Below are 143440 nucleotides of genomic sequence, written 5' to 3'. Positions count from 1 at the left end.
AGATAAAATAGACTTTAAGATAAAGACTGGGGCTTCCCTGGTGGCGCAGTGGTTGAGAGTCCGCCTGCCGATGCAGAGGACACGGGTTCGTGCCCCGGTCTGGGAGGATCCCACATGCCGCGGAGCGGCTGGGCCCGTGAGCCATGGCCGCTGAGCCTGCGCGTCCGGAGCCTGTCCTCCGCAAGGGGAGAGGCCACAACAGTGAGAGGCCCGCGTAACGCATAAAAAAAAAAAAAAAAAAAAAAAAGATAAAGACTGTTACAAGCAATAAGGAAGGACACTAAATAATGATCAAGGGATCAATCCAAGAAGAAGATATAACAATTTTAAACAGTTACGCACCCAACACAGGAGCATCTCAATACATAAGGGAAATCAATGGTAACAATAATAGTGGGGGACTTTAACGCCCCACTTACACCAATGGACAGATCATCCATACAGAATAAGGAAACACAGCTTTAAATGATACAATAGACCAGATAGACTTAATTGATATTTACAGGACATTCCACCCGAAAGCAGCAGAATACACTTTCGTCTCAAGTGCACATGGAACATTTTCCAGGAAAGATCACATCTTGGGTCACAAATCAAGCCTCAGAAAATTTAAGAAAATTGATCATATCAAGCATCTTTTGTGACCACAACACTATGAGATTGGAAATCAATTACAGGAAAAGAACTGTAAAAAACACAAACAGGGGCTTCCCTGGTGGCGCAGTGCTTGAGAGTCCGCCTGCCAATGCAGGGGACGAGGGTTCGTGCCCCGGTCTGGGAGGATCCCACATACCGCAGAGCAGCTGGGCCCGTGAGCCATGGCTGCTGAGCCTGCGTGTCCGGAACCTGTGCTCCGCAATGGGAGAGGCCACAACAGTGAGAGGCCCGCATAACACAAGAAAAAAAAAAAAAACACAAACGCATGGAGGCTAAGCAGTGTGCTGCTAAATAACCAAGAGATCACTGAAGAAATCAAAGAGGAAATCAAAAAATACAAAGAAAGAAATGACAATGAAAACATGATGACCCAAAACCTATGGGATGCAGCAAAAGCAGTTCTAAGAGGGAAGTTTATAGCAATTCAATCCTACCTCAAGAAACAAGAAAAATCTCAAATAAACAATCTAACCTTACACCTAAAGGAACTAGAGAAAGAAAAACAAACAAAACCCAAAGATAGCAGAAGGAAAGAAACCATAAATATCCGAGCAGAAATAAATGGAACAGAAACAAAGAAAACAATAGCAAAGATCAGTAAAACTAAAAGTTGATTCTTTGAGAAGATGAACGAAATTGATAAAACTTTAGCTGGACTCATCAAGAAAAAAAAGGGAGAGGATGCAAATCCACAAAATTAGAAATGAAACAGGAGAAATTACCACTAACACCACAGAAATACAAAGGAACACAGGAGAATACTACAAGCAACTATATGCCAATAAACTGGACAACCTGGAAGAAGTGGACAAATTCTTGGAAAGGTACAATTTTCCAAGACTTAACCAGGAAGAATTAGAAAATATAAACAGACCAATCACAAGTAATGAAATTGAAACTGTAATGTAAAATCTTCCAACAAACAGAAGTCCAGGACCAGATGGCTTCACAGGCAAATTCTATCAAACATTTAGAGAAGAGCTAACACCTATCCTTCCCAAACTCTTCCCAAAAACTGCAGAGGGAGGAACCCTCCCAAATTCATTCTACAAGGCCACCATCACCCTGATACCAAAAACCAGACAAAAATACTACAAAAAAAGTAAATTACAGACCAATATCACTGATGAACATAGATGCAAAAATCCTCAACAAAATACTAGCAAATAGAATCAACAACACACTAAAAGGATCATACGCCCTGATCAAGTGGGATTTACCCCAGGAATGCAAGGATTCTTCAATATATGCAAATCAATGTGATACACGATTTTACCAAATTAAAGAATAAAAACCATATGTTCATCTCAATAGGTGCAGAAAAAGCTTTTGACAAAATTCAACACCTATTTATGATAAAAACTCTCCAGAAAATGGGCATAGAGGGAACCTACCTCAACATAATAGAGGCCATAGATGACAAGCCTACAGCAAAAATCATTCTCAATGGTGAAAAACTAAAAGCATTTCCACAAAGACCAGGAACAAAACAAGGATGTCCACTCTCGCCTCAATTATTCAACACAGTTTTGGAAGTCCTAGCCACAGCAATCAGAGAAGAAAAAGGAATCCAAATTGGAAAAGAAGTAAAACTGTCACTGTCTGCAGACGACATGATGCTATACACAGAAAATCCTAAAAATGCCACCAGAAAACTACTAGATCTAATCAATGAATTTGGTAAAGTTTCAGATACAAAATTAATGCACAGAAATCTCTTGCATTCCTATAACAATGAAAGATCAGAAAGGGAAATTAAGGAAAAAGTCTCATTTACTATTGCAACAAAAAGAATAAAATACATAGGAATAAACCTACCTAAGGAGGCAAAGGACCTGTACTCAGAAAACTATAAAACACTAATGAAAGAAATCAAAGATGACATAAACAGATGGAGAAATAGACCATATTCTTGGATTGGAAGAATTGACATTGTGAAAATGACTAAACTACCCAAAGCAATCTACAGATTCAATGCAATCCCTATCAAATTACCACTGACATTCTTCACAGAATCAGAAGAAAAAATTTTACAATTTGTATGGAAACACAAAAGACCCCGAATAGCCAAAGCAATCTTGAGAAAGAAAAATGAAGCTGGAGGAATGAGGCTCCACAACTTCAAACTATACTACAAAGCTACAGTAATCAAGACAATATGGTACTGGCACAAAAACAGAAATATAGATCAATGGTACAGGATAGAAAGCCCTGAGATAAACCCACACACCTATGGTCACCTAATCTATGACAAAGGAGGCAAGAATATACAATGGAGAAAGGACAGCCTCTTCAATATATGGTGCTGGGAAAACTGGACGGCTACATGTAAAAGAATTAAATTAGAACACTCCCTAACACCATACACAAAAATAAACTCAAAATATATTAAAGAACTAAATGTAAGACCAGACAGTATAAAACTCTTAGATGAAAACATAGGAAAAACACGCTGTGACATAAACCACAGCAAGATCTTTTCTGACCCATCTCCTAGAGTAATGAAAATAAAAACAAAAATAAACAAATGGGACCTAATTAAACTTAAGCTTTTGCACAGCAAAGGAAACTATAAACAAGACAAAAAGACAACTCTCAGAATGGGAGAAAATATTTGCAAACAAATCAATGGACAAAGGATTAATCTCCAAAATATACAAGCAGCTCAATATCAAAAAAACAAACAACCCAATCAAAAAATGGATGGAAGACCTAAATAGACATCTCTCCAAAGAAAACAGACAGGTGGCCAAGAGGCACATGTAAAGATGCTCAACGTCACTAATTATTAGAGAGATGCAAAACAAAACTACAGTGAGGTAATACCTCACACCAATCAGAATGGCCGTAATCAATCTACAAACAATAAATGCTGGAGAGGGCGTGGAAAAAAAGGGAACCCTCTTGCACTGTTGGTGGGAATGTAAATTGATAAAGCCACTATGGAGAACAGTATGGAGGTTCCTCAAAATACTAAAATAGAACTACCATATGACCCAGCAAGCCCACTACTGGGCATATACCCTGAGAAAACCATAATTCAAAAGGACACATGTACCCCAATGTTCATTGCAGCTCTATTTACAATAGCCAGCACATGGAAACAACCTAAGTGTCCATCAACAGATGAATGGATAAAGAAGCTGTGGTATATATATACAATGGAATATTACTCAGCCATAAAAAGGAACAAAATTGGGTCATTTGTAGAGATGTGGATGGACCCAGAGACTGTCATACAGAGTGAAGTAAGTCAGAAAGAGAAAAACAAATATCGTATACTAACGCATATGTGTGGAATCTAGAAAAATGGTACAGATGAACCTATTTCCAGGGCAGGAATAGAGACACAGACGTAGAGAACAGACATGTGGATACAGTGGGGGAAGGGGAGGGTGGGACGAACTGGGAGATTAAGATTGATACATATACACTACCATGTGTAAAATAGATAGCTAGTGGGAACCTGCTATAGAGTACAGGAAGCTCAGCTCGGTGCTCTGTGATGACCTAGATGGGTGGGAGGGAGGTCCAAGAAGGAAGGGGACATATGTATACATATAGCTGATTCACTTCATTGTACAGCAGAAACCAACACAACATTGTAAAGTAATTATACTCCAATAAAAAATAAAGTTGGAAAGAGGAAACATTAGAAAGCATACGGAGTGGCTAAATACATACCAGACAAAATAGACTTCAGGACAAAAATAAACACTAAAAACAAAGAAGGACACTTCATAATGATGAAAAGGAAACATATCAGGCAGCTACAACTATTATAAATGTATTTGTGCCTAATAATGGAGTCTCAAAATACATGAAGCAAAAACTGAAATAACTAAAGGGAAAAACAAATTCACAATCATAATTGTAGATGTAAGACATCTCTCACTATAATTGACAGAGCAACTAAATAATAAGAATACAGAAGATCTGAATGACACTTTCAGCTACCTTAACTTAATTGACATTTATAGAACATTACACCTGACAACTTCAGAATACACATTCTTTTCAATGAACAGGGACCATTTTCTGAGAAAAAATATATTCTCGGCCATAAAACAAATTTAAATAGACTTCAAAAGATTGAAGCCCACATAGTATGTTCTGTGACAATAAAATTAAATTAGAAATCAATATACGTAGATACCTATGAAAGTCCCAAATATTTAAACAACTTCTAAATAATCCATGGGGTCAAAGAAAAAAATCACAAGGAAAATTAGAAAACATTTTAAATTGAATGAAAATGAAAACACAGTACATCAGACTTTGTGTATCCACCTAAAACAGTGCTATAAGAAAAACTTATAGCTTCAAATACTTACATTAGAAGAGGCAAGGGGGCTTATATCAATTATTAAGGCTTTCAACTTCAGAAGTGAAAGATGATCAAATTAAATTCAATGTAAGTAGAAAAAAACATAATAAAGTCCAGAAATAATGAAATAGAAAACAAACACTAGAGAAAAATTAACAAAACTTAAAAGCTAGTTTTATGAAAAGATCAATACAAGTGAAAAACCTCTAGATAAACTGACTAAAAAAAGGACACAAACTGGACTTCCCTGGCTGTCCAGTGGTTAAGACTCCCTGCTTCCACTGCGGGGGGCAGGGGGTGGGGGTGGCCAAGTTCGATCCCTGGTGGGGGAACTATTATCCTGCATGCCCCGGGGTGTGGTCAAAAAAAAAAGGACACAAAGTATATTGGAGGAGGTCATCAAGAGGACGTGATCAGTGATTGACTGATGGGCTGGACTCAGGTAATCAGAGGTTCCTCATTCCCTCAACTGCCCTTGAAATGTCCATTCTTACCACTGTTCCCACAATGGGAGCTGTTCCAAGGATACAGCTTTGAGAGAGTAAGGTGTTGAGACCATTGGACTGAGGAGGTGACAGATCCCAGTTAAGGCCTCTATCTAAACTTTTATGATTCTGGTGGTGGGCGTGGAGATCTACTTATCTCGTGGCCATCTAAGGCAAGCCTCATAAGTAAGCCCCCTTCTTATTAAACCTGCCAGCTACCAATCTGGAGTTGTCTGCTTCTTTCTTCAGTCTCTCCTTGCTCTCCTGGCTCAGCAGCCAGGTTGTGAACTAACAACTGATAAGGTAGCCAGGAGACTGAAGAAACAAGCCCCGGGCAAGAGGCATTTGAGGATAATATCCTGAGTTAGACATCAACCTCTATGTCAGGAGGGGTGGCCTGTATGTTAGATGCTTGTGGACCAATGTGTGAGTACAGGGGCACCCTGAAAAAGCCGGGTGTGTTGATGCATTTGTTTGAGGAACTGAGCAGAGCACTGTGGCAAAGAAGGAAAACAAATGGCTGCTGCGGTGGGCTGTCCTCTACTGTGGGCAGTTCTGTGGCCACTGATGCCCAAATAGAGGCTGAAGCTTGAGTTAGACAGTTGGAAGAAGAGCTGAAGTTAGAGAAGAACATGCAGTTGTCCACTACTCTGCTAGCTCCGGGGCTGGCAGACAAGGTACAAGAGCAGAATAATAAGTTGGAGACCTTCATGTGCCATCTTGCAAAGCTAGGAGGGCACAAGCTACTGCAGATTAAGGTCCAAGTACTTGTGAGAAAGCCTGACTAGGATGCTAAGAGGGAGAATCCCTGGGAAAGTGAGGAAAGCAAAGGGGAGGATGTTGTGGTGATTGAAACAGAGTGCCTCATGTTGCCCAACCCCTAATACAAAGAAAAAATTTAAATAGTAGTCACCCTAGACTTCTGATAATAGAGAAATACACCCCAAAACTCCTAGGAGAAAAACTTCATTCTTTCTCTGTTCCTGAAGTTGTGAATGCCTTTGAAATGTAAACACCCCAGGAGAAAACGAAAATACTGTCTACAGAGACTGAAGAAAAAAAGGGGGTGAGGGAAATGCTTTTCAAAATATAGGCTGCTATAACAACTACTGAGCCCGTGTGCCACAACTGCTGAAGCCCACGCGCCTAGAGCCTGTGCCCTGCAACAAGAGAAGCCACTGGAATGAGAAACCCACATGCAGCAACAAAGACCCAATGCAGCCGAAAAAAAAAAAAAAAAAAAAAAAAGGCATCCACAAGAGACAAAAAATAAATAAAATCTTCAGAAAAAAAAATTTGTTTAAAAAAACATGAGGGCGGAATGGAAGGGAAGTAGGAGGGGTCACGTAATAAAGGGCTTTGGCAGTGGCTTTCTGGTGTGGTTTAACCAGGCTCCACCCACGGATTCTGTTTTCTTAGCAGAGGTCACTGGAGAACCAGACAGGCTGTAAGTATGCTGTGCGTTTAAAACTTCAGCAGGAAACATGCAGTAGTCTCCAAGCAGGAATAGATTTGTAATAATGGGTTGTAATCAGCCTTCCTTCTAAGGAAAAGCTGAGAACCTTCTCATTTTACTTCATGAAAAGTAAGCTATGAGACAACTTTTGGCAAACATCTATTAACTGGGTGAAATGGGCCTCTTGCCCGAGATTTTACTTCAGCTGCGTCTTTCCAGCACAACAAGCTCTTTCCTCTGCAGCTGATTGGCTCTGGAATGTGGCCAGAAACCTACTTCCTGCAACTAAAGGAGTCAGGCCTCTAACTGCTGATCTGTTTTCTTCTCTTCTGAGTGATGGCGCTGACCATTTTTATCCTCCGGCTGGCCGTCTGCATCCTGGCATTTCCCATGTACCTGCTGGACTTCCTGGGCCTGTGGAACTGGATATGCAAAAAATCGCTCCCCTACTTCTTGGCAAGGTTTACTGTGACGTACAACAAACAGATGGCAAGCAAGAAGCAGGAGCTCTTCAGCAATCTACAGGAGTTCGCAGGCCCCTCCGGGAAGCTCTCCCTGCTGGAGCTGGGCTGTGGCACAGGGCCCAACTTCAAGTTCTACCCGCCTGGATGCCGGGTGACCTGTATTGATCCCAACCCCAACTTTGAGAAGTTCTTGATCAAGAGCATTGCTGAGAACCGACACCTGCAGTTTGAGCACTTCCTGGTGGCTGCCGGGGAGGACCTGCACCAGGTGGCCGACGACTCCATGGATGTGGTGGTCTGCACACTGGTCCTGTGCTCCGTGAAGAACCAGGAGCGGATCCTCCAGGAAGTGTGCAGAGTGCTGAGGCCGGTGAGTACAGGGTGTGAGGGCTGGTTAGTAGTAACCACTATCACCAAGGGCAGCCCTATCAATTTCAGGTAGACCAAACACCCTAACATAAAAAGTACAACTACTAGAGAAGACACTGCTGAATTTTTAAAAAAATCTTAGAGTGGAAAAGAAGCTATATAGGAAAAGATTGATCATACATGAATATGTAAAATTTTAGAACTCCTGCAGAGAAAAAAAAGGAGTATAAAAAAACTTAAAGTACAAAAAAGTTTGTAAAAAATATTTGCCAAGGATGATAGATAATGCGTTAACTTCATATTAAAAGACGTTACAGGACTTCCCTGGTGGTCCAGTGGTTAAGAATCTGCCTGCCAAAGCAGGACACGGGTTCGATCCCTGGTCCAGGAAGATCCCACATGCCACGGAGCAACTAAGCCCGTGTGCCACAACTACTGAGCCTGCGCTCTAGAGCCCGCAAGCTGCAACTATTGAGCTCACATGCCACAACTACGGAAGCCCGTGTGCCTAGAGCCCATGCTCTGCAACAAGAGAAGCCACTGCAATGAGAATCCCTTGCACTGCAACGAAGCGTAGCCCCCACTCGCAGCAACTAGAGAAAGCCTGCGTGCAGCTACAAAGACCCAGGGCAGCCAAAACTGAATAAATAAATTAATTTAAAAAAATTTTTTAATAAAAAAAATAAAAGACATTACATATCAAGATCAATAGAATTCTTAAATCAGTTTTTTAAAAAAGAGAAAAGTAAGCAAAGCACAGGAACAGAAATATAAATAAAAATAGCCAATATATGATATAAATGTCTTGCAATAAAAGAACAAATTAAAGCAAGATATCACTTATACGTGGAATCTTAAAAATATAACAAACGAATGTATATAACAAACAGAAATAGACTCACAGATATAGAGAACTAGTGGTTACCAGAGGGGAGAGGGAAGTGGGGAGGGGCAAGGTAGTGGTATGGGATTAAGAGATACAAACTACTATGTATAAAATAAATAAGCAACAAGGATATATTCTACAGCACAGGGAAATATAGCCATTATTTTGTAATAACTTTAAATGAAGTATAATCTATAAAAATTCTGAATCACTGTTATACACCTGAAACTAATATAATATTATAAATCAACTATACTTCAATTAAGAAGAAATTAAAGCAAGATACTATTTTCACCTACTACACTGTCAGAGATTTTTAAGTTCAATATGGTGTTGGGGTGAGTTTGGGGGACTGGATTACCCCAATTGGAGGAAGTGCCCTCTTTGGAGGGCAATTTGATAATATCAAATTTTCAAGGACACTTCCTCCTTCATCCAACAGGAATTTATCCTATAGCTACACTGCACAAATGTGCAAAAACTCATTCATATGCAAAAATATTCATTACAGTATTTGTAATACCACAAATTGGAAATAACCTAAACATCCAGCAATAGGAGGTAGGAGGCTGTTAAGTAAATTGTCGCATCGTATAAAGGATTTCTGTGCAGCTGTTAAAAGAACAAGGAAGAGTTACCTATGTTGATATGAAAAAACTATCTCCTCAAGAGACAGTGTTAAATTAAAAAGCAATGAAAGCATAGAATATTATATACAGTATAAGTCCATTTGTGTGTGGGGGGGAGAATATACCTATATAAGTATTTATGTTAATGGGAATGATACACAAGAAACTATTAACAGCGGTTACCTCTTGGGAAGGGAATTGGATGAGGGGAAGGAATTACTTTTCATATTATACCTCTCTGTATAGTTTGAAATTCTTTATACCTATATGTAATTTTCACATATTACCTTTATTGTTTGTTTAAAAACTAGCTTAAAATAGTTTTATTCTAAACATAGGTGAACATAAAGTATGGATATCTTTTTTAATTTATTTATTTATTATTAATTTTTGGCTGCGTTGGGTCTTTGTTGCTGTGCACGGGCTTTCTCTAGTTGCAGCGTGAAGGCTTCTCATTGGGGTGGCTCCTCTTGTTGCGGAGCACAGACTCTAGGCGCGTGGGCTTTGGTAGTTGTGGCATGCGGGCTCAGCAGTTGTGGCTCACAGGCTCTAGAGCACAGGCTCAGTAGTTGTGGCACTCGGGCTTAGTTGCTCCGCGGCATGTGGGATCTTCCCAGACCAGAACTCGAACCCATGTCCCCTGCATTGTCAGGCGGATTCTTAACCTCTGTGCCACCAGGGGAGTCTCAAGTATGGGTATCTTAACATTTGAATTTACTATACTAGAGGAAATGGATGTTCTGTAATCCCCAGTTTTATTTTCTAACAGAGGAAGTTCCTCAGGAAGAAAAGGACTTGAAGATAGTGTTTAGAGGCAATTAACCTACAGTCGTCCCTCAATTTCCTCAGGGTCCCTCCCTGTCCCCTCCACAGATACCAAAATCTACAGAAGCTTAAGTCCCTTATATAAAATGGTGCAGTATCTGCATATAACTTATGCACATCCTCCCGTATACCTTAAATCATCTCTAGATTACTTATAATACCTAATACAATGTAAATGCTATGTAAACAGGTGCCAGCATGTGGCAAATTCAAGTTTTGCTTTTTTGGAACTTTCTGGATTTTTTCCAAACATTTTTGATCCGCATTTGGTTGAATCCAAGGATGCAGAACTTGTGGATACTGAGGGCCAACTGTAATTCTGTCTTTGGCTCAAGGATAGGCCAACGTCAAAGTAGTAACTGAAAAAAGTCTGATTCTGATACTCAAATCCTGGGTTCTTGTGTCCTAAGACTGGGCACAGTTAGAGGTTTTGCTTACAGTGTTGCTAATCTCACAACACCTCTGCAAAGCAAATAATGGTCATCTCTGGTTTAAGCCCTGAGAGTGCCCTTAGGGGATCATATTCTTGGTAGTCTTCCTTAGCTCCTCCGAAGCACCCATTCTCTGCTGAACAGAACCAGGAGCTTTCCTACATTCTCATGTAGGAAACAGTCCTTTAAAGTAGGTATTGCCTTCATGTTGGATTGGGGAAACAGACCCAGAGGAGTTAAGAAACTTGCCTCAAGTTACACAGCCACTATGTCTGACTTTAATGCAAATATTCTTATCACTGTACCACAGTGCTTGTCACTGCGGCTTTTTATCTGACTTCAACATTTCTACCACTTTTGCTGGCTTTTCTTCCTCTGCCCATCCCCTAAACGCTGGAGTTTCTTTTTTAGCTCTCATTTCACTTATATACACCCCCTGTGCAATCTCATGTACCCCCAATGTTTTCAATTACCGTGCATACACAAATGGCTTCCAAATCTAAGTATCAAGCTCAGATCTCTCTTCTAACCCCAGATCTTCATACCCAGCTGTCTACTCGACAGTCACCTGAATGGGTAACAGGCGTCTCTAGCTTAACCTGTGTAACCCAGAGGGCATCAGCAACCTCCCCAGGCCTGGATCACCTCTCCTCTCCTGTCCTCTTCTATGGAAAAAAAATATTTCAATCAGGAAATTTCAAGTTTTCCATTCCTGAACACAGGTCTTACACTTACCCGTAGATTTGGAGGAACTCCATCTCTAAACTCTGCCTGGGATAGCCAACACTAGGGAGGCTAGAAGAGGCTAAGGAGTGGGACAGTCACCCTGGGTCTGGGAGGTAATCATTGGTCCGTTTCCCCCTTCACCCCAGAGGTAGATAAGTAGAAAACTTCTGAAGACTCCTTAATAATGTGTAGCCTCTACTGTGTCCAGACTTGACCTATATGTATAGGACCGTCCTAGATGAAAGCAGCAGTTACTAACTCCTATATGACAGTAATTTACACACAGCATCCACTGACCAAATAAAATACCTAATGACAAAATATAACCATGAATTTAGTAACACTTTTAGATGATTCAGTATTTTAATAAAATAAATCCTATTGTTTACATCCTGTGACAATGGTACAAAAGTATAAGACATAGGCTTTTTGGATCCACCATCTGTGGTGGTGCCGCCACCAGGATGCAGATTTTTGTGAAGATCCAGACAGGGAAGACCATCACACTCGAGGTCGAACCCTCGGATACAATAGAAAATGTAAAGGCCAAGATCCAAGATAAGGAAGTAATTCCTTCTGACCAGCGAAGACTGACCTTTGCTGGCAAGCAACTGGAAGATGGACGTACTTTGTCTGACTACAACATTCAAAAGGAGTCTACTCTTCATCTTCTGTTGAGACTTCGTGCTGGTACTAAGAAAAGGAAGAAGTCTTACACCACTCCCAAGAAGAACAAGCATAAGAGAAAGAGGGTTGGGAATTCCCTGGCGGTCCAGTGGTTAGGACTCTGCACTCTCGCTGCGGAGGGCCCAGGTTCGATCCCTGGCTGGGAAACTAAGATCCCACAAGCCACACGGCCAAAAGAAAAAAAAGAGAGAGAGAGAGAGAGGGAAAGGTTAAGCTGGCTGTCCTGAAATACTGTTAGGTGGATCAGAATGGCAAAAGCAGTCACCTTCATCGGGAGTGCCCTTCAGATAAATGTGGTGTGGAGTTTTTATGGCCAGCCACTTGGACAAACACTATTGTGACAAATGTTGTCTGACCTATTGTTTCAACAAACCAGAAGACAGGTTATTGTATACTGGTTAATAAAAGACATGAACTAATGAACTAAAAAAAAAAAAAAGTATAAGACATGGTTATTTAGTCCCAGGCAGTACTAGGTATGGATTCAGACACCCACAGGTTTGCAAAGCAGAGCCTAAGAACAATACTCAGATGAATTTAAAGATTTTTTTTTTAAATAAAAGAAGGGGAAATTTTAAAAACTGTAATTAAAAGGCAAACAACAAACAAGGGAAAACATCTGTAGTATATGTAGTCTAATTATACTAAAAGCCCTTACTAATCAGTAAGAAAAAAACCAATGGCCTATTAGAAAACCGATAGTGGAGACTTGCCCTGTGGCACAGTGGTTAAGACTCGCAACGCAGGGGGCACAGGTTCGATCCCTGGTCAGGGAACTAGATCCCACATGCATGCCGCAACTAAGAGTGAGCATGTCACAGTTAAGGAGCCAGCGAGCCACAACTAAGGAGCCCACCTGCCACAACTAAGACCCAGCACAACCAAATAAATAAATAAAAGAAAAAAGAAGAAAACTGATAATGGATATTAATGGACAAATCAGAAAACAAGAAATCCAAATAATCAATAAGGTTTAGTAAAAGATGTTACGATTACGAATATTAAAGCTATGCATGTTATCAAAACTACCATATTACACATCAAATTGACAAAGATATAGGAGAAAAAAGTACTGATGAGAGTTTATTGGAAATGGGCATTCACATCTATTGCTAGTATGAATGCAAACTGCTACAACTTTTCCAAAGGGCAATTTGACAACCTGTACCAAAAGCTTTAAAAAGGCACAGATTTTTGATTCAGCAATTCCACTTTTTAGCAAGTTATTTATTTGGAAATAATTATAGATGGTCACAAAGATTTATGGATAAGGATGTTCACTGTAACAGTATTTATAGCAATGTAAAATTGGAAATAGCCTAAATGAGAATGATTAAATAAGAGATGGTAACTTCAGTGGTGTGAAATATTGCATAAAGGTTTTTTTAAACCATCTTTTAGAATAATACTCAAATACATAAATAAAATAAAACAGATTATAAAATAGAATGTATATTCCAATCCTAGTTTTAGAAAAAAATATTCATATAAACGTATACACAAAATTTTGTTTTTTTGATTTTTTTTTTTACACAGCAGGTTCTTATTAGTTATCTATTGTATACATACTAGTGTATATATGTCAATCCCAATCTCCCAGTTCATCCTACCACCCCCGCTCCCACTTTCCCCCCTTGATGTCCATATGTTTGTTCTCTACATCTGTGTCTCTATTTCTGCCTTGCAAACCGATTCATCTGTATCACTTTTCTAGATTCCACATATATGCGTTAATATACAATATTTGTTTTTCTCTTTCTGACTTACTTCACTCTGTATGACAGTCTCTAGCTCCATCCACGTCTCCACAAATGACCCAATTTCATTCCTTTCTATGGCTGGGTAATATTCCATTGTATATATGAACCACATCTTCTTTATCCATTCGTCTGTCGATGAGCATTTAGGTTGCTTCCATGACCTGGCTATTGTAAACAGTACTGCAATGAACATTGGGGTGCATGTGTCTTTTTGAATTATGGTTTTCTCTGGGTATATGCCCAGTAGTGGAACTGCTGGGTCATATGGTAATTCTATTTTTAGCTTTTTAAGGACCCTCCATACTGTTCTCCATAGTGGCTGTATCAATTTACATTCCCGCCAACAGTGCAAGAGGGTTCCCTTTTCTCCACACCCTCTCCAGCATTTTTTGTTTGTAGATTTTCTGATGATGCCCATTCTAACCAGCGTGAGATGATACCTCATTGTAGTTTTGATTTGCATTTCTCTAATAATTAGTGATGTTGAGCAGCTTTTCATGTGCTTCTTGCCCATCTGTATGTCATCTTTGGAGAAATGTCTATTTAGGTCTTCTGCCCATTTTTGGATTGGGTTATTTGTTTTTTTAATATTGAGCTGCATGTGCTGTTTATATATTTTGGAGATTAATCCTTTGTCTGTTGATTCATTTGCAAATATTTTCTCCCATTCTGAGGGTTGTCTTTTTGTCTTGTTTATAGTTTCCTTTGCTGTGCAAAAGCTTTTAAGTTTCATTAGGTCCCATTTGTTTATTTTTGTTTTTATTTCCATTACTCTAGGAGGTGGGTCAAAAAAGATCTTGCTGTGATTTATGTCAAAGAGTGTTCTTCCTACGTTTTCCTCTAAGAGTTTTATAGTGTCCGGTCTTACATTTAGGGCTTTAATCCATTTTGAGTTTATTTTTGTGTATGGTGTTAGGGAGTGTTCTAATTTAATTATTTTACATGTGGCTGCCCAGTCTTCCAAGCACCACTTACTGAAGAGACTGTTTTTTCTCCATTGTATATTCTTGCCTCCTTTGTCATAGATTAGTTGACCATAGGTGCATGGGTTTCTCTCTGAGCTTTCTATCCTGTCCATTGATCTATGTTTCTGTTTTTGTGCCAGTACCATATTGTCTCGATTACTGCAGCTTTGTAGTATAGTCTGAAGTCAGGGAGTCTGATTCCTCCAGCTCCGTTTTTTTCCCTCAAGATTGCTTTGGCTATTCAAGGTCTTTTGTGTCTCCATACAAATTTTAAGATTTTTTGTTCTAGCTCTGTAAAGTGCCATTGGTAATTTGATAGGCATTGCATTGAATCTGTATATTGCTTTGGGTAGTATAGTCATTTTCAAAATATTGATTCTTCCAAGCCAAGAACATGGTATATCTCTCCATCTGTTTGTGTCATCTTTCATTTCTTTCATCAGTGTCTTACAGTCTTCTGAGTGCAGGTTTTTTACCTCCTTAGGTAGGTTTATTCCTATGTATTTTATTCTTTTTGTTGCAATGGTAAATGGGATTGTTTCCTTAATCTGTCTTTCTGATTTTTTTGTTGTTAGTGTATAGGAATTCAAGAGATTTCTGTGCATTAATTTTGTATCCTGCAACATTTCCAAATGCATTGATTAGCTCTAGTAGTTTTCTGGTGGCATCTTTAGGATTCTCTATGTATAGCATCATGTCATCTGCAAACAGTGACAGTTTTACTTCTTTTCAAATTTGTATTTTTTTCTTCTCTGATTGCCATGGCTAGGAGTTCCTTGCCACTATGTTGAATAACAGTGGCAAGAGTGGACACGCTTGTCTTGTTCCTGATCTTAGAGGAAATGCTTGCAGTTTTTCACCATTGAGAATGATGTTTGCTGTGGGTATATGACCTCTATTATGTTGAGGTAGGTTCCCTCTATGCCCACTTTCTGGAGAGTTTCTATCATAAATCGGTGTTGAATTTTGTCAAAAGCTTCTTCTGCATCTATTTACATGATCATATGGTTTTTATTCTTCAATTTGTTAATGTGGTGTGTCACATTTATTGATTTGCATATATTGAAGAATCCTTGCATCCCTGGGATAAATCCCACTTGATCATGGTGTATGATCCTTTTAATGTGTTGTTGGATTCTCTTTGCTAGTATTTTGTTGAGGATTTTTGCATCTATATTCATCAGTGATATTGGTCTGTAATTTTCTCTTTTTGTAGTATCTTTGTCTGGTTTTGGTATCAGGGTGATGGTGGGCTCGTAGAATGAGTCTGGGAGTGTTCCTCTACAACTTTTTGGAAGAGTTTGAGAAGGATGGGTGTTAGCTCTTCTCTAAATATTTGATAGAATTCACCTGTGAAGCCATCTAGTCCTGGACTTTTGTTTGCTGGAAGATTTTTAATCACAGTTTCAATTTCATTACTTGTGATTGGTCTGTTCGTACGTTCTATTTCTTCCTGGTTCAGTCTTGGAGGGTTATACCTTTGTAAGAATTTGTCCATTTCTTCCAGGTTGTCCATTTTATTGGCATAGAGTTGCTTGTAGTATTCTCTTAGGATGCTTTGTATTTCTGCAGTGTCCATTGTAACTTCTCCTTTTTCATTTCTAATTTTATTGATTTGAGTCCTCTCCCTCTTTTTCTTGATGAGTCTGGCTAAAGGTTTATCAATTTTGTTTATCTTCTCAAAGAACAAGCTTTTAGTTGTATTGGTCTTTGCTATTGTTTTCTTTGTTTCTATTTCCTTTATTTCTTCTCTGATCTTTATGATTTGTTTCCTTCTACTAACTTTGGGTTTTGTTTGTTCTTCTTTCTCTAGTTCCTTTAGGTGTAAAGTTAGACTATTTGAGATTTTTCTTGTTTCTTGAGGTAGGATTGTATTGCTATAAACTTCCCTCTTAGAACTGCTTTTGCTGCATCCCATAGGTTTGGGATCATTGTGTTTTCGTTGTCATTTTTCTCTAGGTATTTTTTGGTTTCCTCTTTGATTTCTGCAGTGATCTCTTGGTTATTTAGTAATGTACTGTTTAGTCTCCATGTGTTTGTGTTTTTTACGTTTTTTCCCTGTAATTTATTTCTAATCTCATAGTGTTGTGGTTGGAAAAGACGCTTGATATGATTTCAGTTTTCTTAAATTTACCAAGGCTTGATTTGTGACCCAAGATGTGATCTATCCTGGAGAATGTTCCGTGTGCACTTGAGAAGAAAGTGTAATCTGCTGTTTTTGGATGGAATGTCCTATAAATATCAATTAGATCTATCTGGCCTATTGTCAATTAAAGCTTGTGCTTCCTTGCTAATTTTCTGTCTGGATGATCTGTCCATTGGTGTAAATGAGGTGTTAAAGGCCCCCACTATTATTGTGTTTCCCTGTTGATTTCTTCTTTTATAGCTGTTAGCATTTGCCTTATGTATTGAGGTGCTCTTATGTTGGGTGCATATATATTTATAATTGTTGTATCTTCTTCTTGGATTGATCCCTTGATCATTATGTAGTGTCCTTCCTTATCTCTTGTAACAGTCTTTATCTTAAAGTCTATTTTATCTGATACGAGTATTGCTACTCCAGCTTTCTTTTGATTTCCTTTTACATGGAATATATTTTTCCATCCCCTCACTTTCAGTCTGTATGTGTCCTGAAGTGGGTCTCTTGTAGACAGCATATATATGGGTCTTGTTTTTGTATCCATTCAGCAAGCCTGTGTCTTTTGGTTGGAGCATTTAATCCATTCACATTTAAGGTAATTATTGATATGTATGTTCCTATTACGATTTTCTTAATTATTTTGGGTTTGTTTTTGCAGGTCCTTTTCTTCTCTTGTGTTTCCCATGTAGAAAAGTTCCTCTAGCATTTGTTGTAGAGCTGGTTTGGTGGTGCTGAACTCTCTTAGCTTTTGCTTGTCTGTAAAGCTTTTGATTTCTCCGTTGAATCTGAATGAGATCCTTGCTGGGTGGAGTAATCTTGGTTGTAGGTTCTTCCCTTTCTTCACTTTAAGTATATCACGCCACTCCCTTCTGGCTTGTAGAGTTTTTGAGAAATCAGCCATTAACCTTACGGCAGTTCCCTTGTATGTTATTCGTTGTTTTTCCCTTGTTGCTTTTAATAATTTTTCTTTGTCCTTAATTCTTGTCAATTTGATTACTATGTGTCTTGGCGTGTTTCCCTTGGGTTTATCCTGCCTGGGACTCTCTGCACTTCCTGGACTTGGGTTGCTATTTCTTTTCCCATGTTAGGGAAGTTTTCGACTATAATCTCTTCAAATATTTTCTTGGGTCCTTTCTCTCTCTCTTCTCCTTCTGGGACCCCTGTAATGCGAATATTGGTGCATTTAATACTGTCCCAGAGGTCTCTTAGGCTGTCTTCATTTCTTTGCATTCTTTTTTCTTTAATCTGTTCTGTGGCAGTGAATTCCACCATTCTGTCTTCCATGTCACTTATCCGTTCTTCTCCCTCAGTTATTCTGCTATTGATTCCTCTGGGGTATTTTTCATTCCAGTTATTGTATTGTTCATCTCTGTTTGTTTGTTCTTTAATTCTTCTAGGTGTTTGTTCTTTAATTCTTCTAGGTCTTTGTTAAAAATTTCTTGCATCTTCTCCATCTTTGCCTCCATTCTTTTTCCAAGGTCCTGGATCATCTTCACTATCATTATTCTGAATTCTTTTTCTGGAAGGATGCCTATCTCCACTTCACTTAGTTGTTGTTCTGGGGTTTTATCTTGTTCCTTCATCTGGGACATAGCTCTCTGCCTTTTCATCTTGTCTATCTTTCTTTGAATGTGGTTTCTGTTCTACAGGCTGCAGGACTGTAGTTCTTCTTGCTTCTGCTGTCTGCCCTCTGGATAAGGCTATCTCAGAGGCTTGTGCAAGGTTCCTGATGGGAGGGACTGGTGGTGGGTAGAGCTGGGTGTTGCTCTGGTTGGCAGAGCTCAGTAAAACTTTAATCCACTTGTCTGCTGATGGGTGGGGCTGAGTTCCCTCCCTGTTGGTTGTTTGGCCCGAGGCAACCCAGCACTGGAGGCTACAGGCTCTTTGCTGGGGCTAATGGCAGACTGCGGGAGTGGGGGGGGGGGCACATGCCAAGTAAGTACTTCCCAGAATTTCTGCTGTCAGTGTCCTTGTCCCAGTGGTGAGCCACAGCCACCATCCACCTCTGCAGGAGACCCTCCAACACTAGCAGGTAGGTCTGGTTCAGTCTCCTATGGGGTCACTGCTCCTTCCCCCTGGGTCCTGATGTGCATACTACTTTGTGTGTGCCCTCCAAGAGTGGAATCTGTTTCCCCCAGTCCTGTCGAAGTTCTGCAATCAAATCCCACTAGCCTTCAAAGTCTGATTCTCTGGAAATTCCTCCTCCCATTGCCAGACACCCCAGGCTGGGAAGCCTGACGTGGGGCTCAGAACCTTCACTCCAGTGGGTGGACTTCTGTGGTATAAGTGTTCTCCAGTTTGTGAGTCACCCACCCAGCAGTTATGGGATTTGATTTTATTCTGATTGCGCCCCTCCTACCATCTCACTGCAGCTTCTCCATTGTCTTTGGATGTGGGGTATCTTTTTTGGTGCGTTCCAGTGTCTTCCTGTCGATGACTGTTAGTTGGGATTCCAGTGCTCTCACGAGAACGAATGAGTGCATGTCCTTCTACTCCACCATCTTCCACAAAATCTTAACAGGAGTTGTCTCGAGGTGATGAAAGATGATTGACTGTTTTTCTTTTTAAACATTTCTGTATTTTCTGAATTTTCTAAAATAATATTGGTGAGACAGTATTGCCAGCCTCTGGAGCCCAAGGTAAAAACCTGATTCTGACATTTGTAAGCTGTATGACCTTGGGCAAGTTGTTTATTTTCTATGTGACTCTGTTTCCTCATCTGTAGAACACAGGAATAATAATACTTACCAAATAGTGTATTGTGAGGATTGAGTTAACATGTGATAGGCCTTACAGGCAGGATCTTGCATGCAGTAACTGCTTTAAATTCTAACTATTATTATGTATTACCTTTATGAACAGAAAGTATAGATAGGCAACTCTGTATAAAATCTGACAGAAGACGACACTATTTACCAGAATAGTATCGTAGTAAGTTTGAATTTCTCCATGTCTTCTCATGAAGTTGGCCTTTGGGGCCACTGAAATCTGACGTTTAATCATCTTATAGGACTTCCCTGGTGGTCCAGTGGTTAAGAATCCACCAGCCAATGCAGGGGACACGGGTTTGAGCCCTATTCCGGGAAGATCCCACATGCCGCGGAGCAAGTAAGCCCATGCGCCACCATTACTGAGCCTGTGCTCTAAAGCCCGTAAGCCACAACTATTGACGCCCATGCGCCTAGAGCCCATGCTCCACAACAAGGGAAGCCACCGCAATGAGAAGCCTGTGCACCGCAATGAAGAGTAGCCCCCGCTCACTGCAACTAGAGGAAGCCCGCGCACAGCAACGAAGACCCAGTGCAGCCATAAATAAATTAATTTTTTAAAATCATCTTATAATTTTTTCCCCCCAAACTAAAATCCTTGATGTGTTTTTTTTTTTTTTTTTCTTTTCTTTCTCAGGGAGGAGCTTTTTATTTCATGGAGCATGTAGCAGCTAAGCCTTCAACCTGGAATTACTTCTGGCAACAGGTCCTGAATCCTGTCTGGTACCTTCTGTTTGATGGATGCAACCTGACCAGAGAGAGCTGGAAGGTCCTGGAGTGGGCCCGCTTCTCCAAGGTGAAGCTGCAGCACTTACAGGCCCCCCTGTCCTGCAAGCTCCTGCGCCCTCACATCTATGGATATGCTGTGAAATAGGAGTTGAGACCTGAAGGGCTCGAATAATTTAAGGTTTGGGTTTTACACTTAAAATACTAATTGGGGGACTTCCCTCATGGTGCAGTGGTTGAGAGTCTGCCTGCCAATGTGCAGAACACAGGTTAGATCCCTGGTCCAGAGGATCCCGCATGCCATGGGGCAACGAAGCTGGTGTGCCACGGCTGTTGAGCCTGTGCTCTGGAGCCCACGAGCCACAACTACTGAGGCCACGAGATACAACTGCTGAGGCCCGTGTACCTAGAGCCCATGCTCCACAGCAAAGAAGTAGCCCCTGCTCACCACAGCTAGAGAGGTCCTGCACACAGCAATGAAGACGCAACACAGCCACACACACACACACACACACACACAAAACTAATTGAGAGAAGGGAACCCCCTTTTTTAGGTAAATTTGAATTTCATCACTAAAAGTTTATGTTATAACCTATTTAGCTATTTTCTATTGTCTCCCAAAGAATCAAAAACAAAACAAAACAGCTTTGAACTCTCCCTTAAAGGAAACAATGGGCTTTCATAATTGAAGTCCACCATTATCCTCAAACCTTACTTTATTCAGTAACTTCAGATTTTTTCTTATTTAAATTATTACCCAACAGATTTTAATTTTACCTTCTCTTTGAGAGATTGATGCTAATTAGCAGTTAAATCACTCAAAAGAAGACTTTGAAGAGGGAGATGTGAAAAGATCTCTTTTTTTAAATTAATTCATTTATTTATTTATCTTTGGCTGTGTTGGGTCTTCGTTGCTGTGCGTGGGTTTTCTCTAGTTGCGGCACACGGGCTTCTCATTGTGGTGCCTTCTCTTGTTGCAGAGCACAAGCTCTAGGTGCACAGGCTTCAGTAGTTGTGGCTCACAGGCTCTAGAGCACAGGCTCAGTAGTTGTGGCGCACAGGCTTAGTTGCTCCGCAGCATATGGGATCTTCCTGGACCAGGGCTCGAATCCGCATCGTCAGGCGGATTCTTAACCACTGCACCAGCACGGAAGTTCCAAAAAAATCTTAATAATTCACAAACTAAATAAAGAAATACTAACTAGTTGAAAACTCCAAACCTAAACAGCACAGATTTTTTTTTTTAAAGAAATCTGAATCGGGGCCTCCCTGGTGGCGCAGTGGTTGAGAGTCCGCCTGTTGATGCAGGGGACGTGGGTTCGTGCCCCGGTCCGGGAAGATCCCACATGCCGCGGAGCGGCTGAGCCCGTGAGCCGTGGCCACTGAGTCTGCGCGTCCAGAGCCTGTGCTCCGCAACGGGAGAGGCCGCAACAGTGAGAGGCCTGCGTACCGCAAAAAAAGAAATCTGAATCTATTTGTTTTCCTTAGTATCACTGGGCTGGCTTTGGCTTTCAAAATTAATGTACCAGGATGCCACCCCTAGTTCTGCCCAGCTTTGTTATGTTTTTTATTCTGGTATTCCACCAGAGTTTGTTTCCCTGCATTCCAGTCTTCAATTCTTAAGATGAAGTTTGCACTTGACACTTCAGTATATCCATAAAACTATATGAAGCAGTTAGAGTTCTTGGGTTCATTTTCCTTATTATCTAACGTATACTTTGCTGAATGTAGTAAATTGCAGGCAAAGAAAAGGCCCACTGTAATTAGAGAAACCTTGAATAATTAGATATGCTTTGTAAGAGCCGCCTCAAAATAGGCAAGCTGTGAGTCTGTAAAGAGGTAGATGAATACTGTTCGGATTATTCTGATCAAATTTCCACTCTGGTCTCAAGATGCTTTCTTTGTTCCCTGTAACCATGGAAACCTTGGAAAATCATCACAAGTGCTTTGAAAACAAGTTGGTCAATAAGAGAACTTAGAATTTTCAGCAATAGTTTGCATGCATTTTAATAAATTTAGAATATTTTCTGAGATGATTTTGCAAAGAGACTACTTTAACTATCAAATCAATAAATTCACATACATTTTAGGAATGGAAATAAAATTAATGGTTTATATCTTTGCTGGCTTGGTTTCATTTTTCTTAGTGTCTCTGGGAGGGCTTTCCTTCACTGTGGAAAATTAAGCTATTTGAACATACAGATTTTTCCTTCTACAGCCAGGTAACTCTAAATACAGCTAGCAAATTTTATTTATTTATTTATTTATTATTTGGCTGCGTTGGGTCTTCGTTGCTGCGTGTGGGCTTTGCGGCGAGCGGGGGCTACTCTTCATTGCACAGGCTTCTCATTGTGGTGGCTTCTCTTATTGTGGAGCATAGGCTCTAGGTGCGTGGACGTCAGTAGTTGCCACGCGAGGGCTCAGTAGTTGTGGCGCATGGGCTTAGCTGCTCCGCAGCATTTGTGAAATCCATAGAGCAGAAAGAAAGCTTACTATTCTCTCTTGAGCGTGAAAACAGTTAATGTTTCGGTGAGGTTAGGACATGCATCTATGGCCTCCTGAGCTATGGAACATGAATATCCTCCCTCTATGGTCTTCCAAAAGTAGGAGCCTCCTTATTTACCCACCTCACTACTGGTTAGGTCAGTCTAGGCACTGAGGAATAGGAAAAGCCACAGGTTGACATGGTGAAGTGTTACTGCCACATTGGAAGGTGAGTCATACCAAAGTACAAAGTACCAGGCACATTCTTATCGACTCCCTCTTGTTTGAACAGGGTAGCAAAATTTTTTTTTTAATATTTATTTATTTGGCTGCGCCAGGTCTTAGTTCTGGCACGTGGGATCTTAGTTGCGGCATGCAGGATCTAGTTCCCTGACCAGGGATCGAGCCTGGGCCCCCTGCATTGGGAGCGTGGAGTCTTAGCCACTGGACCACCAGGGAAGCCCCAGTGTAGCAAATATTATCCTCACTCTTTATAGGTGCAGAAAAATAAATAAGTGAAATTTCTTACATTCCACAAGTTACTGAGCAGGCCCTAGGGCCACGATTCCTAAAGCCACAACACCTGTTTTGACAAGCATCGCTGCCGTACTACCTTATCACTGCTTTCTTCCCCAGGCCCAGAAAACCCACATTTATGATCATTCAAAGAGCCTAAGGAAGTGACCTAAGCCTGTGCAAAATGGAAACAGAAAAGAGTCAAAACACGTCCAGTGTCTTTTAGGCCCTGTGTTCGTTAGATTCCCTTGACTGCAGGTGACAGAACTTCCAATCCAAAAAGGCTTATGCAGGAAAAGGACTCCACTGACTCAAATCAGTGAAAAGTAGTCGGGCAGAAAACCTCAGGCACAGCTTGAGCAAGGCTCAGATAATGTTATCAGGAGCCAGACAGTGTCTAGGGTCACATCTGCCCTCCTCTCTGTTTCAGGTGGTGAGTCTCTGAAGTAATGCCAGTCTTCATGCTTCCAGGGCCCATGGCCAGTTGGAAAGATCAAGTCCACTTTTGCAAAGACTCCAACCAAAGTTCTAGATTGAGTCTCGATTGGCTCTTATTGACAATATTAGGTCACAAGCCCACCCCTGAATCAGTCATCATATTTCAATGGGATGGGTCATGCTGATGGCACAGTGCTTCTACCCTAGGGCTGAGCTCACCCAGACCATGTGGACTGAGACGTGGAGAGTTGTGTATCCTCCAAATGAAAGCAGAGCCTGTGACTGGGGAAAGCACGCAGGCACACTACGAATGTGCACTGTAAGTACAAAGCTACATTCTGATCAGGCCCTCTGCCGGCTTTTCTGTGGTACATCAAGTAGTGCCACGCTTAGAACACTGGATTTTCAGTGGGATAACAGCACGCAATGAGAGAAGTAAAAGAAAAAAGGACACTGGCTTTGGCGTCAAAGTGACGTGGGTCAAGTTCTGGCTGCGCCATTCGTTGACTATGTGACCTGGGGCATGTTACTTTTCTAGTGTCACTTTCCTCATCTGTTAATGGGGATAAGAATACCTAAAAGGTTTACTGTGAGGAGTTAACGAAGTGAGGTACTTGGTGCTTCATAAATGCTGAACTTCATTTGACAAATATTTACTGAGTGCCTATTGTGTACTCTGCTCTTAGTGACTGGCTTAGAGCCCTGAATAAGCTAGACTTGTTCCCTGCCCTGGTGGAGCATACAGTCATGGTCAGTGCTCTCTAAGAGGGAGAAGTGCAGGGTACAGGAGAATGGAATCTGACCCTCCTGGGGTGAGGGTCAGAGGCTTCCCTGAGGAAGTGACATGTGAACTGAATTCCAGAGGATGAATAGAGAGTATTTCAGCCTAATGGAATGGCTTGTGCCACAGACAAATAAAAAGAAGAAACACAGTATGTTCAAGGAAGTGAAAGGAAGTAGGCAGGGCTGGGCACCAGAGCCTGAAGGGCAGATTTGGGGATGGCTACTATTCCATCAGCTTGTTCCTAATTTTGTTAAGGCCCTGGGTCCATGAGCTCAACACTTATTTTAATGGCTAACAACGACCTAACAATGACAACAACAAAAACAGTTAAATTTTATTATATTTATATAATATATACTTATTATATTCTGTTCCTAACTGTTCTGATATTCCAATTGCTTCTCCTGAATTCCTACCTATTTCACACTTGAATAGAAAGTGAGGCAAACATTACATAAGAGTTCCTTTCGTACTCCTGACCCTAACGGAAGCCTTTCTCTTTGGTATTGCTTTAGAAAACACAGAGCTTAACATAACTGAAATTCAATTCTTATTTATCTGTTGAGGCAACTGAGGGTGTAATGAATCATAGCAGACTAATGTCAACAAAAGCAAAAAATAAAACTATTCAATAAGCTTCACTTTAAATACCTCAAAATTTAAAACCAAAAGCATTCAGGCTATATTAAAGAAAAACCAGAATTCCCTGAACCATGGAATCACCAGAGAATTGGGGGCAGAAGTTATGTTAACTAAGGACACAGGAAATGAACATAGAGTGGCCAATGTTCCCAATTTCTAGTTCAGTTAAGAGAAAATAGTAATATGCAGTCAAGTAAGGCATTATTTGTTTCTAAAGGAAACTATTTGGAAACCTGCAGAGAATTACATGGGAACAAGGAAAATCACCATTCAGAATTCACCATTCTTAAAGGTGAAAATCTCTCACATCCCATAGTGCAACCCAGGCTGCATCCTTCTCAATCTTTAAAATGTATCTGACCCTGATGTCAACTTTCTCCTTGGAATGATCCTTTTTTTCCATGAGTCTAACAGCTAATAATAAAAATTTCCATTTATTACATGCCATCTTTATACTAGGAAGTTTACACAGTTATTTTACATAGTACTCGTAACTTTACCAGGCAGGTATAATTATCTGCACCTGACAAAGGAGAAAGCCAACCAGACCAGTGGATGTTCTGTTACTTGCCCAAGGCCACATAGTGAGTGGCCACCCTGGTTTTCCCACGTAGCTCACCTGACTCCAAAGCCCAGAGCTCCTCACGGTGCTGCCCTGCTTCTCAAGGTCTTCTGAATCCTCGTCTCTGTAACTGTTTCCTTCTTCCTCCACCATTCCTCTTGAATGATCCCCTAAGACTCATTCAGTCTGTAAACAGTCCCTTAAGAGTTTCTTATACTCTTAGGCTGTGAACCACCACCTACATGAAGAAGATTTCTAAACCTCACACTTTCCATGCCTTTGATACTTCAGATTTAACCCATCAAAAAAGAATTTACTCTCTGCTTCCCTAAGTAAGCAACACTTTCCAACTTCCTCAATATCTATGATTATTTCCCAAGGACCAGGTAAAGTGATGCTTCTAGAAAGCATCCTCTGGCTGTTTCAAGAAGCTTCTTCTTTGAGAAATCACTTAGCACTCACTAATATCCACCAATCTCTTCTTCCTTCCTTCCACATGCCAAATATAGTGTGTACTACACAGCAGGTGCTCAGAAAGTATTTGCCAATGGATTCACTGTCAGGTCCTGCCTCTTCTACGTACCTCTCAACTGGTCCCTTCTACTGCACTTCCACAGCCACCATCTTAGCATGAGAACTAATGCCTGAATGACCGTATGTATAAATTGAGTGGGGATGGCTGAAGTGATAAACCATTTATGTCAGAACTTGCCAGGTGTCGCCTGATTCAAGGGTATGACAGGGAAGTAGCTCTAAGGTGAGGAGGAGATACTACATCTGGATACAGTAGCAGAAAAACACTCCTTTTATAACCGACTTAACCTTCTTTGCTCTCCTTCACCCAGTACACCCCATGGAAAAATAGGAGCTCAGCAAACAACTTTCCTGGGGTACAAAGAAGTGGCTTCCTAGGCACGCACCAATATCTCAGCCAAGTCATAATCTCTCATACCAGAAAATGCTTCAAACTGGTCTCCATGCCTCCATGCCTTCATCACCCCTTCCTGAGCATGAGCTCATAATTTCCACAATACTTTAATGTGACCATTCTCACTCAGCATAAGACTGAATTTAAACTGCTCAACTTTGAATTTAGGGCCATCTGTCAACTGACACCTCAACGCTTTCCCCAGCTTTGTGGTCCAGTGGAAAAAGCATGGGGTGTCAAGTCAGAATATGTGAAAATCCAAATCTCATCATTGCATCTTACTAATATTTTATTCACTTAATATAAGAGGACAACAGTACCCACATCTCCTAGGACTTTTGTGAGGATGAAATGAGATGTAACATGGTTAGTAAAAGCACTGAAACTGCTCCACAAGGCCCCTCACTCTGGTCAAGGCCCTGCCTCCTTAAGCATTTGCAAGAGGAATAAAGTATATTTTCCTATCAGAAAAGATATTTTACTTCTATAAATGTCATCCTGGAATTCCAATCGACCGGATTATTACACACTATAATGTTTTCTGAAGATTCAGCATTTTTAAAAAGAAAACTTCCATAAAAAAATAACTTGGCAAAGCTCTCATTTTTGTACCTGACAATAAAAAATTGGCACCTGCAATGAGATGAGATGCACTTGCTTCAGCTACTGCAAATAACTTCTACAGGGAATGTTACGGATACAGACGAGATTTTCTAAGTACCTGTAATCTTGGCTCCCATCTTACCTGTCAAGCTAAGCAGGTGGTATTAAGACTATAAAAGAAGTAGCACTCCGTTCAAATTCTATGTCACCTCTTAGGTTATAGGAACAGATTATTAACTCTGATCCCAGAGGAAGAGCTTTTTTTCCATTTTATTGTCCACCAAAGCTTAGGAACAAAGAAATCTAAAAACTTTTTTTTAAAAAAAATGAAAGGCTGGACTTCCCTGGCAGTCCAATGGTTAAGACTCCACGCTTCCACTACAGGGGGCATGGGTTTGATCCCTGGTCGGGGAACTAAGATTCCACCCACAGGCCATGCAGCACGGCCAAAAAAAAAAAAAAGCAAAGGCTGAAACAGTAAGATAAATACACATTTATTTATAAATATAAATGATGCCATATACCCAACTGCTTGCCAATGCATACAATCTCATCTGCCCAAATATTATTAATAAAAGTGGGAGGAAACACTGGAGAAAATGGACAATATTAATAAACTGTTAACCTGTCAGCCTACATTTTTCCACTGGGCTTTTATTTTCTTCCCTTCATGTTGTGTAGGGCCCTTCTGAGTAAAATTTTATAAAGAAATATTTGCCTCCCGCTCACACAGCACCTGCGTGACAGGTATGTCTGAAATGTGAGAATTAGCTTAAGATGGTGCTAACTAATCCCAATTCTTTTTTTTTTTTTTTTTTTTTTTGCGGTACGTGAGCCTCACCGCCATGGCCTCTCCCGCTGCGGAGCACAGGCTCCGGACGCACAGGCTCAGCGGCCACAGCTCACGGGCCCAGCCGCTCCGCGGCATGTGGGATCTTCCCGGACCGGGGCACGAACCCGCGTCCCCTGCATCGGCAGGCGGACTCTCAACCACTGTGCCACCAGGGAAGCCCCCCAATTCTTAATTTTTATGGGGTCCTAAGAGATTCCTTGAGAGTCTGATGAAAGATACAGATCCACTCCTGGGGAAAAAATGCTCCTACAAATAAACACACCATTTCTAGAGGGAAACAGACATGCCAAACACCTGTCTAAGCATATTGTCATCGCCTCCAAAGCACCACGCAGAAAATTTTAAACTCTTAAGTCTCTTTCTTGAAACGCAGCCTTCCAGCCTTTCACCTCTCCCACTACATCTGTTCTTCAACTTGGAGACCTCGAATGAGTCTCATCTATCTTGGGCTACCAACCAACACTGAGTCCCTTCTCTAACCAGGCTGGACTGCATTGTAAACCAATTCATCACCACTCTCCAATCATGCCTCCAGTTCCTACTGCCATAAAAATCTGCCAATATCTGACCATGGCTCTCCTTTACGCCAATCTGCTCCTTATTCTGTATTTTTTTTTTATCTCAGTGAATAGCAAAATCCCTTTTTGTCACTGTCACTCAAGCTGGGAACCAAGACATCATCCTAGCTTTCTCTCTCTCTTACCTATCACAACCAGTAAGACACCAACCCTTCCTTTCTCCCTCCATTGCTTCTGTACACATCACTCCTTACTTCAATGAAGTGACCTCAGCCCCACCCCCTTCAATCTGTCCTCCATGATGCCTCTAGAAGCTAAATAAAAAATCACTTCCTGCCTGAAATCCTTTGATGGCTTCTCATGGCTTTCAGGTTAAAGTTCAAAATCCTTCGCTTAAAATGCAAGGCTCTGTAGTGTAGTCTGAAGTCAGGGAGTCTGATTCCCCCAGCTCTGTTTTTCTTTCTCAAAATTGCTTTGGCTATTTGGGGTCTTTTGTGTTTCCATACAAATTTACAAATTTTTTGTTCTAGTTCTGTGAAAAACGCCATTGTTAATTTGATAGGGATTGCACTGAATCTATAGATTGCCTTGGGTAATATAGTCATTTTGACAATACTGATTCTTCCAATCTAAGAACGTGGTATATCTTTCCATCTGTTTGTGTCACCTTTGATTTCTTCCAACAGCATCTTATAGCTTTCTGAGTACAGGTACTGTACTGGCACAAAAACAGAAGTATAGATCAAAAGAGCAGGATAGAAAGTTCAGAGATAAACCCATGCACCTGTGGTCAACTAATCTATGACAAAGGAGGCAAAAAGATACAACGGAGAAAAGACAATCTCTTCAATAAGTGGTGCTGGGAAAACTGGACAGCTACATGTAAAAGAATGAAATTAGAACATTCTCTAACATCACACACAAAAATAAATTCAAAATGGGTTAAAGACCTATATGTAAGGCCGATACTATAACACTCTTAGAGGAAAACATAGACAGAACACTCTCTGACATAAATCGCAGCCAGATCTTTTTTGATCCACCTCCTAGAGTAATGAAAATAAAAACAAAAATAAACAGATGCTTTTACACAGCAAAGGAAACCATAAACAAAACGAAAATGAAAAGACCACCCACAGAATGGGAAAAAATATTTGCATACGAAGTGACTGACAAGAGATTAATCAACAAAATACAAAAACAGCTTATGCAGCTCAATATCAAAAAGACAAACAATCCAATCAAAAAATGGCAGAATATCTAAATAGACATTTCTCCAAAGAAGACAGACAAATGGCCGAAAAGCACATGAAAAGCTGCTCAACATCCCGAAACTAAGGAGTCCGCGAGCCACAACTAAGGAGCCCACCTGCCTCAACTAAGACCTGGTGCAACCTAATTAATTTTTTTAAAAAGCTGCTCAACATCACTAATTATTAGAGAAATGAAAATCAAAACTACAATGAGGTATCACCTCACACCGGTCAGAATGGCCATCATCAAAAAATCTACAAACAGTTAATGCAGAAGAGGGTTTGGAGAAAAGGGAACCCTCCTACACTGTTGGTGGGAATGTAAATTGGTACAACCATTATGGAGAACAGTATGGAGGTTCCTTAAAAAACTAAATATAGAGCTACCATATGATCCAGCAATCCCACTCCTGGGCATATATCCAGAGAAAACCATAATTCGAAAAGACACACACACCCCAATGCTCACTGCAGCACTATTTACAATAGCCAAGACATGGAAGCAACCTAAATGTCCATCGACAGATGAATGTATCAAGAAGATGTGGTACATATATACAATGGAATATTAGCCAGCCATGAAAAAGAATGAAATAATGCTATTTGCAGCAACATGGATGGACACAGAGATTATCATACTGAGTGAAGTAAGTCAGATACAGAAAGATAACATATGATACCACTTATATGTGGAATCTTAAGAAAATGATACAAATGAACTTATTTACAAAACAGAAACAGACTCACAGATCTCAAAATCAAACATATGGTTACCAAAGGGGAAATGTGGGAGGAAGTGATAAATTAGGAGAGTGGGATTAACATATACACACTACGATATATAAAATAGATAACTGGGACTTTCCTGGTGGTCCAGTGGGTAAGACTCTGGGCTCCCAATGCAGGGGGCCCAGGTTTGATCCCTGGTCAGGGAACTAGATCCCACATGCATGCTGCAACTAAGAGTTTGCATGCCACAACTATAAGGTCCCGCATGTTGCAACGAAGATCCCACGTGCCACAACTAAGACCCGGCACAGCCAAAATAAATAAATAAATTTTTTAAAATAAATCTTTAAAAAAAATAACTAACAAGGACCTACTGTATATCACAGGTAACTCTACTCAATATTCTGTAATAACCTATATGAGAAAAGAATCTGAAAAAGAATGGGTATATATATTATATATATGTATGTATGTATACCTGATTCACTTTGCTGTACACCTGAAACTAACACAACATTGTAAATCAACTATACTCCAATAAAAAAAATTTTTAATAAATAAATGAAAGTCAAGGCTCTCATGATCTGGCCCTACTAGCCCTATAGCTCCATCCTCTACAAGCCACTCCCACCCAATTCTACACATTGAGCCGCCTGGCTGTTTGCCTCTGTGCCTTTCTACAAGCTGTACCCTCTGCCCAGAACACCCCTACCTCATGAATTTAGATGAATTTTACCTTCATCTAAAATTTACCAGTTCTCTAAAACATCCCATAAGTCACTTTCTCCAAAAAGAACTTTCTTAACTCTCCAGTTTGATTTTGGGTCCCATGCCTTTTCCTCCCACCATCTCAATGTGTTCTCATGTGAGGCTGCTTTACTCATCCATCTCCCCAACTTGACTCTAAGCTTCTTGAGGACAGGGCACTTGTCTTAACTCATCTTTCTAGCTGCAGCACTCAATTAATCTTTGTTAAATGAACAATTGATCCCAGCCATTTGCTTCCTCTGTTGCTGCTCTCAGGAGAAACTACAAACTCTGAGTTAGACTTTCAGTGCTGCTCAGGAATGTTATAGTTTACCCTCAGCTGACACAAAGGACAAACCTTCACCACACTCATTTCCACACTGCTCCTCTCATCAGACAACTTCACAACTCATTTCACAAAAGGAAAAGAAAAAAAAGTCACTGAGTGGGATCAGAAATTTAAGAACCTCACAGATGCCCTCTACTGACCTGAGGATGAGGTCTCCTCCCAGGCTCTGCAAGGCCAGCCCTGGGCTCTTTTTTTTTCCCTTCCAGTTTTATTGAGATATAACTGACACACAGCAATGTATAAATTTAAGGGGTACAGCATAATAATTTGACTTATATATATCGTGAAATGACTACCACAATAAGTTTAGTGAACATCCAATATCTCATAGATGCAAAATTAAAGAAATAGAAAACATCTTTTTTCCTATGATGAGAACTCTCAGGATTTACTCTCTTTTTTTATACAATTTTTTAAATTTTTATTTTATTTTATTTTATTTATTTATTTATTTTGCGGTACGTGGGCCTCTCACTGCTGTGGCCTCTCCCGTTGCAGAGCACAGGCTCCGGATGCACAGGCTCAGCGGCCATGGCTCACGGGCCCAGCCGCTCCGCAGCATGTGGGATCTTCCCGGACCGGGGCACGAACCCGTGTTCCCTGTATTGCTAGGCAGACTCTCAACCACTGCGCCACCAGGGAAGCCCTATTTATTATTATTTATTTTGGGCTGTGTTGGGTCTTCATTGCTGTGTGCGGGCTTTCTCTAGTTGTGGCGAGCAGGGGCTACTCTTTGTTGTGGTGCATGGGCTTCTCATTGCGGTAGCTTCTCTTGTTACAGAGCATGGGCTCTAGGCGCGCGGTCTTCAGTAGTTGTTGTGTTCGGGCTTAGTAGTTGTGGCTCGCAGGCTCTAGAGTGCAGGCTCAGTAGTTGTGGCACATGGGCTTAGTTGTTCCGTGGCATGTGGGATCTTCCCAGATCAGGGCTCGAACCCGTGTCCCCTGCACTGGGAGGTGGATTCTTAACCACTGTGCCACCAGGGAAGCCCTAGGACTTGCTTCTCTTAAGAGCTTTCATGCATAATATAGGGCAGCATTATTTTAATCATGTTGTACATTACATCCCTGGCACTTGTTTATCATATAACTGGAAGTTTCTACCTTTTGACTGCCTTCATCCAATTCCCCCTCCTCCCAGCCCCTGCCTCTGGTAACCACAAATCTGATTTCTTTTTCTACGAGTCTGTTTTTGAAGTATAATTTATCTACAATACTATGTTAGTTCCTGGTGTACAACATAGTGATTTGATATTTCTATATATTATAAAATGATCATATGTTAAGTCCAGTTACCATCTGTCACCACACAAAGAAATTCTATTATTATTGACTATATTTCCCACACTATATATTTCATCCCTGTGACTCACTTATTTTGTAACTGGAAGTTTGTACCTCTTAATTTCCCTCACCTTTTTCACTCATCCCCCTGCCCCTCTCCCCTCTGGCCACCTGATTGGTCTCTGTATCTGTGACTCTGTTTCTGCTTTCTTATGTTTATTCATTTGTTTTGTTTTTTAGATTCCACATATATGTGAAATCATACAGTATTTGTCTTTTTCTGTCTAACTTATTTCACTTAGCAGAATACCCTCTAGGTCCATCCATGCTGTTGTAAATGGCAGAATTTTATTCTTTTTTATGGCTGAGTAATATTCCATCACATATATATACACTACATCTTCTTTATCCATTCATCTATTGATGGGCATTTAGGTTGCTTCTGTATCCTAGCTCTTGTAAATAATGCTGCAATGATTACAGGGTGCATGTATGTTTTCAAATTAGTGTTTTTGTTTTCTTAGGATAAAGACCCAGGAATGGAATTGCTGGATCACCATCCTTGTCTCTTGGTTCATCTCTTTCAGGTTTTTCTTCTGCCAAGTCACACCACTTCTGCATCTTCACTTCTCCCCTCTCCAGGAATTCTTTCCCCTGTCTTCAAATACCCTAAAATCCACTACACCTTCTTCCAGTAAAAACAAAACAAGATAACACAAAAAAAACTTAGCTTTGGGCTTCCCTGGTGGCGCAGTGGTTGAGAGTCCACCTGCCGATGCAGGGGACACGGGTTCATGCCCCGGTCTGGGAGAATCCCACATGCTGCAGAGCGGCTGGGCCCGTGAGCCATGGCCGCTGAGCCTGCGCGTCCAGAGCCTGTGCTCCGCAACGGGAGAGGCCACAACAGTGAGAGGCCCGCGTACCGCAAAAACAAAACAAAACAAAACAAAACAAACACTGTGAGATATCATTTCTCACATATCAGATCAGCAAAGACTTCAAAAGCCTGACAGCACATTCTTCTGGGCAGACTGTGGAGAAACAGACACTTCTGAATATTGCTGGTAGGAATTCAAACTCATACAGCTCTTGTGGAATTTGGCAATATCTAACAAAACTATACCTGCATTTACCATTTGACTCAGCAATTCCACTTCTAGGAATTTACCTTGAACATACACTTCCAACAGTATGGAAATACAGATGCACGAGGTCATTAATTGTACTGTTTTGTGTAATGTTTCCAAGCTGGGTGCCCATAACATATGAGTGCTTAAATAAGTACTATGGCATGTTTGCACAGTGGAGTACTATGCAGCTGTAGAGCCGACTGAAGAGGTGATACGAAGTGATAACGTGCGATTTCAGGGATATATGACTAAGTTAGCAACAGCTATATTAGGTACAACTACAGTATGGTGCCTTCTCTGTAAAAAAGAAGAGTATAGCAGAAAATACATATGTATCTGTTTATTTTTGCAAAAAGAGATTTATGAAAAATAAGCTAGAAACTAATGAAATTGGTTGTCTATAGTGGGTGGGTGGGAAGAGAGTACAAATAAAAGGGAGAGAGGAGTGACACAGTTTTTAATATACCCTTTGTATAGTTTTTTGTTTTTTGGTGTTTTTTTTTTTTGCGGTACCACGGGCCTCTCACTGTTGTGGCCTCTCCCGTTGCAGAGCACAGGCTCCAGACGCGCAGGCTTAGCGGCCATGGCTCACGGGCCCAGCCGCTCCGCGGCATGTGGGATCCTCCCGGACCGGGGCACGAACCCGTGTCCCCTGCATAGGCAGGCGGACTCTCAACCACTGCGCCACCAGAGAAGCCCACCCTTTGTATAGTTTCGATTTTTGGAATCATGTTTATGTTTTATATAAAATAGGTAAAAGAATGTCTTACATAAAATAAAATGAAAAATGGGGGGACCTCTAAAATGGAAAAATAAAAAAACGCCGAAATGTATTTCAAATGAATGTTAACCACATTGATGGAGGAGGAAAAAATTAATCCAAGTAGCTTTTCTTTCCAAGTGACTTATTTTTTTAACAACAGTTTTGAGATATAGTTCATATATCATAACGTTTACCTACAGTACACAATTCAGTGGTTTTCAGTATATTCAGAGTTGTGTGACCACCATCACAATCTATTTTTAAAGCACTTTTCATCACCCCCTAAAAAGACTTTGTACCCATTAATAGTCACTCCCTATTTCCCCGCCCCCACTGTCTCGCAGCCCTAGGCAACCACCTTCTGTCTCTAAAGATTTGCCTATTCTGGACATTTCACATAAATGGAATCACACAATATGTGGTCTTTTGTGACAGGCTTATTTCATTTAGCATGTTTTTGAGGTTTATCTATGATGTAGCATGTATCAGTTCTTCATTTCTTTTTATGGCCAAATAATATTCCATTGACTCATATATCACATTTTATTTCTCCATTCATCGAATGATGGATGTCTGGGTTGTTTCCACTTGTTGGCTATTGTGAATAAAGATGCTATGGGGCTTCCCTGGTGGCGCAGTGGTTAAGAGTCCGCCTGCCAATGCAGGGGACACGGGTTCGAGCCCTGGTCCGGGAAGATCCCACATGCCGCGGAGCAACCAAGCCTGTGCACCACAACTACTGAGCCTGTGAGCCACAACTACTGAAGCCCGCGCACCGAGAGCCCATGCTCTGCAACAAGAGAAGCCACTGCGATGAGAAGCCTGCGCACTGCAACGAAGAGTAGCCCCCGCTCGCCATAACTAGAGAAAGCCCGCTCACCATAACTAGAGAAAGCCTGCGCGCAGCAACAAAGACCCAACGAAGCCAAAAATAAAATTAAATTAAAAATAAATAAATTTATTTTTAAAAAAAAAAGATGCTATGAACATTTGTGAACAAGTTTTTGTGTAGACATATGCTTTCAATCCAAGTGATTTTTGAAGACAGTACTTTGACTGTATTCCCTTGACAAAAAGAACTATAAAAAATATTTCATAGGCTTGTTTTTCACAGAGGTATGGGTTAGAAATTCTGAAACTACTTTTTTTGTCTAGAATAAAGCAGATGAATATACTGAGGATAGTGGGAGTCAGGTCTCTCACAGTCAGAAAAAGAAATCACAAATATGAAAAGGGGAAGACTGGAATGAACACTGTGGAATTGGACTGAAACTGAAGATATTACTATGAATTCATGGTTTTGATAAAGCTTTATAGGAATAAAAACATAGAGAGATATAAATCCTAACTCTGTTAAGAGGACCTAAAAGTAATGACACTCCAGTAACAATGAGAAGCTCTAATTCCCAAAACTTGGTTTCTAAGTATCATTCTCCACTAAAATGAATCAGGACTCCTTGAAGAAATGGCTGATTTCAGGGCTAGGGGAGAAAAATTACACGTTCAGCCTGGAACAGCGTGCTACACCAGGATTTAAAGAAGTGTTTGAAGAATGATAGTGTCATGTCAATAGGACATAGGAGAGCCAGCTTGAAGGGGCTCCCACTAGCCAAATCTAGGACAATTTGGCCATCAAAATAAATTAATTATGGTATGAATTATAAGCTACTGAATAAAATGGAAATTCATGAGTCCAAACTGATATAAATAAATGAATAATTAAACAGGGAAGGAGGGAAAGCGATTTCTTATAGAATACCAATTGAAAAATATAAAAGGAATGATGGATTTTGGAAATTACCATTTGGCAAACATAATATTAATTGATCCAGGCAAGGATCATCACTGTGTGCTGAAATTAATGGGTAAAAATCTGATAAATAACAGCATATTTATATAATATTAAAGTATCTCGGGCTTCCCTGGTGGCGCAGTGGTTGGGAGTCTGCCTGCCGATGCAGGGGATGTGGGTTCGTGCCCCGGTCCGGGAGGATCCCACATGCCGCGGAGCGGCTGGGCCCGTGAGCCATGGCCGCTGGGCCTGTGCGTCCGGAGCCTGTGCTCCGCGGCGGGAGAGGCCACAGCAGTGAGAGGCCCGCGTATCACACAAAAAAAAAAAAAAAAAAAAGTATCTCCTCACAAAATACTTATTAATTATAAAGGTAAAAAATAGTAACGTTACAGTGGGGAAACAGGCAGACACCACCTTAAACCAAGTGATCAAAGCAGTGGTGTGCTAGAGCCAACTTCACACCAACTCAGAAGAGTCACATCTCTTCCCAATTTTGCGTGCAGTGACTATAGGACAGTAGCTTGAAATAGACCAGGGTGGGAGTGTTTATACCATGGAAATCGGCAAATATTACCAACAAGGGGTTTTTTCCCCTGCAGATCCAGTTGTTAGACATCTATCAGCAGAATATCGAATAAAAGTTACTAGCACCACACAAGCTGACTTTATGTGCCTCCTGATATTACAAGCCAAGAAGACACAACATCACTTCTGTGATATTCTGCCAAAAATGCATAGCCTCAATCTAATGATGAGAAAGCATCAGATAAAACTTAAAGTTAGAGACATCCTGCAAAATAACTGGCCTGCATTGGCAACGTATCAGGTCATGAAAGACAAAAGACAACTGTGATGGTTAATTTTGTGCGACAACTTAGCTGGGCTAAGGGATGCCGGAAAAGCTGGTAAAACATTTTTTCTGGATGGGTTTGTGAGGGTATTTTCAGATGATTAGCATTTGAATTGATAGGCTGAATAAAGATCACCCTCACTGATGCGGGTTAGCACCATCCAACCCATGGAGGGCCTGAGTAAAACAAAAAGGCAGAATAAGGGTGAATTTGCTCTCTGCCTGAGCTGCTGGGACATTTACCTTTTCCAGCCCTCAGACATCAGTGCTCCTACTTCTCGGGCCTTCGGACTTGGACAGGGACTTAGACCATTGCCAGCTTGCAGGTGGCAGATCCTGGGACTTCTCTGTCCCCATTACCACGTGAACCAATTCCTGCAATAAATCTCCTCATACATATGTATATAGGCATATCTTCGATCAGGTATACATATATACATATATGTATGTATATATATATATATATATATCCTATCAATTCTGTTTCTCTGGAGAACCTTGAGTAATACACCGACTAAGGAAACGTTCCAGATTAAAGGACACTAAAGAGACTTGACAACCAAATGCAATATGTAATCTTGATTGGATCCTAGACCAGAAAAAAAATTATTTTTTGCTATTAAGGATTATTGGGACCACTGGTGAACTGTGAATAAAATCTTTAGATTATAGTATTATAGCAATGTTAATCTCCTGATTTTGCTCATTGTACTATGGTTATGTAAGAGAATTCCCCAGATGCACACAACGTATATAGGGGTATAGGCCTATCGGTGCAGCCTTCTCTCAGGTGGTTCATATAAAGGAAGGAAGGAAGGAAGAAATCGTATCTAGAGAGAAATGATAAAGCAAATGTGGCGCAATGTTAACAAAGGGGTATCTAAGTGTCGGATACACATTTTTGGGGTACTATTCTGGGAACTTTTCTGTAAATCTAAAATTATTTAATAATTAAATGTTACAAGGAAAAAGCATGAACGCTACCTGGTCCTCTGCCGTCATCCTGAGGTCTCTGTGGCTGCAGTCAGACGGAGGCGGTGAGTCCGAACTTCTCCGAGGCCTCAAGGGGTTCAAGGGTGCACCTTCACAACAGCAGCGAAGGGGTCGTCCACCACCACCCGCCGGGAAAGCCAAATCAGCCTCAATCTCCGCGCGCAGGCGCAGGGCAGCAGCTCGCTCGGCGTCTTCCCGTGCCGGCCCGCCCTGCCCTCGGATTGGCCGGGGACGCAGTGACATCACGTCCTTCCCGGTAGGGCGCGCGTGCAGCTCTAGGCTCCCGTGGAGCCGCCAGGTGCGACGGTCTGGCGGTCAGGCGAGCTGGTGCAGGCTCGCGGCGTCTCAGTCCCGGATCCCGGCCACAGTGGGCGCCCCTCTGGCAAGCGCACTAAAACACCACAAGAATCTTGGCCTCATAAGGCTAACCCCCACTCCCACCTACAAACCCAGTGTTGTAACCCTGCACCAACTTTCCCTTCAGTTTCAGGCCCAGGAGTTGGGTAGCGGGATTCAAAGCCACAGGGGGAAGTTGGGAGCGTCCTTGTGAAGGGAGAAGGAAAGGCATCTTCTTCAAAAGCCTAACGTTTCCTTGAATATTATCTCGGAAAGCCTCTTGTTTGTGGTCCAGGTGCCGCTACCAGTGAGTTTCCAGCCTGGGCTATGGCCAATACCAGCCGGCCGCGCCCCCTTGGTGAGGGGAGGGTTCTGGGCTTTCCCATTATCAATTAGCTGGAAATTGCACGTAAACGTGTCCTGGCCTAACAAAGCCTGTTCTGATCTATGGCTTCCAGCTGAACGAACACCAGGAAACAGGCTGCAGGTGGTGGAGTACGCCAAAGGTATTGTGCTTCTTCCACTTACCGGCCTACATTTTCTGATGAAAGCTGATTTGTAGAATGAAGCCTCCATATTTGAATTTTGAGGGTTGAAAAGAGAGGGTTGCACGGATAACAAACTGAGGTACTGCCAGACCGTGTTGATTGTGATTATAGTTGCTCTTGCTAGTTTCCTCATTCATTCTGTGCAGACAAGGAAGACTATTTCCATTGTCTAACATAGCATCTGGTACGTGGTAGGTGCTTTATAATGCCCTACACATTCTGCAGAACTGGAGTGATCATTCTCCCATCACCTGTAAATCTGGAGGTATTTTTGCCTATGTTGGCACTGCCGTCATTCTTTAAAACTATATTTTATGAAAGAAACTCTGTGTTCTTACTGTTTGCGGAAGTTCTGAGGTTCCCAATGATTTCAAATGCCAAGCAGTGAAAGGGGACTGAATAACACACTTATGATCTGTGTTTTTACTCTGTATTCGTGGAATCTGATCATCATTTACCTCTCTTTGTATATTTTTCTTTCCTCCACCCCTAAACAAAATGAAAGGACTCCACAATGCAAAGGGTGAAGGAAAGATAACTGTTTATTTCAGTTGAGCAGACAAGCATGTCAAGCAAATGAAGACAGAAGAACACATAAGAGTATATTGGGAGACGGAAACAGATTCTTTTTGATTATCCCCTACTGTTACTAGAGAGAAAAAATGTGTTCAGATAACCACTGGTCAGCAGATGAGGACGAAGGCCTGTTATCCCGACTGATCAGGAAATCTAGAGATTCCCCCTTTGTCCCTGTAGGTAAGTACAAGCCTTGACTGGATACTGTGAAGCTGTTTCTAATAAAACAATAATGCCTTACCCAGTATCTTTGAGTATTGAAATCGTTTATATAATTAAATGTTTCCAGATAATTGGAGCTAACCCTTTCTATGCATGAATGAGTTACACTTTCAACACAGTTTCTAGTGTATGGCAAATCCTCAGTAAATATTAATTAACTCTTATTATTATGAAGCATCAATTTTTTATTCTGTTTAATCCATTTTCATTAGCAGTCTATCGAAAATTACTAGTTCCCAGCCAATCTAAATAGGATTGATTGAATGGACTGTAACTTTTCTGTAATGACTCAGAATCAGCAGGTGCAGTATCAGTTTATTATTATACAGAGCCTATTAGAGACTCTTGAGATGTATCTAGACGGTCCTCAACTTACGACTTTTTGACTTTAAGATGATGAGAAAGCAATTCGCATTCAACAGAAACCATACTTTGAACTTTGATCTTTTCCTGGCCTAGCAATATGTAGTATGATACTTACTCTCTTATGATGCTGGGCAGTGGCAGCTCCCAGTCAGCCTCGCCATCATGAAGGTAAACAACCACTCTGTACCCGACCATCCTGTTTTTCATTTTCAGTACAATATTCAATAAATTACATGAGATATTCAACACTGTATTATAAAATAGGCTTTGTGTTAGATGATTTTGCCTAACTACAGGCTAATGTAAGTATTCCAAGCACATTTAAAGTAGGCTAGGCTAAGCTATAATGTTCAATAGGTGAGGTGTATTAAATGAATTTTTGACTTACAGTATTTTCAACGTATGATGGGTTTTTCAAGGTGTAACCCTGTCATGAGTTGAGGAAGATTTACATGTCTCTTTGTTCTCTAATCAACTCCAAACTTTACTTTTTGTGTGTGTGTGTGTGTGGTATGCAGGCCTCTCACTGTTGTGGCCTCTCCCGTTGCGGAGCACAGGCTCCGGACGCGCAGGCTCAGCGGCCACAGCTCACGGGCTCAGCTGCTCCGCGGCATGTGGGATCTTCCCGGACCGGGGCACGAACCCGTGTCCCCTGCATCGGCAGGCGGACTCTCAACCACTGCGCCACCAGGGAAGCCCTCAACTCCAAACTTTAAGTTCTTGTGTCGATGCTTATAGACTTTTCTGTTTCTTCCATTACCGTTGGGTACCATCAGAAACTTCTGCTTCTAATGTTCTGTGGTGTCAGAAGCTAGATACCCACGCTTAAAAGAACCATGAGTCGGGCTTCCCTGGTGGCGCGGTGGTTGAGAGTCCGCCTGCCGATGCAGGGGACACGGGTTCGTGCCTCGGTCCAGGAAGATCCCACATGCCGCGGAGCGGCTGGGCCCGTGAGCCATGGCCGCTGAGCCTGCACGTCTGGAGCCTGTGCTCCGCAACGGGAGAGGCCACAACAGTGAGAGGCCTGCGTACAGAAAAAAAAAAAAAAAAAAAAAGAACCATGAGTCAATTCAGAGGAAAGAAGCTCTGAATCAAAGCCTGGGCCTACCTGTACACTTGACAGCATGAACTTTGTGGTGTTCATGCTCTGTAGCTTGTTGCTGGCTTCCTGATGTGTTCCAGATGCTGAGGTTGATGGTTAAGTAAACTCCAGGTTAAAGAAGTATTATTCTAATTATACCTGGAGTCTTAGCCTCTTTATCCTTTCCCAACACACATTTGATATGTTTACATTTTAAACAAATACTATATGTATGTGGACTTAAAAAAAAAAACCCACAAAATCTAAGCACCAATATTATGTTTTAAAATCTAAGCTTTCTCTTCTTTCTCTTTCGGATGCTTTAGCTGCCCTAGGCATTATTATTTAATACTTCAGCCATGCCTCTTTCCTTGTGCTTTCTTTGTCTGGAAACTATTAAAATAACTTATTTAAATCAGATGTACATACAGGGAACTATACTCAATATCCTGTTGTAAACCATAATGGAAAACAGTATGAAAAAGAATATACATATATTATAACTGAATCACTTTGCTGTACAGCAGAAATTAACACAACACTGTAAAACAAATATACTTCAATAAAAGTGTTTTAAAAATATATATACAAATCAGATGTACATAACTTTGTGATTAATTCCACAAAAGCCTCTAAAGAAGTATAAGTCATATGTTTCCATTAAATACCACTACAAATCTAGCAACTTTATGTGTCATTATTCACATATCAAAAAGAATCAAAATTTTATAGTAATATTCTGTGTTTGAAAGTTCCACTTAATTTGATTAAGGCTTGTAATGGCACAAGAAATGGAGGCAAATCATTTTGTAGTGATTTATTCCTCTTCTTTAGCATTTTTAACTAACAAAACAATTCAAGGACTCAGTGCCACTTGAGCAGATCACTGTAATGAACAGAGATTAATCACTGTGCCTGTTGGAAATTAAATTGTTTTTCCAGAGACATTTAGCGTGATTAAAGTAGAAAGATAAAAAAGTGTTTCCAGCTAAATTCAGTTATATTCAAACTACAGAGACATCGTATGGAAAACAGTAAAGGTGCTGACTTTAATCTCTAAAAGAAACAAAACAAATTTCAGTTAGAACAGAGTATTGATTTGATAAGGGAAGAGAGCCAAGTTTCTGCTAGAAAAATATCTGATCAAATTTGTATATATATTATTGAATAGTTTGTTAACTATTGTTTTATTAAGAATATCTCCTAAGTATTTTCTGCTGCAGGACAGAGTATCCTGTCAATAATTTACAGAACATTTTAATTTGTTGTCTTAACTTCTGTCATTATAATTTATTCATATTGTTTAAAATCTTATGAATACTGCTAAGGTCTGTGTGTACATTATATGTATTTAAACTCTGTGTTGATAGATTATTTGTTTTTGCTTCTTTCACGTAACATTTCATAGTACATTTCTGTATATTAGTACTTCCTATACTTGTAATTTTTTTATAGCTATGGTAGTTTTCCCTCTGTTTGGGCCATTTGGTTTTAGTTTTTCCTCATACATAACGTAGCCACAAACATCTCTGTGTCAACTTCTTGACTTTTCTTTTGCTTACTTCCTTGGAGTATGTCCCCAAAGTAGAATTTCCAGGGCAGGAAGCATGTTCAGTTTAATGTCACTTATGTCTCCAGAGTTCTTTCCAGAAAGATTTAGCTAAACTTACAGAGCTTTCAGCATTGTACCTGTTTCTCAATGTACCTGCCATTGTCGTTTTAACTGTTGTTTTTTGCTGTTTTTATGTTTGTCATATTTCAATTTCACTTATTACTAATCAGCCTACAAAATATACATATAAATGTGATTATTTACTCTGATTCTTATTTCCACTTATTAAGTATACTCTGAGAGAATAAATATATCCTCACCCACCCACAGAGTCAAACATGTGCCCATAGTTAATCAAAACTTGCTATCGTCCATAAACATCAATTGCATTTCTGTATACTAACAACAAACATATGGAAACTGAAATTAAAGACATAAGACCATTTACAGTCGCTCTGAAGAAATGAAATGATTAGGTATAAGCTTAACAAAACATGTACAGAATCTGTACGCTGAAAAAATACAAAATGCTAATGAAAGAAATCAAAGAAGAACTAAATAAATGTAGAGACTATTGTGTTCGTGGATTGTAAGACTCAATAAAGGTGTCAACTCTCCCCAGACTCATCTGTGGGTTTACTGTAATTCCTATCAAAATCCCGGCAATGTTTTTTTGTAGACAGAAACCAACTTATTCTAAAATTTATATAAAGGCAAAAGTTCTAGAATGGCTAAGACTACCTCTTTTAAGAAAAAGTATTAAGTAGGGCTTCCCTGGTGGTGCAGTGGTTAAGAATCCGCCTGCCAATGCAGGGGACACAGGTTCGAGCCCTGGTCCGGGAAGATCCCACATGCCGTGGAGCAACTAAGTTTGTGCACCACAACTACTGAGACTGCGTTCTGGAGCCTGCGAGCCACAGCTACTGAGATGGCGTGCTACGACTACTGAAGCCCAGGCGCCTAGAGCCCACGCTCCACAACAAGAGAAGCCACTGCAATGAGAAGCCTGCACACCACAACGAAGAGTAGCCCCCACTCACCACAACTAGAGAAAGTCCGCACACAGCAACGAAGACCCAATGCAGCCAAAAATAAATAAATTTAATAAATTTTTTTTAAAAAAGGCAGTTGATCTCAAGGATGGATACCTTTAATAATAATTTTTTAAAAAGTATTAAGTGGGGGGCTTCCCTGGTGGCGCAGTGGTTGAGAATCTGCCTGCTAATGCAGGGGACACGGGTTCGAGCCCTGGTCTGGGAAGATCCCACATGCCGCGGAGCAACTAGGCCCGTGAGCCACAACTACTGAGCCTGCGCGTCCGGAGCCTGTGCTCCACAACAAGAGAGGCTGCGATAGTGAGAGGCCCGCGCACCGCGATGAAGAGTGGCCCCCGCTTGCCACAACTAGAGAAAGCCCTCGCACAGAAATGAAGACCCAACACAGCAAAAATAAATTAATTAATTAATAAACTCCTACCCCCAACATCAAAAAAAAAAAAAAAAGAAAAAGTATTAAGTGGGGTCTTCCCTGGTGGCGCAGTGGTTGAGAGTCCGCCTGCCAATGCAGGGGACGCGGGTTTGTGCCCCTGTCCGGGAAGATCCCACATGCCGCGGAGCGGCTGGGCCCGTGGGCCATGGCCACTGAGCCTGCGCGTCCGGAGCCTGTGCTCCGCAAGGGGAGAGGCCACAACAGTGAGAGGCCCTCGTACCACAAAAAAAAAAAAAAGTATTAAGTGGAAGGAATCACTCCTACCAGATACTAAGACTTAATATATAGAGTAATCAACAGTGTGGTATTGATGAAGGGATAGATGCATAAATCAATAGGATAGAAGAGAGATCCCCCAAAATAGAGCCACACTTTTATTATGCAAAAGTTTCCTTTACTCTTATGTCAAAATATAGCATTTTTGTCCTTTTCACTTTTTTTTAAGTCTACCTTACCCCTTTTTAGATGTTATAAATATGCTGTTCTATTTTCTTCTAGATTTTGTTGATATTTTTATTTTCATATTTAATTCTAACCCATCCAGACTTTTTTTGTAGGGTCTGGTGTAAGATACAAATCCAAGTTAGTTCAAATAGTTTTTCCCTTATCTGTTACTTGGTTATCTTGATTTGTCATGGGTTAAGTTCTCACAGTATTTCAAATCGCTTTCTAGAATTTTCCCTATTCAGTTGATTCCTATTCAGTTTTCTGTTTTAGAGTGAATTACACAGAATCTTGGTTGTCCCAGCAGTATATTCACCCCTTGACATATGTAGTGAATACAGAAATATTTGTATGGGCTTCTGGAATTTTCTAGAATCACAGTTCTTCCCAGAGTCACATACTTCTCATGCAAATATTCAGACCTTTTACCTCTCATTAAAATTTAATATCTCATTTTCACAGAAGAGTAAAGTTTCTTTCACTTTACTAGATTTACTCCTTATTTAGTAACAGGTAGAGAGGAATAAAGCCAAACACCCAAAAGCTATGAATGCTGAGATTTTGGTTGGTTCACTCACTGGTTAAGTGACTTGCCCCAAATAAAAGGCTTGCAGCCTATAAATCTGAAGCCATGCCTCAGGAAAATTAGAAGTTACTAGACAAGTTACTATAGTATACAATTCAGGTTTTTCTGGGAAGAGTCAAAACTGCAAATATTGAATCCATGAGTGAAGTATCCTTTGGTATCTTGCCTGCTTAATCTTCCAGATACTGATCCCTTGCACAGTCTTTTATTCAATTCTCTAAGCTCTTGGGAATTTTAGCCTGCTATTTCTATAATCCCTACTTTTTTAATTCACAGGGATAGCAGGCTTTACGACTGTGGGGTCCTATGGTCTTTACAAGTTAAAATACAGAAGAGATCAGAGAATGTCCATTCATCTTATTCACATGAGAGTTGCTGCCCAAGGATTTGTTGTAAGAGCTGTGACTCTAGGTAACCTGCTTAATTTGTATCTTGTGTTCAGTTGTCTTTGAGAGTATTTTTATTTATTCATCCATTCATATTAGTATTTTTATATATTCATTCACGAATATTGGGTCAAGATGATGTAATGGAGGAGGAAGGATAAGAAAGACAGTGCTCTTCACTTGGTTGAGGTTGCTGCCCAGTTATAGGCTTAATCTCTTGGTATTTTAAGCACTGAAAAAAAAAAAACTCAGTAGGCAAAAGGTACAGACTTCTAGTTATAAAATACATGAGTCATGGGGATGTAATGTACAGCGTGGTGACTATAGTCAATAATACCGTATTGCATATTTGAAAGTTGCTACGAGGGTAGATCTTAAAAGTTCTTATCACAAGAAAAAAATCCTGTATATATGGTAATAGATGTTAACTAGGCTTATTGTGATCATTTCATAATACATACAAATATAGAATCATTATGTTGTACAACATAAATTCAAATTGTATGTGAATTATACTTCAATCTAAAAAAAGAAAAACCCAGTGGAGAACTAGGTTATAGTTTCTGTTATCCTCTACAGTGAAAGGAGCAGTGAATAGTTTATACCCTGTATAACTCAGCTATTCCAAGCCTGAGCAATAGGTAATTTTTTATTAGTCTATAAATTAAGCAATATTTACACAGTCAAATCCAAAGAGTGGGTGTCAAATTATCTGGTTGATTCAGGTTATATCAACAGCTAAATCATTTAGTTCTAACAAGGAGTCTACTTTGGGACCTAAATTACCTAAAATTTTTGTCTACATTAATGAGAACAAGTCACAATGTTCTTAGCTCCCCTTCATGCTGTGCAAAGTAGAATCAGCCTGAGTAGGTCTAGGATTATGGGATGATGGGTGTGGGGCTTGCCTATAGGGAGTTATATAGTAATTATCTTTTTACTATGAGCTGTGATATGTGAGTCGTGAACAAAATACAAGAAACTTTACTACGAAGTAACAGGCCTCATTTTCATCATTCGGAAAACACTTATGAGCATGAGCTATGTGCAAGGCACTGTGCTGGTCTAGAGATACAGCGGTGAAACTAACTCTCTACCCTCAACTAGTTTAATCTCCTTAGGGAGAGAGATCAAGAGCAGGAGAAGACAATATAAAGTCAGAGGTACTACAATAAGATTAACACAGGTTGCTATGGAAGCACAAGCACAAAGGAGAAGCATTTAACTAGGGCTGAGAGTCCAGGGAGGCTTCTCTAAGGATGCAAACCATGGGATGAGCCAAGAATGTAGAGGAATTAACTAAGCAGAGAAGGAGCTCAGGATTCTAGGCAGAGGGAAAAAAACAAAGGCACAGAAGCATGGCATGTTAGTGGAACTCGGCACAGTTTGGTATGGTAGGTGAATCAATCAGTGTTTGATGAGACTGCAGAACTAGGAGTAGTGACATATAGTAAGAGATTTATTTTAGGTATTTGGACTTATGTAATTGTGAGGCTCTTTCTTATGTATCAGGATCTGGGACCTGAAGTGGGCAGAGCAAGCAGTTAGAAAAGGTAGATGAAAAGTGAGAGAAGCAAGAAAAATCTGGAACCTGCAAGGTCTGGAATCCTTATGGATTTCTCACCATCTCTAAACCTCCAAATTTGATGATGGAGTGACATAGAAAAAGCCAATGCCCCTCATCCTGGAGCTAAACATGGACCTGGCCAAGGAGTCAGAGAAGGTGAAAGAGGAAATTCAGCAGGAGCCATGGTAGCTGCACTCCTGATTGCTGCCCCATGCCAACCAGGTGGGCCAGCAGATAAGCAAAACTATGCTGCAACAGTGCCTTCCCAGGTCAAAAGAATTTGGTTGCTGCTTTACTTCTACCTTCTAAGTCTCACGCAAAATGTCTCTTGTGCAATTTTTCAGAGAGTGAAAGGAAAGGAATTCTGGAAAATCTAGTTATAGTTTTGCTAAGTTGATACATTACAAATCCGTCACTGTCTATCCCTTGTCAACCTGGCATCCATATACACCTCTTTTAATACACTTACCTTCAAATAAAGACAATGGCAAAATCAACCATCCCTTGTATAACCAAAAACATGCTAACTCTCTCCCAAAAGAGGATACAAAATCCCTTTGTCCATCTTTGGGTGATGTTGATCCATCTTTGAGCTGAGTCATATTCCCTTTTGATATCCTGTGACTTAAATCCTGAGATATAAAGTTAACTACTATTAACACTTCCTATATTAGATGGTGGGTAAATGGAAATGGCAAATAGAAAAAAAAATGGTGACTGTATACACAAGTGTATTCATATCAAAATAAGGGGGCTTCCCTGGTGGCGCAGTGGTTGAGAGTCCGCCTGCCGATGCAGGGGACACGGGTTTGTGCCCCGGTCCGGGAAGATCCCACATGCCGCGGAGCGGCTGCGCCCGTGAGCCATGGCCGCTGAGCCTGCGCGTCCGGAGCCTGTGCTCCACAACGGGAGAGGCCACAACAGTGAGAGGCCCGTGTACCGCAAAAAAAAAAATAATAAAAAGGAAGAAATATTCATAACTATCACAGTCTTTGTTTCTGCAACTGGTCGGATGATCATGGCTCATATTATAACTATGTTTTTCCACGGGCCATTTCATCCACCCTTTGCCTTCCGAAAGCACCTTGGCTATTCATGGTTATTTGACTGGGGTGTTGACCCAAACATTCTTAAATGATCTGGGTCATTAATGATCCTTCCTGTACTGGGTATAATTTTCCACCTTCTTTAATCACATGACATGGGACTACTAAGAAAGGCCCCAGAAGGTATACATTCCAGACACACTCCTCCTTACCCTACCAGTATAGTAACAATTTACCCTTGATAGATCAAATCAATGTAATGGACTAATGTGATGTCTCGTGGAATAGAGAGATGATCCAGGTCCTGCAGACTAGATTGTGGCATAGGGCTGGAGAGTTCACACAGCCGTGAGACTGAACACTGAAAGTATACTGCTGGCCCTGCCAGATGAAAGCAATCTGCTTCTGGTGGTCTTTACTAAAACGTATATAGAAAAAAGCAATCAATCAGATTAATAGCTGCAAAACAAACAGCAAAAATTGTGTTGATTTGCTATAGCAATGAAACTACACCTGTACAGAAGCTGCAGTTAGACTGATCACCTAAGTTTATAGAAATCCATTATCATTCTCCAAGATCCATCTGTCTTCTGACCAAAGAGGCAAAATGAATGGAGATGTGGTAGGAATCACCACCCTGGCATCTTTAACGTCCTTGATGATGACACTAGTCTCTACAATCCCTCTGGGAATGCAGTATTGCTTTGGTAATAGAAGCATTTAGAATGGCTTACACTGCACTTTCCTGATGGCACAGTGTTAAGAATCGCCTGCCAATGCAGGGGACACGGGTTTGAGCCCTGGTCCGGGAAGATCTCACATGCTGCAGAGCAACTGAGCCCATGTGCCACAACTACTGAGGCCGTGTGCCGTACCTACTGAGCCCACATACCACAACTACTGAGCCCACGTGCCACAACTACTAAAGCCCACATGCCTAGAGCCTGTGCTCGGCAACAAGAGAAGCCACCACAATGAGAAGCCCACTCGCTGCAACAAGAGAAAAGCCCGCACACAGCAATGAAAACCCAACGCAGCCAAAAATAAGTTAATTAATTAATTTTTTAAAAACCAACAATGACTTACACTTGGCTTTCCCTACCATAATAGCCCTTACTCCCCAGGTCAGGGAACCAATGTGAGGATTCTGATAGTTGCTGAGTATGTCTATTCCAATTACACATTCCATAACTGGGGAAATAACATAAGGTAAGTTCAGGGACCCACCAGACCAACTGTAAAATAGACCCACAGCAAAACTCCACTGACCTGACCATAAACTCCTAGTTCGACTGGTAGAACACACTAATTCTCCAGGCATTAGTATCAATTCAAAATCAATATTTAACAATGTCCCACAAATGTGATTTATCTCCCCTTCCTCTTGCACAGGCACCCTGCTGAGTAGTCACAGGTGCCTTTGGGGAAGACTAGAAGGAGGATTTATAGTATTTGCATTTTTGGCTGTGAAACAGGGTCTTTCCTTAAGGAGATCTGACCTCTCGTTAATTCCAGGGACTTTGGGTCTATGAATTGACTCAAATTTGGGAACTGGTTGAGGGGCCATGGCTCTCTATTGTGATGATTCAAGTCAAACTTCCGTTCGCCAGACCTAGAGCTTTTCTGCTTACATGCTGCACACCGCTTTCAACTCTAGGTACAACATGATCAATTAGCCAAAATGCCAAAGATCTTTGTGGCTTAGACTATATTGATTACTGCTTAGGCTTTGCTGCCCCTTACAGTAATCATGCTTTCCTTGTCTTTGTCAATTAAAAGCTGCCGCTTGACCCCTGCCACCCCACAATCCCATCATCCCTACTGAACTCAGGGAGCCCAGAAATTCCTACTGTCATTTCTGGCTTACAGGAAATCATTACCATAGACCTCTTCAAGGAGGGCAGGGCTGCCTTCAAAAATGTACTTCTCACAGCTCTGCAGAAGGAAGGAGATATATTTAGGGGGTGAGTGAGCAGGATAAATCCAGTCTAACATTCCAATCTCCCTAAGCCTTTGGATACCTTCCTTTATGGCAAAGTTTCTCAATCTCCGCACTATTGACATTTTGGACTGGATTATTCTTTGCTGCGGAGGACTGTCCTGTGCATTACAGAATGTTCAGCAGCATCCCTGGCTTCCACCCACTAGAGGCCAATGGTACCCACCCGCGCTGTGAAAGCCAAACACGTCTCCAGTCATTGCCAGATTTCCCTGGGGAACAAAATTGCCCCAGTAAAGAAGAATCACTGCTGTACCATGGAAGTATACTAAGGAAGTTCTGGTATTTCAACTTCATTTAGTGGAGACTACTTTTTGGTCCAAGTTTCAGTCATTCTCAGACAGAGGGAAGGACTGTTTCTACTGGCAAAGGAGTCTCAGTAAGATATAGGGGCTCAAGGACCCAGTTTCACTGAAATCTGCTTATATGTCCCCATCCCAATTTTCAGAGTCCCACGCCTTCCAAAGCAGTGCTCTAAACTTTTTTTCTTTTTAAGTATTTATTTATTTGGCTGCGCCAGGTCTTAGTTGTAGCACGAGGGATCTTTGTTGCGACATGCAGGGTCTTTTTTAGTTGCGGCATGCAGGCTCTAGTTCCCTGACAAGGGATCGAACCCCTGCCCCCTGCTGTAGGAGTGTGGAGTCTTAACCACTGGACCACCAGGGAAGTCCCCAATGCCCTAAACTTTAACGTAAGAGGTGTTATGAGTTTGGGAATTTAATTTGTGTTGTGATTAGTCACTCACAGGATTAGCCCCTGTGTACATTTTTTGAAAATACCAGTCTCAAGGCTACAGGAGTTAAGAGTTTCTTTTTAGAAAGTCATAAAGCTTCCAGGTCCCTCACAAGACCTTGAGCTAGGAATTTAAAGCCATGAGCCCATCATATAGTTTTCCCAAGTTCTCCAGCACACTTAAAAGTTACTAACCTTATTATACTCCTTATTTCCACTAAATGTTCTATGACAATGAATACTTGATCACCCAAAGCCTTGCTTTCTATAGGCACCTGATTAAGGGTATCTGCAAGGTGATAATTTTTTTAATGTTTTGCTACCACATGCCATGGACTGCTAGCATACTCTCTGCCACTGGAGGGGAAAAAAAAAAAGCCCATTAATACCTTTAAATATAATCAGATCAGAGAACCAACTCCAGATAACCCAGAACCAATGCTCAGAGTATGTTCCTCTGGAAGCTTCCAATACCAAATTCTGGATCCGTCAGGTTCAATCAGAGAAGGAAAACTACTAGCAGTGATATATAAAAAGGGATTTATTATAGAGATATGACCTTAAGCAATTTGGGGAGCTGGCTAAACAGTTCATGTTAGGTTGTTGGTTATATTTCTAATGCTGGCACCTGAAGGTAACAAGGCAGCAATTGGGAAAGAAAACTAAACTAGAATCTGCAAGGGTGAGCTGGAACCCACAAAGACAAATGGAAACTTGAGTCCGAGTCTTGCTGACTCCAACCTTGATCGTGGCATGACCTTTAGGAAAAGCTGGCACCCTCTATCATGGAGCTAATCTACACCTGGCCCAGGAGCCAGAAAAGCTAATGGAGGAGATCCAGAAGGAGCTGAAGGATTTGTGGGCCTGACTGCTGCCCATCAACAGTGAGGTGAGCCAGCAGATAAACAACATACACACGCTGTAATAGCACCTGGTGCTCTGCACCAAGCCTTCCAAGTGCAAAAAGAATTTGGCAGCTCCTGCTTCAACTTTCACCTTCAAATCTCAAATAAAATGTCTCTCATGGCCAAGCTAACCTGGAACTATGCAGGGAAGGGAATTCTGGAAAACACAGTAACAGCTTAGTTAAACTGATATAAAACAAATCCCCCAATAGATTTATATGGTTGCTAGTTGAGGAGTAAAAAGATGAAGTGAGCCAGTGAAGGGTTTAAACAGGGGAGTAACAGTCAGAACAGCATCTAAAAGATGCCTGCTGGGAGACTTCCCTGGAGGTCCAGTGGTTAAGACTCCACGCCTCCAATCCAGGGGGTGTGGGTTCGATCCCTGGTTGTGGAACTAAGGTCCCACATGCCACTCGGCCAAAAAAAAAAGATGCCTGCTGTACAGAAAGATCAGAAACAGGCAATATGAAACTGTTTGTTTAGGGATACTAAACAGACTGTCACACTATAAAGGCAAGGAAAACTCTTATCATAAAATTCAGAACAGTGGTTACCTATGAAAAAGGGAGGGGAATATGATCAGAAAGGGAAACCTGGAGGCTTCCAGGATGCCTGTAATATTCTACTTCTTGACCCATAATTACAGGTGTTCATTCTACAACTATCTGTTAATCTGGTCATTTAAGCTTTATGAACTATTTTCCATGCATATTTATATCACCATGAAGAAAGTGTTAAAAGGAAAAGGAAAATGATTAGAGATGATTTGCAAAGGAAGGGAGAAAAAAGGCAGAAGCCAATTAGATGATGAATTGGATATGAATTAAGGCAGTGGCAATGGCAACAGAGAGGAGATGGATTCTAGAAATACTGAGGACTCAGCAACTAAGTGATTGGGAAAAGGAAGGAAGGAAGAATCAAGGATGACTCCTAGGATTCTGGTCTGGGCAACCAGATGAAAGGTTTGCCTTTCACACATAAAAAGAATGAAGAAGGGGCTTCCCTTGGTGGCGCAGTGGTTGAGAGTCCGCCTGCCAATGCAGGGGTGACAGGCTCGTGCCCCGGTCCGGGAGGATCTCACATGCCGCGGAGCAGCTGGGCTCATGAGCCGTGGCCGCTGAGCCTGCGCGTCCGGAGCCTGTGCTCCACAACGGGAGAGGCCGCAACAGTGAGAGGCCCGCGTACCACAAAAAAAAAAAAAAAAAAAAAAAGAATGAAGAAGAAAGAACAGGTTTGGTGAGAGGATGAGTACATATTGGATAAAACAATAATAACATACAATGAGTGCTTATGATGTATAAGTCACTCTGCTTTATATATCATTATCTCATTTAATCTTAATACCTACTTGGACACCACCTGGTGTATTGCAGGACAACTCAATACTGATGTCAACCACGTGGAGCTCACATCAGATGCCCCAGGTTTAAGGACATGGTTCTCGAAAACACCGCCCTTCTTTCAGACACTGCCATTGGGGTTTCCCAGACCACCTGCACTTCTGACCAACTGGCTACAAATTCAAGGCTTCCCAAGACTTCCTCAGGTTTGATATTTCACTAGAAGAACTTATAGTACTTAGGGAAGCACCATACTCACAATTACAGTTTATAAAGTATACAAATCAGGACCAAATAGACACATAGGGTAAGGTGTGGGAGGGTCCCAAACTCAAAATCTCGCCCTGTGGAAAAATATATATATATATCGCCCTGTGGAATTGGTGCATGTCACCCTCCCAGCACATCCGTGTGTTTACCAACCAAGAAACTCCACTGAGCTTCAGTGTCCAGAGTTTTCACTGGGGCTTCATTATGTAGGCATGATTGACTGAATCACTGGCCACATGACTGAACTCAATCTCCAGTCCTACTCCCCTCCCTGAAAGTCTAATCACATGGCTGGTCTTCTGGCATGACTAGCCACATCCTGAAGCTACCTAGGAGCCCACCATGAGTCACCTAATTAGCATAAATTCAGGTATGACTCAAGGGGCTCATGACCAGACAAAGTCTTTATTAAACGACAATACTCAATGAGGTAGGTACTGTTATTATCTGTTTTACAGATAAGGAAACTTAGGCTTAGAGAGGAAAGGTTACCTGTTCACAGTAACATGGGCAATCTATTCCAGAGCCTGAACTCTTAATTTTATATTATACTAAGATGCCTATGGAAGATGTCTCTAAATTACAGTATGCATACCCTAGTTGATGTATAAGGAGGTCCATGGGGACGTGGGAAGAAAATATTTTTATCTTAAAAACAGAAAAGCGGGACTTCCCTGGCAGTCCAGTGGTTAAGACTCCATACTCCCAATGCAGGGGGCATGGGTTCAATCCCTGGTCGAGGAACTAAGATCCCGCATGCATGCCGCACCGCATAGCCTAAAAAACCCAAAAACAAAAAGAGCTTTACCAGGATACAGACTGATCGTAGTACATTTACATGGTTTCTAAATAAATGTGCATTTTGAAGGGCATGCTCAACATATTCGCTTATATACAATTTTAAAGTTTTGGAGGCCATAACTATGGGATATGGAAATGTCACATATAATATAATCTATACGTGGGTCTCACATTCAGAAGAGAGATCTAACTTGCTTACCAGTGAAGCAACAGGTGTGAATGAGGTGAGAAAAGGGTTGGGATCAGAACTCCAGGGAACACCAACATTTAAGAGGTAGGCAAGAGGTTAATAATTATTTGTGCAGATATCTAATTTGCTATCTAACTGAGATGAGAACTAACTTACCCTTTAGGCTCTGTGCACTTTTTGTAGGTATTAACAGGAGGTGTCAGAAATAAAGCTGAAGGAAAATGAAGTAAAGGTTTAGTTCAGACAATCTACTAGATAGCTGATGCCTTGACAATTGATATGGATGGAGAGAGTGGTGACTTGTAGTTTAAATCTGTGACTCCCTAACTTGCTTTATTTGTTTGTTTGGTTTTTATAAATTTATTTATTTATTTTTGGCTGCCTTGGGTCTTTGTTGTTGCGTGCAGGCTTTCTCTAGTTGCGGCGAGTGGGGGCTGCTCTTTGTTGTGGCACATGGGCTTCTCATTGCAGTGGCTTCTCATTGCGAAGCACGGGATCTAGGTGCGCAGGCTTCAGTAGTTGTGGCACGTGGGTTTCAGTAGTTGTGTCGCGCAGGCTCTAGAGCGCAGGCTCAGTAGTTGTGGCACATGGGCTTAGGTTGCTCTGTGATGTGGGATCTTCCCAGACCAGGGCTCAAGCCCGTGTCCCCTGCATTGGCAGGTGGATTCTTGACCACTGTGCCACCAGGGAAGCCCCCTAACTTGCTTTGGATATGAACATTTGCTGACATCCCTGGAATCCACTGAAGCAGCTCCTCTCTTTCTCAGGATATTTTCCCTGGCCACCTCCCCCTTTCTGCATGGCCCTAGGACCTCATCCTTGGGGAAGATGTACATTTACCTCATTTGCCTAAACATAGCTAATTCATCCACTGGACTGTAAATCCCTAGAAGCAGGGATTAGATCCATTCACCTTGCTTTTCTTCAGAATACTGAGTACTAGTAGACACTGAATGGATGTTTTCTAAGTTGAAGTGCCTATTGTTTTTATCTCAAGATCTAGCCAAATCTTCCTACTTTCCTTTCTCACCAATATTTTAAAATTCAAACTTTAGGGTGTCATTGTAATGTCATAAATTCAGATTTATACTGATCCCAAAGGGCTCTTAGATTTGTTTTTTGTTTTTTTTTCCTGGAGTCACTCATATGATCCAAGCCAAAAATTAGCAAGATAGAGGGCGTTTGTTTGTTTTTTTGTTTTGTTTTGTTTTGTTTTTTAATTGTAGGTGGTTTTAGAAAAAATACAAGTGAAGAAATTCAGTGTTTGTTTCCCATGGATACTCTATTGATATACATCTTTTGGTTTCTAGGTGTTCTCTATTCTATGTATAAGGATTATATTAGACCTCGATCCTTCAATGTGTCCAAAAAATGAAGCTTCAGACAAGAAAAACAAGAAGCCTTCTGAAAACTATTTATTATGAAGAATTTTTAATATGTAGCAAATTATACTGCAGAAGTTTCAGCCGGAATTCTCATAGACTTCAGCTGTTTAAGAAGTTGATTTCCAAATCAACAATCAGAGTCAGCTCAAAAATATCCTTCTTGATGTCTTTCAAAGGCTAGGCCATGATTTTCTGACTTTTAAAATTTTTATTTTCTAGTTAGTGGCAGAAAATAATCTATATTACGCCAAATCAATCTGAAAATTAGGAGTTATATAGTGGCTACAGAAAAATTTTCTCTATCCATATTAAATGTGATGCTCTATTCACAGCTTAATTCTCCACAAACAGGGCAAGGTAATTAAGGCTTTCATAAACTCCTTTCTAGAATGGGCAAAAATTACATCAGAGGAGAATGGCCATGTTGTTATTTAAATCTGGTTCGCCACCATGCACCTCACTCTTACATAAAAACTTGACTATTTTACCACAAACGTAAAGGTCTTAACATTTAAATATTTGTGTATTCATTTTTATACTTGTTGAAAGTATTTCTAGGAGTACAAAGGTAAATTGCTAAAAAAATCCCTTTTCCCTCAGATGGCAGTATTGAGGGAAAAAAGGATTTAGTCCAGAAGTGCCACTGCTAATCTGGTATGACACTGTAGAAAACACAAGAAACAAAGAAGATATTAAATGTTAAGTATACCCGTGGCATCAAACTCCTCTGTAATTGCCCTAGGGTTCTAAAAACTCAGCTAGACCTTGTTGAAGTCATAATTGCCATGGCTCAGATTTATTCCCTGACTCCAGGCCTGGGAAAGAAAACAAAACAAAACAAAAAAATACCCACTGAGATAAAATCAAGAATACACTGTAATATGATCTGTGGTGCTGATTTCCCCTTCCTTGATGCCTGTAGTGGAGGAATACTCTGACAGGAAGGTGAAGTCTAGTGTTTGGCAAGGGAAAGACACAGGAAGATCTGAAAATATATCCGCATTCTAGACATTACCCACTGTTCTGTGTATTATACACACTTTTCTCTACTGGCACAGGGTAATTATTTTAAAAGTTGCCATCTGTACCTATCATGAGGCTCTTCTAGTGCCACCAACAAGTACACGTTTCAGTCAACACTGTCCTCCATGGAAAATAGGCAAGGAGGGACTTCCCTGGTGGCGCAGTGGTTAAGAATCCACCTGCCATTGCAGGGAACACGGGTTCGAGCCCTAGTCCGGGAAGATCCCACATGCTGTGGAGCAACTAAGCCCGTGTGCCACAACTACTGAACCTCTGCTCTAGAGCCTGGAAGCCACAACTACTGAGCCTGTGAGCCACAACTACTGAAGCCCACGCGCCTAGAGCCGGTGCTCTGCAACAAGAGAAAACACCGCAATGTGAAGCCTGCACACTGCAACGAAGAGTGGCCCCCACTCGCTGCAGCTAAGAAAGCCCGCGTGCAGCAACAAAGACCCAATGCAGCCAAAAATAAATTAATTAATTAAAAAAAAATAGGCAAGGAAAGAATCCAACTACTTTATTCTACTAGGGTAAATATTCCAGCAGTTGGCTCTAATATGTTCCATGAAAGTCAGAAAAATTTAAGATGTCTGGAATAGAAATGTCATCCTTCATGTTGATTACACAATGAAAAGATACTTCTAATCAGGCTACCAGAAAGATCCCACTCTCCCAATATATGCTCAGCGGTAAAAATAGATTAACTGAACTGTTTAATCAGAAATGGGCTTTTCTCACAAAACCCAAGAGATTCCAGAATTTTGTCATAATCTTACTCTGAAAGTACTAAAGTAATATATTTATTGCTTGAAAAAAGCGATGAAAAATATTTATTAAGAGTATTATGGGACTTCCCTGGTGGCGCAGTGGTTGAGAGTCCGCCTGCCGATGCAGGGGACACAGGTTCGTTACCGGTCCGGGAAGATCCCACATGCCGCGGAGCGGCTGGGCCCGTGAGCCATGGCCACTGAGCCTGCGCGTCCGGAGCCTGTGCTCCGCGACGGGAGAGGCCACAACAGTGAGAGGCCCGCGTACCACAAAAAAAAAACAAAAAAAAGAGTATTATGCATGAGAGCTCACAAATTATGTTTAAATTAAAATGTAAAATCTTGTATGGAGAAAAGTTAAGTATGCAGGATGCCCATTTACCCACATTAGCCTGGGTAAAGATGGGAGGCTGTTGCAGGAGGACCTTATAAATAGATAAAATACAGTACCTGAATTTGCGCAATACTTCTGGGGCAAAGGTTTGGTGGCTTAATATCATAATGTTTCAAACTGAGAAGGCTATTTTCATCGTCTGCTGTAACCTCTGCCTCACTGACTAAACTATTTCATGTGCCTGGATATGCTCTGACTGCCTTTTATATTAAGCCAACACCCAGGTAGGTAGCAGCAGCTGCTCAGTAACAATTATTAAATTGCATTTTTCTAACATTCTGGGTATACACTGTCAGAGCATCCTTTTAAAAAACTGACTCCACAGTGTTAAACCCCAGGAACTGAGTGAGTATATGCATCTAGGTTAATCTTAAGATTGAATATATTGGGATTTCCCTGGCGATCCAGAGGTTAAGACTCCACACTTAAAACTGCAGGGGGCGAGGGTTCAATCCCTGGTTGGGGAGCTAAGATCCCACATGCTGCACAGCACGGCCAAAAGAAAAAAGATTGAATATATTAATATCTATATAAGCACATAACATAGAAATCCAGATTTGTAAATCATAAATTAAAGAATAATTAAATATTCTTAACTTAGCATAAAACTTTACCCAAGACTCACTCTTTAGACATCAATCTTCTCTACTGGTTTTAGCATGATTCAGTTTGCTTTATTATCAAATTTTCTGATTACAGGAGCTATATGACCTGAGGGGTATACTTATAAATTTTTGTAAACTCTAGTCTGTTCCTAGTAACATACAGTTAAAGAATGGAGAAAAGCTACAGAAATTCCTCAAGTACTTAATCTCTGTTTAACCAACCACCTTATCTTTTTATGAGTTGCAAAACAGGATTTTTTTTTTTGCTTTTTTTTTTTCTTTCCCCAAATATTCTCTGGTAGTGAAACTACTGAGAAATGAAATTGCCCATGGAGGGAGGAAAATCCAACAAACTGATTCATCTAGATTGCTGTCTCTGTATAAAGAAACCAAAACGCTGAAACTCATTTTTTAAGTCGCTTTTTCAAGTAAAAGCTGATAAGTGGCGTTAACTCAGTTTCATTTTTGAGATCAGAAGGTCTCTAACCTAGGTTGCAAGGATGCCGCTCTTATCAGAAGTTTCAAGGGCCCTGAAGTAGAAATGAGGGAATTTGAAAGTATCATTTTGGACAAAATCCCTGCCACTTAGAGGATCAAATCATTATAAATGAACATAGGCAATGTCTGAATTTTTTTAAGTCTTATTGAAAGGTGCTAAGTTTTAAAATAAGGCAGAAAAAAATAAAATAAAATAAGGCAGAGAGGTTGGATATTCAATTTTTAAGCTGAAAGAGAAAAGTGATGCTCAAACACACAAAGCCTGCAGGGTTTGCAAACTCAATGCCTTTGGGGCTGGAAGGAAATGAAAAAAGGCATGGATGCCACCCTGGAGTATATTCCATTAAAAATGGATAGCTGGGCCTGAACTTATATATACTACCAAGTGTAAAATAGATAGCTAGTGTGAAGCAACTGCATAGCACAGGGAGATCAGCTCGGTGCTTTGTGACCACCTAGAGGGGTGGGATAGGGAGGGTGGGAGGGAGACGCAAGAGGGAGGCGATATGGGGATATATGTATATGTATAGCTGATTCACTTTGTTATACAGTAGAAACTAACACACCATTGTAAAGCAATTATACTCCAATAAATATGTAAAAAAAAAAAATAGATAGCTGCCACTCAGTTTAAGCCAACTGCACTTCCATGAAGGAACGTGGGCCCAATGTTGAAAATCTTCTGACTTTTCAATCAGATCGGTATGCAGAAACTTTCAAGTTTTAAATACTAAATGTTTTATTATAAAAATTTTATGGAAAAAAAAAATCCTGGTTAGGAACAGGGGGATCAAAAAATATATTTCTATAAGCCACAGGTAGGCAGGCAGCTTGTGACATGTGGACAAATCTTCCAAGTCCCAGTCTAGTTCTCATCTCATACTATTATACGTGGTATATATAACTTAAAACGCTTAGCATTCCCTAGGAGAGTCAGCGTTAGAAATATTAGCCACTCCGGGAAATAGACTTTGGACCTAGAAATGGTGTTTGGAGTATTAATGGGAAAAGTGGGAAGAAAAGACATGGTGGGACTATACACACATCAGAAAGAAAACTAATACCTCCATTATCTTCTGTTGGGACTTACAAAGTTAAATGTTAGAATTCTTTTTATACCTACAACTTAAATGCTAGAATGGGCTGAGTTAGAATGCAGCAGGGAAAACTGATCATTGGTTTCAGTGTGATTTCTGGATCCTGTTTGTAGGCATTAAGCTCTTTGGAAAATACCATCATATCTCTGAAAAAAACTCAAGAAAAGCAACAAAGAAAATAACAATCACAAAGCACACCGACAACCAGGATTAAACATGCCAAATAGAAGAAGTGTTTTCTTTGGAAATGATGTGCTAGAATCAGTAGTCACGAAGGTTCAGTCAATAAAAATCAAAGTGAAATTTAACTGGCTCTAGTCAAGTATCACTTTAAAAGTAAGTCAGCTTGACCAGTTCACTCTGAAAAAGAACAATGCTCCTTTTGTCACTTGCGATCCAGACAAAATAAATATCTGATTTATCTGAGCAACATTTGTTAAAAAAATACAAAAGATCTATCATTTTTATATAACCTTAAAACTCTACCCAAACTGATATGTTCAGGTTTACCTAAACATACACACATATATATTTTTTAAATTCCAGAAGCCGAGACACAAGCCCATAGGGGTGTGTGACCATCATGGGCTAAAAATTTAACTCTGGCAGTTGCAGGACTCTCCGGGTCTCTGACCTACGCTTAAAGCTGTCAGCTTTTAACACCCGTCCCATGAGGAAATCTTTGCCTTCTGCTCAAAATGGTTGAACAAAACTCACCACTGAACTAACAAGAGATACGTTAACAGGACACTTGGCACAAAAGGACTAAGAGAAAGTGGGTCTTATAGAGTCTCTCAGGCTGTCAGTCATCTAGACACAAGTGAGTCAGCATCCACGGTGTTCAGAAGGTAGAGTTCAGGCTGAACTGTCAATCCCAGACGTAGGTACTGAGGACAAAAAGATGGAAAAGGGTTAGACTGATTTGCAAGTATTTAAATATTGAATTTGGCATTTAAGTACCTATAATCAGCATGTCAATGTAGGTCTTTTTTCAGTTCTGCTATATAGACTTTCATTTCAGAAAAGAAATGGCTTACAGATACATGAATGGTTTCTTGTATATAAAATAACTGCTAGGAGCCGAAACAGTTAAAGATTGAGATAGTACCGAATGCCCTCAGGACAATTTGCACTTTGACTATTCTTGCGACACACTCTGCCTCAGGATGATTGTTTCTGATCAGGATATTAAGAGCAAATGCACTGCGAGCTTTTGTACTTTAATACCAAGTGTGTTAGAAATAAAATTTCAGGGAATTTTCTGGCTTCCCAGTGGTTAGGACTCCAGGCTTTTACTGCTGAGAGCGCAGAGGTTCAACCCCTGGTCGGGGAACTGAGATCCCACAAGCTGCCCAGCACGGCCAAAAAAAAAAGAAATCAAATTGCAAATAATCTAAATCCTGACCCTATTATCTGGGTCCTATTATCCTTTGGCACCTGAGCAAAGCCAAGCCTTTCGTTAAAAAAAACAAAATGTCATGTACTAAGAGAAGAGATGAGCTACGTACGGGTCCCAAACGTTTATCAGGCTGAATTAGAATCACTTCGGCTGCTTTTAAAACACGTTGTCAGACCCACCCCCGGAGACCTGAATCCAGATGGTTTGTGTTGGCATCTGTGAAGTTGTATCTTACTTTTTCTCTCCTCCAAATTCACCATGGGGCAATCACTGAGTCTCCTTTTAGCCCTACTGTTATTACTTGGGGTGTTAGGAATGTTGTTGCCCCTTGTCAACCACAAACTCTTTTTGGCCTATCAGTTGCCTCACCTGCATAGAGGCTGATCCTTTTGTTATAAGAATTAAATTAAATCATGAGTGCTCAGGATGCCGAATGCACACTATAAATTCATAGAAAGAAAATGTTTCTATTATGTAGTGGAAAAGGAACTGGAGTTGGGGTCAGGCTCCAACTCTGCCCCTTCCTATGACCTTGAGCAAGTCATGTATCTTTCTGGAGCCTTATCCTACTTATTTGTAAAATGGGAATAAACGCTACATTTGAAAATGTCAAGTACGTTAATAAGCTATCTCATGTTAGTCTTCAGTAACTGCTGTGCCACACAGCATGCGGGATCTTAGTTCCCCAACCAGGGATCGAACCTGCGCCCCCTGCAGTGGAAGTGTGGAGTCCTAACCACTGGACCACCAGGGAAGTTCCAGTCTTCAATAATTTTTTTAACACATTACAAACTGCCCTGTATACCTCACAAGCTTGTGATGACTGTGTGAAGATGAAACCAAATGGAGCCCAAGATAAAACTATTCTCAACTAGTGGGCTAGGAAATTCCTGAGTCACACTGGCCTTAGGGCAGAACAACGGGACTTCAGCTTGCTTACTCACTTTAAGGTCTTATGACTCAAGCTTTAGTAACCAAGAGCGATTGTCAGATACACTGACAATTCACTGCAGTCTTTTCTCAAGTGAGCTAAGGTGGTGGGCTTCTTCATTATGTAGAAAGCAAGGGTTGCATTTTTAGTCCCATGACCTCCAGGGTGTATCACTTAGATGACTTAGCAGAGAGCACTCCTTCATTGGAGAAGTCTGACATATTGCTCGGAGGCACTAAGAAACGGGGTAAATTCCACAGGAATTGGCTAAACCTTTCAAGGGCAGAGGGGTATGCAAATGAACAAACTATCAGTCCTTAGCTATTGCTGGGGTAGGATCATAGAAGGCCCTGCCCATTTTCCACACCTACCTGAAAAAGCATTCAGGTACTTTTTAAAATTTAGCACAGGCCAAACAAAATTAGCCTACCAGTTGGCAGCTTTTGATCTAAACCATATTCTAGCACGCATCAGAGGATCAAGCAAAGTATCTTTGATATGTTGCTGTTCTTGGAGCTGTTAAACACCAAAGCTTGGTGTCTTAACTGAGCATGAAGTGTATACTATATATTATATAGCATGACTGGTAATGATGATGTGGGCTCTGGAACTAAGCTACTCAAGTTCAAATGCCAATTGCCCACTTTTTAGTGATGTATTATTTTACTTTTTGGTCCTTCAGTTGCCTTATCTATATAGAGGCTGATCCTCTTGTTATAAGAATTACATGAGATCATATGAGTGCAAAGACCCCGGCTAGCACATAGCAGTGTGTTAGTCATTTTTAACATTCAAAAGCCAAGGTGCCAAGAGAAGGTGACACATTCGGATGCATTGGTCCTATCCAAGGAAGGAACAGAAAGCACTCCAGAGGGCAGAGCTAAAGGAAATATCTCAGATCAGGATCTTCAAATTGTTATGCATCCGATTTTAGTTCTGAAATTAAATCCAAAGTAAGGAGTTCCCTGGTGGCCTAGTGGTTAGGATTCTGGGCTTTCACTGCCATGGGCCCGAGTGGAACTGAGACCCCGTAAGCCACGCAGCAAGGCAAAAAAAAAAAAAAAGATTCAAACAAAAACAAAATTAGAAGGGAGAGCTAAATGAGGAAGGACAACATGGAGAACAAAATTGCTAGGTAACTTCTATGGTGTTACTTACAGTATTCAGCTCCTGTAAGACAAACAGGGAAAGCTTGCAACAGAGAAAGGGAAAATGAAGTTCTAGTGACATTCTTGAAACAAATTAAGTGCTGACTTAGATTTTCCTGCCATGTGTTTGGTGACAAGGCTAGTAGTTTACTGTGTCTGAGCTCTGTCTTTGTTTTTATTAAACGGTGCCAATATTTCCATTTACATCAGGTCTGCCAAAATGCTTTCATTTTTAACCTAAACAATTTTGGTTTCTCTTTTCAAATACTCATACTTTTCAAATACTCATACTTTTTTTCTGGTAGCATATACAGAATATAAAAGACCTCAATGGTGAAACGACTACAGATAGAAAAATGTTCCGCTTAGAGCAGAAAAAGGCCAGATGACAATGTTTTTTCAACTTTAAATATGGTAATGATGTAACCTTTAGCAATGGCAAAACTATCTGACTAAATGGGTAATAGAAATTAGTGTTTGGTGTCTGCAATTCTTCAAGTCTTCTGGGAACTAAACCTACATTGAGCCTTGAACGACATGAATTTGAACTGCGTGAGTCCACTCATACGTGGATTTTTTTTCCCAATGGTAAATACTACATGACCCCAGGCAGGTTGAATCTGAGAACGTGGAACCACAGATTCGGAGGAACACTGGACATGAAGGGCCGACTATAAACATGAAAGCCCAACTATAAATTTTACACAGATTTTTTTATTCCATGGAGGGTCAGTGCCCCAACCCCGGGTTGTCCAGAGATCAACTGTATTTCTCTCTCTCTTCTAAAGAGAGAAATCACTAACAGTGTGAGTTTAGTATGTCATTCCAGGTGGTAGTTGATGTTTCAGTATTTCAAAGTGGTTGACGCCCCATTAATAAAGTATTTTCAAAGTTAAAAAAATACCCAGGAAACCAAATTGGAAAAAGGAAAAAAAACTTTTTAATTACAAACCAAGTTTACATATTGTTGAATGATCACTAAAAACTTGCTGCAATCACTCCTAAAACCACTAGCAGGACCTCACAGGAGCCAAACTGCAGCTCTTTCCCATCCCTGTTAATTCCCAGTATGCTGTAGCAGCACAATTATTTCATGCCACATTTATGGAGAACAAGGACCAGTTTACATAAAATACAATTGTATATCCTTAAACATTCCACACAAACATACTGCACATGCTGGCACTGGAAGACTTCAGTCCTAAACATTGTTTATTGTACCCAAAGTACTGGCTGACTAGAAAGTACACTTTCTATCTGAAAGGATCAAATGGAATACAGTATAGGAGTGTTTTTAACACTGAATACTACTACACACACACTGATATAAAATGCCATTTAACTGGGAAGAAATTTTCCGTCATTGCAAGTCATATATATAACTTTTCAAAGAAAACTAGCAGCTTTTACCTGGGCTTCTAAATATTTGTGAATCTGAGACTGGACTCACCCAGACTGGGGGCAAAGGTAAATGTTACTGTAGTGTCCTTACAAAGAATTTTGTCAATGTGGCCCTCACCTACAGCAGCCAGACGAGAGCTTAAGATGTCAGTCCCCGATATCTTCAGTATGGTCTTATGTCAATTTGGGGAATGATGGTAGGGGAGAGGGAGGGATATGAGGAGGGACAGTTAGGGAAATTTGTCTCTCATGATCCTGTGCTGTATCACTGGAGGGGCTGAGATAAAGGTAAGGTCAGTGAAACATAGTAGCTTACCCTTAATGCCATATAAAAGACAGTCCATTCAGTCTACGCTTTTAACTGTGTACAAAGTATCGGCAATAATGCCTTTAGGGGCTCAGGTGAACAGAGAACATCAATCAACAAGGACTCCAGAAGGAAAACACCAAAAATGAAAAGTCCTTCAATGCCATTCCCATTACTGTTCTCTCCAAGTCAGTGGCTATAAAAGACTTGATTATTTATCTCCATCAGACAAATGTGATTTGGTTTGAGATAATCACATAGTCTCAGGCTCCACATGTAAAAATGTCAGAAGTGGCTGAAGAGCAGCAGCTGCATGCTGAAGGGACCCATCTCCTCTGATTCCAGAGCTCCACCATCTGGTCTCAAAGTTTTTCCCTCTGAGGGAATGGCTGAAGAGAGGTAGCCCAGCACAACCCTGCTGAGAGAACTCTGTAACCATAGTGATACCTAAGGACTTGCTGAGAGCGAGCGAGCTTTGCAACCGTTAGATCCAGAGCTCCCGAGATTGCCTTGCAAGTCGTCTTGGGCATGCTTCAGAAAAAGGTGACGATTCTGGTAGAAGGTGGCTTTTAGGAATAAAACAGATGGCTCTTCTTCTTTCAAGTTTTTCTCCTCACCCCAAAGTCTCATGAGAACATCAGTGCATAAGCGCTACCATCTCTTTCTATCACTACCCTCCTGAAGGAGGAAGGTGAAGGTTTCATGACTCTAAGTGCTCAAGGAGAAATACCGTCAGGAAAGCTTGGTACTAACATGAAAGTTATTAAAATTAGGACTCCCAAGAAAATTTCGATAAGCTTTCAGTCTCTGAGGAAAATCATCGAAGTGATTTTCAAATGAGATGAGTAACCACCACCTACAGGTGAGTTTTGCTATCTGTCCATTTACCATCTTCTTTATGCTTTCTCACCCCTCTTAACATCCAGAGAAATTTAAAGTGAAAATAAGTTAAGAGAATCCTGAACCTGATAGAGGTAGATATCTCACAATTTTATATTTCAAATGGATCAAACCACTCTAGTTGAGATTTTATTTTTTTATAATTAAAATAATTCAAAGGGCATGCATAAGGAAAGTATTTCTCAGCCTTTTAAAATCCATTATCTTTTGATAAACAAAACTTTCATACCCATTCTGTAATTTGTATCATGAAAAATTTACTGCATTTTCCAAATATGTTTTTTTAACATATAGTCGGTCTTGTTAAGAATCATGCATAGGGCTTCCCTGGCGGCGCAGCGGTTGAGAGTCCACCTGCCGATGCAGGGGACACGGGTTCATGCCCCGGTCTGGGAAGATACCACATGCCGCGGAGCGGCTGGGCCCGTGAGCCATGGCTGCTGAGCCTGCACGCCTGGAGTCTGTGCTCCGCAATGGGAGAGGCTACAATAGTGACAGGCCCGCGTACCGCAAAAAAAAAAAGAATCAGGCATAGATGATAATCTCTCAAAACGATAAAACAAGCTGGCCCTTGAGCAGCTAAAGAGTTTAGTGTTGTTTGAGAGCAGCAGATGTCAGCTTTTCAAGGACCCTACCTAATCCAGTTCCCAGGTTAGGAGGTCAGGAAGAAAAATAATGGCTTCTTTCAAACACATATGCAAAGCCTTTCCCAACAAACAGTTGAGTCCTAAATGCAGTCTGTGCAACAGCACATACTTTTGGCTATGTTCACACAGTAAACCATAGCAACACACTGGCTCTGATGGCTACCTGCGGAAGACAGACAGACTGACCCAGTGTTTACTTAGTATAGCCACTGGTGGCTCCTTCGGTCAGCAGGACTTTAGAGGTGCTTACCGTGTGCCCACAGTCCAGGAAGGACATGCCCAGTGCAATCAAACATTGCCAACCCTGAAAGAGAAAATACAGTCATCATTCACCGACCTCTTACCCATGACTGCCCACATTGCACTGCTCAGATACAAACCTCTTTTGCCATACTATTTTCAATACTGAGCTCCCTCTGTTCCTACTGCTTTGTGTTTGGTTTGTTTCTTTTAGCTGACTGGGAGAGTTCCCTGAAGACCACTTTTCTTCAGTCCTACCCCATTCCTCACGATAGGGGGAATGACTGATTGGCTAATACAACTGCTATAGTCTCCTGAGCTGCTCTGTAAGTATACGTTTTAGAGCTAAACAGTAGTAATTCACTCTAGAATCAGCCCTAAGCCTTAAAAATGGGTCTTCAGGGACTTCCCTGGTGGCACAGCGGTTGAGAATCTGCCTGCAAATGCAGGGGACACGGATTCGATCCCTGGTCTGGGAAGATCCCACATGTCGTGGAGCAACTAAGCCCATGCACCACAACTACTGAGTCTGCGCTCTAGAGCCCAGGAGCCACAACTACTGAGCCCTCATGCCATAGCTACTGAAGCCTGCACGCCTAGAGCCCATGCTCCACAACAAGAGAAGCCACCACAATGAGAAGCCCGCGCACCACAACGGAGAGTAGCCACCGCTCACCACAACTAGAGAAAGCCTACGCATAGCAACGAAGACCCAATGCAGCCATAAACAAACAAACAAATAAATAAATTTATTTTTAAAAATGGGTCTTCAACAATCTCAGTAGTCGCAGGCTGACTGAGAACTCAGCACCTTCACAACCAATTTGCACGAAGGAAGGATTCCCTTAAGTTCTATAGCAAATTTTTAAAACAGTTTCTGTCAAGGACATACTCAGTTACTTGGGTTTCCTTGGAATAAGTCCCTATATTATGGTCAGCATAACCTTAGTGTGTCCATGGTTTACTGGGGAGGGAAAAAAAATGGGATATATCCATCCAGGGCATAATTTTTCAATATTCACTAAAATGATTTTCTCAATCAAGTACATAACCTGTAGCAGACATTGGCATGGGGACTAGGTAAGTGTTATAAAGATGAGCAGTGGGTTTCCACCCTCCATCCCTGCCATTCTCTGTAGCAGACATGGTATGAAGTCTGCTGTCCCTAATCCTCAACTCCTGTGTTTTTCAGAGAAACCTGTGTAGAATAGGGAGGTGGATTTGTTGTTGCTATAGCTGCTTTTCATTAATATAAGTAATGTTACAGAAGATGTGGAAAATAGAGAAAAGAATATGTCCATAATCCCACCAGCCTAAGACAACAACTATTACGATTTTTACATAATTTACTCTGGACTTTTGAAAATTTTTTTGATTATCTAGGTGTACACAATTTTGCATTCCTTTTCTATGTAGCTATATTTTATAACCATCATTTTAAAATAACTCTAGAATAACTCAATGAGAGAATATCACTATTTAATTATGTCCTTATTGGATAGCTATTAAGTAGTAGAGCTGGGCAGGGCTGTGAACCCACATGTGCTGCTCTCCAAAGATTTGAAATCACACTCCACAGCTCCCTTCTCCAATCCCATCTCGTACCACTCTCTACTTTCTACACTGCTGATCTCCTTTTAGTTCTTCAAACATACTACACTCTCTTGTTAGGAATTATTAAGAATGGAAACCAGACAGAAGTGACAGAAATAGAAAAATGATAGCTCTTAGGAATCAAGGTAGATTTTATGGTTAAAAATATTGTTTAGACTGAATCAGGAAGAAATAGAAAATATGAACAGACCAATCAAAAGCACTGAAATTGAAACTGTGATTAAAAATCTTCCAACAAACAAAAGCCCAGGACCAGATGGCTTCACAGGTGAATTCTATCAAACGTTTAGAGAAGAGCTAACACCTATCCTTCTCGAACTCTTCCAAAATACAGCAGAGGGAGGAACACTCCCAAATTCCTTCTACGAGGCCACCATCACCTTGATACCAAAACCAGACAAGGATGTCACAAAGAAAGAAAACTACAGGCCAATATCACTGATGAACATAGATGCAAAAATCCTCAACAAAATACTAGCAAACAGAATCCAACAGCACATTAAAAGGATCATACACCATGATCAAGGGGGGTTTATTCCAGGAATGCAAGGATTCTTCAATATACGCAAATCTATCAATGTGATAAACCATATTAACAAATTGAAGGAGAAAAACCATATGAACATCTCAATAGATGCAGAAAAAGCTTTCGACAAAATTCAACACCCATTTATGATAAAAACCATCCAGAAAGTAGGCACAGAGGGAACTTTCCTCAACATAATAAAGGCCATATATGACAAACCCACAGCCAACATCGTCCTCAATGGTGAAAAACTGAAACCATTTCAACTAAGATCAGGAACAAGACAAGGTTGCCCACTCTCACCACTCTTATTCAACATAGTTTTGGAAGTTTTAGCCACAGCAATCAGAGAAAAAAAGGAATCCAAATCGGAAAAGAAGAAGTAAAGCTGTCACTGTTTGCAGATGACATGATACTATACATAGAGAATCCTAAAGATGCTACCAGAAAACTACTAAAGCTAATCAATGAATTTGGTAAAGTAGCAGGATACAAAATTAATGCACAGAAATCTCTGGCATTCCTATATACTAATGATGAAAAATCTGAAAGTAAAATCAAGAAAACACTCCCATTTACCATTGCAACAAAAAGAATAAAATATCTAGGAATAAACCTACCTAAGGAGACGAAAGACCTGTATGCAGAAAATTATAAGACACTGATGAAAGAAATTAAAGATGATACAAATAGATGGAGAGATATACCATGTTCTTGGATGGGAAGAATCAACATTGTGAAAATGACTCTACTACCCAAAGCAATCTACAGATTCAATGCAATCCCTATCAAACTACCACTGGCATTTTTCACAGAACTAGAACAAAAATTTTCACAATTTGCATGGAAACACAAAAGACCCCGAATAGCCAAAGCAATCTTGAGAACGAAAAAAGGAGCTGGGGGAATCAGGCTCCCTGACTTCAGACTATACTACAAAGCAACAGTAATCAAGACAGTATGGTACTGGCACAAAAACAGAAAGATAGATCAATGGAACAGGATAGAAAGCCCAGAGATAAACCCACACACATATGGACACCTTATCTTTGATAAAGGAGGCAGGAATGTACAGTGGAGAAAGGACAGCCTCTTCAATAAATGGTGCTGGGAAAACTGGACAGGCACATGTAAAAGTATGAGATTAGAGCATTCCCTAACACCATACACAAAAATAAGCTCAAAATGGATTAAAGACCTAAATGTAAGGCCAGAAACTATCAAACTCTTAGAGGAAAACAAAGGAAGAACACTCTATGACATAAATCACAGCAAGATCCTTTCTGACCCACCTCCTAGAGTAATGGAAATAAAAACAAAAATAAACAAATGGGACCTAATGAAACTTCAAAGCTTTTGCACAGCAAAGGAAACCATAATCAAGACAAAAAGACAACCCTCAGCATGGGAGAAAATATTTGCAAATGAAGCAACTGACAAAGGATTAATCTCCAAAATTTACAAGCAGCTCATGCAGCTCAATAACAAAAAAACAAACAACCCAATCCAAAAATGGGCAGAAGACCTAAATAGACATTTCTCCAAAGAAGATATACAGAATGCCAACAAACACATGAAAGAATGCTCAACATCATTAATCATTAGAGAAATGCAAATCAAAACTACAATGAGATATCATCTCACACCAGTCAGAATGGCCATCATCAAAAAATCTAGAAACAATAAATGCTGGAGAGGGTGTGGAGAAAAGGGAACACTCCTGCACTGCTGGTGGGAATGTGAATTGGTTCAGCCACTATGGAGAACAGTATGGAGGTTCCTTAAAAAACTACAAATAGAATTACCATATGACCCAGCAATCCCACTACTGGGCATATACCCTGAGAAAACCATAATTCAAAAAGAGTCATGTACCAAAATGTTCATTGCAGCTCTATTTACAATAGCCCGGAGATGGAAACAACCCAAGCGCCCATCATCGGATGAATGGATAAAGAAGATGTGGCACATATACACAATGGAATATTACTCAGCCTTAAAAAGAAATGAAATTGAGCTATTTGTAATGAGATGGATAGACCTAGAGTCTGTCATACAGAGCGAAGTAAGTCAGAAAGAAGAAGACAAATACTGTATGCTAACACATATATATGGAATTTAAGGGGAAAAAAAATGTCATGAAGAACCTAGGGGTAAGACAGGAATAAAGATGCAGACCTACTGGAGAACGGACTTGAGGATATGGGGAGGGGGAAGGGTGAGCTTTGACAGGGCAAGAGAGAGTCATGGACATATACACACTAACAAACGTAGTAAGGTAGATAGCTAGTGGGAAGCAGCCGCAAGGCACAGGGATATTAGCTCGGTGCTTTGTGACAGCCTGGAGGGGTGGGATGGGGAGAGTGGGAGGGAGGGAGACGCAAGAGGGAAGACATATGGGAACATATGTATATGTATAACTGATTCACTTTGTTATAAAGCAGAAACTAACACACCATTGTAAAGCAATTATACCCCAATAAAGATGTTTAAAAAAAAAAATTTGTTTAATCACCGCTGGTTTAACGACTCTTTCAGGTCCTTTCATTTCTGAGTGCTAGCCACACCTCGGCCACCCTGATACCTATATGCCCCTGCCCCCTCCCAAATGGACTTACCAAGTAAAACACAAAGCTCAGATAAGCTATGCTGACCACAGCAGCCACCACATACAATGCCACATGCCCTAGTTCCTGGACATAAACCACGACAAAGTACATGTTGATGGAACAGACAATAAGGACCAAGATACCGCCTGCGATCCTCCAGCCTCTGTAAAAAGAAACAGCACAATTATTGGTGGAATAGCCCAACCTGTCCACAAACATAAAAAGACACTGTGTCTTTTGGGGTACACAGGACAGGAGTTAAGAGGCATTTCAAAATGAACTGAAAAGTGGTTCTTATGTCCCAGATTAGGTTAAATGAGCCTAATCTGTTACATAATGATAGTTACATAATGATAGGGAGAAAGAGGGGGAAAAAACACTATCAGGGCTTCCCTGGTGGCGCAGTGGTTGAGAGTCCGCCTGCCGATGGAGGAGACACGGGTTCGTGCCCCGGTCCAGGGGGATCCCACGTGCCACGGAGCGGCTGGGCCTGTGAGCCATGGCCACTGAGCCTGCGCATCTGGAGCCTGTGCTCCGCAACGGGAGAGGCCACAACAGTGAGAGGCCCGCGTACCAAAAAAAAAAAACACTATCAAATAATCCCTATTATTGAAGTCCCTGAAAATGCAAAAAGTCATGAGTCCCTAGAGATGTAACAAGTCATTTCAAATAAACCATGTCCTTTAAAGATGTATATAAAAGGTATTAGCTTATGCCCTTCTCATCAAGATCATTTAACATGGAATTAAGGTGCTTTAAACTTAAGTGGCTGAAGCTAAAGAGTTAAAGTCCTAAAAGCTGAAAAATTTCCCCCAGAAATGAAAACTGTGCTTGCCCTCCTTTGTTACATTCACAGTCTCCATTTTCTAAGTCAAAGACCGAGGGGGCAGCTTTAGCAATCACCTCTCAAAGCATATAGTTCCCCTATGACTTATTTTCTGACTGGCCTGTTTGATGAAGATACCCTTCCTCCATATATATTTGGGGAACTAAAAGAAGTACACTCACATTCCATTGGCAAATTCACTCATTACCGGCCGCAAGCTCGTAAACGTGAGGATGGGTATGAGAGCAAAGGGAAGCTGGAAAAGAAAAAACTAAGATCAGGTAGGGCCACTGGGGGTCCTTGTATCACCCCAGAGAGTAGCACTGTTAGCAAAAGGGAAACATAGACCCTGTCTCATCTACTGCATGAGAAATTATTCCCATCATTCCAACATGCTGGAGCATTATGTGGAAATCTGTAGAGGTGTCATTAACCTAGCATCAATTATGATCGTAGTGTCTTATACATAGTGTCAGATACAAAATTTGTATCTGCCTTGTCTTCTTAATCTCCACAAAATCTAGCAGTGTCCTATACGTTATTTAATGTTTGCTTGGATTAACGAACAATAGTTTTGTGTTCTATGTGTGATTACAGTTTATAACTCCCATTCAAAAAAAAAAAAACCGAGCTAAAAAACCCAGCCCTTTCTAAAAGCCTTTCAGTTGCCAGGGATTTCATATGCATTTGCTATAGACCAAGACTGTGCCTCTTCCTCTGAGCTTTCCCCAGCACGCAGCACTAGGCTTGGTAACTACGGGCAATACAAAATGCTGCCTGACTCAATGGGATGTGAGCTTCCCCAGCTCCCTCCTCACTTGTAAGCTCTGAAGAACATTCAGGAAGTCATTCATCCCTGTCAGATGCTCTACATCTTGGAAGACGGCAACAAGCAGAGTGGGGATGATGGCAATGGAGCGGGTCAGAATCACTCGGGCAAAGCGTGACCACTTTAGGTTCAGGAATCCCTAGAAGGAAACACAGAAGCAGGATGAATGTCTGGAATAGGACACAGGAAAAGGTCTGGGGAGGTTCAGGAAGACCTCAGATACATGGGATTAAGAAGTAACAAAAGGGCAATGTCCTCTTCCTCTAGTCTATCCCAGTCCAAACAGCAGGTACCTCCATGACAAACTGGCCAGAGTAGGTTCCTGTCATGGTGGAGCTCTGTCCTGCAGCCAGGATCCCCACTGCCCAGATGTAGAGTGCAGCAGGCCCGAAGTAACACCCCAGCACAACACCCTGGGAGAGGCAAGGGAGAAAGATATGTTTGTGTCAAAGACCACCTGAGACAACACTCCAAACAGCACTCCTCTGCGACATTTCTCCCTCTTCCTGGCTACGCACCTACCTATACCAAGTGCTGTGCTGGGCACTGTAACAGAAGCTAGACTTAGGTCCTGGCCTCATTCTAGAGGCTTTCAACTTAAATTCTGCTGGAGGGACCTTTATTTCTCCTCAGCCTAGTCCCTTCTCTTCTCTAGGCTCCTAAAGCCTTTATCCTCAACCTATATCTTAACTATTAAAAAAAAAAAGTCCACAACACTTCCCAAATTGAATTAACACCCTATTCTGCAAGATGGTAACAGCAATGAAGAGAGAGCTCAAATAAATTTTGCAAATGCTACATACTATATATTCTACTCTTGGAGGTTCACAATGTAACCAGCATAAAAGGGATAGAGAGGTCCCAGTAAAGACCACCACTTTACTTGGAACACTTTCTTTTCTTCTTTTGGCCGCCCCATGCGGCTTACGGGATCTTAGTTCCCTGAACAGGGATTGAAGCCAGGCCCTCGGCAGTGAGAGCACGGAGTCCTGACCACTGGACCACCAGGACCACCAGGGAATTCCCAGGAACACTTTCTTTAGTCACCCCAATTAACGTCCTATAGAACAATATACTATGAACACAAGTTTGGGATTTGCTGATACAATTCATCTTTTCAGCTGATCTTCTATTCCCTTCCACGTAACCCAAAAGGCTTGTCCGGCATCTGGACCTCTGAAAAAAACACACTCCGGAGAAGATATGCTGAGCTCTGAAGTGAACCCACAGAAAAGACCAGATATTATGCTAAGAATATTGATTCAGGAGCGAAGATCAGAAATCTGAATAGGCTTACCCCTTTGTAGATGTCCACAGCCAGTGTTGAGTTATCGTCAGGAAAAAGGTGAGTGTGGGGGCTGCTGATATTTCTACAGACTTCAACCTGGAACCAAAGCAGTTGAGGAACAACTTTTACTTCTGAGGCCAGCACCCAGACAAGAAGCCCTCTCCTACAGATTATACACAGGTCACCCAAGAGATGGATGCTGGAGGCAAGACACTGGACACAGGTTGTGATAAGGGCAGAGACGGGCTGCAGTGTCACTTGAGATCTTCCTCCGTAATCTTTCTACACCCCCGTGCCATCAAAAACATTTACTGAGTTAGAGTGTGCATGGTAATACACGAATGCTGGGTCATTTTAAATGATGACAGGAGGCGAGGGCCCTTAAGGGGGCTTCAGATATGATAGGACACCCAGAATAGGGAGTCCTTAGTCAAAGCAGAGCCAGGAGTCAGAGGTCCTATAGATAAGAAAGTAGTGATCAAAACTAGATAGGCAATCAGGAATCAAAATGACAGAGAATTCAAAAGGACAAGACAGTCTATGTAGCCACAGTTTCTGTTTGTTGGCTCCGCCCAACCTGTCACCATCAAATGGCAGAACTGGCAAGTGGCTAGTAGTTGGGTAGCAGGAAACAAAAGGGGATGACAAAGAGTCAAACAGGCGTGAAGCCACTAATAATAGCATGAGGCAATCTTTGTCTGAGGCAAGCTCCCTTCCCTGTCAAAAGCTTGGAAAGATGGGTCTAGGCTTGGTCACAGCCCCCAGACTGTAACCCACGACTAGTGCAGTGATTTAGGGAGCAGCATTGAGGCTTGAGATCTATTTCCCCTGAGCTCTAAGTCACTGTCACCTTTTCCTACCCCAATCCAGCCTCCTCTTTACCCTCACATTCACTACCACCCAGGACCCTGGCTTACTCACCACCTGCTCGTTGGTTTTCTCAAAAAATGCTTCAGCAAAGACTGAGACGACAAAGACGTTGATGATAAAGGAAACAAAAAGAGCAATGCAGGATTCAATGAAAAAGTACTTATTGGCTTCCCGAACTTCCTCCTTATTGGCTCGGTCTACCTGTCTGGACTAGAGAGATAACAGCAACGGTCATTTTTTTGACTAGTTGGAACAAGTTTCCTTGTAATATTTCATGAGTTTGGAGTCAGATGAAAGACCTAGAGGGCAAACAACTAACCACATGAAATGTGAGACTCCGCCTACATCCTGGTTCACTAAGAACTCCATGACCCTTTGATGATACCACACATCCCCAAACGGGAAAGTGACCGAGTGACTGCTGAGCTCTCAGTTACTGTGGCTGCAAGAACCACTGACCTGGGCTTCCCTGGTGGCGCAGTGGTTGAGAGTCCACCTGCCGATGCAGGCGACACAGGTTCGTGCCCCAGTCCAGGAAGATCCCACATGCCGCGGAGCGGCTGGGCCCGTGAGCCACGGCCGCTGAGCCTGCGCGTCCGGAGCCTGTGCTCCGCAACGGGAGAGGCCACAACGGTGAGAGGCCCGCGTACCGCAAAAAAACAAAAAAACACTGACCTACAAAAACAACCTGATTTCAGACCTAAGGGGTAGATAACCTTAATTACAAAGGTCTCTGAAATCTCCCAGCAAACTATTGTGTTGGACTGACTGGTAAAAGCCAGGTTGGGCTCTTTCCTCCTGACCTCCACGAGGCCACTCAGGCTTTTGAGATTTAAACACAAGAGACACGGTGCACCTTCAGACCTTTTAAGAAGGACTTTAGTCCCTTCTTTATGGGGTCAGTTATCTCTGGTCACCTTGGTGATTAAAACAGAGTCCAAGTGTGTGGAGTCCAACTGTGGAAAAACATCTTGCTCCTTCAGGGCTCTAACAGTTGTAAACTAAGTGTGTGTCCCTTGCAACCAAAGGAAAAGATCCCATGAACTACACAGGCCACTGAGATATGGGTTTTGCTTACCTTGACTAAAGCAGAATGCAGGTACATGTTGTGTGGCATGATAACAGCACCCACGATGCCCACAGCCTGCTCGATCTGTGGGGTATGACAGCCTGAACAGGATGGCAGGAACATGCCTTTGAGGACCTGGGTCTGGCTGGGTTTCACTGTAACATACTACATACCAACCAAACAGCTATTAGCCTTTACTGGAATATGAGACCAGGGGAGTAACACAGTGCTAGGGAACACTCTGCAACCTTTACTCCTTAAACCCCTTCATCAACAGCTACATAGGAAATGAGGAATACAGAACCATCCAAAAAAACCAAGCAGTACAAGGTCAGAGAATTTAGGACTGGGGTATCCAGATATTTCACATCATATTTTAGATAAACAAAATAGATGTGTAGAGAATGTAATTAATACTCTAAAGAAATAAAATGGCTACTAAGGGCCTTATTGATATTAGCTTCACAGTAACTCCTGTGAGACACACCCAAGAATAGAGTCAATTCTTGATTACCCACACTAATCATGCTCCTGTGTTCACCTATGTATGTAAAAATCACTTATGTTTGCCACTAGCGTCTGCTGAGACTCATTCAGAGACACTTCTCATACACACTTTTTCCTGGTTTGGCATTTCTCTTGGAAGCCTCAGACCAAGCTGTATCATCTACTCAGAGTAGATGCATTTTTAAAAGTTTGCTAAGCCACGAACTTCCCTGGTGGCACAGTGGTTAAGAATCCGCCTGCCAATGCAGGGCACACGGGTTTGAGCACTGGTCCAGGAAGATCCCACATGCCGTGGAGCAACTAAGCCTATGCGCCACAACTACTGAGCCCGCACGCCACGACTACTGAAGCCCATGTGCCTAGAGTCCGTGCTCCGCAACAAGAGAAGCCACCACAGTAAGAAGCCCGCGCACCGCAATGAAGAGTAGCCCCTGCTCGCCGCAACTAGAGAGAGCCCATGTGCAGCAACGAAGATCCAACACAGCCATAAATAAATTAATTTAAAAAAGAAAAGTTTAGCTAGGTCAATAAGCAGAAATCAGTTTATAACAATTGGATATAGAAAGGTGCTATTACTGTAGGTGCATATAACAGTAGGCTTAGGGTTAACCCAATGGAGTATCTGGGTTGGGGGACAAACCGGGAAACATGCACTATATCCCCTATAGTTCATTAACTGCTGCATTACAGAGAAAGTCCAAGCTGCAGTTATCATCAACCAGGATGAACAAAAACAGAATCCCTCTAAGGTAACAGCCAAGAATAACCCTGCAATCCCTTCCTTAACCCTCTCCAAGGCTGTTCTGCTGTTGGGATGGCCAACTTGGAACCAGGGAGTCTAGTCTGGAAAGTCCTGGAAATTCTAATCATTTTTGACCTAGAAGTCCCTGCAGGCCTTCCTGGACACTAGTCTTTGTTACCTCTTATTCCTTCCCAATTTGCTCAGGACTGAATTTGGCTTTTTGTTAACAAATACTGTCTTTTATAATAAAAGGAAAAAAAATTGTTTTAAAAAGCTAATGAACAGCCTGTAACACTTGCCTCGTATCCAAATGTGAGGGCCATAATAGTGATGAGAAAACCAAAAAATGCTTCTAGCTTCCGCAAGCCTAAGGGAGAAAATGCAGCAGTGAGCTCACAGAAGGCAGACTCCCCCATCAGCCACGTGATGGAAAGCAGCTCCTTTGACTGACCCCTCCATTCCCACTCTGCTTACCATATTTATCCAAAAAGAGAAATACAAAGGTATCTGCAATGGTGATAAGAACTCCACCCCACAGCGGGACCCTAGGTCAGAGATAAGAAATGGAGATTAAAGGAAAGAAAAGAAACATTGAGAAACACTCTCTTCCCAACAGCTCTCCAGCTATACAACACTTGGAGGAGCAAGGACTTAGGGAAAAGGGAACAGTGGCAGGAGGCCAGGCACAGCACCAAGTAAAGTAACTCATTCATTCAACTTTGTCTACTATTTCAGACAACCAGGATACAAAGCTGAAAAGTATGAGTCTTATCTCTCAAGGAGCTCACTTGTCTAGTGGGATAAACTGACATACAAATTAATTGTAATACCCACTGCCACACCCTGGATAATAAAGGGTGTGTTGGGTCTCATGACCCAACATACGAACATGGAAGATATAGAACCTACATTTGCCAGGAGAGAAGAAGGTGGTTCCAGAAAGGTTCCACAGGAAAAGTATTGATACTTGAGTTGAATCTTGAAAATTGAAAATGAGTTGGGTTTTTGTTTTTACACTTGCTTGGAAATCTAGCAAAACATTGATTACTTTCTAGAGAAAAACCCCTCACCTTCCTGCAGAGAGGAGATTGATGGCAATGGCGGAGCCAATAACTTCTTGCATATCTGAGCCAACGATAGCCAACTCCACCATCAGCCACAGGATAATTCGTGGAACCTAAACACCAAAGAGCAGAAAGATATGGTTCTAATTAATCACTTCTAAGAACTTTCCCCCATAGTTTGGAATTCACATTTTGGCACTGATCCATAAAGAGTCCTTTAAAAGCTTTCGGTCTAGAGATAAAGTACCAGAACTCAGCTCCACTTGGCCCCTTGCTGGAGAAGACCAGACTGCTTCTATGTGGCAGAGCCTGTGAGTCAAGGTCAGGGCAGCGGCTGACTCCAATTTTTTTCTCCTTCCTTTCCACTTGACAGAAGAATGGAATTTCCATCCATTATTTCCACTTAATTTTTTGCCTGAAAACAATCTTAAAAGTCTTAGGGGAAAATGAGGATGCTAAGATGGTCAAAATATTGTTCAGGAGAGAACAGAAATGCTGCAGAAGAAAATATCTATCCTGACCATAGCTGAAGAGACAAAACAAGCATGAAAAGGTTGGAGTCATCCTTAATGTAGTAATGCACAAGCAAGTAAAAAAGACAAATATGCAAAGGGACTTGGGGCCAAGTGGTTGGAATTGGGTGTCCTATAACAAAATCTGGGAACTAATCTGGTCAAATAATCCAGCAGAAAGCAATTAAGTAGTGCTGGCTCACTGAGGCCAGGGGGAAAAAAAAACAAAACACCTCCAGGTACCTACTACCCAAAAAATATGTCACAAAAAACAACTGCTAAGATACATGAAGAAAGAGAAGCTAAAAGAAATTATAAATTATCAAGGGGTTTTTTTGTTTTGTTTTGTTTTGTTTTTTTGAGAAGCATGTAAGAAAAAGAAAAAGAAAAAAACAAAACAAAACAGGTAAGGATACTTTCTCACAGCCAGGAAAGGAGATTAAACATTTAGGACAAACTGCAGGTAGATGAGTACTTATCTAAAGATCAGGCCAGTTTAAAGCTGTCTTCCAGACATTGGGTCCATCCATTCCTGCCTTAGGTAGCAGCAAGAAAGGCCCAAAATATCCAGAAGGAAACTACAGAGGACAGTGTAAACTTCAGGGTCAAGGTAACTGAAAAATCATTATTAACAAATCCAAAGATCCTGCGTAATATAATTTGCAGTAAAAGGAAAAAACTCACTTTCTTCAAATTTACGGCAAAGACAAACAAAAAAGAAAATATGCATAATGCAAAGCGATGGAGTACTATGGATGTATGAATGAAAGTGCTTAGACAGAATACCCCTGCCCCTTTGTGAACTGGGCACTGCTAGGTACCAAAAGGCAGAGTGAAAGGTAAATGTTTACTCAAACAGAATTTTTCTAAGGAAACTTTCTGGGAAATGTGAATCTCATGTTAGATTTTGAAGGAGCACAGAAACATGGGTCAGCCGCGAGAGGGGCTATAGAATTTCCCTTGGGATTCCCAGTCCTCAGGGCCATGGATCCCTACATCCTCCACTATTTCAGTATACAAGGGGGCCAGCACAGGTTGCCAGACACAGAGTCACCTATGATATGAGTAACAGACAAACACTGCTCACCCTGGGATACTGACGGTGACACATTTCAGCAAGATGCAGCCCAGTGACCACTCCCAGTCTAGCTGCAAGGCGCTGGAGCAGGAGCCCCACGATGGTGGCCATCAGAAGAACCCAGAGCAACTAGAGAAGAACAAAATCCCACCATTACACTCATTAGATAACTGCGATTTTTTTGTTTGGTTGTTCGGCAATGTGAATGGGAAACACTAGGTTCAGGAAAGAGCCCTGGTCAGGAATCCAATGACCTGAGTCCCGCATCCTGTTCTGCACAGAACCTTCTAGGTCACCTTGCACCTTTCTGAGCCTTAGTTTCTCCCATCTGCTGTTTCTCCTGTGTTCAAGGAAACTATGTGGGTAAAATAAAATTAAAAACCATCTATGTGGATAAAATAAAATTTAAAAACAGATGGAAAAGTACTTTTCGCTTAAGTGTCACAGCCAATCAAGTATCAGCATGTAGCCGCTGAGGTTCATATCCAACAGAAAGAGTAGAGGAAAAGGATGTGGTGTGCTATGTGTGTTTAAACGGGAAAGGGGTAGGACTCGATGTTCACCTTAAATCCAGCCACTGCTCCAGACTGCAAATCAGATTCAATGTTTCCTGGATCCAGGTAGGCAATGCTCATAAGAAATCCCGGTCCCGTGAAAGCCCAGAGTTTACGAAAGCTAAAACAAGAGTACTGTACAAGAGAGGAAAACAGATCAAAATGATTATCACCTCCAAACTGCTGATCTAATTTATCTATTATTTTGTCACATATAAAGCAGCAATATTAGCTTCATAAGAACATTTAGGAAGTTGGATACTGGGTCTGCCCAAGTTTCACGTCCATCTTATCCACTTCTCATCGATAAGCTGGCCACCTCTCTGTCCAAGTAAGAGGCCTTCTCTTACCTGCTCTTTCCAACAGCCTTTCATTCTAAAACCCAAGCAATAATATCAGTACCTCTGTGCACAACCACTACCCAAACAGGACAAAAGGCACTGTAAAAAAGGGAACATGGAATTCATACTTTCTTGGTGAAAAAATGCTCACTAGTCCAACTTGGCAACAGGTTTTTCAAGGCCCTCAGTTTCCTTATCAGTTTCTGTTTACCCTGATTACAAAAATTCAGTCTTCAGCGATTGCGTGCCAGAATTAGACCTGAAGCTGTTGGTCTGGAGTTGTCCAGCAGACTTGCCACTCATAGGTTGTCCCTAGATAATAATGTTTTCCTCCAAGGACCTGTCACTAACCTCCTCCTCAGGAATGGCGATCTTCTCATCGAAGTACGTGGTGAAAGGGTCCTCTGAGTGCCCCCCCGGGGACTGTGGAAGAGAGGAGTTACTGTAGGCAGGGTTGATGGCCCCAAGACTGGCAGAATCCCCATGGTCTCCAGAAGCATCTTCTGAATTAACAGGTTTGAGAAGAAATGAATTAAAGTGAACAAAATACACTAACAGCTCATCCTTAGAAATGCTGATATTAAATCTTTTTAATACCTAAATGCACAAGATGAACCTGACTCTATCTCAATTTCTAGTACTTTATTTTTATTTATATTTTTAATAGATTAATTTTTGAATAGGCAATATGTTCACATGACTGGAAATTTGAGAAGTACAAAAACGCTTATGATAAAAAAGCTCCCTCTCACCCCTGTTCCCGTCACTCAGCTCTACATCAGTTTTCAGCATGAATCCCACAATGGTTTCCCCCTACTTTCACACTTCTATCCCCACTTGCCAATTTTTAGAACCATTTCATTTTCTTCTAAAAACAGTGATGTCTAGGGCTCAATGTATTGAATAACATCCCCAGACTAGTCCCACTGGTAACCTAAAATCCTAACTTTTAGAAGGAAATAGGTCAGTCTAGTGGGACCCTCCCCTCTCTCCTCCTCCCTGCCCCCCATTATTTGGTTAGGACTTACTCAAAGAATCATCCTTGGCCATTATACCTCCATCAGCCTTCTCCAAAAATGTGTAAATTGCAAACTCCTGCCACATTTCCAGCTAAAATCTGAAGCTGCAGGGAAACCACCAAACAGGAACCCTCCTGACTAACGCCTGCAGCAAAGAGCTTGGGAGGGGAGGTATCACCCTCCTGATAGGAGGGCTCATCTCAGATTAATCATCAGTGTTTCCTTAAATCCTACATTTTGCAGTTAATTTTAAAAGCAGGGAGGGGGAGGGTCTGGGAGAAAAGGGCTAATACAAAGCCCAGTTTGCTGTAGCCTTCAAATGGCTATTTTTAACCACAAAGCTCTAATCTCAAGGTTTCCAAGAAACCTTTGCAACATCCAATCAGAAAAACAAAAGCTTTCTTTCTATAGGGAACTGACCCACTTCACCTTAAGTGACACTGAACTGAGGAGGAAATGTACAGAAAAGGAATGGAAATTCTAAAGGAGAAATTTAGAATCAGGAAGAATTAGTCAAAGCACATAAGAAGTCTCATTAGGGCTTCCCTGGTGGCGCAGTGGTTGGGAGTCCGCCTGCCGATGCAGGGGACGCGGGTTCGTGCCCCGGTCCGGGAGGATCCCACATGCTGCGGAGCGGCTGGGCCTGTGAGCCATGGCTGCTGAGCCTGCGCGTCCGGAGCCTGTGCTCCGCAAGGGGAGAGGCCACAACGGTGAGAGACCCGTGTACCGCAAAAAAAAAAAAAAAAAAAAAAAAAAAAAAAAAAAGTCTCATTAAATACACTATTAGGTGCTGGCTCAGTATTTTACTGTTCCATGCATATCTGAACTGCCATGAGCAGACAAAGCACTCTAGAGGTTTTTATGCCAGGTCTGCAAATAATACTGCCTTTACAAGCATTACTGCTATAGAAACCAAACTTGTAGCTAATCTTGGCTCATCTCAGAACTGGAAGTAAGATATGAGGCAAGACTCTGTGGTTATAAATCCATTTTCATTTACAGCCTAAGTTACCAGGTGGTGACCTCTGAATGGAGCAGGTCTCCATGATGATATTGTTGGCTGGGGGAGAGGAGGTGGGGACAATTTTTGTTGGAACAGAAGACAAGAAGGACAATATGGTAAATTTCTGTTACTGGCTTAAGCCTAATTCCAAATAAAAATTAGACAATAACACAAAGCTGTAAATTACCATCTGGCGTCTTCTGCTCAGGACCCAACACCATGGTGGATACCTGAGTGTCTGAGTTCTTAGAATAAGATTCTGGAAAGGAGAAAAGAGAGGGAGAGGAATTAGCAAGAACAAACTAAAACCAACAAGTTCAGAACCAGCATTCTGTTACTCTGTATGACTGAACCCTTACAATGTTAAAAGAATAACTGCTCTACTGAATTAGATAACCTTGAAAATAATTACAGTTTTCAGAATATGATTAAGAGATATTTAATAAAAAATGTAAAAGTCTTAATCATGTTTTTGCTGGCAAGACTTCAAAACCAAACTGAAGCAAAAGGTATTTCAGGGAAGTGGGCAAATAGTTTTTAATAAGCATCCACAGAGAGGCTGCTAGGCAATTACCCAGTCTCTGCCTCCAGATTAACCCAAATATTTAAAAGACTGACACCCCCCCCATTTTGATGAGTTTTTAAGGACAGAGATCTATAACTCTCTTTGATCTAACTAACAATTCAAGCTCATGTTTCAATTTTCTGGAAAGGGGGAAGCACCTCACCAGCACACTGGTAGTAGAAGTAGAGGGGTCACTATTTCCCAGCCTCACATTTCCCTGAAGAGAGACTTCAGCTGTAAGGTTTCAGGTCTCATTCCCCAACACTTCAACAACTGGGAGAAGAAACTAATGAGAGCTGAGGCACCAGGAGGACAAGGCAGCATGCCTGCACTTCTCTCCCTCAGCAATACGCAGCCTGAGGCGGGGCTGGGGTAAGGGGGTATCCCAGATGTCCAGCATCCTATTGGGTTAAGTTTAACTGGGGGGCAGGGGGTATTAGTAAGCCCATTGGGCCACAGATCTATGGCATATTCTCCAGTCAACCCCACCAATAAGGCTGATTTTGTAAAATTTTGATCTACTGATTAAGGAATCTATTTCTTAGTTGATTCCAAATTTAGAAAGGGAAAGGTAAGCAGTATTAATTGTTAACTGCCCCCCCTTAGATTCCAATAACAACTATCCTACTGAAAAAGTGATGAAGCCTCCCCTTAGCTAACTTTTACTAATTAAATAGTCTTTTCCCACTATTGTACCTTTATTGCCCCTATTTGAACAGTGCTCTACTTTCTTTGATAGTCTATCGACATATTCTATACATATTTTGCAAAATTACAGAATGAAGACCTGAAGGGGGTTTTAGGTTTCATCTATCTTCTGGAATGTAAAACATATCACCACTTGCTAATTTGGAAAACATAATCTTTCATGTCTATAGTCACCAATATCAAGTATCTTGTTATAATGAACAATGGTAACGTCCTTCCTATCAGAGTTTGAGCCACCAGATGGTTTCGCCAACAGATCCCAAAACTGCTGACTAAATCCAACCCCTCTTTCAGCCAGTTACAATAGCACCTCACCTAAATGGGATTTACACATCCGACCACTTAGTAGCGGTGCCACTTGGATTCCAATCACAGCACAGCTCCTAGGCCCCACTCAGAGCCTTTTTACTTTTATTTTACATATAATTCTAAGAAGCCAGGATAACACACAATAAACTGGAAACCACAAATCAGATCTGGGACTATGGCTCTTACAGGGAAAGTCTTGGGCTATTTGATATGATGCAACTTCCTTATACTTCAATCAGCTCTGAGAACATTATTATGAAGAATATTACTGGGAAGACTTCCCTGGTGGTCCAATGGTTAAGACTACACGCTCCCAACGCAGGGGGCCTGTGTTCGATCCCTGGTCAGGGAACTAGATCTCACATGCCGCAACTAAAAGATCCCACATGGGCTTCCCTGGTGGCGCAGTGGTTGAGAGTCCGCCTGCCGATGCAGGGGACACGGGTTCGTGCCCCAGTCCAAGAAGGTCCCACATGCTGCGGAGCGGCTGGGCCCATGAGCCATGGCCGCTGAGCCTGCCCGTCCAGAGCCTGTGCTCCGCAACGGGAGAGGCCACAGCAGTGAGAGGCCCGCGTGCCACAAAAAAAAAAAAAAAAAAAAAAAAAAAAAAAAAAAGATCCCACATGCTGCAACTAAGACCCAGCATAGCCAAATAAATAAGTAAATATTTTAAAATATATATATATTATTGGGAATTCCCTGGTGGTCCAATGGTTAGGACTCCATGCTTTCACTGCCAAGGGTGCAAGTTCGATCCCTGGTCAGGGAAATAAGATCCCACAAGCCACACAGAGCACCATCCTCCCCCGGTCCCCGCCAAAAAAAAGAATATTATTATTGGGAGTCCTCTGGTGGCCTAGTGGTTAGGATCCTAGGCTTTCACTGCTGTGGCCCGGGTTCAACCCCTGGTTGGGGAACTGAGATCCTGTAAGCCGCACATTGCAGCCAATAAATAAATTAATTAATTAAAATAGGAAGAAGTGCAAAAAAGCATTAACAGTGGTTATTTTTTTAAAAGAATACTAACATTATATTATTATTAAGAATAACTCAAGTTTCTAATTGCAGTCTTACTCACGAAGAACCGATTCAATTAGATTACTTTTGTACTGATGACTGATATCCTGTTTCAGAAGGCACAGAAGTGTTTAACACATGTGAGTAAGATTCCTATCCAAAACAGGCCTTTAAAACTTATATTTAAAAAGCAGGACTTCCCTGGTGGCACAGTGGTTAAGAATCCTCCTGCCAATGCAGGGGACACGGGTTTCGAGCCCTGGTCTGGGAAGATCCCATGTGCCGCAGAGCAACTAACCATGTGCCACAACTAATAAGCCCGTACTCTAGAGCCCGCGAGCCACAACTACTGAGCCCGCGAGCCACAACTACTGAGCCCGCATGCCACAACTACTGAAGCCCGCGCGCCTAGAGCCCGTGCTCCACAACAAGAGATGCCACCGCAATGAGAAGCCTGCGCGGTGCAACAAAGTGTAGCCCCCGCTCGCCACAACTAGAGAACGCCCGCGTGCAGCAATGAAGACCCAACGCAGCCATAAATAAATAAATAAATAATTTCTTTTTAAAAAAAAAAAACAAATTGAGATAGTAGTGTGTTTTTCCCCAAGTCTGAAATGTGAAAAGGTGTTAAATAATTTTAAACAGAAATATCTCAAGATAAAATTTTTAATAATTACTATTAGTATTTTAAGTGATTACTCCCATAATTACTTACAGAGCCGATAAAACACAAGTCTGGTTTTCTCTGTGAAGTCTCAGAAATATATTATTCCAAGAGAGGAAATGATTCTAGATTCCAACATTTTTTTTTTTTTGGCAGCACCTCTCGGCTTGCAGGATCTTAGTTCCCTGACCAGTGATCAAACCAGGGCCCCGGCACTGAAAGCACCGAGTCCTAACCACTGGGCCGCCAGGGAATTCCCTAGATTCCAACTTTCTCATCAAAACATTGAGTCAACAACCTATAAACTCCACTGTTTATAGTGTCCAGAGAATATAACTAGGGCAGGGAATAGAGGGTCAGTATGCTTGGTGTGCTGCAGTATTTAAGTCTCCATGAAAATTTAACACCCATAAGGAAGCAGTAAGTTAAGAGTAAGACAGGGCTTCCCTGGTGGCGCAGTGGTTGAGAGTCCGCCTGCCGATGCAGGGGACACGGGTTCGTGCCCCGGTCCGGGAGGATCCCACGTGCCACGGAGCGGCTGGGCCCGTGAGCCATGGCCGCTGAGCCTGCGCGTCCGGAGCCTGTGCCCCGCAACGGGAGAGGCTACAACAGTGAGAGGCCCGCGTACCACAAAAAAAAAAAAAAAAAAAAAAGAGTAAGACAGTTTTGCTCTCTAGGACCATACCACCAGGTCATTTCAGTCATTTAATTACATCAAGAAAAAGATCGGGGCTTCCCTGGTGGCGCAGTGGTTGAGAGTCCGCCTGCTGATGCAGGGTACAGGGGTTCGTGCCCCGGTCCGGGAAGATCCCACATGCCGCAGAGCGGCTAGGCCCGTGAACCATGGTCGCTGGGCCTGTACGTCCGGAGCCTGTGCTCCGCAACGGGAGAGGCCACAACAGTGAGAGGCCTGTGTACCACAAAAAAGAAAAGAAAAGAAAAGAAAAAGATCGGGCTGACCCGGTGGAGCAGTGGTTAAGAATCCGCCTGCCAGTGCAGGGGACACGGGTTTGAGCCCTGGTCTGGGAAGATCCCACAGGCTACGGAGCAGCTAAGCCTGTGCGCCACAACTACTGAGCCTCCACTCTTGAGCCCTCGAGCCACAGCTACTGAGCTTGAGTGCCACAACTACTGAAGCCCGCGCGCCTAGAGCCCATGCTCCGCAACAGGAGAAGCCACCACAATAAGCCTGCACGCAGCAACGAAGAGTAGCCCCTGCTTGCCCCAACTAGAGAAAGCCCACATGCAGCAACAAAGACCCAATGCAGCCAAAAATAAATAAATAAAAAGAAAATTTAAAACAAAGAAAAAGATCAAGTGGAGATATAAGCAACAAGAATCAACCCAGCAGTACTCTGATAACTATGATTAACACTGCTTTGATATTCTAGCTCACCCCCAACCACTAAGTGTCACCTTTTCTTAAAGCCAATAAGTTTCCTCCTCTCGAACAGCAATCGACAGCAGGAAAAAAATGGCACTCATGGTTCAATGTAATAACTATTTTACCTGATTCCTTATCAAAAGTTATAAGACTATTTTACAAGTTAAGAATGCTAATTACATTTTCTGTCTAAATGTCAAAAGCCTACATATCCTTTGACGCAGCAATTCCATTTCTAAGAATGCATACTAAAGAAACAGTCCCACAGGAAGTATGTGCAAGAATATTTCCCACAGCACTGTTTGTAGTGTAAAAAGACTGAAACAACCTAGTACATTTATAGGATGGAATGCCATAAATAAGGCAGATCTAAATGGATTAATAGGAAACAATCTCCAAGATATACTGTGAAGTTAAAAACCCAGTTTATAGAACAGCATGCTATCATTTATGTAGCAAAAGAGAGAGAGAGAGAGAGAGAGAATACACACATACATGTACAGACGATATCCAAAGGACATGCCAAAAACTGGTATTGCCGTCCCTAAGAGGAAGCAGTGGGGGAGCACAAAAGAGGTCAGGCAAAAGGAAGACCTCTCACTGAATATACACTGTATACGGTTTGCACTTAAAAAAAATTTTTTTTACCATGTACCTGTATTGTTTATTTTTTTAAAACATAAAGGTCACAGGGCTTCCCTGGTGGCGCAGTGGTTGAGAGTCCGCCTGCCGATGCAGGGGACACGGGTTCGTGCCCTGGTCCGGGAAGATCCCACATGCCGCGGAGCGGCTGGGCCCGTGAGCCATGGCCGCTGAGCCTGCGCGTCCGGAGCCTGTGCTCCGCAATGAGAGAGGCCACAACAGTGAGAGGCCCGCATAACTCAAAAAAAAAAAACCATAAAGGTCACATAGGTTTACTCAGTTTCTCAATGAACACCTCAGGGACGTTCAGTTTCTCAATGAACACTTCAGGGACTTACCAGTTCTCTCTGATAAAGCTTCACAATGCACAATCAGAGATCTGAAGCCGTCTGGTTAGCAGGCATATATGGCCTCAAGCTTAACTTACTACTACTTTGACTCAGTGTGCAAACAACCAAGCTCTGAAATTGTGATTTGGAAGTTTCACCTGAATGCAAAGAATTAGAAAAATTCTCCTCAGGAAAGTGTTTCCTGACTCCCTAATTTGGGTTAAACGGCCCTCTTTCATGTTCCCCTAAAGCACCTGCTGCTTACTACTATCATATCACCCTATCCTGAAAGCATTTATTCCCTAATACTATTCTTGCAACTCGTCTGTAAGTCTGAAATTATATCAAAATAAACAATTATACCGCCCCAAACACATACTAGCTATAATAAATGCCGAACATTTAATTAATAATAATTCCATGTGTTCTCTTATCATTTACAAGAACTCTAGAAGAACAATTTGGATAGCCCAAATCAGTTTTTAAAATTGCCACCAAGAGTACTTCCCTGGTGGCGCAGTGGTTGAGAGTCCGCCTGCCGATGCAGGGGACACGGGTTCGTGCCCCGGTCTGGGAAGATCCCACATGCCGCAGAGCAGCTGGGCCCGTGAGCCATGGCCACTGAGCCTGTGCGTCCGGAGCCTGTGCTCCGCAACGGGAGAGGCCACAACAGTGAGAGGCCCGCGTGCCAGCAAAAAAAAAAAAAAAAAATTTCCACCAAGAAAGTATGAAACACTGAGTATTAAAGTACATATATAACTTCAACTTAAACGTTTTCCCCCTATGGTTAAAAAAAAGTTTGAATTTAAATTAATTTTTTTCTTATAAAATTCTTCTACAGAGAGCAAAGGCACCACAAACCATTTCACTGATTTTAGAACTGCGTTCATTGTTGCAAAGGTCTCCCTAAAATTAATTTTAAGTTTCGGAGAGGAATGTCTTTGAACAGTCCTCTAATTCCTCTCCCCTTTTTTCCTCCCCCCACCTTGTATAAATAAAATCAGAGACAACATTAAGTAGTCAAAGAAGTTTCACAGAGGCAACTAGAAAAGTGTGCATGGAATCAATTGATTAATGTGAACAGGAAGGGCTTCCCTGGTGGCGCAGTGGTTGAGAGTCTGCCTGCCGATGCAGGGGACATGGGTTCGTGCCCCGGTCCGGGAAGATCCCACATGCCGCAGAGCGGCTGGGCCCGTGAGCCATGGTCGCTGAGCCTGCGCGTCTGGAGCCTGTGCTCCTCAACGGGATAGGCCGCAACAGTGAGAGGCCCGTGCACCGCAAAAAAAAAAAAAAAATGTGAACAGGAATGTTTAAAGTTGCTGCCAAAGCCATCTCTTCTCCCTGTTGATGTTTCCTCAGCCAACGTTCAGTGCCATGCTGGTGACAAAGTGGAAACTGCCAGATGTACAGGCTTTAAAAAGTGATCCCTGAGTTGTTTATTAGAGAATAAAAAGGAGCTGTGATAAAAAAACAATTCCATTTGTTTTGAAGAAAATGTAAAGATTTCCAGATCCTTCTAAAATTCCCTTTTCTCTAAAGGTCTACTTTTAAGGCTAAAGCACTTGATATTCCTACTAAATCATGACTGTTCATCTAACATCTATGCTGTGCAAGATGTTCTTCATGAAGGTGAGTTCCTGCCCCTGATGACTGGGAGTCAACAAAATTGAAATATTCAGTGGTTCAAACAGATCTAACTGCTGTCTGAACCCTACGTATTTTAATAAGGAATATTACTAGCCATTTTTTAAAATGAGAAATTATTACTTCCTCTGTTTTTCCATTCCAGGTCAATAAAGAAGCACCAATTTCCGAGTCTTTCCATCAGGATATACATCTAATTAATTCCAAAACTCAATTTGCCCCCACTGGGGATGATGGGAGAGAAACAGCTTAGAAAAGCCATGTGAATTTCTAAATTATAATTGAGGATGTGAAGTTTGGAATTATTTTTCAATTTGAATAAAAAATAATCCTATTTTTCTCTCATTAAAATGAATTTGATATAAAATGACAAAATGAAAAAAAGGTTGGAGACAGATTACATCTACTTCCTGACATAAGAACAAAGCGAAAAGCCCCTCTGGTGTTAGTTTAAGAAAAAGGCCTGGAAACTCTAATCCCCTTTAGTTTAAGAAAAAGGCCTGGAAACTCTAATCCCCTCTACCTAAGTGAGTAATATTTCGGTAAGCTGAAAGTCACACAAGCACACCCAGTTCATAAAGTACAAACAGTGTTGCTATCGTACAATGTGCTTTAACACACATCAGATCCCCTCTCTCTCTCTCTCTCTCTCTCTCTCTCTCTCTCTGGCACAATGACCACTGAGACAGACTGTTCATGTTACTGACTTTGTATTCCATAGTAATAATCTCAAAATTGGAGACATCTCCCTTAGTCTACCAGAGAACTACAATTTTCAACTCAGCATCCAGTTTGCTACTTCCACCTGAGTTAGACTTTTGAAAATCTGTTTGATGGTTGAAAGGAAAACCTGACATGGAGAACATCTAATGATAAAGAAAGAAGAGAAAGAGAAAATCTTAAGCAGCAAGAAGAGAGAGGGGGTAAGATAAGGGGAGGAAGAGTACAGTTGATAATAAAACCGGCTGCCTGGGTGTCAAAGGCGATAACAGTGGGGAGAAACGTGGCCAGGCTGTCAAGAAGTACTGAACTTTTAGACAAAAATATCACCCATCAACCAGAGACTTCAGAATTACAAGGGCCCAATTAATACCCGTTAAATAGAGCTCTTCACTTTCTCTGCTCAGAGCTCTGAGGCTTAGCCAGCTTCAAATCTCCTTGACTGCTCACACGTCAGGGTCACTAATATCTTACTTCCAGAAACTATAACTTGGTCTTTGTTCCTCCCGACTCTCACAGTGTGAGGCTTCCCCCGATTTCCTCCCAACCTGAAGTTTACAGCACTGCATTTCCCTTTCGCTGCCCAACCTGGCCTCCTGGCGTGACACATTTACCCTGGAACACAACTCCAAGCTCTGTGAAAATTTCAAAGACCTCTTTACAATGAAGTAAGAAAGTCTATTAAATCAGTCTATACCCACTTCTTGCCTCAGAAAAAAAGTGCTTTGCCCTTATACTTGCTTAAGTAGCTGTCCTCTGGCAAATGTGAAGAAAGATTATTATTAGATTACATTCAACTTATTTATTCCAATGACAGATACTGGCCCCCCAATGCAGACTGACCTTAACAATTTTAAGTACATATCTTCCTCAATGTTTCTTTGCTTAAAGCAAAGAAAAACTGTCTGTAAAGACAGACAATACATATAAGATTCTCCAGCCTCATACATGCCTCCTTCTGCTCTTTGGAAACTGCTACAAGTTCAATAGTTAATTTGTAGCCTCCTTTCATTACCTAGGAATTTTAATAGACACTTGATTGTTAGTGATAAGTGGGACCAAAACAAAAATAACCCACACAAGATGACCTACTAGCAATAAGCACAAAGACAAGCCTGAGAACCCTAATTTCCTAATTTAAGTCTTTACTGGGAACTGGTCCTTACACTAAAAAAAGTAAGTTACTCTGACCTTAAATTAAAAGTGGAAGACTTCCCTGGTGGCGCAATGGTTAAAAAATCTGCCTGCCAGTGCAGAAGACCCAGGTTCAAGCCATGGTCTGGGAAGATCCCACATGCCTCGGAGCACCTAAGCCTGTGTGCCACCACTACTGAGCCTGAGCTCTAGAGCCCGCAAGACACAACTACTGAGCCCACATGCCACAACTACTGAAGCCCACGCACCTAGAGCCCATGCTCCACAACAAGAGAAGCCACCGCAATGACAAGCCTGCGCACCACACGAAGCCTAGCCCCCGCTCGCCACAACTAGAGAAAGCCTGCGCGTAGCAACGAAGACCCAATGCAGCCATAAATAAATTAATTTTTTAAAAAGTGGAAGAGGAATTAGACAATAAATATATATTTATCATCCCTGGCCAACTGTTTTATATTCCATTCTGATGTTATTATAGTTCATAATACATTGTTGTTTTATTATATCCATGATATTCCTGATGATACCTGGAGGCCTTGTCTTTGTGTCTCCAGGGGCCAATAAATGTTAATTGTTCAATACATGTCTGTTAAATTATCAAAAGAATAAATGGCATCGGATGGGTGAGACAACAAGGATCTAGGACTTCTAACTCCTTACATTCGGTACAAATACTCCCTGACTCTTCTTTTCCAAAATATTTTATTAAAACCAGAGAGACTCACATAATAAAGATGACAACAATATTAAGGCAAAAGGCTTCCCTTTCTGCCTCAAACACTCAACTCTTTAAAGGTTTCACTCCCTGTCCTTATTAAAGCACAGAGGTTTCACAAAGACACTGTCCTCCACTCTCACCAAGCCAACATCCAACTTTCAACCTTATACAAGTACTAAACTGTCTTACTCCAAAGCTAAATAACTAAACTCACACTATGTGTACTTCAGTCAAACTGGGCCAGCAGACTGTGCAGTAAGCGATATTCTTTTTAGTAAACTCTAAGTTTCTCATTTTGTGATTAGTTCCCAGTAATGTTACCTATATAAACAGCAGCTTTCTTGGAAGGGAAGAACTGGAAGACAAAAAGTCTTCCATTAGAGCCTTCCGGACAGTACCAAGAGAATCTGAGAGGGACTTTTAAGCTCACAGAAAGGGCATAAGTATGGCAGCAGACATACACAGTAAGGAAACAGGGAATAAAGATGTCTTTGATTCCACAGCACCCACCCAAGCTCTTAGCACTATAAGTCAAGTAGAAAAGATGCTGCTTTGTATCAATAGATACAACTCTCTAACCTCTAACCTTCACTTCACTGAGTCAAAACTGAACCAAAGCTGCTTAGGAGCTCTGTGGAGTATTCCAAGGGATCACCGCTGATTTCCTAACAGTAGAGGAAGATTAGATTAGAATTAGAATTAGAATGGGGAAGATTAGAAGCTTCCCCATTCGCTACCAGAAGTGCTGCCAGGCTGCCCAGAAATTCCCCGCCCAAGTCCCAGCCATCCGGGAAACATGAGAAACCAAGAATGCTGTAATCATGGCCTTTTTGGTATTGGGTCCAAAAAAAACTGTGTCTAGGCCAAGACTGTAAATGAAATATCATCCAATGAAAAACTAAACAGTCAAAGAAGTTTTCATTTACCCAACACAGCTATCATGGACAGACCCAGTACTGTATAGAGGAAGTTTCCAACCTTATTTAATGATAAACACCCAGCAGAAGACCTCTAGTCACACGTAACTATACTATAGCCTCAGATCATGAATGACGTGGATGGAAAACAGGCCTAAGGGTTCACTGGCAATAGGCTCACAGGATTTTGAAGAAGGATAAGTAATAAGGTCAGAATTCTTTTAGTGTGGAATCTTTTAGGGGGAAGAAGGCACTTGTAGGTAATAATAAAACTCTTAAATGCCAGGAATTGTTCTAAGCACTTTAAGAATATTAACACATTTAATACCACCAACTCTTTAAGATTGATATTATCAATCCCCATTTTAAGTATGTGGAAACAAAAGAACAAAGAAGCACCTTGCTCAAAGGTTTACAGAGCCAAGAAGTGCTGCAAACTAGTTGGGGTTCAGATTCCACTGGAGTCAAGGTAGAAACACAGTGTCCCCTGGTTTCACCAATATTCACTAGAATTATGACCTCTGGAAACCCGTCTCCTCTTGCCTCCCCTTCCATATAATTTTTGCTTTTGCTTTTCACTTTAAAGAGATGTCACATTCCCTTAACTTCATAACGCTCCTTTGAAAGCAGTGCACGATATGAGAGTATCTTCACTTGACACACAGGAAATTCCAAGCCCAGGTTCCCCAACTTCTCCCCCAATGATGCTCTTTGAAATAATCTGATATATGAAGGGAATTTGGGGAAACCAAGTGAAAAGGAACCCAAAGGCGTAACATCAAAAATATTAGCATAGCTTTAAAAGCAGGGACATATGAAACCAAACAGATGGAGAGCTGCCACCCCACTCACATACCGTGCACAATAATGCCCCCTGCAAAGGTGCCTGGAGCCTGGAGGCTGCACAAACAGCCCTAAAACCAATCTACACACAAGTACTCAGCGGCCTGCCCAGGCCCCTCACACGAAGGCGCTCCCTGGATGTCGGCTGCAGTAAAATGAATTCTTTTGTTGAAGTGGGGCGAAGGGAAGCCCAGGGAGCAGACGGGGCGCCAGGTCTCCGCAGATAAGAAGGCGGCCGCGGGGACCTTGCCCCGTCGGCCTCTTCCGCGGCGTGAAACGGGGTCAGCGCACCGTCGATCACGGGTCCCGGCCCCGCGGCTGGTCCGGCCGGGGGTTCGGCCATTTCTCTTAGGCCGCGAAGGGAAAGGGGTGAGGCCGCTGCAACCTCTGGCGTTTCCTTCCCGCCCCCCGCTCCCGGCGCCCTCCTCTCGGTCTTCCTTCGAATAATGCCGCTCCATCTGGAACCCGCGCCCAGGCCCTCACAGCCCGTGCCGCCCCTCGCAGCCCCGCTCGGCGCCCCGCATGCCCCATTCTGGCCCCGGCGCCAGCTCCCAGGGCAGCCCTCCATCCGGGGAACCCGGGGAAAGCCGGGCGCCCGCGTGACCTCTGACCTGCCCTGTACCCCACCTTACCGGCTCTGCAACCACCTGACAGTCTGTCCCCGCGCCAGAGGCTCCATACCCCGGGAACCAGCGCCACGCCAGCCTACCCCCTACACGCCCCGCGATTGGCCGACAGGACCGCAGCTGCACCTCCCTATTGGCTGGATTCTCCGTATTCCCCTCGGCTGCCGGCGAGCAAGGCGGGCCGACGGCAAATTCCGGGGCTCCGCCCTCCCTAGGTCACGCTGGAGGCGGGGCCACGGCGGCCCGGGCGGGAGCTGTCTCCTGCAGAGCTAGTGCTCGCGCTGGTACAACCCACAGTGTGGGTTGGAGTCTTCCAGCCCCCTGGCAACCTGCAGACACGTAAGTTTCCTGCTGTAGTTCGCCGCGGCCTCACGTTAGGTCCTGGAAATCAAGATCATTTCTTCCGAGACGCGGCTCTGTGAGAGATACAGCTCCATCCTACAAGGTATAGCCACCTGGCAGGACCATTTCCTCTCGCCCCCAGAGCCACATCATAGTATCTGCTGCCCCACCAACAGCACCCCACACCTGGGAGGAACCGCGAAACATCAGCTAGTGCAGCCATTTCGGCTGCATCAGTTGCCCTGTTCCCAAGCTTTGGTAATGAATTTTTCCCGCTCTCCTACGCAGCTGCCTCGCTTCTTCCCCCAAACTTTATTCTCCATCTACCCAAAAGTAGCCCCACTCCATCCGCAGTTTCAATCTCACATCCCAGAGTCTTTCTCTGAAGATGATGACCAGACTTGTGGTGCTTTAGAGTGGAGAAAATAGTCTGACTAGCCACCCTAATTTTCTACATTGTCATTTAGAGCTACCAGAAACATTCTTAGACACCCCTCTCCCCGCGCCCCCCATCGCCCCCATAACTGCTTTCATTAAAGGTAACCAAGCTTATCTAACCAAGTCATAGGCCTAGAGAGGAAAAGCATAAACCCCTCCAACATCTTTCTTCCTGTAAAAACTGCTAGGAGAAATTTTTATTAGTTGGTAAAAGAGTCCAAGAGAAGAGGAAAGGAGAGTAAACTGCAAAAAGGAAAATCCAAATAAAGTACAAAGTAAAAACAAATTCAAGGACCCAAAAAAACTGGGCTGAGCATCATCAGTTATCTGGTACAGGCTAGTTTCCATACAGAATCTCTCCTAGAGAGAAAAGAAAATGCACAAATTAGTTCTGAGAATCTCTCTACAGCACATATGGGGAGTTTCAGAAAGGCTTGATGAAGTCCCTCCAGACCAGAACCTTTCCTTTGGGAACTACTACTTCAACTAGAAAATAAAATGGCTGGAACCATCCTTCTCTCGTTCCAGGTCTGCTCAGGTGGGCAACTTCCCTGGGCTGTTGCATACTTACTTGCTGGCTACTTACTTAGCTCAATGTGTGGAGCTGCCTCCTTCTTAAGCTGTTTCTTCATTGTGTAGGCTGGGTTTAACCTTCCCCAGTGGTGGCTCCTGTCTCCTGCCTCTATATATGCAGACAAATGTGCCTCCCCTTGGTTAGATAAGGGCACTTTAGGCTGCTCTGGGCAGCACATTGTTATAGACACCGCACGGAATTTCAAGAAGCAAACCACACCCTTCAAAGCATAATCAAATTTCATCTTTGACCTGTCATGAAAAGGGAAGCATATATACCTGCCACTCCTGGGTATTGATGAACAATGAATTGCATTTGAAAACTTTTATTCTAAGATTTCATCTCTGTCTCATTTCACAGGAGCTAGAGGCAGGCCTGTGTGTGCCAGTGGTTGAAAGGGGTGGAGAAAAAGGAATTGCTTTCCTTCAGGACGCCAACCCTCTTGGAGGGAAGCTGGTTTGGGCACTTGAACGAGGGCTGCATATGCACTAGGACTCTGCTCCCCTGAGACGTAAGCTGAAACCAATTAACCCCAAGCCTGACAGTCCAGATATTTTCCACATAGGTATGTGCAGCACCAATGCAATTATAGGCAGTCTCAGAGTATGGGTGAAAATGCCACCCAGTCCATCCCTTGGGATCGGAAGGACCCGCTGGCATCAGCCTGGTCAATCAGTGATACACAGGTGGACAACAAAGCCACACAAACCCAGGACTCTGTTCCTGACGTCAAAGGGAAAAAGAAAAAACACCTGAGACTGACAAAAAAAAAAAAAAAATCCAGAGCAAGCCAGGATTTCTCAATCCAGGAAGAGAGGAGCTGGAAAAAAAAAAGGGGTGGGGGGCGTGGAATTTGCCTCAGACAAATATAGTTTAGTACACCAGCTGGAGGCAAAGCTGGAAAGGAGAGGCATTGGAGTGGGGTGAGGAGAATGGGTGGGATACTGGAAGGAAGACCTTGCTGGCTTCAGGAAGTTTTCTGGTAGTTTTAAGGAAAATCTGCTTAAAAAACATATGCAATAAATGTGATAGAAAAAATTACGTTAGAATGGAAAAGAAAGAAAAGCAGCAATCAATTCATATCCATCTTCTAGCAAGAGGCTCTAGTGCCTACACAGAACAGCCATAGAGTCAGTAGAAGGAACTATGGATCTTCTGTCCTCGACCCAAGACGAAGATCTCTTCATTCAAGTACTAAAAGTCATCTCATTACAACTTGACCTATCTCTTTGTCCTTGTTCTACAGCAGACAAGTTCCCTAAGGCAAAACTGCCTTAGAGGGCGTCCCTGGTGGCGCAGTGGTTGAGTGTCCGCCTGCCGCTGCAGGGGACACGGGTTCGTGCCCCGGTCCGGGAGAATACCACGTGCCGCAGAGCGGCTGGGCCCGTGAGCCATGGCCACTGAGCCTGGGCGTCCGGAGCCTGCGCGTCCGGAGCCTGTGCTCCGCAACGGGAGAGGCCACAACAGTGAGAGGCCCGCGTATCGCAAAAAATAAAAACAAAAAGAAACTGCCTTAGATTGGGGCTCAATTTGTTCCCCTTCATGGGAAAGTAGAAGAAAAAAAGAAGAAATATGAAATCACCCATGAACTAACCTGTTGCAGGAAAAGGCCCTATTTTGGTTTAGGACTTCCAAAATAGGGATGCATTTTACAATGAGACTCTACCATAGCCCCCCCTATTGCCTCAGGAATTGCTCCCAACTTACACACTCCACTCTTTCCTACTAGGTCCCCACTGTTCACTTATAGTAACTGACAACATTAATGGAATTCTTTTTATGTATCAAACCCCATATTTAACACGTTATAAACAGGAATTAATCCTCGCAATAAATTTGTGAGGCAAGAACTGTAATCTTTATTTTGCATATTAGGAACCTGAGTCTGAGGGAGGTTAAGTAACTTGCCTAAAGACACACAGCAAGTTAGTGATAGAGCCAGGCTTTGAACACAAATTTGTTAGATGCAAGAGCCAGCACTCCAACTACCATACCATAATGCCTCCATCTTACACACCTAAAACAATTCCCTTCCATTCAAATCTCTAGCTTGGAAATGATCTCTTTTATAAAATCCTATTAATGTAAATTCACTGAGCATTCCACATTACCACGATAGCCAACTGATTTCTAAATAGATGTTAATATGTATCTGCATCATGTGTGCTCTTTATTTAAATAGGAGACTTTTCCTCCCATACTCACCTCCCATCCATTCTCCAAGTATTCTTTTTCATGCTTTTGTTTCCCCTGAAACAACTGTCTGAAATTAACTCCTTCCAACCCTCCCTTTCTGTTGGAGGACGCAGGCAACAAAAAGTGCCCATCAAACTGAGAAACACCTCGAGACAGAAGAGCAAGGCAAGCAGCTCCATATAAGCAATGGATCAGTTTATTATATGGTAACTTACTCACAGGGTGGGATTGGGCAAATAATGATCCAGAGGCATTCGCAACTGCGCTCCACACCACCGAAGGGCCATTGGGACAATTTTACAGTTAACCTAGGGTATGGGGGTAGGTGCTCGAAACAGGATGTGCATTCCTAAGCCAAGATTTATGAATGGGTAACAAGTCTCGAGGGAACACATCAGCGAAGGTTGTCATCATTGTTTGGGGACCAACAGAGCATCAGGGCCACCTGGTCCTAATGGTTATTAAACAATATCTATTAACTACAAACCACTTGGTAACAGAGAAGTGATTCACGGCACAGTACAGTCCTGGGTTGGGTCAGGGGAAGGACAAGAGGAACTGTAAGGGCCAAGATGGCGTCAGTTACGCTAACAGCCATATACCTTCCTTACCTGGAAAACTCATTATTGTTGTAGTTACTGCTGTTGTTATAGCTTCCACTAAAATATCCCCGTGTTGGAGCATTCCCTGACTCCTCCAGGCAGCATTAGCTCTACATTCTGTCTGCTACCCAAACACTCCTTACTCTACTGTAGCCCCAACTCATTCTGAATATATTTATTGAAAATAACTACACACCAGGCAGAGGATGGGTGGTACAGATACAACACAAATAAGATAAGCACAGCCCCTTAGTGGGTTAATATTTGTGTGCTTTCTTCTCCCACTAAAATGTGAACTTCTCAATAGGGGCGATTATCTTATCTTTGTACACCAGGTGCTAACAAAGGCCAGATACATAGGAGGTGTTCCATAAATATATTATCCCATTTTTTAATATGTTCTGGCTGTCAGGCAATGAAGACAAATAACTAGGCTATATCTGTTTATATTCATGTTTCTATTTCCAAAATTGAGTCTTCATCTATCCTGAAAATATTCTTCCCTGTGATAATGCTGGAAAGCACAGGAAGGATCCCCTTTGAGAAAGAAGGACTTATTACCCCTGTTTGGAGTGGGGATGCTGCTGGCCTCAGGCCTCACGTCAGGCCCCTTTCTCAGGCAGCCCACATCAAATGACTGATCTATGTGGGAATGTAAAGATTCATCCCTCTCACCCCAACCGGGGACAGCTCTGAAGGTTGGCTAAGCCTTTATCCTGTGTCACAGCTCAACTTCTCCTGTGCAGACTGCTTCCTTCCCTTCCCTTAGTGTCTATCCCAAGATCACTTCCTAATAAACATACTGCCTCCATCTTGGAGTTGGCTTCCCATCCTACTACTTTCTGTATCCGGAAATTAATGTGTCTGAAAAAGTGATCTGCATTCCTCTACTTCCTTTACACTCATTTTTCCACCATTTTGTGATCCACCCTAGAAATTACTTTCTCGTTAGCTAATTGAGATCATCATTGCCAAGTAGAGTCAGAACCCACGAACTCTTCAACTTTCTCCATATTTGAAAGGTGCTACCATTCCACTTAAAACTCTTTCTTCGGCTTCCATCACACTGTGCCCTTTGGGTCGTTCTTTGGGTCGTTTGAATTGCCCTTTTCTTCCTCCTACTCCTTACATGTAGGCATTCCTTAGGTTCACTCCTTTGTCGTCTTCTAATTCGAAACAATCTGTCTGCAGTTTCAACGTAATAATACTGGGGACCCACTCAGCATTAGAGACATTCATGGGACAGGTTAGAGTAAAAAGAACAGCCTCTTAAGGGTAAAATAGACCTGGATTCCAGGTCAAGCCAACTGAGAAACCATGGGTAAATTATTAAATCTTTGTGTTCCATTTCTTTATCTGAACTGGGTACAATACCAGCCTCATAAGGATGCTCGCCATATTTTTTGTTCCCCAAATGCACCAACGTTCTCTTTTCCCTTCCTGTCTTTTCACATATTGTGCCTATGCTGCAACATTCTTGCTCTGCCCATCCTTCATCTAGCTAACTCCTACTCACCACTGATGTCTCACTTTAGATGTTCCTTCCTCCAAAAAGGCCTCTGTGATCCCAATATCTGAGTGAGGTATGTCTTCTGTGACACCCTATAGTGTATTCTTCCCTTTCCCGTAGCACTATCCCATGGAATTGCTTTGGCTGTTTGTCTCTAATCCTCTTTGAGGGCCAGGACTCTGTCCTGTTCACTCCTGTATCCTCAGGGAGGACTCCAAAGCTGGCAGCATCCCTTCACAGCCCCAGCACCATTTCACCTACCTGAGGATGAGTCTTGAGGGCTACTCTCTGTAGCCTCTTTCCCCGAGCTACAGCTGCCACTTTGTCTCTCTTCCCGGATATCCAGCTGGAAAGTCAACATTGCTGTATCCCAAACTATCCTCCTCTCTACTCAGACCATCCTGTTCTTACAATCTGCCTATATTTGCAGTTTCTGGGGCTTGAAAATGGAAAGTTCTCATGGATTCCTCATCCTCCCTCTCACCAAACAATGCCATGACTATAGCCTATCTGCACAAGGTCAGTTGTCCCTGTCTTTCTATTTCAGCTGTCACCTTCCTGCTTAGGCTTCCACTCCTCTGACCTCAACAACCTCAAGATCCTCCTGATCTTTTCTCTTCCCCACTTAGAAACTTCCAAAGGCTCCCTACTGCCTACAGAGAAGGAGAAGGAAGGGGAAGAGACCGCACATTAACTGAGTGTTAATGCCCACATTATCAAATTTAAATACAGAATAGATTTTTCATCCGACATTCAAGGTTCCCCACACCATGGTTCCAGCCTTCTTTCCACCTCACCATCTCTCCACCACGTAAACCCTTCATTCCAGTTGAATTTCATATTCTCTCCATCCTGAACACAACCTGGGCTTGCCTGACCCTGTGCCTTGGCTCCTACTGTTACCTCCACCCACACTTCGAGTATTGAAATCCTGTCCATTTTTCAAGACCTAACTCAAATGCCACCCACCCCTTAAAGCCTTTCCTGATTCTCATGGGATGTGACCTCTTCTGCTCCTGAGTCTTTGTGCTTTTTTTGGCTCATATTTTTTCTTTTACTAATTATTTGTTTATTCTCTAATTTCTGCCACTAAGTTGTGATCCTCATAAAGACAGCTGTACATTAATTTTATATCATTTACTGCACCTATTACATCATTAGTACTTAACAAGCATTTGAAATATTGAACTTCGGCTTGGATTTGACTTTATATATATATGTGATTTATAACAGTGCTTTTCAAACTGGGCCTCAATACGTGATTGGATTATGAAATCAATTTAGTGCATCACAATCAGAATTTTTAAAAAATGGAATAGGAAATATCAGAGACTGTCACAAGTACTAAGGTAGGTATTATTTTGTGACACTTTATTTTAATAATGTGTGTGTACTGGGTTGATGTAGTATTTATTTCTTACTGTACTAGTCTAAAAAAGGTGGAAAAACACCACTGTAATACATATGCATTATTTCAGCCAGCTGATTACAAGCTCCTTGATGAGAAAACAGACCTGGCAAACTCTACCCTTGCAATCTGTGAGAGCCAACCCTCTACACTGAGCCCCGCTCATTCCAGGGAGCTGCCCTAGGGATTAAAAGACTCAAGGCAAGGAGCAAGGTCCTGTCTTTAAGAGAGTTTCTCTTCTATTAAGAGAAAAAAAAAAAAAATCAGGAAGAAACTCTACAGATACTTAAGAAAGCAGCTGAAGAGCCACAGACTAGGCTTTGAACTTAGAGCCAAATAACTACTTAGAGTTCTTGTTCTGCTATTTATTAGCTGTGTGTTGTTGGATAAATTGCTTGATTTCTCTGAGCTTCAGTTTAGCCTACTAAAAGAATATATCGTACCTCACATACTCATATTAAAGTTAAGTGATACAACCACCTAGAGGGGTGGGATAGGGAGGGTGGGAGGGAGACACAAGAGGGAGGGGATATGGGGATATATGTATACGTATAGCTGACTCACTTTGTTATACAGCAGAAACTAACACACCATTGTAAAGCAATTATACTCCAATAAAGATGTTAAAATAAATAAATAAATACAATTTTAAAAATATATGTGATACATATATACAAGATTATTTTGTAAGCTATATAAATGTTCAAAAGTTTTAAGTAAAAACCTGCTTGTGTCATTTAGTAAACAAGTGAAAATTGATGTAGTACAGCTAAATGTGCATTAGACATGATTTTCTTTCCTTTTTTCTTTTTTGGCTGCATTGGGTCTTCATTGCTGCGCACGGGCTTTCTCTAGTTGCAGCAAGTGGGGGCTACTCTTTGGTGTGGTGTGCGGGCTTCTCATTGTGGTAGCTTCTCTTGTTGCGGAGCACGGGCTCTAGGCGCGCGGGCTTCAGTAGTTGTGGCTCGTGGGCTCTAGAGCGCAGGCTCAGTAGTTGTGGCGCTCGAGCTTAATTGCTCCACAGCATGTGGGATCTTCCCAGACCAGGGATCCAACCCGTGTCCCCTGCATTGGCAGGAGGATTCTTAACCACTGCGCCACCAGGTAAGTCCCATAATTTTTTTTTTTTTTTTTTTTGGCCACTCCTCACAGCTTGCGGGATATTAGTTCCCTGACTAGGGATCAAACCCGGGCCTGGTAGTGAGAGTGCCGAGTCCTAACCACTGGATCACAGGGAATTCCTTTGTTTTGTTTTTTGATTACTAGTGATAGAAACCCAATTCAGAATGATTGTGTTCAAAGCAAACTGAATCACTCACGTAACCCAATGGTATAGCTAGCTTTGGGCAGGGCTTCATCTGGGGACTTAGATAATATCAACCAAGCTGCTGTCCACTTGTCTCTTTCTTTCTTCCTCCCTCTCACTCTGGGCTCTACTTCAGTCCCAGGGTGGTTTTATTCTCAGACAGGTTCCACCTGCATGGTGGGATGACGGCCACCATCTGCTCTGGGCTTGATGGAATCCTCCCCACTAGCAGGCAGAGTATCTTTTCCCCTATTGTTGCAGCAAAAATCTCAGGGCTCTGTCTGACACCTAGCTTGGGTTACGAGCCGAGTCTCAAACCAAAAATAGTGGCCAGGGGTGCCTGGGACACGAGCTGACCCTTGGAGTTAGAGGGTGAGTCCCCTGGACTGAAAAAGAGATCGGTGAGGAGTCTTCTCAAGAGGTGGGGTCAGAGATTCAGAATGACCAAGTTTCCAAAGCTGAATAGGGTTAGTTTAGAAAGACATCTCAGTCTCTTCTATTTAATGTCACCATACAACATTAGAAAAAGGACACACAAACACAGATGTTTGTTCCATTTCATTTGATTGCATTCATTTCATACAGCATTGAGGATCTACTATGTGCCAGGTACTGTTTAGACACGGGAAAATAGCAGTGATCAAGACATACAAAGTTCCCGCTCAAGGAACTTACTTTCTGGGGACAGGGGGGCAAATAATGAACAAGTCAGTAAGCATATGTCAGGCAGTGATAAATTCTATTTAAAAAATAAATTTAAAGAGCAAGGTAAGGAGCAGCAAGAGCCAGACGTGGGAGGTAAGGACTATTTCAGAGGGGTTGGTTAGGGGAGACCTCACCTTGAAGGATAAATCTGACCGGAGTGAGAGAGCAAGTCACATGAATAGCTATCTGGAGGAGAACTTCCAGGCAGAGGGAAAAGCAAGTATAAAGACCCTGAGACAGGGCCAATGAGTTCCCCCTGAGCAATACATGTGCATTTAGCAACAAACACATTTGCATGTGTGTGTGAACATATTAATCCTTTATTTTCCTACATTAGAACATTTGATAGTGATATTATGAGAGTGACATTAAACTGCAAAATCCATGGGGTCTTTCTAATATTGACTCAGCTAGGTAAGACACTTAGGAATCTTGCCGAACATGCCAATGTGCCTGGACTGAGGGTACCTTGAAGCAGGGGCTTCCTTTTTTCCACAGAATCTGAACCCAGGAGAAGCTTAGTGAATGGTGCAGGTGGAATAACGAGCCATATGCCACAAGAAACATCAAGGCTGATGGTAGAGATCGTGGGTGACCCTGCCAAAGCTGGGTGGGGAGACCTTCTCTCCAGGAGTGTCCTCACCTCTGTCCTTTTGGTCTAATTGCTGTGGACATGCCCGGCAGCACAAAGTGGCTCCCGAGGGTGGGTCCTACTGATGCTGGGTAAAGGTCCCCTCATTCAAAGACTAACGCAAAGGAAAAACTCCTCTGATCTTCAGCCTCAGCAAGGGTTATGTTGCCTAGAAGAGGAAAAGCTTGGGGTGGGGCATGTGTGTGGCAGGTGGAAGGGAGTGGAAGAAGTCAGAAGGCAAGAGACCTGCCCTCCCTAACTGGTTGGTAACAGTTTCCCTGAACTTGGAACCCCTATAACCTATCCCTACTAGGCACTGCTCTTCACCCAGCGATGCTCTTTTCCTCGAATTGCAGTGACTTCTGACATGTTTGACGTTAATTCTTTACTGTCCACAGTAGCTAGATTGGTCTACCTCTTCTTTATTGTCATAAAGATATGTCCTTTGTTATCTGCTTATATTAATTTTCAGAGTATGAATTCTTAGACCATGTTCATAAGCAATACATTCTAAATTTAGTTCAGTGTCTACCTTAATTGCTCATTGCAAGCAGGCACTGATAAAGGCTTTTTGATGAGTAATAAGACTGCAATGATTACACTAGAAATCAAAGACTACTTCTTGTACTTGGGGATTCTGCTCCTCTGGAAATGCTAGCCTCCTCTCTTACAAATCTTCTCTCATAAATTGGTTTCAAGCTGAGCTTGCCTGAAACCTTCCAGTGTGATGATCAGAAGACCTGGGTTCTCCATTAAATTCACCAACAAATTCTATGTGACTCTATGTGCCTCCGTTTCACAATCTGCTAGTGCAAGACAAAAATAAAAGGCTCACAGGGCTTGAAGGGCTTGAAGGGGAGAGAGGTAAAATAAGAAAGTAGATGTGGAAGGACTTTAAAAGTAGTACATAAGGGGACTTCCCTGGTGGTCCAGTGGTTAAGACTCTGTGCTCCCAACGTGGGGGACCTGGGTTCGATCCCTGGTTGGAGAGCTGGATCCCACATGCTGCAACTAAGAGCCCACATGCCGCAACTTAAAAGATCCCGCATGCCGCAATGAAGATCCTGTGTGCCGCAACTAAGACCCAGCGCAAGCAATAAATAAATAAAAATATTAAAAAAAAAAAAAAAGTAGGACATAAGGATCCTGTCTCAAGTCCACACCTCCTTTCTTTCAGGGCCAGCCCTCTCAGAAACTCTTCTTTCTCCCCACAGGTATAATTCTTCTTCCAGGAGCCTTAGGTTCTTTGTGTAAAGTATGAAGAACCACTTGTGTATCATCTTTTGAAGAGATTCCTCCCAATGGCTCCTTTTACCGCATCTCTGCCACTGGCTTCTTCTTTACAGGCCTTCAAAGAGGTAGTTGTCTAAGCCTGGAGCTTCATTTATATTCCCATTCTGTTATTTCTAGGAGAAAAACTCAGGAGGAGGTAAGATGCCTAGAGTGCCAAAGATTTCTCACTAGAGAGAAATGTGATGAAGAATCAAATGGTGAGCCCCAGAAGTTTCAGAAGACAGAAAAGGAACAGGCAAAAATAAACTCCAGGTGAATGAAAGACCTGAAGTTGTAAAACAAAACAAAACAAAACCTTCAAAATTATCTGAAAAAAAAAATAGAATATCCTCATGATCTAATTTCTTAAATCAAATTAAGAAAAAGCAGAAGTATGAAAAATGGACAATTTTGATAAAATTTACTATAACAAATATTAAAATCTCCTACATAAAAGACATCTCAAACAAGGTTAAAATACAAGTGACAGACAGGGAGATGGGGAGAAGGTATCTGCAACATACATGTATATCAGAAAAAGATGGGTGTCTATAAAGGACTCCTACAAACCAACAACAATAATAATAATAAAGAAGAAGAAGAAGAGAAGCAACTCTATAAAAAAATGGACAAAAGGCATGAATAGTCAATTTCCAGAAGAAGAAATCCAAATAACCAATAATACATAGAAAAACCTACTCTACCTCTCTAGTAATCAGGGAAATGCAAAATAAACTGACAATGAGATTCATTTCACATCTACTGGATTAGTAATAACCTGAAAGTCTGACCATTTTAAGCGTTGGTAAGGATGTGGAGAAACTAGGACTCTCATAACCTGTAACTGACACAATCACTTTGGAGAGCAACTTGACAATACATATTTACTGAGGTTGAAAATGCACATATCTTTTGACCCAGAAACTCTACTGCCTTACAGCAGTGTTTTTCAATCCATTAGTAGGTCATGAAATAAATTTATTGGGTCACATCCATCATTTTACAAAAATGAAATAGAATAGGAAATAGAGCGCATTTAGCAAAAATAGGTGTTATTTTGTTAAACTTTTATTTCATAAACGAACTGGGTCTTGATATAAAATGTATTTCTTATTGTGAGTTACACTTAAAAAGAAATAAAAACACTGTCTAAGAGAAACTCTCATTAATAAGGACAAGAAGGCATGTTTGAGGATGTTCCCTGTGATGTAGAGTTTGTAATAATGAAACATTGAAAACAAAGTACATGTCTATTAGCAGCAAATAGATAAACAAATTGGAGTGTATTCATGTGATGGAACACCACACAGAAGCTACAATTAATGAACTTGTTCTATATGGATGAATTCTGAAAAGAAGTTTGAGGGGAAACAAAACAGAAAAATGTCACACTAAACCAATTATATGAATTTTTAAAACATATAAAAATACTATATCCTATATATATATATACCACAAGTAGTATATGGTACACATATTTTTTTTAAGTATTAAAAGTGGACTGGTATAAAAGGGATGCCTAAAGGAAGGAAGGGAAATGGAACTTGGGAGGAGAAAATAGGTATGATGTTATTTATTCATTTTGGGTGGTGGACACATAGATGAATATAATAATATTCTTTGTTCTTTTCCTTTAAAATTTTTTTTTAACACATAAGAAAAAATAAATGGAATTATAAAGTTTTTAATCTTGCTCTGAGATGCAATAAAATAAAAATTGCATTAACCATTGGTTATTAAAACCCTTTGGGGAATTCCCTGGTGGTCCAGTGGTTAGGACTCTGTGCTTCCACTGCAGGGGGCATGGGTTCGATCCCTGGGTCTGGGAACTAAGAGCCTGCATGCCACAAGGTGTGGCCAAAACAAACAAAACAAAGAACTCTTTCATCCCGCGATTTTTTTTCAGTGCCTTAAGAATAATAATCTGCCCCAAATCAGCCTGTCAAACTCAATAAATTAGTATCTAGAGGTGGCAAATCACTATGTTTATTATCTGTACTAGCAAAAGAGATTTATCTTTCCCTGAAGCTTCAGTCTTGGCTCTTCACACATGCTGTTCCCTGTTTTCAGAAAGCCCTTCCTCTATTGTCTGCCAATCTCCCAATCTGCCAGTCATCTCCTCCATCATCTAGTTCAGACCTGACTTTTCATGGTGAAGCCAGAGGCTGAGACCTATCTGTGGGTACAAGGCCACACACCTCCCCAGGCCTCTCCTAGATACTCTCGCAGTTTCCCTCCCCCCACAGGAAAGTCTGAGGTCGACACTGAATTGGATATCCTTGCGCAACAGGGGTTAAGCAGTTTGGGACATGCAGATTAACATCTAAAATGAAAGGGATGGGCCAGAGGCTAACCCTATTCACTGCATATGGTTTTCAACATATGAGCTCTATAAATATACATGCAGACAAAATTAAGTAGATGACCTTCTTTTCTCTCCCTTCCCTTCATCAACTCCTGGGGATGAGCTTCTCCTCCTCTTCCTCAAAAAAGAAAGTCTTCATGCATGACCCCACCACCACCAGAATTTAGCAATTTACTACTCCTTCCTTTAACTTTCACTGTACCTTGACATTTCTCTGTTATAGCATCTATCACATTAGAGCTCAATTATTTTTGAATGTCGATCATCTCTACTAATCCTCTGAGTTTTTTGAAGGAAAGGCCTGCCTCGTATTTGCCTTTATTTTCCTGGAACCTAGCAGAATGGCTGCAGAGCAGGCCCTCAATGTTTGCTGAATTAATAGCAAATGCTGATGACAAGCTAAATGATGCACAGGTTTGGGGAGCTCAAACTGGTTCCCACTTACTGTACCACAAAACTGGAACCACTTAGAGATGGTCATCATTTGGGGGCAGTCTGATGGTTTCTCACTCTCTCTTCTCCAGACCCTTGTAATAACCTTACTGGTATCCTTAACCTCCCATCTTTTCCCACTCTCATACATCCTGGAGGACACTTCTCCAGGCTAGTTTTTACAAAACACCCCTTTCATCTTGTCACTCCCTTGGGAAAAATGCATTATGATTCCCTAATACCTTTCAAATCAAATCCAAATCCCTAATCTTCACACATAAGTCTGCCCAAGCATCCTCCCTTGCTCTAGTATTCCAAATGTATCTCCCAATCATTTTATTTTAATATGTTCCTTATCAATTAATACTGTATCTTTTTTTTAATTGGAGTATAATTGCTTTACAATGTTGTGTTAGTTTTTGCTGTAGAACAACGTGAAAGAGCTGTATGTATATATATATATATATATATATATATATCCCCTCCCTCTCGAGCCTCCCTCCCGCCCCCTCTCCCAATCATTTTATAGTGTGAAATATACTGGGGCTGGAATCTATCTGTCTGACCTCTGATTTATTCCAATCAATAAGGACAATGCCTGGCCTGGGGGAGATGCTCAATAATTGTGGGATTAATGAATAAACAGACTATTTCTAAAATATAACCATTTGTTTCAGCCAAGCTAGTTTTCTTTTTGTTCTCTGCAAGCTCCTATCAGCCCATCTTTGTGTCTGCTAATACTTAATAAACAACACCTAATAAAATGTACTGCACATTTTAATATATGTGCCCAAATATAAGGCAATCCTTGTTTCCCCAAAGAGAAGAACTAAAAAAATAGTTTTTGGTCAACCTGATATACATGAAATAGTCATATGTCTACTTTAAATAGTTACTAATTTAGTGAAAATTTAAGTCTAATGCTATTTAGCAACACATATTTTAAATCATTTATAAAATATTTAGATATAATGCTTTTTCACTCAAATTTCATAACAATTTAATTCAAATTATCAGTGCCTTCATCATCATTCAAGTCACTTTTATTGTCAACTTGCTCAATTTGCAGATCATGTCATCCTACGTATATCTGAATTGTTTGAGGACAGTTGTTTTTTCCTTTTTAATTCATGCTATGCTTGCATATTCATGATATCCACAATATAACCTCTTTCTGTTGCTTTTTCTGTTGCTTTTAATATTTATTTATTTATTTGGTTGCACCGGGTCTTAGTCGCGGCTCCACGGCTCCTTAGTTGTGGCAGGCGGGCTCCTCAGTTGTGGCATGCTCACTCTTAGTTGTGGCATGCATGTGGGATCTAGCTCCCTGACCAGGGGTTGAACCCCGGCCCCCAGCATTGGGAGCACGGAGTCTTATCCACTGCGCCACCAGGGAAGTCCCTCTGTTGCTTTTAAAACGCTTATTAGTAACAATATCTAACACTTAAAACTGTGAGGTCCTAACCCCAGAATAATTAATTAAATCTGTGTTAAATTTTTTTCCTTTTCTTTTTTTCTTTTTGCCACACTGCTCGGCTTGCAGCGTGCAGAGATCTTAGTTACCTGACCAGGGATTTAACCCAGGCCACAGCAGTGAAAGTGCCAAGTCCTAACCAATGGACCACTAGGAAATTCCCTCTTTTGTTTTTTTAAGTGATTCCATCCAGTGACCTCTATATGCTTGCAGAACTAGCATTGACTGAAGTTATCTCAGGCTGCATCCTCCCAAGCAATACCTTGATTCAAAACAAAATATCACATATAAAAAAAATCAGACATTGTGGACTATAATAGGAGACTTTATAAGAACACAAAATATAAGGCAACTTCCTTTCTGAGGAATTATTTTGAGAGGAAAAACAGTACCTTATATTCAGGCATATAAGGTATTTATTAATTTAATAAACATTTAATGAGAACTGCTTGTGTGCTAGGCACTGTGCTAGGAACTGGAAATACAGTGAGCTTAGAGAATCTCACAGGGAAGACAGTCATTACATGTATAATGCCACAGTTAATTAATTGTGATCATTTAAGTACTGTGAGGGATAAGTTTAGATAGCTACAAGATGAATAATTGGGGAACCTAGGTCTGTGGGGTTAGAAGTCTCCTACACCATGCTGTTTACGTACAGTTTAGCAGTAATTCACGTGCCCAGTCGGTCTGGGTTTAAATCTTGACTCAAACCTTAAGTAGGTTATTTAACCTCATTTTCCTCATTTATAAAGTGGAACTAACAGGGCTTCTCTGGTGGCGCAGTGGTTGAGAGTCCGCCTGCCGATGCAGAGGACGCGGGGTTCATGCCCCGGTCCGGGAGGATCCCACATGCCGCGGAGCGGCTGGGCCCGTGAGCCATGGCCGCTGAGCCTGCGCGTCCGGAGCCTGTGCTCCGCAACGGGAGAGGACACAACAGTGAGAGGCCCACGTACCGCAAAAAAAAAAAAAAAAAAAAGTGAAACTAACAGCAGTATCTACCTTATGAAGTTATAGTGATGATTAAATGAGTTAATACACTTAGAACAATGATGGCACTCAGTACCTGCTCAATAAATGTTAGCTATTGTTGCCATTTCAGCTGAAACCTGAAAGACAAGCCAAGAGGAAGGGAAGAAGGAAGAAACTCTAAGCAGAGCGACATGTGCAAAAGTCCAGAGGCATAAGGTTGCCTGGCCTATTCTAGAACTGAAAGGCCAATGTTTCTTAGCATAGAAAGCTAAGGGGGATTCACTTTGTTATAAAGTAGAAACTAACACACCATTGTAAAGCAATTACACTCCAATAAAAATATTTTAAAAAAAAAAAGAAAGCTAAGGGGAAAGAGATACCATGAGATGTGAGGCGAGGCTGGGAAGGTAAGCTGAAATCAATTATGTAAGGCCTTGTAGGCCAGGATAAGGAGTCTGAACTTTATCCTCCAAGTCAGAGGAAAGTTGAAAGGTTTTACAAAAGGGAGTAACAAGCTTAGATTTGCAACTTCAAAGGCGGTCTCTGGCTACAGCATAGAGAACTGGTTGGAGGGAGGCCAAAATAGATGAAAGGAAAACCAGTAAGGAGCCTACTCTGGTAATCTAGATTAGAGGCTTGTCGCTTAGACTAGGGAAGTGGCACAGAAGAGAGAAGGAAGCTGGATGATTGAAGAAACAGAAGACAGAACCAACAAGGCTTAGTGTATGTATGGTAGGGTGAGAGGGCATGGAGGGAGAGGCCCTGAACAGTATATAAATATTTGAGGAAGAAATGAATGAATTTCTGTGTTCCTGCCATATTGTTTTACCACATGAAATGTCTTCCTTCTACTCCATCCTTCCAGGCAAAATTCCTTCTCGTTTCCTCCACAAAACTGTCTGAATGATCTTAGCCTCTTCTTTCTGGGAGTGTTGTAGAATTTTGGAACTGAACTTCTTTTTGGCCTTAAGAAGCGGCATGTGGAACTTCCATGACGAGGGATTGAACCTGTGCCCCCTGCATTGGAAGTGTGGAGTCTTAACCACTGGACCACCAGGGAAGTCTTAGAACTGAACATTCTTGAGAAATACATTGAGGGCTGTTGAGAGAACTTAGAAATTGTCTGAAGATGGAGATGATGTTTTAGTCAACTTTCTATCCCACCCACTCCCATATACCTAACACTTGTAGAAATCCACCCATTTATAGAACTTTTCCTCTGAATACGTGAGTGGTTCAAGCATAAACAGCCTATGCTAACATAAAGCTCTGTGACCCATAAAGCATTATACAGATGTGGGAGCTTTCACAACCATTTTCTTCTCGGGTCTTCACAGAACTCTTATAAAATAGGTACTACTATAGAGGAAATAAGCTCACAACTAAAGTGACATGTCCAGGGCTTCCCTGGTGGTGCAGTAGTTTAAAATCCTCCTGCCAAGGACAGGAATAAAGACACAGACGTAGAGAATGGACTTGAGGACACAGGGAGGCGGAAGGGTAAGCTGGGACGAAGTGAGAGAGTGGCTCAGAACTCAGAAATATTTCCAATTCAGTGTCTATTCTCCAAATTGAGGCAGGACTATGTCCCATTTTAGCAGGAAGTGGCAAGAGCCATCGTCGACCAGTTTCCTGAATTAAAACTGAACAGGACTTTGAGGGGCTCAAGAATACAAATCGTTTCTGTGTCCCCTGTTTCTTGTTTATAGAATACAGACTTCATTCAACCTCCCTGACCTTCCTGGAATTCCAAAGGGCAGACTCAAACAGTTGCTAATCAGGAAAGGGAGGGGATGCAAAAACAGGGGAGAAACAGTCAAATGGTGGTTCAGCCTTGGGCAGGCACCTGGTTCCTCCTCAAGGAGCATGCATAACTGTATCTTTGAGTTCTTCTGCAGAACCGGGACCGCACCCAGGTGGAGGATGGTAACTTCAGGCTGAGTGCAAGATTCCTAGAGCACCGTCCTGTTACCTCACCTCCAACCAATGAGAAGAACCCTGTAGCCCTCACCCCAAATTTTGCCTTCCTTTTCTGGGCCCAGCGATGACCAACCTGTTAGGCCTCCTGTTTGGCCCATGTGTTTCAACTGTTTACAAGGTTCATCTCCAACAGGGTCCAACAGTTTCAGGCTAAATTTAGCTAAATTTGTTACTATGAGGGTGAACGTTTCGGGCACAGAATTTAGATCAATTTAGATCAGGTGGGGAGACACTTCTACTCTACCAGGCAGGACTACGCCCACCCCCAGCAGAAAGTAGTTACAGAAGAAAGAGACCTCCGCCCCAATTCCCAAGAAGTATCTTGACTATGAAGTCTCTCGGGGGGGAGTTGTTAGGGGAACCACTGACTGAAACCACCCTCCCTGGCTGGGCAAGATAGTAACCACGTGCATGAATTATCTTACAACAGGAGGTCCTGGTAACGAACGTGGAACTAACGAGCTACAATTCAGGAAAGGTCAAAAGAAGAGAGGAGACGCCAGTCCATATATCTTACCAACCTCCCAGAATCCTTCTCGCTGGAATCTCGCTGGATGAGCAATGCCTGCACCACCGGGAAGGACCCTGAGTCAGAGCAATTTGCCAGAGAGAACCCGGAAACTAACCCCATCACCATAAAACCTGAGGCTGTGAGCCACCACGTGGCAGAGCAGTTCTCTTGGGTTCCCTGACCCTGCTGCTCTCCACCGGGGTGCTCCTTCCCAATAAAGTCTCTTGCTTTGTCAGCACGGTGTGTCTCCTCGGACAATTCATTTCCGAGTGTTAGACAAGAGCCCACTCTCCCACTTCCTGCAATACCAATTCTGGGACACCGTCCCAGTTTCAGGTATTAATTAATGTAGTCAAACATATTTATTGGGCTTCCCTGGTGGCGCAGTGGTTGAGAGTCCGCCTGCCGATGCAGCGGACACGGGTTCGTGCCCCGGTCCGGGAAGATCCCACATGCCGCGGAGCGGCTGGGCCCGTGAGCCATGGCCGCTGAGCCTGCGCGTCCGGAGCCTGTGCTCCGCAACGGGAGAGGCCACAACAGTGAGAGGCCCGCGTACCGCAAAAAAAAAAAAACAAAAAACCCACATGTTTACTGAGCAATTACTAGGTGCCAGGCATGACACCTAGCGGTGGGGATAAGGTACAGCAGAGAACAAGGCAAGAAGGTGCTTGCCCTCAGTGTGATTCAGGGAGCCGGTCAAAGGAAACAAATGTATAAATGATGCGGTAACTGCTATAAAAAAAAAAATACACAGGGTGATGGGAGAAAATATATGTCTCTCCGGTCGGAGAGAGCCTCTCAGAAAAGTGGCATTAAGGTTGAGACCCGAGCTTGGTCTTCAGGAGGCACTTACCTTAAGACATTATTCCCACAGACCTACTTTGAAAAACGCCTACAAAAGGAAAGAGCGGACTTGGTCCACAGAGGGGCTGCTTCCAGGCATCCAACCTTAGCTGCAAACTTTGACCGGCACTAGAGGGCGCCGCGGGTCCTCCCAACCCCCATGAGGCACCGTAGACACAGGCCCTGCCTAACTGACCTCCGGCAGCTGCCGCGCCAAGGCCCCGAAGTCCGCAAACGGACAGAGAGCAAGGGCGGCGGCGCTAGGAAGCCCGAAGGCCCTAGAGCATCGCGAGGGGTCACGAGGCCCTCAAAGAGAGGACATTCTCAGGATCACAACGCAACCAAGAGCAGATACTCTCTCGCTTCCTCCGGGACAGCCGGTTTCCGGCGCCTCTAAACCAGGAAGTGCCGGCGGCGCCCAATCCTGGCCCTCCTTCCGAACTTAGCCTTAGCGTACGCTCCTCGCCCGGGCAGCGCGAGGCGAACGGTCTATGGTTACCAATCAGCTCTCAGGAAAGGCGCATGCGTCATCAAAAGAACGCAACGTACGGGAACTTTGACCTGAAGACGACTTACTCTCGTCTGCCCCTCCCTCACTGCGAAGATGGCGGTCTCCAGAGTGTGCTGGGCGCGGGCTGCTTTGTGGGGTTCGGCGGGGCCCCCTGGACCTTATGTCGCCCGGAGGCTGCAGTTTGTTCGCTCTGGCATGGCCTGGGGGGCCCCTCGGTGAGGGACTTGGAGAGAGAATAACATTTTTGACGTTCAGGCTCTTCCAGTGTCTCAGTTTTGTTTGCATGCTGTGTCTTAATTCTCAGGGCTCCACGCCCTGGCCCCTGGATTTTTATTGTGCCGCGCAGAATTCGCACCGGGATCCCTGCTAGAGACCTGGCTTCGTGACCCTCTCAATTCTCAGTGCCCCATGTTGTTTGAATTCCCCACGTGTCCTGAGCCTCCCTTTTTCGGCTCAGATTTTACTGCTACTTATCCGGATCTCACCTCTCTGGCTTTAGCCTGCTGCCCAGATTGCCCCTCAGGCCTTCCGCTCTCTCCAGACTCGCCACTTACCCGACATCCATTCTTGCCTGGCGTCTCATCTGCCCTATCTGTTTTTCTCAGTCTGACTGCTTATCTCTCCATGATCTCAAGATCTTTGGATTTCAGAAGTTTCAGGTCTTAGCATACATTCTCTGAAGCAGATGTTTTACATTATGGACCCCAGGCGCGAAGGGGCTTCCAGGCTGGTTCCCAGATAGTCTCTTTCCTCTTCCTTGTAGGTCTTCAAAGCTTCACCTTTCTCCAAAGGCAGATGCGAAGAGCTTGATCTCTTATGTGGTGACCAAGACAAAAGTGATTAATGGGAAATACCATCGTTTCTTGGGTCGTCATTTCCCCCGCTTCTATATCCTGTATACAATCTTCATGAAAGGTAAAGACAAAACTAAAATAAAAATCCATTGAATCAGCTCTTGGGCAGTGTCAGAGAGTTAGAATAAGTAAGATCACTTGCAGGCTCTGCGATGGGGGTGTAAGCTGGTATGTCTTCTGTTTCATAAATGCTTGAGCATTAAACTGTTTCTTATAAGTTAGCCCTTCTTGATGTTTCTAGAAAGGTATGTTGAGAAACAACTTCTGACAACACCCTGGAGGATTATAGGTATTTTTGCACTTTTCCTAACCACACATCTGACTATAGTAGAAATGATTTGTCGTGCACAAGGGCAGAGATCTATAGCTGCACAGACCTGCCCTGTGATTTACCAGTTGACTTGGCTTGTAAGAAAATGTAGTCTAATGTTTGTCACAGATCTCTCCTGGGTAGCACGTTGTGGAAATAGCACTACACGTACTTGGTTTCTGAATGTTTCGGTTCAGATCAGAGCTCTGCTAGTTACTAGGAGATGGTAGAGTGTCACGTGTCCACTCTGGAGCCAGACTGCCTGGGTTCAAATCCCAACTAGTCACTAGCTGTGTGATTGGACTTGTTACTTAACCTCTCTGTTCTTTGGTTTTCTCATCTGTAAAATGAGGGTAGTAATAGAACCTGCCTATTGTCTGCATGGCTATGAAGGTTAAATAAATCCATACACGTAAAGTCCTTAGGACCAGATTCATAGTGACTGCTCAGTAAGTGTAGCTATAACTATTATACTCTACTTTTTTTTTTTTTGCGGTACGCGGGCCTCTCACTGATGTGGCCCCTCCCGTTGCGGAGCACAGGCTCCGGACGCGCAGGCTCAGCGGCCATGGCTCACGGGTCCAGCCGCTCCGCGGCACGTGGGATCTTCCCGGACCGGGGCACGAACCCGTGTCCCCTGCATCGGCAGGCGGACTCTCAACCACTGCGCCACCAGGGAAGCCCACTCTACTTTTTTTATCATAACACCAATTATAGTAAACTCCCACATTGTCAGCTCTGAATATTATAATTATTACTAGCTTCATGTACTTGCAAAAGCTGTAAAGTGGAGATAAGAATGACTGCTTTGTCTGCTCCCCAATTTATAACTAGAATCAAATGAAAAAAAGAGTCTGAAAGCATTTTGGTTGTTTGTGTTTAAGCCTTTTATTATAGAAAACTTCAAACATAACACAGAAGTAGAGTAATACAATGAACTTCCATATTCTCAACCTCACTTCAACAATTATTGACTCACGGCCACCAGTATTATATCATTTATACATTGGCTTTCTCCTGTATTATTTTGAAGCCAACCTAGACATTATACCATTTCATTCATAAATAGGAAAACATTTTTATAAACTAAAGTTCTAGGTCAGTGTAAGGATTATCTTGGAATGAAGTGAAAATGCAATCTTAGAAATGTGTTGAATTCCAGTAATTATAAAAGTGTTCTAGAAAGGAGATAAATTAATATCTGGTTGAGATATACAAAGGGTTAATTGAGCAAGACTTCCTGAGGTTAAAGAGCTTTGAATTTTTATTTTCAAAAGGGAGTGAGTAATGAACCAGAAGAGGGAGACCATTCCCTGGTAGATCACAGAACGCCAGCTTGGCAGGAAGAGAGGTGATATGCTGGGGGCAGGGGGGTGGAAGGGGGCAGAGGGGAGAAGGATAAGAAACGAAATATAGGTCAGCCTCGCAAGAGTTTCAAGTGACCTAGTTTAAAGCTTTGATTTAGAGTAGCATTGGGGAGGGAGGGACAAGTGTGTGTTGTGGGTGAACATGGAACAAAAGGCTGTGGTAATCAGATTGGGCTAACATCACACTCTGTCCTCTACTTTAATGAGGTAGGATTGCAGATGTTATGGGCTGATGCCAAAAAGGCTAGAAGAATAAAGACAAATATGTGGAAGCACAATATAAAGTTTCATCAACTTTCATACCGGGAGATGGAGCATTTGAGACAGGTATGCACCAAGGGCAGATATCCAGAAGTTCACGGTGATGTAATTAAAGTTAACCCAGAACTCACGTCATTTCATTCCTATTTTCTTCACCACTGACCAAGCTGTTGCCCCTTGCCATGAGATCAGATCATTTGTCAGAATCAGTTCATTCAGAGTTGTGAGCCTCCATAGCAGAGCTCCGTAGAGTTTCTGGAACACTTTCTGAATAAAAGTGAACAGTAAAGTCCAGTTCGTTTCTGAACATATAAAAATCTGCAAGGAAGGATCCAAAGGCAGCAGGAAAGTAGTATTTGGTGATAACTTGATGGTAGTTTTGAAGCTGAGAGTAAGAATCTAGGACCATTCCGCAGATCAGGAAGAATTTACTTAGGGATTTGGTATACTGTCAGGCCCTGTACTAGACATTGTTTGGGATACAAAAGTAAACAGATCAGGGCTCCTGTCCTTAAGGAACTTACCAACTAGAGGTAGATAGAAATAACCTTGATCCTTACCTGGGCTCTAATAGAAGTTTACTGCACAGTGGGGTGGAGGGATTGTCCATTGTACTAAAAACTTACTTGGGTTAAAACTGCATCTGTGTTTATTTCTGCTTAGTTCCGTCGAGACGTCACCAAGTGTCTTTTCCTAGGTATTCTTTCCATTCCACCCTTTGCCAACTACCTGGTCTTCTTGCTAATGTGAGTACAGAGTTCTGTCTCTCCGGCATACTGAAGATATGTAGATTTTTTTTTTTTTTTTTTGCGGTACGCGGGCCTCACTGTTGTGGCCTCTCCTGTTGCAGAGCACAGGCTCCGGAAGCGCAGGCTCAGCGGCCATGGCTCACGGGCCCAGCCGCTCTGCAGCATGTGGGATCTTCCCGGACCGGGGCATGAACCCGTGTCCCCTGCATCGGCAGGCGAACTCTCAACCACTGTGCCACCAGGGAAGCCCTATGTAGATTTTTTTTAAATTACAAATTAAGAACTTTCCATTTCAGAAGTTAGGCAGAGGTTATCAAACTTCTGCTCCAATTTTCTCATTAGCCCAAGGTTCATAAAAGCCACCTGGGTTACTGCGACGGCTGTAGGAGTAGGTGGCCTGGCTTCTCCCTGTCTCTTAGCTGCTCCTGTGTGATGTGAAATAAGATAATGATCTTTTCCATCATCCCTAGAGGCAGCAACCCACTCTCTTAGAGGCATAGCAACTTGGGACAAATTTTTTTCTTCAGGAGAAAAATGCATTTCATATTCTGATAATACCAATCTTTATTACTTTACCTTATATCTGAAGATGACAGTTTTAAACTATGACCTTGCATGTTGTTCTAGTTATCTATTGTATAACAAACAACCTCAAAGCTTAATAGCTTAAAACAACCACCATTTTCATGATTTTATGGGGCAGAAATTTGGGCAGGACTCAGGTGGCAGACAGATTTTTCTCCTGTGTCCCTCAGTGATAGTTAAAACTGGTGAATGGACTAGTCTGGACAGTCTAAGGTCACTCTTAGGTCTGGTGCCTTAGCCGGGATGGCTTTGGAAGACTGGAACTGTCAACTGGGGTGCCTGCATATGGCCTCTGTAATGTGGTGGCTTCAGGGCAGCGGGACTTCTTACATGGCAGCTTAGGGCTCCAAGAATGAGTGTTCCAGCAAATAAGAATCTGCATGGGGCTTCCCTGGTGGCACAGTGATTAAGAATCCGCTTGCCAATGCAGGGGACATGGGTTCGAGCCCTAGTCTGGGAAGATCCCACATGCCGCGGAGCAACTAAGCCCGTGGACCACAACTACTGAGCCTGCGCTCTAGAGCCCGCGAGCCACAACTACCGAGTCCATACGCTGCAACTACTGAAGCCTGTGTGCCTAGAGCCCTTGCTCCACAACAAGAGAAGCCACTGCAATGAGAAGCCCACACACCACAACGAAGAGTAGCCCCTGTTCGCTGCAACTAGAGAAAGCCCGCGCGCAGCAACGATGACCCAACACAGCCAAAAATTAAATTATTTAATTAATTAATTTTTAAAAGTTTCAAGAAACTTTAAAAAAGAATCTGCATGGCCTTTTAATTTTATTTATTTATTTATTTTTTGGTTGTGTTGGGTCTTCGTTTCTGTGCATGGGCTTTCTCTAGTTGCGGCAAGTGGGGGCCACTCTTCATCGCGGTGCATGGGCCTCTCACTGTCGCGGCCTCTCGTTGTGGAGCACAGGCTCCAGACGCGCAGGCTCAGCAGCCATGGCGCACGGGCCTAGTTGCTCCACGGCATGTGGGATCTTCCCAGACCAGGGCTCAAACCCGTATTCCCTGCATTGGCAGGCAGACTCTCAACCACTGTGCCACCAGGGAAGCCCTGCATGGCCTTTTATAACCTAGCCTTGGAAGTCACAAAGACTTCTGCTCTATTCTGTTGGTTGATGCACTCACCCAGATTTTAAAAACCAGAGGCACAGACCTCACTTCTCAATAAGAGGAGTGCCAGGGAATTTGTAACCATGTTTTAAAACCACTGCCCGTATAGAGAAATGAATTAGAGGAATTCCATTTTGTATATACATAGGGACTGCGAACAGTTTGAGGTTGTCAACATCACATACAAAGTCCAGCTCTGTCTGCAGCTTTGTCCAAAATATGTTCATCACATGCTTTGATTCAAAAGGAGTCATTTATCTGATTGCTGCGTACAAGGCTGTTCCCATACTGCTTCATTTTACATAACCTCAGTAACGTTGCTTGAAATTGGGCTTCAGTGTATCTTTAAATCTTGGTCTGACACTCATTTACAGGAAAGAACAGTAAGGTAGGGAAATAGTGTTTCCATCTCTTCCACCAAGCATTCATGTCTGCTAAATGCTTTCTTAGCTCACTTTGAAAGATGCCCGTTTCAGCAAGTGACTTTGTGATTCCTTTTCTTTTCAGGTACCTGTTTCCTAGGCAACTGCTGATCCGACATTTCTGGACCCCAAAGCAACAAATTGATTTCTTAGATATCTATCATGCTCTCCGGAAGCAGTCCCACCCAGAAATTCTTTGTTATTTAGAAAAGGTTATCCCTCTCATTTCTGATTCAGGACTCCGGTGGCATATGACAGAATTGTGCACCAAGGTATTCCTCCAATTAACCCTTCCTGCAAACCAGGAATCTTGTTAGATCCAGCGTGCACTAAAACTGGGTAAGAAGGCTAGTCTGGACCTTCCTAACATCTGCCCATCTCTTACCTCTCCCAAGATGCAACGTGGTACCCACCCAGCAATACATGATATCCTGGCTCTGAGAGAGTGTTTCTCTAACCATCCTCTGGGCATGAACCAGCTCCATGCTTCGCAGATGGTGAGCACTCAGGCTTTCTCTATTCCATGGCGTCACCTCGCTTCAGGTCTTACTTGCAGTAACACGGAGTTGACTTTCTCCCCCTATATTGTGTCACAGAAAGCCTTGAGTCGAGCAATGCTTCTCACACCTTATCTGCCTCCTGTCTTGTTGAGATACCGTTTGAAGACTCATACCACTGTGATTCACCAACTGGACAAGGCTTTGGCAAAGCTGGGGATTGGTCAGCTGACTGCGCAGGAGGTGAAGTCGGTAAGTGCTTGATTGCAATATCAACCTGCAGTCCTTGGTGGGCTTTTGAGCTCACGGGGCTGGGAGCTTCCAGGGAGCTCCTTGTCTTGCTTGTTACAGCAGAGCCCAGGTTCTTGATTCTCTCACCTCATTTCTATGTCTTTTTTTCTGAGTGAACTTAACTAGTGGGAAGGAGTTGCCCACAAGAATTTTGGTTTACGTATGTTTTCTTCTGGCCCTTCAAAAAGCAAGGACACTACACTTTAGATCTATTGTTTTAGATTGTATAGGCCTTTTTGCTTCTCATCCTGTCCATCAGGTTCATATTGCCATGGTGAAAGGTTTCTTGTGGGGATGAGGTTTTAACTTATTTAAAGGGGATTTGGGATTCTCTGTGGGTTTATACTTCCTTGGCATACTTGCTCTGTGATAATTAAGGATTGTTTCTCTTCTGAGCGATCTAGGCTTGTTACCTTCGTGGCCTGAATTCCACCCATATTGCTGAAGAGAGGTGTCGAACTTGGCTGGGAGAATGGCTGCAGCTTTCCTGCAGCCTGAAAGGTGAGACAAATGCCTGTGGTTATGCCACTAAGATCCAAGTCATTTTTGTATTTTATTCTGAGGTTTTATTTGGGAGTTAATTATTAAGTAGCGTGAGACCCTTATCTAATATATATGTCTAATTGAAAGGGCGCAGACTCACTTGCCTACAGGGGCTAGGCAGGTAATGAAGTAGACTGTGCAAGACAAGAGGGAGGACTACGGATTATGGGAACCTGAGTGTGAAGCAGGGTTGCCCAACCTTGGCACTACTGATGCTTTGCTGTGGAGGCTGTCATGTGCATTATAAGACGATACAGCAGGCATCCCTGGCCTCTATCCGCTAGATGACAGTAGCACCCCCTCACCCAGAAATGTCTCCAGACCTTGCCATGTAACTCTGGGAGAAGCACCAGCCCCAAGGCATTCAAATTCAGAATGAAAACACTCAGTTGCCTAAACAAAAAGTATCTGCGGGTGGGTATTAGACCTGTGGGTCTCCTGTTTGGAACCTTTGGCTAGGCCTCGATATCTTCTAAGCCTCTGAACATCAGGGTAGGCCTACTAATCTCCTTGGGGCTGAGAAATGTCCCTGGAGGACCAGCTTCTACCGGAAAATTCCGAAGGGTGACAGTGGGGTTTAGTACCATTACCATCTCTGAATTTTCTACTGCCATCACATGAGAATCAAGTAGATATAGATATTCGGTGGAAGGAAAGAAAGTGTACATGCAGGGACTGGAATGAAGCAGGGGAACTTTGAGAACAGTGGCCTCTTAATGTCACACCTCCCTGTACTTGGCTTTCTGCCTCTGGTGTCAAGCCCCACATAACAAGGTAGCTGGAAGGCAGGCTCTTCCCTGGCCAAACCATTAACGTTGATGTTGTTTTCAGAAGCTGAGCTGTCCCTCTTGTTACACAATGTGGTCCTGCTTTCCATCAACTACATTGGGACAAGGCGCTGAGCCGACAAGGAGCGGGTGGCATTGTCCTGCATGCAGTCACATAGTCCAGCAGCGTGGGACCAAACAGCACTTGTCAGCAGAGTGTGTGCCCTGTTAGGCGTGTGCAAGGCAGAGGAGCAGGTGCCCGTGTGGCAGCTGGAACTGAAAGAAACCCTCCTACTGGGGCGGCCCACGAGAGGTGTCATCCCAACTTCCTCAGAATTTGCTGGAGCTGGCTGCAGGCTTTGTACTGGGCTTTTACTATGGTGTTTTAAGTTCGGATCCCAGGAAGTGAGCTTTTGCCCCAGGTGGGAATCCTCATTTGGCTTAGGACTTACCCGCTGCCACATTCGTTACAGCTGGGGTTTTTTTTGTTTGGTTGGTTTTTTTTGCCGTACGTGGGCCTCTCACTGCTGTGGCCTCTCCCGTTGTGGAGCACAGGCTCCGGACGTGCAGGCTCAGCATCCATGGCTCACTGGGCCTAGCCGCTCCGCAGCATGTGGGATCCTCCCGGACCGGGGCACGAACCTGTGTCCCCTGCGTCAGCAGGTGGACTCTCAACCACTGCGCCACCAGGGAAGCTCCGTTACAGCTGGTTTTGTTCAGCCTTTATATCCATGCATGTACTTTGATGCCCCCGTCAGCACTTTGGTATGACCAAAAATAGGGATTTTTATTTTTTGTTTCCCTCACAGGGCTAACCACTTCCCTTTTTTTCAAATCCTTTGAGCACCTTAACTTTTTTTTTTTTTAAGTAAATAACTTATGGGAACATTCTAATGGAAAGATAAAAGAAAATACAAGCACTTCTTGACTCAAGTGTTTACAGCCTTCCCCTCCCTCTCTTAATTTCTGGACTGGGCTACAGCCCCTGTGGATCTTAAACGCTTTGCTACTTCCACTGTGTTGCAGCGATCCCACTGTAGCTGACAGTGGCCGCCTTTGGGCCGTGGATCAATCCTGTAAGGTACTAATTACTGCCCAGCCCGAGACCAGGAGAGGTCTACTTTGCGATAGTAAGTTGGGTTCAGCTTCTGTCTGTGTGCATCAGTGACCTGTAGTAACTTATTGTAAACGCATGAAGCACTGTTTTTAAGCTCAAGTAAAGACTGCCTGAAACCAGTTGCTGGAAATTACTTATGCATACCCTAATCATTTTACTAAGGCTCCTTTTACAAGACTGACTGACATGAGCTAACTAATGGCGAGATAACTGGTTGGAATAGAACCTTCTGATGGGATGGAAATGACAAAGGAGCTAATTTGAAGTTGATCCTCTTGCTAGATTTTAAGATGGTAACCAGGAATAGAGAATTTCATATATATATATATTATATATGTGTATATATGTGTGTAAAGTAATGGAATTACAAAGTGGGCCCCAAGAGTAGGGACTGAGGAGGGAAAAGCTCCAGCAGGGCAGATCGAGGCCTACTTCAGCTGAAAAGGTATGTTAGGGCATATGATGCAAGTCAAGCTCTTGATGCTCCAAAGAATGTTCTATTTTTCCACCATAAAACATTCCTATTGTTAACATTAATCCTTAACTGACCTAATTTGTTTTATATACAATGCTAGAGAAGCATCTTTTCTCTAACAAGTAACTGACTTGTGGTCTGCCAAGGTAAAGAATAACACACCATTCTTTTGAATATTTCTTTAATATTACATTTAAATATTCTCTTTAAATACAGCATTATCACAATGTAAAGGACCTAAAAGGCAAAAAAAAAAAAAAAATTTTTTTTTCAGAGAACCAGACAAGCTTTGGATTCACATTGAAATACTACCTGCGTACAGTATGTGAGAAAGGAAATTGGAAAATAATTAAGCGTTGTAATAATCATTTTTTTATCTACGCCTAGACTAAGCAGGACTGAAGCTCTCTGCCTCTGTGATCAGAGGCCTAGCCTTTCTAGCAACCATGAACTATAATTCTGTCCAACTCAGGTAGCACCAGAAACGAGATGGATCAGGTTTGTAGAAGAGGCCCTTTGCCTGACAAGACAGTTAATGCTAAACGTTAATATTTAGCATTTAAAAGCTTGGGATAGGTGAGTCAGAATTGCAGAGTTAATGAAGGGATGAACTTATATTAAACTAGTTTTTCAGAAAAATCAAATTATCTTGGAGGTTGGCAATGAGTCTAGTTAGATGCAAATTCTTGGTTTGATCCCAAACGTGTGTTTTACTGAACAGGTGAAATCCACTCCCTAGCTTAGGCTGGAGCCTTCCTAAGGAGGGAATGTATAACGCTCACCTTCACCTTCCAACACAAACTTCTAGAAAGATTTTTCTCCAAATTCCCAATTAAACTTCAGTCTTACATCTGAGGGGACCAGTCTAAGGTGGCAGAGTGTAGCTCAGTTCGGGATAGCACCTAGATCTCAGGTACTTCAGACTCTCAACTCCATTTCGGGACTAGAGAATGGGGAGAGATAAGGGCCTATGACTTATTAACTCCCCTGCAAATGTAAAACCCAACAAAAACAAGAATGAACAGGAGAGGCAGAATGCGTTAAAAGATGTAACTGTGTTAAATATGAGGTCTTTCAGGCTCAGTTTAGGTTTGATAGGTGAAATGCTGCTGCGATGTATGTGAAGGTTGCTTTCAGACACCAGGGCCTTAAGATCCCACAAGAAAAGGCTTTATGAGCAAGATAAGTAGGAACAATTATTTCCTCCACCAAAAAAAAAAAAAGTTTTTTACTTTTTTTTTCTTCTGGTTAATAAATCGTAGCAGTAATGAAGCATGGTGTAAAGGATGCTAAAGAGTGTTTTGCTCCCTACTGCCTCCCTCTTCAAACAGAGGCCATAAAAAAAAGAATGAAATAAAACAGGCAGAGATAACTTTGCTAGTAAAAAGAATTCAGTGGTGGTCAATGGAGGACATCCTGGAAAGTAAGCAGGACATAAGAGAACAGGAACCGTATCCCCCCTAATTCAGGTACAAACTGAATGTGAGTCCCACTCAAGACCTCAAAGGTTACAGTCAGAACCTGACTTCTTCAGAACCTGGAAGTTGTATGTAGCATTTAAGAACTGGTTTGGCTTCCAATCTTTATATTATCGAGATGGGAGGGATCCAATAAGCGTTTGCAGTTATCGGGGGTGAACAGTATAAGAATACAGTGTAAGAACTCTAACCCTGTATATCCAAGAGGGACCATGAGGGCAGATACAAAAAGGAAACAAAAACTAGTTGGTGAACTTGCTACATTCTACATTCCTTTAAAGCTCAAATTTCTCAAATTGGGGTAGGGGGGACAACCTGGGTGAAAAAGCAAGCATGGCAAAAAGTCATTTTTCTAGACAGCAGCCTGTTCCTGCCGCCTCCTTTGGACACAGGTTAATGCTCTATATAGGCCTCCCATGGGATGTGTGAGCCCCAGACTAAAGCTGCCTGATGGAGCTGGGGTTAGACATATACAGAAGACTCAGGCTCTCGATGCCACATCCCCAGCCAATCTAGCTCTTTCCCTTCAAAGGAAAAAGGACAGAGGGGTAAGAAAAAAACAAGACCAGTTTAACTCTAGTACCTAAGAACATGTGAAAGAAACAATTCAAGTTAAGACCAGGAATCCCCAGTGTGGGGAGCAGGTCAGAGAACACCAAACATGTCAAATATTAACTTATTTACCAAATAGGGGCCCAGGGAACGCAGGTTAAATTTATGTAGATCCTGGATGTTTTGTACAGAAGCAGAGACCCTTTCACCCCCTCCTCTCCAGACTCAGCCAGCTGATTCCAACTGTATTATTATGATACACCAAAGTGGGATATCAGAGTAACCACTGAGGAAAGTGAGCTTGTTCCCCACCTGGAGCTCAGGAGAGGGAAGGGGCTCTGTCATGCTGTTCCAATTGTTGTGTTCTGGTCCCTACGTGAACAGCTGTTTGAATTACCCAGCTTCTCCTGTGAGATTGTAGTGCGGTTCCAACGGCCCAGAAAGCTCAGTATGCAGCCTCCTCTGCCCCAAGACTCTATCCCCAGATCGAGCTGAGGCTGGTCTCCTTGGTTCTGTTGGCCCTTTAAAAAATACTTGTACAGACAATCCTTTCCTACCCGTTCCCCAAAGACCCCAATAAAATAACATGGGAGCAGCAGCTGCTTCTACAGTTTTGTTTTTGAAATGGTGTTAGATAAAATAAGGGAATAAATAGAGAATGGGTAAGAGGCATAATCTCCATCCCTGTGTCACACTGCCAGAGGGAGCTCCAGGGAAGGCTCTTCAGGGGGCCGGTCCTCATTCTGCCGTGCGGTCTCCACCACACAGCCCTCTTCGTTGTCCGTGCGCAAGGGGAGGTTTGAGGGGCACCAAGAGGGGCGGAAGTCTTCATCCTCAGGCTCCTCGGGGTTACGACCTTCGGGCACTAGAGCTTCTAGAGTGGATGTTTTCCCCACCTCTGACTTACAGAGGGCAGCCGGGTCTGTGGGGCCACAAGCCACCAGTGAGGTAACCGGGAGAGAGAAGACACTCAGATCCTTCTCCTTGGGGAACGAGGGCGGGACTTCTTCCGTACCAGGCTCTCCTTTCGCCCCCAGGACTGGCCTCTGCTCCACCTGGTAGTAGACCAGGGGCCCACTGTTCAAGTAGGATGGGTTGTTCACGGCTGAGGCAGTTGGCTGGTCTGAGTTCTCGGCAAAACACAGCACGGAGGAGCCTGGGGGCAGCTGAGCCTGGATAAGGATGGGGGCTGTCAGGCCTGGGCACAGCTCTTCGGGAACAGCCAGGGGCTCCTCCAGGATGCACACGCCCAGGCTCTCCATGCTGGAGTCCAGGCTGGCACTGGAGCCGCTCGGGTCCTCCTCCGCCTGGAGCCGCTCCAGCTCCTCCGCACTCTGCAGGTGCAGCACCGCCGTCTCATTCTCAGCGATGAACTCCTGGAAGTCCTGTGTCTCTGAGCCCTGTGCTGCCGCCAGGCTGCAGCTGGCAGCGGGGGAGGGCTCCTCGTCTGGGGCTGGCGGGCGGCTCACCTGCCGCTTGCTCTCCAGCTCCAGCTTCATGATGGTGTGGAGGTAATGAGTCCGGACCCGGATTGGGTTGAATTCAATGCGCCCAGCCATGTTCCCACAGCCGTCCCGGGAGCAGCCACATGGAAAGGACATGCGATCCACCTGAGGAGGGGACAAGGAGGTTGAGGCCAGATGAGATACGAGACGTTAGCTGGCGAACACAGGGAGTCAGGGTTTGAGGTCCTCTTACAAGAGAAACAACCAATTCAAAACACAAGCTGCAGCGTGAGCTACTGGAGCACTAGATGGGAGTTACCAGACCACCTGCCTTTCCATTCTAGCACAGCCACTAATTAGTAGTGTGACCTCAAGAAAGTCATTTCTCTCTCTAGGGCTTTGTTTCCTCTTCTAAATAAAAAGAAGACAAAGATCACGTCAAAGGGCCCTTCCAGTCAAAAGACCAGAGATACCTCTCTGAAAGCTTGACGGTTCTCAGAGAAAAGAAATGTGTATGCCTCAGAGACTTTTCCAGAACCTACCTACTTTATTAAGAAAACAAAAGGCCAGGGCCCAAGCCTACTGTGTTCTTTGATGACAGGGATGGGAAAGGAGGTAGAAGATCTCGCTAGTCCAAAGCAATACATAATGGGGAAACTAGGCAAAGGTGCCTTTGCCAAGGTGCTATAGTGAAGGTTCGAACAAAATAATGACCAGCTTTTCACTACCTGCTTCATTTTCCCTTGATGGTTGGCCAGCTTGTTTTGGAAGCAGTTATCAAGATAATTAACTTCTGCACCAGGGATATCTGGAAAGGAGATGCTTTCTACCTCCTCATCTCCCTTTTGAATCCCCCAAATGAAAACACCCCATACGTATCAAAAATAAAAATGTGAGAAGACAAGTCTTCTGTACAAATACAGTGTCTTCCTATGAAATCAACTTCTAGCACTCTCCCTTCCAGTTCTTAGGAACAATCCATTTCTTAGGACTGTCCTCAGGTCTGTGTGTAACAGAGTGATTCATTACAGGACTCAGTCTGAAAAGCATTATCTGGTCGGACCTGCTATAGCTATCTGATACCAACCTGAAAATAAGAAAGAAAAGGTTAAGATAAATCCAACCACAAGGACTCAGCACCACAGCCTCAGTATACAGGTTCCAGATAAATTTCATTCTTTGGGATGGTACTGCCATTTTCAGTTGAGATGTGTCTTCCAAACTGTCCCTTGTCAGAAGGCCCTCTGGGGGATGATGCTTTCTATCTCTTAGGACACTATGGATTTAAGCCCAAATCTGATCCTGAATTAGATTCTGAGGACTATTCTGATTTTTACAAAATTGGAGTAGAGGTACTGTGAATAAGTGTTTGTAGGATAAAATCTAAAGGCCTACCTCAGTTCTCTGCTTCCACTTACCTCAAGGAATCAGTCCACATTCAAGGACAGCTATTAAATATTAAACTCACTAACCCCCGTTCCTCCATGTGCCAGCAACTGCTGCCTATCACCTCTGAAGTGAGATACACAGAAAAAAAAAGATCATTGCTATCTCCACAGCCTAAGAATCCCGTCATACTTGTTTTCTTTGTTGGTGGAGGAGGGCTGTAGAACTGAAGTGTTCACCTGTGCATGGGCATCTCCCACATTCACTGGCACCCACACTAGACACCCCTGACTCTAGGGTGGATATACTATCACAGCAAAATGTGGACCGACCTGGCATTTAATCCCAGCCTGGCTACAGGCACACGCTTCCGGGTCACAATACAGTCGACAGTCACAACCACACTCTTCCCGTGACAGTCGGATGGCTCGAAGTTCTTGCTTCTCTTCAGCATCAATGCGGTGGACCCCAGAAGCCCTCAGCAGGGCCCGTCGCCGTTTGGTGGGCAGAGGCTGCAGGAAGAAGTAATCATCCACCTCCACGTTTTCCACGTCAATATCTTCATCTGAAACATCATCCAATGTCAGGCAGTCGGCCTCCACCGACTCCACTGTCCCGTTCTTGGTCAGCTGCCAAGAGACAGAGCATTATCAGCAGGCGCCTTCCCACCGGGTGCGCCTAGAGCAGCTTGGGCCAAGTGAACTTTCTGCCATGACGGAGGTATCCGCGCAGCCCATCCCGACGCACGTGTGGCTACCGAGCACTATAAATGGGGCTAGTGCAACTGAGAAACTGAACTTTTACCTTCATTTAATTTTAATTACGTATAAATAGCCACTAGTATGGCTGGTGGCTACCGTACAGGATAGAGCCGGTGAAGAGAACAGTTCTAGAGCAGGAAGACAGGAAGCCTGTGCAGCTCTAACACCAGCCCGTCAACACAAGGGACGTCACCTTTCTGGATCAACGCTTCTTAAAACCTCTGTCTCACCTTCCCTCCCAGAAGATGATCTTTTCCCCCAAATATACCCTCCATTCCCAGGCTTGTGTCCCTTAGCTTCGGCTAACCTGCCTTCTCATACACGGAAGAAGAGAAGGTATTTCAATGGCTGGATGTTCCTTGGATGTAAACAACCATGCAAAACACCCTTCAGTTTGCACCCTAAAGGACCCCAAACCACACTGTGGGAAGAAGAGTACATTAAAGTATAGCACAAGACTACCTACCAGTCTTTGTCAATGAACCTGAATCCCCACAGTGTGAATAATTATCTGTGCATACACAGAAGAGCTTCATTTTATGTGGAGGAGAAAAAAAATGAAGTTATTAATAATGGCTGTCAAGAAAGCCCTCACTTCCAAGCCACGGCCTAGAAGAAATATATTCTTTCTCCTTTCTTTTGTTTTGGCCGTGCCGCATGGCTTGTGGGATCTTAGTTCCCCAACCAGGGACTGAACCTGGGCCCTCGGCAGTCAAAGCACCAAGTCCTAACCACTGAACCACCAGGGAATTCCCTCTTTCTCCTTCCTAATCCTCTTTTATTTGGTTTCAAAAAAAGTCTGTGTGTGAGGCAGGGTGGCATACATGATACTGAGTGTACTGTCTGCAGGCAGAAATCTGGGTTCTCTGGATAAGAAGGACAGAGAGCCAGGAAAGCGGATCTTAGTGGAAGGACAGGCTGAAGACAATCTGTGGCTGAATGAGTTTTGAAAACTCACTAGAGAATTCAGGTAAAGAAAACGAGGCCTCACAATCCCCAGGGCTCTGGAAGGTACGAGCAGGATAAAAGCCAAGCTTTTGGCAGGTTTGGCTTATTTCATCAGCCAGCCAGAAAAGCGCTGGTAAAGGAACAACTCCTGGGAGAGACGTGATGCAAGAGACCTGGCTAGTAAGGCATATACACCTGTTTTGTTTGTTTGTTTGTTTGGGGGGAGATGATAAGAGAAATGAGAGAAATAAAGTGGTGCTTCTGGGGATCCCCTAGACTATTATTTCTGTCCCAGGCAGGCCAACTACGAGGGGCCTTTCCACAGACCTTAGCATTGCTCCTGCCTGTTTCACCAGGGTTGGCCTCCTCCGAAGCACCCTCCCTCCTTGCTATCCTCGCAAAGGAAAGAGATGAGACATGCAATAGAAAGAAACCCATGTAGATATGAGAATTTAATATATCCTAACAGAGGTGGCATTTCAAATCAGTAAGGAAAAGACTCTTCTAGTCATTAAACGGTATTGGGACAACTGTATGTTCTTTTGAAAAAAAAGTAAGTTAGATTCCCAAGTCATGCTATTCATAATAATGAATTCCATATAGATAAAAGACCAAAGAAAAGTAATAAAAATATTAGAAAAATTATAGGTACTAATACTGATGCAAAGCAGCAGCAGCTTTTTTTTGGAGGGGGTGGAAGTCCAAAGGGAAAACAAATATTAGATGGCATAGGGGAGACGCAAAATGTATATTTTTTGAGACCAACTGCCTCCCCTATAGAGTGCTGAAGAAGGAAAAATTTCTAAGAAAAGAGTAAAGTGGACCAAAGTAAGGGTGTTCTCTCGACATAGAAGATGCCACCACTGTGCTGCTCACTAAATCTGCTTAATAAGTAGCAGTCCTGTTTCTCAGTCTCAAGTTTGCCTGGCTTTGTCCCTAGACCTCCTACAAGGGAGGACACAGAACAGGGTGTCTGCTTTGACATGTCATCCCTCTACCAGATTTAGGGGAGGATGTTTCTTCTTAGGGAATAGGAAGAAAACCTTCATTACAAATGATAAGAAGAGTGTTTATCTGCCCACCTGTTGCTGTAGCAGCAGGAAGGTGATAGGGTCGGTGACGAAATTCCTCAGACAGAAGAAAGGGAAGCCTGAATGTCATTCTAGTTAGAAAAACAGGTGTTCTTTAGGCGTAGACTTCGGGCAGCAGACATAGAGCTCTCAAAGGGAGAGAGCAGTGAGATCTGGTTCACATACATCCTCTGCCACCAGTTCTCCAACCCTACCACATTCTGGTGTGTCTCATTAGGATTTCACCCACAACCCTGGAAATAATGCAGCCACCTGTTTTAATGTGGGTCCGCATACTTTGAGCCCAGAAGAACTTGGCCAGGCCTGAAGCAGTGTTCTCCAAATCTGGAACTAGGAACTCTGGGGGCAATTTTTGCAGACTGGTGGAAACTATGGCTGTGGAGTGCCAAGCAGCGCTGAGAGCAAATGTGTAGCTATAAAGAGCCATCTGAGATGGGTCTTCCAGCCCTGTTCTCCTCCTAAACTTGAAGAGCTGGTGTGGCATCAGACTGCAGGCCCAGTACTAAACAGATCGAAATAACTATTTGGTAATGCTATTGTTTATACCCGAAAAACTATCATCTAGCAATGGGAGTTACAGAATCAGCAGGATCCTTTCAGAGGATGTAAAAGATCCCAAACCTGTTCTGTGCATCAGGCCAATGGACAATCATTTGACGAGAAACTGAAACACTGCTTCCTCAGGGTCCAGGGGTGGCAGACTTGAATACCTTCAGGTATTCACACTTTAAACTTTAAAAACACTTGCAGAGCGGGCGAGAATAGAGAATTCTAGGGAAGCCATTTTGCTATCTCTGCTAGACTCCCTACCAGAGACAAAAAGAATGGCATCTCAGACTGAGATTTGAATCCAAATCTGAGATTTCTCACTAGAAAGATACGGAATCTCTACGTACCAAAGGCAACAGTTCAAAAACAAAACAAAACAAAAACACCACATGATAGACCTAGATGGTTTCCTGCTTTATCTTGGCACATGGGAAGTACCAGACCCTAGACCCCTTAGGCACCTTCATCTTCTTGGCGTGGAGCTTCTCCTCCTTCAGGTGTTCACGGAGAATCTCCCGATGGTTCACCTCCTGCTCCTGAGCAAACTCACAGAGCGTGTAGCTGCGTACAGAGTTATGGCGCTGGGCCATGCCCAGAGAGCTGCCGCCCTGGCTGGGCACGCTGGTGAAACCCTGGCGCCGGGCAAAGTAGTACACAGTCACCTGGTCAAAGCGCACATTCTTCCTCCGCAGCTGCTTCTGCCGCTTCAGGATGGATGTGGCTGAGAAGGGAGCACAGAAAGAAAGCTTTTAACCCAGAGATGGCCTGTTTGGGGACCTCATTCTTTCTCACTCATCTAGGCTCTCAACTCTTCTCCAAAAGTGCTCCCTGTATCTAGAGACCTTCCTAATTTTCAAGTCTTAAAAGCACAGTGGGAAGGGACCTTGACCATCTGCTGGTCCACACCACTGCCTCCAGACTGACTTCACCCAAACAGATGATCATAAAATCTATTTTTAGACATCAGCTGGGAAGAGAATCTCTAGGTAATCTTTTCAGGATGTAACAATCTACATAGCTTCACTGTCCAATACAGCAGCTACTAGTCACATGTGGGCAGTTTAAATTAATTAAAGTGAAATAAACCTTAACATTTAGCTCCTCCGTTACACCAATACAACTCAAGTGCCCAACAGCCACACGTGGCTAATGGCTATCATACTGGACAGTGCAGATACAGAACATTTCTATGATAACAGAACATTCTTTTGGACGGTGTTTTGTTGTTTTGGCCGCACCACATGGCTTGCGGGATCTCAGTTCCCCGACCAGGGACGGAACCCGGGCCACAGCAGTGAAAATGCCGAATCCTAACCACCAGACGACCAGGCAACACCCACTGGATAGTGTTGCTCTATAGCAGGAGATGGCAAACTTCTGTAAAGGTCCAGGTAGTAAATATTTTAGGCTTTGCAAGCCATGAGGTCTCTGTTGCCAACTACCACTCAATTCTGCCACTGTAGCATGAAAAGCCGTCATAGACACTGGGTGTGGCTGTGTTCCAATAAAACTTTATTTACAAAAACAGGCAGTGAGCCAGATTTAGCCCACAGACAACCCCCGATCTACAGAATCCGAAGTTCTTTCCAAGAAACTAATTGAACCATAAGAATTAAGAAGTGTGGAGATGCCCCAGTTGTCCAGGCAGTAAGCATTTATGTCCTGCTAGAGCTACAATTTTGTGGAACTCTATAGGACTCTAGTGGGGAAGTGTAGACTCCTAGACAACTCCTTCTTCAGTTTAATTCAACCCATTCTGGGGACTCACAAAGCACAGCACAAGTAAAATCAGCTAGAATAATTCACATTTAATATAAGTCTATGATATTAGAGCAATGAGGTCCTCCAAAGAGCAAGGCTGAGCTATGTGTGGGAGAGATTACGAATAAGGGCAAATCCCCAAGCTGGACAAAGGGTGTCTCAAAGAGCTGCAATGGGCTCCGATGCTTGGGGTACATGGGGGTAGGCAGGCAGGGAGCAGCTCACTCACGTGTGAAGCTGGCAGTTGTGGGAGGATTGAGGCTGTCGCAGCTGTCAGCGCTGTCACTGCTGGAGATCTCATCATCGGAGTTGGAAACTGATGAACCCACATCCACATCATCAAACTTCCTCTTGAGACCCGAGCCCGTGAATGCATCCATTGGTTTCAAAGGGGTTTCCTTGGGGAACCCACCACGTTGGCCCCAAAGCCCCTGCTCACCACCAGTCAGCCAGGTGCATTAGGATTCTGCCCAGGGGAAAAGAGGGATCAGCATAGCTTCACTTCACCTTCCCTCTTAGGACTCCTGTCCTAAGACAGACCCCGCCCAAGTCTATACACACGGCTCTCCAACTGAAGAAAGCACCCGAGCTAGCACTGATGTCTGCTCTCTAGAAACAAGGTCATCTCTCTCCAGCCAGCACTCTCCTACTTTTGTCTCTCCCAAGCCCTCCAGTCTCAGTCACTCTTAGGATAATGAGACGACTAGCGGCAGCACCTTCCCAGTGGAGTGAAGGCCTTTGCTTCCAAGCAGGCTGGCCTCTAGGCTTCATTAGCCCTGGGGTAACAGTAGCTGCTCTTCTGCTCACCCAGGAGAGCTCTCCACGGGGTCAGCAGGAGGGACTGGGGATCAAAGGCAGAATTAGGCTGTGCCTAAACCTAGACTAGATCCAATTATTATTCCTAGTGGAAATATAGCCTGGCATTTCCTAAAGGGTATCCATTAAATAAACTAGTTCCATAGATATTAATAGCTTTTACATGGAAATGGAACTGCTGTGTCAAAATACTTTAGAAAACTGCTTATGGAAGACCTTTTAGAGGCTTTTAATATGCTAATGAACCTGGTGAAGGGTGGGAGGAAATAGAATGCAGCGTTTTGCACCCATGATTAAGGAACCCTTTGTTTCTAGAGTATCTTGGTGGGGGGCAAATGATCCTGGGAACACACTTCGGGAAATACTGCTCTAGGCTTTCAATTTCAAAGTACATTGGCAGTCAGGGAAATGCTTTACCCAGATCTTCACAAATGTAAAGTGTCTCATCAGCCTCCTAAAAAGGTCAAATTGGGTTCTAAAGAATGGACTGAAGATTAGAATCTGCACTGGCTTCAAAACCCAGACTCTTTCCCAATCGCCTACTGCTCCATAAAATAGGGCTCAGCTGACCTGCCATCATCCTCTGTGCAAGGAAGACGTAGCTTTACAATCTTTGCCCTCTATAAAGAAACCAGCAAGGGCACAACAAACAGCAGGAGTGACAATTTATTCTGGTTACATTGATATGGCAGGCAGTGTTTTCAACATGCTGCCACACAACCAAGGAATCTGGGATATTCCATTTCCCAGGTACAAATCTTTCTCCTCCATCTTTGGACTTAAGTTCCCAAGGATATGAATCTGCTCAGCAGAAACGCTGTCAAAGCTGGAGCCACAAGTGATGATCTGAAACCTCCCTGCTTTTGCCTCAGTAATGCCAGAATCTCCCCAGACTATGATCTCACTAGTTGCTAATTATGCAGCAGGAATAACAACACTGCCCAGAAAGCCAGGGCTGCATTACTGCAGAGCAGCTACCCAGAATATACTGTGGTGTCAAGAGATACCTGCTACAGAGCTGTTTTTCTGGACTGTTTCTTGGAAGCGATTTGCCTGCTCTTGGGTCAGCTCTACACAGTCAACCAGACCTAGTAAGTACTTTAGGAACTTCCTAATTTATCTAGCCAGATCTCATCAAAATTCTGCATTCAAGTCACAAGATGCACCTAAGAAACCTGCCATCATAGGTCTCAGAAAAGCACATTCCTGAAATAAACTGGCCAGAAAGAAAATAATCAAGCACCAGATAAGAATTGTAATTAAATTTAAAAATGAAACCAAAGTATCAATTTTGTTCTTCAGGTTACTGATCTTACCATCAGAGGTCACATTCCTAGGACATGGGTAAGAATGGAGACAGCCAAGGACTTTTATGGGTTAAGACTTCGGCTGGGCTTAAAGATACCTATTAACTAACAAATTTCTCATTCCATTCTATTACCAGGGGAGGGGAGACCTTTGCTATTGAGTACATATGTGGGTGGAATAAAAAAAATAAAAGAATGTTGACCACTGAATTTAATATTTCCTCCCCACTTAAAAATCTTATCGACCACACGAAAAAGCAGACTGAGCTCAAAATCCTTCTCAGAAAGGACGTAAGTCTGGCTTCAGTTTTAACTAAGATCCAGTTAGTGCTGCTACTAGGAAGTGCCTTTTTCCTTAGCCTGGAAGCACTCGGGGATTGACAACTGGAAGCAAATGTGCACCCCGTCCTTTGTTCAGGTGTCCCTTTGCTTCCGGTAGTGTGGTTGCCTTTGAATATTTCCTTTTAAGCCCTGTGGGAGGCTGGGTCTGGTCCAAGATCATCTTTTACTATGAGGATTCTCCACTGTCTTAACCCAGGTACCCTCAGGGTATCCCTTCTCTTCAGGTCACTTTTTGTGCACTCTCTTGCAGCCAGGATTGCAGGCTGCTTGTTCTATTCTCTTTCTCTCTTTTTTCTACGTCTTCCTCACTTCCACTTCTGGAGTAGAGGTTTCTAGGCAATGACAGGAGGCAGGTAAGAAAGTAGAAAAAAGATGTGAAACCTAGAAAAAAAGTATTTTCCTTAAAATGTCTGAACAGCTGTATATGTAAATAATGTCCATATTGACTGAGCTCTCTTTACCCTATCCAGGATGTCAGCATCACTTTTTCTGCCATTAACCCATTCTTTAAAAAAAAAAAAAAATCCGACGATTCTGTCCTGACAACCAATGTAAGTTTATATTTCAACCCAGCTCTCCTCATCCAACTCTCTGGTGTGAACTTGACTTGTTAGATAAAGATGTCCACTGGGCACCAAGAAACCTCCCATCCACTTGCACTGTGGCCTGAAGAAATCTTTCTCTGAAATAGCAACAAGAAGAATGGGTTCCACGTTCCAGTTCATCAATCCGACTTCCTTTCAAACCACAATGAGAAGCCAGTCATTCCCACTTCTCTCAACTATTTATTCATTGGCAGAGGATCAGTGCTTATGTTCGAGAAAAACACTTCTAAGTTATACTCCAAGCACTTAAACCCATACAGAAATAAACACGATGAGACTGGAAATGCAGGTCATAACTGACAGTTAACTGTCAAAATGACGAACTCAAACAGCAAATGCTTTTGGAGAAAATAATGCAAACCTCTATAAAAGCTTTTATGCCAGTAAAACGAAAGGTCAACTGACCCTTTCTAGCTACATGTCTTTCTGTCTTTTCTCAAGTGTTTCTACTAGTTGAACATTTCCCAAAGGTACATGAAATAATTTAGATCCATAGTATATAGAGGTTTTTAGGCTAGCACCAAATAAAATAGATCTATATCATATCTGTACTTTAGTATTAGACTTAAGCCTTTTCAGGCCTATGTGGATTCCTATAACCACCCCCAAAAACAAAAGCCCAAATACGTGAGACTAGCAAAAAAGGAACTGCCCCTCCCCCCAATTTTGTGGATGCAGAATGTATTGACAAAGTTTAGGTAATGAAAGCCTCTCTCATAAATGAGTCCAAAATAAGACATGGTACATCTCACAGGGGAAGGCCTCTCTACTCAAGTGAAACCCAACCTGCTAAAGGTCAAGGGCCAAAAATCTCTAGTAAGATCGTCAGTGCTACCAGCTGTAGGGTTAGAGGAACGAAGGCTTGTCAGGATCAACCTAAATAAGATGACAGGTCCTGTTTCTCCTTTTACAAAACACTGTGAGTTGCTTCTCAAATACTATGAATTTCGTGGATCCATGTGTCCGTGTGATTACCAGGACCGTGCACTTACAAAGTGCTCAAGTGAAAACATCTTGTTTAAACTAGGTATTTCAGGGAAGCCCCCCTCCAACCGTCACTCCCTGGTTTTTACCCCTTCACTGACACAAGGTTAGAATTTGGCTTTCCATGTTTAACCTCCCATCGTATGAAGGACATGAGATCTTTGTGGTAGAAATGGAACATGATGCTGCAGGAGCCATTAACTCTCAAGGATATCCAGTCATTTATAACTCTGGCACACACCAACATCCTCCTGGCTTTGGACATTTGCAAAACGGAAAGTCAGTAAAGAAAAGGAAAATCTGAATCAACTATGGATTTACCTTGAACTGAAAACTGCAGGGCAAGGGGACACTGTGTCTCTTAGGGATAACTTCTAACGTTTCATACTGAAGAACGGTTTGTGTGTCACACTGCCACTCTAAACCCCTTTAAAAGGATGAATCAAGACCATAGCACTAAAAGGAATGGATGGCAATCAGCTGCGTGTTTGGGCCTGTGAAAAAAGATCAAGCTAGCAACCAGGGAAAGTGATGCTTTCGTTTTCCCACACAACGCCAGAAAAAATGGGAGACATCAGGAACCTGGGTTGAAAGGACATGTCAAGTCACCAGTTCCCCTTAACGGACACCCCCGCTGAACCCTTCAGCTCCGGGGCACCTTTCCTGATTCCTGCTAACCTTCCCGCTCATTCCAATCGTCTGCAGCCCCTACCCGGTTTCCCATCCCTTCCTGCCTGCTACTCACAAATTCCCAACCACTCCTCCCACATTTTCCTCTATTTCCCCCCTCCCCTTCCTTCACTTCCCTCCATCGTACATCATCTCCACTCCATTCCGAACTCAACCCGCATCCGAATTCCTGCCGGCTTCTAAGCCCGCCCGTCGGTCTCACTCAAGCTGCCCCCGCAGTCCGGGCCCGCGTCCTCCGTGCCCCTCGCTCCCACGCCTCTCCCGACTCCTTCCCTTCCCAGCGGCGCCCTAGCTCCCCGCCCCCCGCGCCGACCGCTCCCGTTCGTGGCTCCCTCATTTCTGACCCCTCCATCCCCGCGGCTCTGGGCTGACCACTTCTCCACAGCTGCCGGGAGGCCGATCCCGAGAAAGGACAAGGCGGCACCCTCCGCCCCGCACCCCCAGGCCCATTACCGGCTCCGCCGCAGCTGCCTCCTCCCGTGATGGTCTCTGCCACCCCCGCTGCCGCCGCCGTCGCCGCCCTAGCCCGAGTGGGAAGAAGGGAGGAGAGAGCGAGTCCCGGGGCCGCGGAGACGGTCTGGGAGTTCCCAAGGCGGCAGGGCCGGGAGAGACGGTGGGTGGGCAGGTCGGCCGGCAGGCGGCGGAGGGCGGGCGGCGCCGGCAACTCGGGCGCCCCCGGCAGCAGCCGCCCAGAACCGCCCCGGCTCCGGCTAACAATAGGCTTTGGCCGCAGCGTTCAGGGTCTTATAGGCGCCGGCACGTCCGGACCGAGCCCCGGGGCAGGCTGGGAAATGGAGTCTACGTGCCGGCCCCAAGCCCAGCGGCATGCCGGGAGTTGGAGGCGGCTACCAGCGCAAAGCCGAAACTCGCCCGCAAACAGGCTCAGGAGGCTGTGAGTCCGCAGCAGCGGACCCTGGGAAAGCAAACGAGTTGACGCCACAGCAGCCTTTTGAAGAGGAAAAGCGGAGACCCTCAGCTACAGATCTTCGGTGATTAAACAAATTCTCCTCTGTAACTCCCCTTTTCCTTTCGCCAGGCCCACACTCCCATGCCTAAGGAACTTAATCCCCCTTATCCTTGCTCAGGGGATCTAAGTCTTAAGCAGCATGACGTGCTGCAGCCTGCCCAAGGTATAAAGAAAATACAAGCAACGCAGAGTAATCTCAATATGTATTGATGGGTTGTTTTCCTTCCAGAAATTTCTTACATGACTTCTGATCTTCACAACTGTGCAATCCATTTTCAAAACGGGAAAAAGACTCAGAAATCAGAAGTTGTTACGTCTAGAGTCGCTTATTCACCATATTTCATTGTCTCGATAGGGATTACAATGGTGCCAGTTCGCCCCTTACTTCCCCGTGCCTTGGCTTCCTCATCTGCAAAATGGGGATAAAAGTATGTATCTCATAGGGTATTGTGGAGATTAAATAGTAGTATAAAATGTTTGCAACACAGTGCAATGCGTTTTTCCTGGCCACACAGAAATCAAAAAGGAAGAGAAGACCCCAGACTCTGTAGAATCAGTGGGCTAAGTCACCAAAAAAGCAGCCTAAAGGCCATGCTGGGCAGGCTAAATTGTTTCATATGCCTACACATCTAGAATTTGAGCAGTCATAGAAATTTGTCAGAGTACCATCAGCCTCAATGCCCAAGCTTTGCTGGTTAATGACACCAAACTAGAAGACAGCCAAAGCAAAGTTAGGCACATCCTTTGAGGAGACAGCAGAATCCAATTTGGCAGTAATCTCTAGATCAGTCAAAAAGATCATCTGGACTTACAAACATCCCAACTACTTATCACAGAGTCGCTTACTCACCATATTTCATTGTCTTGATAGAATCACTAGGTAACTTAAGCTTAAGCGCAGTAGAACAGAAGATACAAGGAAAAGTGAAAAGAAATGCTAATATTATTAATATGTAAATTATAACAATGGACATCTAATTCTAAATGTGACTGCTTTGTTCCAGACCACGCATAATTCATGCATGGGTGTGTTTTAGGGACAAAAAAGTCAAGTAGGAAGAAAAGACAGATGATCAAGAACAGATGAAGATGAAAACCAACGATCAGATTTTATGTCCTGGGCAGTGTTTATGCGTCTGTCTTGCAGTCTTGTCTACATGTAAAGGTGATCTTGTAGTCAATAGTATCCTAAATTTATTAAGCAACTGAATAAGTATATTATGTACAAAATAAAACTGCTTTATACTCATTATCCTTTGTAATCTCCCTAACAACCCTATGAATTAAGCATTATCCTCTTTTTAAGATGAAAAAGTTAAGGTTTAAGAGATTATATTGTCCAAGGTCACATCCAGGAAGAGCAAGATCTGGGATTTGAACAGCGGCTTATCTGACACCAAAGTATGTACTGCATCAACTACTCTTTACCAAACAAAAGATAAAGAGTACACTCTCTAGGGAGGTTGAAAATGAATAGATCAGAGGATACTATGTGCTGAGCTTCTTAAGAGAAAAAGAGTTAAGTAAAAATCTAAGCCATTGCATGTACTTCCCTGGTGGTCCAGTGGTTAAGAATCCCTCTGCCAATGCAGGGGACACGGGTTCGACCCCTGGTCAGGGAACTAAGATCCCTCGTGCCATGGGGCAGCTAAGCCTGCATGCCACAACTAGAGAGAAGCCCGTGCACTGCAAGGAAGAGCCCACACGCCGCAATGAAAGATCCCACCTGCCACAACTAAGAAGACCCGATGCAGCCAAAAAATAAATACTAAAAAAAATTTTTTTTTTAAATCTAAGCCATTGTATTTGTTTTTCTAATAGGGAATTCGTAGATTTAGCCCTGAAGTTGTATGTTACTTTACTAATTTACATTTAATTAGAATCCAGATCTAGAGAGACAGGCACCTCTTTGTGACTAATTCCACACTAACCAAGAGAGAT

The 143440-nt window shown here is 42.7% G+C and overlaps 5 protein-coding genes, 2 non-coding genes and 1 pseudogene across 18 annotated transcripts; 5 read left to right on the top strand and 3 right to left on the bottom strand.

Annotated features, from left to right (window-relative positions):
* The first annotated feature begins 7261 nt into the window (after positions 1–7261).
* On the top strand, positions 7262–20449 carry TMT1A (thiol methyltransferase 1A). The gene is made up of 2 exons (XM_065886880.1): positions 7262–7759; positions 20213–20449. The coding sequence occupies exons 1-2, from the start codon at positions 7262–7264 to the stop codon at positions 20447–20449; spliced, it is 735 nt and encodes a 244-aa protein (XP_065742952.1).
* LOC136130667 (ubiquitin-ribosomal protein eS31 fusion protein-like) lies at positions 11720–12344 on the top strand (annotated as a pseudogene).
* TRNAE-CUC (transfer RNA glutamic acid (anticodon CUC)) lies at positions 12017–12089 on the top strand. Its single transcript has one exon. It is a non-coding gene; the product is annotated as a tRNA-Glu (tRNA).
* Positions 20450–40063: 19614 nt separating the features above from the next.
* Positions 40064–56327, top strand: HIGD1C (HIG1 hypoxia inducible domain family member 1C). The gene is made up of 3 exons (XM_065886881.1): positions 40064–40157; positions 45993–46127; positions 56263–56327. Exons 1-3 carry the CDS (start codon positions 40064–40066, stop codon positions 56325–56327), a joined length of 294 nt encoding a protein of 97 aa, XP_065742953.1.
* Positions 56328–61224: 4897 nt separating this feature from the next.
* SLC11A2 (solute carrier family 11 member 2) lies at positions 61225–96434 on the bottom strand. 3 transcript variants are annotated; one of them, XM_065887026.1, is made up of 17 exons: positions 96393–96434; positions 84333–84404; positions 82475–82626; positions 81792–81917; positions 81238–81357; positions 79645–79751; positions 79049–79119; positions 78874–78941; positions 77335–77490; positions 76308–76466; positions 75396–75482; positions 74392–74511; positions 74088–74237; positions 73452–73525; positions 72453–72606; positions 67705–67758; positions 61225–61608 (listed from the first exon to the last, which is right to left on the bottom strand). In XM_065887026.1, the coding sequence occupies exons 2-17, from the start codon at positions 84364–84366 to the stop codon at positions 61528–61530; spliced, it is 1713 nt and encodes a 570-aa protein (XP_065743098.1). In that variant the 5' UTR covers positions 84367–84404; positions 96393–96434; the 3' UTR covers positions 61225–61527. The 3 variants fall into 3 exon arrangements, with proteins under 3 accessions (XP_065743098.1, XP_065743101.1, XP_065743100.1); XM_065887028.1 differs by lacking the exons at positions 61225–61608; positions 96393–96434 and adding an exon at position 72411 and having other exon boundaries at positions 67691–67758; positions 84333–84366; XM_065887029.1 differs by lacking the exons at positions 61225–61608; positions 84333–84404; positions 96393–96434 and adding an exon at positions 87720–87738 and having other exon boundaries at positions 67648–67758; positions 82475–82623.
* Positions 96435–116473: 20039 nt separating this feature from the next.
* LETMD1 (LETM1 domain containing 1) lies at positions 116474–125461 on the top strand. 10 transcript variants are annotated; one of them, XM_065886941.1, is made up of 10 exons: positions 116474–116673; positions 117222–117373; positions 119201–119316; positions 119914–119996; positions 122213–122399; positions 122523–122624; positions 122724–122876; positions 123320–123416; positions 124290–124712; positions 124886–125461. In XM_065886941.1, the coding sequence occupies exons 1-9, from the start codon at positions 116552–116554 to the stop codon at positions 124358–124360; spliced, it is 1083 nt and encodes a 360-aa protein (XP_065743013.1). In that variant the 5' UTR covers positions 116474–116551; the 3' UTR covers positions 124361–124712; positions 124886–125461. The 10 variants fall into 10 exon arrangements, with proteins under 10 accessions (XP_065743013.1, XP_065743011.1, XP_065743012.1 ...); XM_065886939.1 differs by lacking the exon at positions 124886–125461 and having other exon boundaries at positions 116552–116673; positions 119201–119355; positions 124290–124360; XM_065886940.1 differs by lacking the exon at positions 124886–125461 and having other exon boundaries at positions 116552–116673; positions 117201–117373; positions 124290–124360.
* A 2986-nt stretch (positions 125462–128447) lies between these two features.
* On the bottom strand, positions 128448–141249 carry CSRNP2 (cysteine and serine rich nuclear protein 2). The gene is made up of 5 exons (XM_065887850.1): positions 140986–141249; positions 136018–136254; positions 134489–134748; positions 131011–131307; positions 128448–129457 (listed from the first exon to the last, which is right to left on the bottom strand). The coding sequence occupies exons 2-5, from the start codon at positions 136166–136168 to the stop codon at positions 128537–128539; spliced, it is 1629 nt and encodes a 542-aa protein (XP_065743922.1). The 5' UTR covers positions 136169–136254; positions 140986–141249; the 3' UTR covers positions 128448–128536.
* Positions 132116–132188, bottom strand: TRNAQ-UUG (transfer RNA glutamine (anticodon UUG)). Its single transcript has one exon. It is a non-coding gene; the product is annotated as a tRNA-Gln (tRNA).
* Positions 141250–143440: the final 2191 nt, after the last annotated feature.

The sequence above is a fragment of the Phocoena phocoena genome, chromosome 11, assembly GCF_963924675.1.
Source record: "Phocoena phocoena chromosome 11, mPhoPho1.1, whole genome shotgun sequence".
Taxonomy (NCBI): domain Eukaryota; kingdom Metazoa; phylum Chordata; class Mammalia; order Artiodactyla; family Phocoenidae; genus Phocoena; species Phocoena phocoena.
This window is presented reverse-complemented; position numbering and strand designations above follow the sequence as displayed.

Excerpts from the sequence above, each read along its gene's own strand:
- SLC11A2 (XM_065887026.1), bottom strand. The coding sequence starts at position 84,366 with ATGGTGTTGGGTCCTGAGCAGAAGACGCCAGATG. Across the intron at positions 79,120-79,644 it reads AATCTCCTCTCTGCAGGAAG|GGTCCCGCTGTGGGGTGGAG; the intron begins GTGAGGGGTTTT and ends TCTCTGACCTAG. Across the intron at positions 74,238-74,391 it reads CTGGCCAGTTTGTCATGGAG|GGATTCCTGAACCTAAAGTG; the intron begins GTACCTGCTGTT and ends GTTTCCTTCTAG.
- TMT1A (XM_065886880.1), top strand. The coding sequence starts at position 7,262 with ATGGCGCTGACCATTTTTATCCTCCGGCTGGCCGTCTGCATCCTGGCA. Across the intron at positions 7,760-20,212 it reads TGTGCAGAGTGCTGAGGCCG|GGAGGAGCTTTTTATTTCAT; the intron begins GTGAGTACAGGG and ends TTTCTTTCTCAG.
- HIGD1C (XM_065886881.1), top strand. The coding sequence starts at position 40,064 with ATGTGTTCAGATAACCACTGGTCAGCAGATGAGGACGAAGGCCTGTTA. Across the intron at positions 40,158-45,992 it reads TTCCCCCTTTGTCCCTGTAG|GGATAGCAGGCTTTACGACT; the intron begins GTAAGTACAAGC and ends TTTAATTCACAG. Across the intron at positions 46,128-56,262 it reads TGTAAGAGCTGTGACTCTAG|GTGTTCTCTATTCTATGTAT; the intron begins GTAACCTGCTTA and ends TTTGGTTTCTAG.
- LETMD1 (XM_065886939.1), top strand. The coding sequence starts at position 116,552 with ATGGCGGTCTCCAGAGTGTGCTGGGCGCGGGCTGCTTTGTGGGGTTCG. Across the intron at positions 119,356-119,913 it reads ATCCAGAAGTTCACGGTGAT|TTCCGTCGAGACGTCACCAA; the intron begins GTAATTAAAGTT and ends ATTTCTGCTTAG. Across the intron at positions 122,877-123,319 it reads CTGCGCAGGAGGTGAAGTCG|GCTTGTTACCTTCGTGGCCT; the intron begins GTAAGTGCTTGA and ends TGAGCGATCTAG.
- CSRNP2 (XM_065887850.1), bottom strand. The coding sequence starts at position 136,168 with ATGGATGCATTCACGGGCTCGGGTCTCAAGAGGAAGTTTGATGATGTG. Across the intron at positions 134,749-136,017 it reads CACAACTGCCAGCTTCACAC|CCACATCCATCCTGAAGCGG; the intron begins GTGAGTGAGCTG and ends CTCCCTTCTCAG. Across the intron at positions 129,458-131,010 it reads AGGCTGGGATTAAATGCCAG|GTGGATCGCATGTCCTTTCC; the intron begins GTCGGTCCACAT and ends TCCCCTCCTCAG.